The sequence below is a fragment of the Lepidochelys olivacea genome, assembly GCF_965140295.1.
Source record: "Lepidochelys olivacea isolate rLepOli2 genome assembly, chromosome: 18".
NCBI lineage: Eukaryota > Metazoa > Chordata > Testudines > Cheloniidae > Lepidochelys > Lepidochelys olivacea.
Window position 1 is genome coordinate 20,263,981 of NC_140428.1, and position 143,617 is coordinate 20,407,597.

Genomic DNA, 143,617 nt, shown 5'->3' on the forward strand with positions numbered 1-143,617 from the left:
GCCAATACAGGCAGGGAGGCAGCACGCACCAGGTGTTGATAAAGTGAACAGTTCTCACAATTATTTATGAGAAACCAGGGCACAGTAAATAGTTTCAATATGTTTTAGTTCTATTCAGCAAAGTGACTCAAAATGAGCTTTATAAAGCCAACCACTCCAGCCATACTTCAGAGCTTGAAAGGAAGGATGGTCTTGTGGTGTACTGGGACTTGGGCAATCTGGGTTTAATTCCCAACTCTGCTACAGACTCCATGATTGGCCTGGTCAAGCCACTTATTTCCTGGGCCTCAATTCCCACCTCCACCCTCCCTGCTGTGAAATGCAGGTGAGGTCACTTTCCCAGACCCAAAGAAGCGCTTTGTGTGACTAGAAAATTTCTCTCTCTCACCAACAAAAGTGGGTCCAATCAAATAATTTACTTCACCTACCTTGTCTCCCTCCCCCTTGTCTACTTAAGAATGTAAAACGTAGACCAGGGGTTCTCAAAATTAATTGCACTGCAACCCCCTTGTGACAACAAAAATTACAGCATGACCCAGGTAGTGGCGGGGAGGGGGAGCCCGAGCGGGAGGGCAGGGGGAAAAGCTAAAGCCTGAGCTGCACCGTCCCATGTGTGGGGGCGAAAGCTGAATCCCAAGGGCTTCTGCCCCAGTCAGGGGGCCTGTAACCTGAGCCCCGCTGCCCAGGGATGAAACTCTCAGGCTTCAGCTTCAGCCCCTGGGCGGTGGGCCTCCGGCTTTGGCCCTGGGCCCCAGCAAGTCTAAGTCAGCCCAGGCGACCCCATTAAATGGGGGGTCACAACCCACTTTGGGGTCCGGACTCTCAGTTTGAGAATCGCTGCTCTAGACTTTCTCTTACAACACACACAGACAGCACCTAGCACAATAGGGTCCTGGTCTCTTTGGAGCCCTTCGGTGTTAAACACAATTCTATATAACAAATACGCTCCTTATAGTCCTCTGACTACGGGCACATGGCCACAGCAGCGCTCAGCTGTGTAGAGTTCAGGCATTTTCTGCAAAGGGTGATTGGATCCAGTATGGCCAAACCTATCTTACTATGGAAACACTAGTGAGTTCAGAGTCTGAAGAGCCAAATTCTGAAGCACCGAGAGGAAAGGATGTTTTCTTTTCTGCTGGACAAAACATCACATTACTGGCAGGCATGAGCAGGGACTGAACACTGTGTCCACTTTGGCAATATCCCGAATTCCTGGACGGACACAAGTGTGTTTTTACATGCAACACGATTGTGTAATCCATCTCCCTCCACTCCCTCTGAAGGAACTTGGCAAAAAAGCATCCACGAGGCTTTGGAAATTAAGAGTAGCCTGGAGCACGTTGAATCTCACTCCATTCCTAGTGCTCCTCGTTACGGCTGCAGAGCAAACATCACACAAATAAACCAAGCCACCTTAACACTGTACAGTCTGTAGCTTTGCTGCACCCAACTTGTCAGAGGTTCAATCATCAAAGTCCAGTTTCTCTCTCTCACTACATCCAGTAAAACTACATACTAAAAATCCAAGAGTCATGAACTATCTACTCCAGACAGCAGCAGTGAAGAACCTGGAAAACCTTGGTCTTAGTGTTGGGGTTTCCTGGCTTGCTAGCTTGTGGCCCCACTTTCTCATGGGCTCACACACAGCTCTCTGCTTGCTGCACAGGAAAAGGCCCCACACAAACGAGAACACAGTTAACTAGCTCTTATGTGTATTCAACTCACCCATGGGTCCAGGACCAGGCCATCTGAAATATACAGATTATGTTTGGAGTAACAGCCATTACTCCTCAACTTTGTCTGGCAGGCCTCACAGACTGAAGGAGGAACAGACCCTTTCAGCACTTGGGAGGAGACATCCAAAGGAAACACCCCTGGGTTATTGGGCAGTACTCAACCTCCAAGGAACAGTGAGCCACTGCCCAGCATGGTACTAGAGAATCCCATTGCAGAGGTGCTTGCTTTGGTGAAGAAATACAGCAGGACTCTGGCCTCACACTCCTTCTTTTTGCAGGGGGCAGAAAAAGTAACCCTTGGGTCCTTGTCAAATGCCAGTTTAGGCCGGCCTGTACTGTGAACTGGATAGCATATTTGCTTGTGCAGGTCCTGAACTGGGGTGAAGTCCTGCTAGGCCCCGCTAAATAGTACTCGCTGCCCAGGCAAGAGATGATTACAGTTCAGGGGCAGAAGAGATTCCCGCACGATCAGGCACTATAATGAAGCACTTTGCAGCCCTTCCGGACAAACAAAGCATTTTCTAGAAATTTATACGGCAACACCACCCCCACTCCAGCCTATACCCCTCTGCTATTAGATGCCCCAACCAGCTCCTTCCTGAGCTATCGCCATCTGTTGCCTGAACAGCTTGACTAAGAGGATGCCTTAAAAAACTCAACCCACATGTACTCTGGGGGAAAAACAGTGGTGGGCGAGTGGGGAGAAGTACTGATTCTACACATTTTTTAGAGGTACAGAAAGTCCCACTGGGCTAGCAATAGTGGACACTCAGAGCCAAGGCCTGTACCCAGTTACCCATCTATACTTACACAAATGGACTTTCACTTAGTTTGGTTTTCTTTCGAAGGCACTTGCATTGTTTTCCCCCCATTCTGTAATACTATCCCCATTTTACAAATGGGTTCCTGGAGGACGGAAGAAGTTCTAGACCTCAGGCCAAGCTCACAGCTAGTCAAGCAGAGCCGCTGCTCACAGCCAATTTCATCACAATCAAAATGTTCGGCAGGAGTATGCTGATGTCAGCAAATCTTCTGACTGAAACCAGGCAGCATTCCTGCCACGTTGCCCACCTGGCAGGCTGCTGCAGAGCTGGGACCCTGGGAGCCCCAGCTCCAGCTGGGGCTGTCAGGACTTCCAAGCTCCCAGCTTCTTGGTCACCCCTCCAGGCAAGCCGCCAGGCAGCTCAAGGAGCCTCATGAGTTTTGTTTAGAAAAAGTCAAAATGAAACATTTTGATTTTTCAAACTGGAAATGTCAGGCTGTCTCTGTTCCACAGGAAGTTCTGAAACCAGAGTTTTGTTCCAGTGCAGAATTCTTATTTTTTCAGCGATCACAGAATTTCCTGCCCACTGGGGATTCCAGGTTCTGACCAACCCTAATATTTGGTGCTAGTCTATTTAAGGAAGCATAGGCCCAGATCAGGCTGTTCCCACAGGACCCAGTTGCCTGTACAAATGGCTGTAAGCCACCTTAACATCTATATGATACTATAATGCGTGAATGGAGGAACGTGGCTGAACTGGGCGAGTCCTGTACCCCTCGAGATCAGAACAGCAAGTGAGACAGTCAGTGTGCATTACCGTAAGCTTTCGTGATGAGCTCTAGCTGGTATCTCTTAGATGCTATGTGCGTCTGTGGTTTGGGTGGGAAACAAGCATTTCGAGGCAGCAGAACAGAATGCACCAGGGCAGCTTGAACTCTGGCGGGAAGAGCATTGCTAAACAGTAAGCAAGTTGTAAACCACCAGTCAGACAAAACATCTGGCAGCTGCTTCAAATAGTTCTCTGTCTGAAGGGCGGACAAGCCTGCAACAGACTCATAAATCAAAACAGAGCCCCGGGGGGGCTTTGTACAGCCCTAGGATGAGCCTTTCTCCCTTTGGCACCACTTTCCGGGCCAAGGAAATTTTAAAAACAAAATAATTAAATAAATTTCCAAATATTTCCCTCTCCAATCAAATTCAAGCCAGCCTTTGGCGCGGGATCAAGATTATCAGTGCAGTATAAGATGGGGGAGCACACGAGGGGATCCTTTTCACTCCTAGCTTCAGAACAACTTCACTCCCTCCATAGAGAAGACCTGTTTGCAACCAAATCGGAACATTCACTGCATCAGTCAGCAGAGGAAGGCTGATTGTGGTTAAGGCATGGGGCTGGGACTCAGGAGATCTGTAGTCAGTTCTCAGCTCTGACACTGGATGTCCTCTGTGACCTTGTGCAAGTCACTGAATCTGTGCCTCAGTTCCCCATCTACAACAAGGAAATAGGGTTACTCCCTTTTGGCCAAGACCCTACCTTGGGTTGCCAACTTTCTAATTGCACAAAACCGAACACCCTTTCCCTGCCTCTTTCCTGAGCACCCGGCCCCGCTCACTCTCATCTCTCCTCCCTCCATCACTTGCTCTCCCCCCCTCACTTCCTTTCTCCAGGCTGGGGCAAGGGATTGGGGTGCAGGAGGGGGTGAGGGCTCTGGCTGGGAGTGCAGGCTCTAGGGTGGGGCCAGGAATAAGGGGTTTGGGGTGCAGAAGTGGGCTCTGGGCTGGGGCCAAGGGGTTCAGAGTGTGGAAAGGGGCTCAGGGCTGGGGGCTGCGGTGCAGGAGGGGCTGCAAGCTCTGTCTGGGGCTCTGGGGTGGGGCCAGGGATGCAGGGTTTAGGGTGCAGAAGGGGGCTCCAGGATGCGGCTGCAGGGTTCAGAGTGTGGGAGGGGGCTCAGGCTTGGGGCAGGGGTGCAGGAGGGGCTGCGGGCTCTGGGGTGGGGCTAGGGATGAGGGGTTTGGGATGCAGAAGAGGGCTCAAGGCTGGGGTAGAGGGTTGGGAATGCAGGAGGAGGTGCGGGCTCTGGGTGGGAGCTTGGGTGTGGGAGGGGGCTCAGCGCTGGGGAAGGGCGTTGGGGTGCAGGAGGGGGTTCTGACCTGGGGCAGAAGGTTGGGGTGCAGGCTCCAGTCGGGCGGCGCTTACCTCAGGTGTCTCACGGTTGGTGGGGCACCCTGCCTGCCCTGGCTCTGTGAGGCTCCTGGAAGCGGTTGGCATGTCCTTGTGGCACCTAGACGGAGATGCCAGGGGGCTCTGTGCGCTGCCCACAGGCACCACCCCCACAGCTCCCATTGGCCGTGGCTCACGCCAATGTGAGCTGCAGAGCCAGCACTCAGGGTGGGGGCAGCACACGGAGCCCCCGTGCCTATGAGCCAGACATGCTGACAGCTTCTGGGAGCTGCGCAGAGCCAGGGAGCCTGCCTTAGCCCCACTGCACTGCCAACTGGACTTTTAATGGCCCGGTCAGCAGCGCTGACCAGAGCCACCCGGGGCCCTTTTCAACCAGGCGTTCCAGTTGAAAACCAGATGCCTGGCAACCCTACCCTAGGTGTGTATGTGAAGCAGCTAACCCAGCCTGCTGCTTGCATTGCCACTAGGGTTGCCAACCCTCCAGGATTGTCTTGAAGTCTCCAGGAATTAAAGGTTAATCTTTAAGAAAAGTTTACGTCATCTGATGAAACCTCCGGGAACACATCCAACCAAATCTGGCAATCCGAAACACCACGGCTACGCTTCTAGTTCTATTGCGGCGCTCAGTCAGAGCTAGTGCGGGTATGTTTCCTCGAGCTGGAAGGGACACCTCCAGCTCGAGTGTACACGCCCGCTGCGTCCCCTTTTCAGAAGCTCCTGCGGCACTTAGAAACCTAAACCCCACTGAAAGTCGGTAGTGCTTCAGCGCCTAAGTCACTTTTGAAAATGGGATTTGGGAGCTATAGCAGCTGGGGGGCCAGGTGGTTAAAGGTATCTTAGACACCTTTGATTTCAATGCATTAGGTGCCTAAATACTTTTAAGACTCTGGCCTGTGGGCATGTTTGAAGAAACTCTAATAAAGGGAAGCAAGTTGAAATTTTTGACCCGGCTCCTATTTAACTAGGTTACTTTCTGCCCTGTGGGAATGCTGCATGGTGTAGCAGAAAGGACACTGATGGATACCCAGGCCTGGGCTGTATTCTCAACTCCACCCTGAATCACTATGACCTCAGGCAACCCACAACCCTTCTGCACCTCCTTGTGGATGAGACACAAGCTTCCTTTCTAGAGTAGCTTGGACATCAACAGCTGAAGCCCTGCATCTGTGCCATAGCCACCAAGGCAAAACACCCCCCTTGACTTGTTACTTCTGGGTTTGTTTGGGTTTCTTTTTTTGGGGGGGGGGGGAGAGGAGAAGGAGGGGGGCCAGGGGAAAGAAGTTATCATGAGGGTACCTCAGATTCTTTCAGCCATCACCACTGAACATCTATGGGGAGAGGAGCATTAGACGCCTTGGATTGTGTCACTCAGACAGCAAAGCAGGATAGACGGCAATAAAATGGAAAGGCAAAATTCCATGCAGATGAATGTGATTAGTCAGCAATAGAAGGGAGGCAAGCGATATTGTCCAGCAAGCCAGGATTGGCCTGAAAGGAGGCCCTGATGCAAGTGGAACTTGTAATTTTCACGCTCCTCAGAGGTGGGAGTAGCCTTGGCTGCTGCGGGCAAGCACCCAAGCCTATGCGACAGCAGGGGAAACAGGGCTCCACTGATTCATTAGGATTTGCTAATCCGTGACATCATTTGTTGATTCCATCAGGTCCAGGCCACATCTCATAACTTTCTGCATGGTTGCTAGGGCGATGTACATAAACACTGCAAACTCCAGGCCCCGAGCAGGTCATTTATTTCAAATATTCCCAGCAGCTGGAACATGAGCCTGTTTGGGTGTCTGGAGCAGAGCATGAACAAATTTCTCAGTCTTTGGCACCCGCCCCACCTTCTGTCCCCGCAACCCCAGCCCACTGCTGTGCTCCTCCCCATATAGTTTATGGCTCACTCGAGCTCACATTCCATAGAACATTGATGGGACAGGCTGCAAGGGAGGCAAGCTTTGCCCACATATGGTCAGAAATTAATCTCTCTCTTTGAATCCCTGTTACCTGCAGCATGAGAAAGATGCAGAGATTAATTGCTACCATGTGTGCAGGCTGCCTTCACTTAGCATCATTTCATTAGCGCTTTCCTTTAAGTATAAAGAGATGGCACTGAGGGCTCCTGCCCCTCACTTATCTTACATTTGCTCCTTGCCCAGGCCAGAAGCAGTTTCTGGTATATTGCAACCTTGATTTGAGCACAGTTTTACAGACCCTTTCTGCAGGCTGGAGTTGTCAGAGAGAGTTTTCCTCTCGCACCCACCCCACCCAGTTTGGCAGCTGGCACAAGAGGGTGCGAGGCTTGCCCCGGAGTAATACAGGTGCGCTCAAGCCCTGCCCAGTAAGTCGCATACACGCTGGTCTACCAGGGAAAAACTGCAACGTCAGCTAAGGTCACCCTGTAGCCATTATAGCATGCTACAAAGGACTAGACAGAGCAACCACCCCAACCACCACGGCATTGGCATTGCAAGATACCACTTCTGGGACCATGGAACTACCTTCTTTAGACAGGGCCTTCTTTCCAAGGCGTGAAACCTCTCCCCAAAGCCTATGTAGTGTCATTTCAAGTAGTCAGAGGGAGGGGTGGGTACTGATCATCCCAACTGCATCCCCTTTAGTGCTTCGAGCCAAAAATCAAAGAGGAACGGCTAGGACTGGTGAAAGGTGCTAGGTTAAGAGCCCTGCAGCTAAAAGGCCTCAGTGCATTGTGTGGGCAGAGGCAGTGTAAACTTCCACCCACTGCCCCTTGCAAATGCCTCAGCCTTGAGCTAGAGGACCACCAGGCTGAAGAGAGTTATTCAGATTCCTCCTCCAAATTAAGTCTTTGGCCTCCAACAGCCAACTGCAAGGACATCTGTACCAGACTGAGACCTAATGGCAAATGGTCTCCGATCATCACCACTAGGTCTGACCTAGGTAGTAGTCAGCGGCCTAGAGGGAAGAGGCTCTATGCATCCCACTACAGATTCCAGAGCCATCAGTCCCATGCATCAGGGGCATGTGCTACATTAATCTACAGGGGCAGGGTGGTGCTCTTTGGCTTTCCCACCCCATCTGAAAGACCCTCATTTAAGTGAATGAGGAGAAACAGGAATCTCAATACTTCATGTAACCCCAAAACAGCCTGGCTGGAATAGGCCATGATCTTCTCTATTTATCCAGTTCCCTTCCCTCATTCCATTTCCTCCTCTGTGCCTCTCCACTTTTTCTTTACAACTTTCAAGAACCCACTCAAGTAACCCAAGGGAAAAAAAAAAAGTTCCCATATTTATGGTGTATTGCCCATCACATTTTGCTCATATACACTGTGATTCTTTACCCTTACACTACAGTGTGAATAAGGCACACATTTTAAAAAGAGTGAGGCGAGCTAGCCATTGGAACTTAAGGAATGTGGTGGATTCTCAGTCACTTAAAGTCCAAGTCAAGATTGCGTGTCTCTAAAAGATCATCTTTCCTCACTCAGAAGTTATGGGGTTGATACAGGAATCACTGGGTAAAACTCTCTGGCATGTGCTATGCAGGAAGTCAGCCTAGATAACAGGCCCTTAAGGCCTTAAAAAAAAAAAGGCATCTATGAGTGAACCTGGGTTCATTTTAAGGAACTAAGTACAAGGCCAGTAACAAGTCTTCCCTGCCAAAACCACCATCTCATCTCAGAGATATTCATTCCAACCACATGTGCAGTAGAGATTTCCAGGCATGACTGGCAGATGTGGGTCCCATAAGCATTAAGAAGTTAATGAGGTTGCCTAAACACACTGGTTAGCTGAAGATCCCCAATGCTTCACGGAAACAGAAGTGCTGCAGCTCTCGTACATCACATCCCCACTCTCTAGGCCTGCCTCCTGCTGCCCTCCTCCTACTCGGTATTCGGAAGGAAGTTACACGTAACGAGAGGGCTGCAGGCTTGAGCCCAGGTGACAAACAACTGTGGAGACCTGAACTCAAATAGTATCTGCTGTCACAGGTGGAAACAGTGCAACACCACCGTGATAACCACAAGCTACCAAAGGAAACGGTAGATTCTCTGACTCTGGAGTCTTCAATTCAAAGACTGGATGCCTTTCTGGAAGATCCGCTCTAGCCCATCACATTGTTGGTTTCAATGCAGGGGTAAAACTTCCATGGCTCATGATATGCAGAAAATCAGACTAGGTTATTTAATGGTCCCTTCTGGCCTTACAATATAGTAAAAACAATAAAAATAAAATCTGAGCCATCTCAGCCTATAGCTGTCCATTATGTGCCTCTGCTAGGAAGCATGCAATGGATTGCAAGGAGCCCAGAGTCTGGACAACAGGGTGACGGGCTCCAATGGTCAGGTGGAGACCAGACCCTGTGCCCCCAGTGCCACATTTTTCTTCCATTAGCTACAATAAGATACTCCGGCCTTTCACCAATGCCACTTCAGATTACTATCCACACAACCCTGTTCCCCTGTCACCTCTATGTCTCCTCCAACACAGCCAGGCACCTTGCTTTCAGAAGGGGAGCACCACCACAAGACCATACCAGGTGAGCTTGCATAAAAGCACAAGCGCAACTTGTAATGACAGCTCTGCATGTGAGGGGGGAGGGAAGAAGTTTGTCAGCCTGAAGAGCAAGGATGGTCTAGGGGTTATAGCACTAGAGATTTGGGTTTAATTCCCAACTCTGCCACAGACTTTTTGGGTAGCCTCAGAATGGGCTCTGTAAAATGGGCATAACCCACGCTCTCATCTTTGTTCATTCTGTTCAGACTAGACTCTTTGGGGCAGGTCTCTTGGTCTGTATATGTAGAGACCCGAGCACAATTGGCCTCTGATTTTGGCAGGGCCGCCCTAAGCACAAGTAAAACATGACTCCTCCTCAATATTTAATAAACTTTATTTCTGTATTGGGTTACTGAATATTATTTACAGCTGTAAAAGAGAAAGCGAAGAGTTTAAAACTGTACAAAGCAGTGCACTGGGGACAGCGAAGAAGCAGTGGAGACAAAGGGGGCGCTAAAAGCACAAAAACAACAGGGCAGAAGGTGGCCACTTCCCAGGAGTAGTGAAAGAAGCAGGTAGAGTTGAAGGCAATCAAGCGAGGCTCTGTACACGCTGAATTCTCTTGTGCAACTTTGTACATGTCCCACCCTGTAACAGAAGCTTGTACAAATCCCTACATAAAAATCATCATCCAGGATACATTAAAAAAAAGAAAGGGGCACTTTGCACCCCCACCCAGTCTTGGCACCAATTCTGTGCTTTAAAAAATACTATGCCAGTAGATTTTTTTTTTTTTTAAAAAAAGGTACCCTACAGCAGCTGTTTAAAACAGGATTATACAAACACCACAAATATATATTAAACATTTTCAACAAATAAACTCATTTGTACCTGTACAAAACAGAAGCAAAAAAAACACACATTGTTTTTCAAGACAAAAAAGAAATGTGCAAAATAACCCCAGAGAAGGCAGCTTAATAGCTTGCTATTTGGAGAGGCCAGGAGAGAGCAGCTCCTGTTGACAGTGGGGGACTAGGTCCTCTCTTTTTGGCTACTGAGGTGAGAATCTTTATTTGGGATGGGCAAGGATTTTGCCTTTAAAAAAAAAAAAAAAAACGTCTCTCAATGGTGGTTCTTCCCCTCTTTCCTTGACTGTAATTCATGCTAGTTTCCTTTGCTGTCCATGCAAAGCATCAAAAGAGCACCGTCAAGCCTCCCGTCAAACTACTTTCCATCACATCACCCTCTAGATGTCTGACCTGCAGAACATACTGTTCACACCCTTCCTCCTCGGTCATCCCTCTGTCCACTAGCAGGGATGAGAGAGAGGGTCGTTCCTGCCAGAGAGCAAGGAGGAGATTATCTTGATGGACAATGGCAGACTGAAAAGCTCTGATGTGAACTACTCCAAGCAGCTTATCAAAGCAGAAGATTCCCTGGCAGATCCATTTCAGGGGTGCTAACATGAAGTGGAATATGCATGATTCAGACATGGGAAAGGAGAGATCTGTGGTTGTAAAGGTTCTGCAATCAACATAAATCGGTCTCGAGTGGCTGGCTCTCCATGGAGGATATTGCATGCCAATGCATCATGGCAGGGGGAAACTCACCACCAATGGAGGGGGGGGGGGGAATGGCACCTTATCTAAAAGCTGCAGATTAAAGTGAACACAAGGAAAGAGGGGGGAGATACAGACATCAGAGGGGCTGCTCAATGGATTGGTTTCCCCATCCACCACAGGCTTTATCTGCCCCTAGTGTCACATCCAGTGAAAAGGAAGACAGACAAGATGCAGAAAAAATTGAGTGAGAGATGGAGAGTGATGGTGAAAGAAATGAGATTCAATCTACATAAAGGTAGCAATTAAGACAGGGCGAGACAGTATCGCGACATTGACATCAGCTACATAACCACCTTATCCAAGTTAAAAAAAAAAGTGTCCATGTGGAGTTTTTTTTTGGTGTTTTCACTTCCCACTGAAGTGTTTTATGTTCTTGTTTTTCAGAAGGCCCCCCCATCTCATGCCATTCCACATCTAGCACCTGGCATTTGACATGTTGCCATTCCCAACGCTTCCCCGTCCAAGCTTCATGTACTCTCCTTCAGCCGGCATAAGGGGCAGAATGTGCTCCTGGACTGCAGGCATTCAAAGGATGCTCTACAGCCGTTTGCCAGGAGTTGGGAGGAAAGCAGCAAGGGATGTGCAGAGAGATTCTGCAAGGTTGTGTTTTTGGGGTGGGTTTTTTTGGAAGCATGCAGGGATGTGATGTGACCTTCATCAGCAAAGGTCATCTTAGTTGTGAAACAAGGATATTTGAAAACAGCCATTTATAGGGCATATTTGGTTTTGGCATTGGAGGAAGGTACTGGGGCAGAGGATGTCCAAAACTAGTGACGACGGGGAGAGGCTGGCAGGACCACCGTCCAATGGGTCAGCGCCAAATCGTTAGCCGCTGTTTCAGTTCTCTCGGCATCCTGTAGGTCACTGGTAGAGAAGGTAGCTCTTGAGGGATGCTGGCAGTGGCAGCGCTTGGATCTCGCTCAGTCGGTCTTTGCCCAGAGCCAGCCGCACAGAACGCCGGCACAGGTCCATCAGAGGCAGCGGTTCGGCTGCAAGACAAAAAAGCCACACGTTAACTCGGAACACGAGTTAAGAGCCTGGTGGCTGCAGTGCTAGTTACAGTAGCCGATATTCTCAAGAGGAGTGCGAGAGAAACTGAGGCCCTGGCCTGTTCGGGAGCTCCTGACTATCCATTACCCTCAGCAAGCGAGGCGGCAGTTCTAGGTTACTGTGCAGGGGGTCCCAGTAGGCCACGAAAGCTGTCAACTATCTGCAGCAAGCGAAGGTGATGCATGCCCTAGAAATACCCATGGTCGGGTAAGAAAGGAGATCTTGGAATCCCCCATAAGTAATTAGGGAGGTGTAGCAGCATTCAGTTAAGGTGGGAGATGCCACATTTTTAGACACCACAATGTGGGAACCTTTGTGAAAGCTGTTTAAACACAGGACTGCATCTTGCAGCAGGATTTTACCATTTCTAGATACCCCAAAGCTGTGTACTATTCTTCACATTTCTAGGCACCCCAGAAGCCTTCACATGCTTACTTCTGACCTCCCCACCCCCAAAATACAGACAGGCCAGCTCCATCAAGCTTCACAAGTCACTATATTTGCCTGCCTCAGCAGAGATTTCCCCTTCAACCTGATCCAGCAGCACCAGACGGGACTACACACCTGCACCCATTAGTTCAGTATCCACGTAGCAGGTTTCATAGCCCTTAACAGTGAGCCAGCTTTATTTCGAGCTCACACAGCCAGTTCTACTGGGGTGTCTTTCTATGCATCCTTGGTAGATTGGGCAAGTTCCTTGTGGCAGCACGGCATCCCCCACGGTGGGCCTAAAGAGTTCCTATTCAGTTAACACTTCCTGAAATGCAAGCGCCATGTGATGAAGGGTGCAGGTGTCCTGGCTGCTAAAGTCAGTGCTTGCACTGAACACGCATCACTGATGTGAGTAATTTCTCTTCTGCAGTCAACCCTGCCCACCTCCCCACCCACCCCCAAAAACCATCATTACAGCAGATCTCTAGCCAGTTTCCCCTCCAGGGAGATTTTTCTAATGAGGTAGCTCAAGACCTCAGTCTCCATCAGAGGTTAATGGTAGCCACCCTGAGAAAAATTCAAAGCCTAACATGAAGTCACCCCCAAAGAGCAAGTTGAGCTCACTTGCCTAGGTCAGGACTTCAGCATCTAGGGGGTAGAGGAGAAGCAAACCACCTACATAATGTCTCCAGCAAACCAGGCTTAAATACCTATATATAAGGGGGCAAGCCCACGTCAGACCCTAGAGAGTGTTCCCAGAGAGTGTGTCCCACTGTGGACAGAACACGCTCTACTGGAAGATCTGCAAGTACGATTCTTGCAAAAATGCTTTAATAATACAGAAAAGAGAAAGCGCAAGAGTGGCTGGCTTCACTAACCAGGATTAAGACCCACGAAAGGGGAAAAGCCAGTAGTCAAAAGCCCAGCTTCATTTTAGCTCCAAAGTTACATTTTCAGGTGAGGCTTGACAGACTCCGGCAGTACCCCAGCAATGAAGAGCTGGGGAAATGTTTTTCACTTCCAACGACTGCATCTGCACCTAGGGCTCCATACCTGTCCATGCAGCAGGGAGCTGCTGTCTCTAGTTCTCAAGAAGGAGGAGGATCTACAAAGGCCCAGTTTTCAGCACAGTGAGCACAGGAAATCGAGATTAAGATTTGATATTTTAGAGACAGAAGATCCAAATTGCCATCTCCCTACCTCCCAGGTTACAATTCTGCTACCTAAGAAAATTCATAGCCCTGAAAAAGTTCGGGATTCTATAGGCCAAACTCAAGAATGCTCTGCATTTAGATGCATGAACAGCAAGCAGGAGATGCGACTTGCGTGCGCGAGCGGTCACACAGACTAAAATTAATATGGACTAGGACTATTCACTGCTCTCCAGAGGAAAGACTGGCTTCTTGCGCTCTGACGGAGCAGATAGCAGGAACCAAAGTTACAGCTGCACACAAGGAGAAGAATCTGAATTTCAGGAGTTTTTCCTTGATGAAGTTTTCCAAGCTCATCTGGACAGCACTGTAAATAACGGTTAAAGGTTTTCAAAAGAGACGAGGTGTGACTCAGTTTGGGGCCGTCTCACTCAACACTTAAGATTGAGGAAAAAAAAGCTCAACAGGGTCTAAAAATCCAGGCTCCAGCTGGAAACCCAAAAACAGACGTTGCAAATCTTGGCCAACAAGTGCCAATTTTTCAGGAGTTGACTACAGATTAATGCCAACTCTGAAACAAGCCAAAATTAAGCTATTGGCCCTGTTCATCCTGCCGCCAGATGGGAGGCAAAGTTTCCCCCCCCCCAATTTTCTGACCCTAAGGGTCACTGCATTCATGCTCCCTTCCAGAATCATTCCAAGGAAGAAAAAAAAACAAACAACCCTCTTGCATCTCTCCTCCAACTCTTCCCACTCCATAAGAGTTTTAAGATCCATCCTTCCCTTTCTGCCCAGAGCAACGCTCAGTCAGGTCTCCCCCCACCCCATTTTCAGATTACTGTAGCCATTGCTTCCACCTTTTAGCCTCCCAATACTCATCTCAATCCATTCACAGGACAGCTTGTTATGATCACCCTCTGCTTTCCCATGGACAAAACTGTGGTAGAGTTTTCCTAGCAGCTCGGTTGGAATCCCTTCATAGACTCCAAGGCCAGACAGGACCACTGGGAACATCTAATCTGACCTCGTGTGTAACAGGCCAGAGAACTTCCCTGAAATAATTCTTAGGGCATAGTTTTTAGAAAGGCATCCAGTCTTGATTTCAGAATTCAGTGCCTTGCAAGTCAGATCAAGTTCAAGATTCCAACCCTTCCTTTCAAGGTTCTACACATCTCTGCTCCGCCCCCATGACACAGCCTCTCCACCTAGCCAACGATGCCAGCCTTGTCTACCGATTGGTCTCTGCTCTTTCCACTAAAATCTACACCTTTGTCCATATCATAGAATATCAGGGTTGGAAGGGACCTTAGGAGGTCATCTAGTCCAACCCCCTGCTCAAAGCAGGACCAGTCCCCAATTTTTGCCCCAGACCCCTAAATGGCCCCCTCAAGGATTGAACTCACAACCCTGGATTTAGCAGGCCAATGCTCAAACTACTGAGCATGCTGTCCTCTATGCAAGGGCTTCCCTGCCCTAAGCCTGAAGGTCCTATCCCTCTCTCGACACACAGCTCAGCTGCAGTGCTGATAAATCAGCTAATTAACGGCTATATGGCGAGGCATATGGGGACATGACTCTAAGTCATTTTAAAAGACAAGGGTGCATACTGTGCATTTGATTCCCACTCTACTTCCTGCTTCAGGCCCCACCCCAATGCACTTCATTTGTCCCTTTGCCTGTAATTTCTTCAGGGCAAGGACTGGGTCTTTGTTTATACAGCATTCAGCACAATAGGGCCCTGACCCTCCTCCTTGGGGCCTGTGGCATCACTGCAACAGAAACATGCCAATGCCATGGTCTTCAAAAGAAGATTTGGATGCAAACTAATCCAGTTAAATTGCATTAACTACATTAGTTTGGATAACCCAAACAGTCCCGTAAAGATCACCCAGCTTCCACAGGAGCCAGAAATGAGCTTCTGTTGGCAGGTGAAAGGAACACCCAAAAGAACCACCCATGCTTGTATCCGAACTGCTGACTCAGAGAATGCAGCCACTGCTCATAGAGCAGATTCATGAGCATGGTGTCATTCGACCCAGGATCATTACTAAGTCCTCCAGGAGCTGTTCCATCTGTGCCTGGTAGCTGGTGTCTGACCATTTCTGACCCGGTTACCATTCTCCACGGTCAAGGCTAGGCTCCAGTAGCCCCATATAGAGTACGCTACATCTCGAAACCCGCTCCAACTGAAGCAGAGACAGAATATGCCTGTTCGCTTGCTACGTGGAGTTCTGTGCTGAAAACTCCAGTCTATATTGGCTACCTATTGGCTTCACCCCGATGGCGCTGAATGGTTTGAAACCAAGCTACCCGAGCAACTGCCTCCCCTAGGCCATGCTGGATAGCAGGTGTGCTTGAGCTGGAGTCCCTTCTGGCGGAGTGGTAGGGCACCATTGCCAAGAGCTCTCTATTCCAAGGCTTGATCCCATGCCCACCAGGGTTGGGCACCCTTCCGGACCTGCTCCAAGCCAGCCTGTTTAGAGACAAGGATGCCGGGAGGAAGTGGCTGCTGCGGGGCCATCTGGTTTTTAGGTGGTAGTGTTTAGTTGTGGAAGGCAGTCTATACGGAAAGCATTGACATTATGCATTTTCAAGTTTCAGCACCAGCATCCTGAAGGGGCACCTAACGCATGGAGATTAGACCCCTGACCTTTACCCGGTGCCTTTCCCTACTTCACACATGCACCTGCCCTATGCCTGGACCCTCAGAGCTAGTGCAAGTGAAGGGCTCTTGCTCATTTATTAGCCTGTCAAGTAAATACAAAGCATTCCCAACCATTGTCTCTGGTTGAATCCTTTCAGATACAGAAGACTTGATAAGGTGATTGGCAAAGACCACAGTGCAGACAAGAATCTGTGTTCCTGTGTCACAAAGCTCAATTTAGGCCACCTCAAAATTAGACCAGTCTAGTCCCATCACTGTTTAGGAGGAGAGGGATACATCTCTGCCCGTCTGCTCCTGGGTGTCATTTGAAGTGCCTGTTTTGTCTTACCAACTTCTGCATGGTTTGGGACCTAGGTACCCAGGAGACCAACCATCCCCATAAAGTGCTGCAGCAGCAGCTACCAGGCTTAGCTGGAAAGCTCTCTCCAACCAACAGCACCTGGAAGTGAGGAGTGAGTTTTGGGGAAAGGGTCCTGGGCCGTGGAATTCTCCTTGCTGATGCGCAGGAGAAAGCTCTTCCTTTGAGCTAAGCATTTGCTTGACATGGGTCACAGCTAGGTCAATGTTTTGCTGTGATATGTACCAGAGTGGGGGGAGGGAGGGGGTCATTACGGAGATTGCAGTTACAGTGCACTGAAAGCATAGAGTAAAAATACATGAGTTTGGATAGGTTTAATCCGCAGCTGTCCCTGTAGTCACGTAAATGCTCAGAGCTTGCTACATACCCAACTGCACCACTGGCCAGGTTTGCTCAGAGCCCCTCTACAGTAAAATTTGAAAATCAAGAGACTCAACAGTAGGTGTTTACAGCAGGGCAAATTAGGAGAAGTGAGACTTATCACACACATCCCCAGAATAAAATTAAAAACAGGCAGGCCAAACATTACACTCCAATGCCTGTGACTCAGCACCAGCTCTGTTTCAGGCCAAGAATACCCTACTGCATGTAGATGGGTTGCCAGGTTTGGCTAGATAATAGAGCAGCAGAAACACCAAAGCCGGAAGATTGAGTCTCTGCAGTCCAACCTAGGTAGCAAAAACTAGGAGGAGTTTTAATGCAGAGTGAAAACAAAAAAACCCCTTTCACTGTTCAAAAACATTGTGCCTTTTGGTCTGTTTGTACAACCCCTAGTACAAACAGAATCCTGCTCCATGACTGGGGCTCCCGTGGGATAGGGGAGACAATACAAACACCACCCATTGCCTTAATTTAATAGCTACAATGGCAAGGAGAGTCAAGTCTGCATTATTAGGCACTGGCATTTCATTCTACAGAAGTGAACTATACTGCTTAAAGAAAAGGAGTACTTGTGGCACCTTAGAGACTAACCAATTTATTAAATAATTCATTAATTGTAATTAATACTATACTCAATTCTGAAAGGGCTCCATCATTGCACTGGGTGACCTTTGCATGGCTTCAATGAAGAGTAAGTATATTTACCCCCCCCAAATACAGGAAGAAAGTATTCTGCAACACCTTGCAACAATATAAGACAGATGTTACTCTGGGGCTTGGGGAGAATATGCGATCCCTTCCCTTATTAAACCTGACAAATTTCAGTAGCAGCAAATGCAGATTAAGCCATTCCTCCTAATGGACTAATTCACGTTCTGGTGCAATTGGGAACCTCTGTCCCAAAGACAGAGAGGCTTTTTTTCATGACCAATTTGAACTTGGGAAGCTTGTACTAAGCTTGGTGACCAATGGCCATCCTGAGTTTACACTGAGCTGTCAGAACTACCAAGGGTTTCCTGGCTCCCAACCCCACTCTGTTTAACAGCGTTCTTTAGCCTTGAAGGGAAAAGGACAGAAAGCTAGTTGCTGAACAAGATGAGGTTCCAGGCTAATGACGGCACAGCTCCCTACGCACCTGTCTGCAGAGCGAGTTTAAAACTTGTTTTCCTATATAAAGGGTACATGGACAAGAGGTCACCTTTCAGGTAGAGTGCTACAGGACTTTGCCTTGTCCATTGGCCTGAATCCATAGTAAGGCACTGGAGACTCTGGCAGTAAGGAGGAAGAGGAGAACATCAGCTTTCCAGATAGACTTAATGCAGATGGCTGGAGTCCCAGCAGTAGGTTTCCTCTCCGCATGGCTGCCCAAAATCTACAGTTTACACCCTATACAGTCACCTACTTACTATCAAGCTGCATTCCTAATTTGAGGCACCGAATGCTGATGGGCAGCCAGACCAGTTGGGGTTACCCTGCTATAGGGACAATCTGGCTGACTGGTAACTGCACCAGATCCACTCAGAAAGAATACTACTCTTTCCAAACACAGCCCATCAGAAGAGACAAATCTGAAGTAGAAACCCCATCCTCCCCCAAACCCTTTGCTGCCCTAACAGGACCTGCTGTCCCAACAGTCATTTCGGTTTGCACAATCCAGAGTTTTCAGGTACCTAGCTATTGGGAAGGGAGTGTGGATATGTGGTTCAATCTCTTTAGCGGGGCTAGGAAGGCATGCAGAGATCTGCATTTTCAGAACAAGCTGCAGAGGGTTATACTCACGATCAAGCCCGTTCAAGTAGCGCATGCGTATTTCACAGTGCCCCCACACTGCGCTTACAACTGGATACAGTTTTTTCCCTTTAAGTCCCCGAAAAGCAACACCCATGTATTGCCCATCTACAATGAAGCTCAAGGTCCCATCATCCATGTCCAGGACCACCAGGAAAGAGTCCGGCACAATGAAAGTCTCATCCGGTTCTAAGAAGGCAGGGTAGGTTTTACTCGGCTGGTTCTTGCCATCGTGGTAGAGTCTGTTCCGCCCAAGGTCCCAGCCCCAGGATTCATGGTTATTTCCTATCAGGGTCGTGTACCCTACAGAATGCAAGGGCGCGTCTGCCGTAGCCACTCCTACCACAGCATGCGTGCCCCGCTGCCTCATGGCCCACGTGATCTGCCACACATGCAGTCCCCTCGTATATCCAACTTTGCCTCGGATGGCATCTGTGCTCTGAGCCACCGGATGCCGGTGAAATATTAGTTTGTCGTCCTCTTTCACAAAGACATTCAGCGAGCGGTCATCGTTGTTCCATGAGTGCAGTAGCTGGACCTCGTATGAGACCGGAGGCATATCCAATAGCAAGTCCAGGCGCGTGGGCTTGCAGTAGTCAAGCCCCTGGAGCTCCTGCTTGAGGGGCCTGTATGCAGGGTCTCTCATATCCACAGTCTTTATCCCGCCAGTGACCTTCTGACCCATCTTGTGTTTTGAATTCAGGTATTTAGAGACTCCCAGGGCAAGCTCATCAATCACCCTCCGGCTGTCATTCAGCCCTGCAGAAGAGATTGCTAGGAGACCTTAACAAGATGTGCACTGGTCAGTATTGCCTAAGAAAAAGAAGGAAAAGAAAAACAAAAGGAGGAGAGTTAAACATTAGCACAACCTGTAAACAAAATTTCCAGCACCTGGTTGTCTGGGCAAACAGACCAAAGGTCACACCTAAGGGGACTCACATGCACCCTGCACAGACAGAGACAGGACCACACCACACTGGAAGGTGCAGCATGTTCTAGAGGGAACCTTTAAGTTCTGTCTACACTGCAGGAGTAGGTGTGACTGCAGCATACACTGACCTACCTGAGCTAGCTTTCATCTAGCTAGCAAGAGCACCAACAGCAGGGAAGTCACTGCAGCACGGAGGCTTAAGCCTGTCTGGGACCCTGGGTACTTACCCAGGCAGTGAGCCAATGCTGAAGTCTTTGCTGCTGCAGCTTCACCACTATTAGGACTTGTACTAGCTGAATTAAAGCTCTCTCAGGTCAGTCTCCACATGATGCAATTTCACCTCTGACTGCAGTGTGGACAGACCATAAGGGCTGGGAGTTTGCCAGGCAATTCACGTGGGTGAAGTTTAAATATTTCCAGCTTCCGTATTAAGCACACCCAGCCTCCCACGAGCTACAAGGATGACAACTCTATGTACTGTGATGTACAATGCACAGAGAAACCCAGACTTTGGCCCTTTGTGGACATCATTAAAAACACTGACAGGTTTCAGAGTAGCAGCCGTGTTAGTCTGTATTTGCAAAAAGAAAAAGGGAGTGCTTGTGGCACCTTACAGACTAACCAATTTATTTGGTAATAGCTCATCTTCAGTGATCACTCTCTTGTTACAGTGTGTATGGTAACACCCATTGTTTCACGTTCTCTATGTATATATATCTCCCCACTGTATTTTCCACTGCATGCATCCGATGAAGTGAGCTGTAGCTCACGAAAGCTTATGCTCAAATAAATTGGTTAGTCTCTAAGGTGCCACAAGTCCTCCTTTTCTTTTTATTAAAAACACTGAAGCTGTGGTTTTCCCTTGGGTTACAAGGACTGGACCACCCTGTTGTCACTGGGCCATGATAAAGCTTTTAGACACAGGGCTTCTCTAATACGCTGCCTCCCCATAGGTATCCCCTGCATTTAATCCCCAGTCACTCCTGCTAAGTACTCTATTGTATGCTGCATACATCGGCACAAGAGTTACAGCTTGATACAAGGTACTGGCAGAGATTAAGAAATTCCTTGATGGCCCTGAACAGGCCATTGAGTTGTAGCAGATACACCTTTTAGCAAGCATAGCTTTGCTTCATCTCAGCCCCAACGGATACTCTCATGGATGCAAGCTGCACGAGACACTCCAGCCACTGCCAGGACCATCCACCTGTGTGTATCTTTCCAGATACTTATAAAGGCCCTAGAATTACATTCCAGCTGGACAACAGTCAAAGCAATCTCTACAGTTGCCCAGAAAGGAGCCAACACACACAAAGCATTTAACATTCTGCAAAGAAAAATCCCTGAACAGCCCCAGACAACTACTGCAGCTATTTGAGCCCTTGTAGCAAAGCGATTCCCAGAGGTATGCCCAAGTTCAGTTGCGTTTAGTGCCTAGAAGGAGCTTGCTTTCATCTTGCAGGGTGAGACTGCTTTGGTGGGAGAACTGAGCTTGCTTATTTGGACTTGGTTACTGAAGCTTAAAGGCAAGGTCCAAGGATTACTGCAAGTTCGGTATTTAGATTGTTCTTAGCAGCACAAGCCTCCTGTATCCCGACCCCTTGGTCTTATTTCGCAATAGATAAGACAGAACCAACCTCCAGACAGAAGCAGTTGCCACTAAATAATAAAGGTGGCTGAAGACTCTATCCCAATCTGCAAAGAGGTCTAGCACTTGCTGGGATATTACAGGGCTGGCTGGCCAAGCCTGCTGTCTATGCTATCCTGCAGGAGTTTCGCACTTTGCGTCCCACTTGCTGGTTCAGTAAGGGTTGAGAGCACAGCAGAGGAAGCACTCGCTCATGTGAGGTGGGGAAGTGACTTGCACGGATTTCCCTGGAGTAGCAATAGCCGGCCAAGGGCGCCGGATCCAGCCTTCCTTGGCTGGCTGCCGTGGGTGACAAGGCTCTGGGGTGGGAGGGAATCCTCTGGGCTCTAAGCACCCTCTGGAGAAAAGATTACACAATGCAAATACACAGGCCAGGTTGGCTCGTTGCTCTGGTACAGCCTCGAATAGCTTTTCCTTCCTCAGCTCCACTCTGAAACGCGGCTCCTGAAAAAGCTTTAAACATGGCTACTTCCCAAGAGCAATAAAGCTATTTCAGTGATCAAACAAGGGAGAGGGCCAGGCAGTAAGGGAAAGCCCCAGATGGTGACAAACTGTTCACTTAACAGCGGGCAGAGTTTGAGAGCGTACCCTCCTCTGGGACAGGTCTGGAGAGGGATCTGTCCCCTGGGCCCCTGGCACTTCCCTAGTCCGACCCCTCAATACTGTGAAGTACCTTGGAAGCGTCCGGATTTTGCAGAGCTGAAGGAGCAGGCAAACAGGCTCGGCCCAGCCTCAGGAGGCCCACATTCCAGCAACGCTTGGCAGCAGAGCTCCCATTGAGTTACTGGAATCCAGACAGCAGTTACAAAAACCCTCCTTGTACGTTTAGTCTCAAATTCTCTGCATCACTGGGGCAGCTGCTCTTCCCAGGGAGACAGAAGCAGACTCCGAGTCCAGAGAAAGGAGCAGGATTCTTTGCACAGCTTCAGTTTCCTTCCAAGCTTCAGACAGACTCATTTCGAGAGGAGCCAATCTGCTTAGAGACCAGCCACCTTCATGGACTGTTCTGTGGCCTTGTGTCCACCCAAGCAAATCTGCTCTAACTCAGCTACACAAGCAACCCTCTGTTTATGAGCCGCCAAGGCAGGGGCAGCTATTAGGAAAATAAAAATATAGGAAGGGAGGGAACCAGCTTTCTAAGAAAAAAAAGTGTTGTTTTAACGTTTCCTGGAGTGAGGCAATCACCCAGAATTCCTGCCAGCTACAGTCACAACAGTTACTCATGACCAGGATCTCATCTGGCATGGAAAAATCACGGTGCATGAATCAGATCTTGTATAAAAAATATAGATATAAGGTTACCGGACATAAGCGGCAGCACTTCAGTTAGAGGCAATAGGGGGAGGCTGTAATGTGCATCAGCATCACCATGGACAGACTGATCAGCTTCCCCTAAGCTTTATGCTAACAAAGTTGCTGAGACTACTCTGCTATTTTAGGTGCCTGTGGTCCAGGGGTTGCTGCAGTTCCGTGGCTATTTTGCCTAGTGTGCTAAACCACACACACACACAGTTTGTCAAGTTTTCTGAGACTAACCAAAGTTCCATCTCCAAGAAGTTAGCACCACAGCAGGACAGCTGGCATAGTACATTGGCCATGAAGATCTTACACATTCTCTTCTGCCTTGGACCGGTGAGCTGACTGTCAGACTCTTGGAGGTGTGCGCTTAGGGAACAAACCACTCCCAACCAAGCCTGCCCTAGTTTGTTAGACAGCGATGGAAGAAAAACCAGCTGCCTCGGAGAATGGTTTCCGCCTTTAGATGCGCAACCCGTTTTCTGCTACGGTTTTGCACCGGCCACACGCTTCACCATTTAAGAGACAGTGTCAATGAAACAACAAGACCTATCCTACATCTCAAGTACTATATTGGGCTCTCTTCAGGGACCTCTGCTCTATGGGGCAGAAGTGCTTTAACAAACTCCAGTCCTGTAGACCAGGGTTGATAACATTGGTAATAAAAACTTGAAATGGAGGATAATTACTATAAAAGTCATTCATCCAGTATTATCCACAGGGGGACCCAAAGACAAGCTAGGGAACTTGCAAGGACGGCTTAAATCACACTCCAGCATTTGCTGACTGGCTAAGCATAAAAGTCATCAACTACTAATTGCAGAACAAATGTTAGTGATGTTCCCCTTTCTTTGGCTCAATGCTTCTCTTTAAAAGATGTGCCTCATTCTTCCCAGGAATCTCATTTTGATTTGTTTAAAGCACTCCCCGAATAGGTCCGGAAGTTTCACAACAATTTATGCAAGGTCCGAGAACAAAGTCAAACTACTACACTCCAGACAGGCTATGAGGAACCCCACAGATTCATAGACATGCCCCACCCACTCCATCCTTCAACCCACTGTGCTCTCTGGTCATGAGCTGTGCAGTGCACGATACATATTAAACCTGGGCCGTCTGAACAACCAGGAGGAGAAGTTCTCAGGAAGAGAGGCTCTCACCCAAGAGGTCCTCCCACCAGCTCTCCTTGCGCTGTCTAAAGCCAGAGGACTGCTCAAATGGTAGTGTTATCATACAGACAGGTCCTTTCAGGTAGTCACATTCCAAACCACATGGGGCTTTAAAAAGGTCAAATCCTACGACAAACTCCCCCCAAAAGCTAAGTGGGAGGCAGTGCAAGTCTGCAGAGCATCAGCGTGCGCGGGCTCTGCACAAAGCAAGGACTTGGTGCTGGGAGCTTTACAAAGGGGTACAGACACACTGCTCATGCCACTGCCCCAACCCCACCCCAAACCGCGGTTATCGAGTTTGCGGTAAGTCTTGCCCGGAGCTCTCAAGGGTTAAAGCCAATATTAAGAGACGTATTGAGGAAAAAAAGCAGAACCTCTCCACTTGGTTTGTCTCCACTTGCTCTGGGACAAACAATGTCACCAAACACGGAAGCAGCAGGAGGGGATGTTCGGACAGGAAAGCACCTCCAGTTTGGACCCCTACGATGCACTCATTGCATGGAGCCTAAGAGCAGGGTTGTACTGGTGTCAGCGCAGACAAGAGATTGGAACTGAAAAGGAACCAAGCCCTGTACAAAGGGAAAAGCCAAAGGCACCTCTAGCCGGCTCTGAAAGGTTCTGGACAATTGAAGTTCAAAGCCACGCACAGCTGCTCTGGCCATGCTGAGCTGCAAAGCAATGCATGACGCCTCCCAGGTCACCAGGCACAGAGGCCCCAACATGCTTTTCTCCATTTCCTGGCTTCCCATGTAAGTTTTGCTCTATGGTTGTTGGTCTGAGGGAGAGTTTACTCTGGGTCACTCTCTTCCCACAGTATTTACACAGAGTTTCTACGGGGGAAGAGGTCAGGCATCTATAAAGCACCCAGGGCATGAGGAGAAAGTCCTGGCCCCACCCCAAAGAGCTTAGGATCTGGAGACCCCATACAGAGGGGCAGCGGGAGAGGAGATGCTGTGCACAGCCACTTAAAAGCATTCTTTTAAAATCTTGTTTAACTGCCTGGTATGACCCTTGTCATCATTCTTTAACCCTGGCTTATGTCTTTTTTTTTTTTTTTTTTTAAAAAAAAGGAATCTGATTTTGTAAGTCCTTTTGGTTTGTTTTAGGGATTAAGTCAACACTGTCCCTCTTCTTACTTGTTAGAGACCTGGAACTCATCACGACCAGGGCACTGAACTGGTGTGCGGAGCCCTGGTTCTAGTCCCAGCTCTGCCCCCAATCTGTCCTTTGGCCAATTGACTCCCCTCTCTCTCTACCCGCAATTCCCCTATCGCTCCTTTGTTTTGGCCAAGGCCTCACTGTGTGCACAGCGCCTAGCACCATGGAACCTGGTCTCAACTAGGGCTTCTAGAAGTAGATCTACACACCTGCTGACGCAGGCCAGCAGCGGGTGTGTGTTTACCACGTAGACATGCCAAAGGGCTACTTCAATCCAAAGCGACAATAATCCTTCCTTTTCTCAGCAGTCAGCACCATCCAGGAGCACAAAACCTCTGTTACGTTGGACTGAAAGTGCGGCCAACTGTAGTAACACTAACCTGAAGGGAAAGCACACCACTCAAGTTCCCCTGTGAAACTAGTGCAACTGAAATCTGCACAACAGTTCAGCTTTGATCTCAGCAGAAAGTTAACAGCACTGTTTTTATTCTCAGTCTACTAACAAAGGGAATCAGAGAGCAACCTCAGGGGCGAGAGTCCTGCTACTCCCCCAATGCACAGACACCCCCTCCACTCAGAAATTCTCCGGAGGCCCAACTACTGCTGCCAACAATCAATCAATTCTTTGAAACAGCAAGCTCACCTACCTGCCAGAAAGAGCCTTTGCCTGCTGCCCTGGAAGCCAGTCGGTGTGCAGCAAGCACTAGCCAGCCCCAGAACTTGGCTTGGCAGCTGCTAAGTAGCACACAGGGACTGCTGCATTAGTAACACGGTTTACGCTAGTTTTGAAGTGTTGCAAGTCAGCCCAGCAGACATGGGTAGGCACAATCATCACTGCCCAGCACCAGTTTTTGGCACTGGTTGCCGCCCCTCTTCAGTCTTGACTCACAGACCACAAAAAGAGGTTGCCCGAGGGGAGCAACTTCCCCCAACCCCACCCACCGGCGGAGGCAGCTTGACAAGGAAGGTTCAGTTGCTGGAAAGGCTGTTACAGTCCCTCTGCAGAAAGTGAAACTGCCTGAGCACGTGAGAGCAGGAAGAAAGCAATAGAGAGATGGCACATGTCCTAGCAGACAGACTGAGCAAGAAAATCCTCTTCCAGAACAGAGGCCCTGACAAGCAGCTGTATTCTACAGATCTGCAGGGGATGGGGAGAACAAGCCTCTTTAAAGCCTAACAGAGCAGTACTCCACCAAAAGCAATGCTGGCAACCCACGTTCCTAAGCCAAGCACCAGATTCTTCTGCAAAGTTATGGACCCTATGCCTACAGACTTCTGCAGCTACATCCCAGTTCTTCTAGAGGCTGAGTGAGAGATGTACCTACCCTCATTCCTCTAAGAGGAGTCTCCACTACAGGTACGAGGAGGGGTATCTTTTCAGAAAGATCCATTTTATGGCACTGCTAGGAACTGGAGCAGTTTAAAAGCCAGCTGTTTTACAAGATGGAATTTTCGGAAAACCCCTGCTCAGGAGATGGCCTAGGAACAGTTCTCCCAGCAGAAGCTTTGCAAAAGCAGTGCATTTTGGGTAGGATGTGAAATGCACTGCAGGCATCTCATGTGCTGTAGTTCATTCTCCAACTGTTCTCAAACACAATCACAGCAGGGCTGTGAACTTGAATGAGCCAGTGCCCTGAATTAGCTAAGCCCACCCTCGCGCCCAATGTCTCCATAAAACCACAACTGAGGAACCACCTGTAGGAATCCAATCTCCAGGTTAAGTTTCCACTCTCACCCTACCCAACACAGCTGTCATAAATATAAAGGGAAGGGTAAACACCTTTCAAATCCCTCCTGGCAAGAGGAAAAACCCTTTCTCCTGTAAAAGGGTTAAGAAGCTAGGATAACCTCGCTAGCACCTGACCAAAATGACCAATGAGGAGACAAGACACTTTCAAAAGCTGGAGGCGGGGAGAAACAAAGGCTCTCTCTGTGTGTAATGCTTTTGCCAGGGACAGAGCAGGAATGGAGTCATAGAACTTAGAAAGTAATCTAGCTAGATATGCGTTAGATTCTGTTTTCTTTAAATGGCTGAGAAAATAAGCTGTGCTGAATGGAACGGATATTCCTGTTTGTGTGTCTTTTTGTAACTTAAGGTTTTGCCTAGAGTGATTTTCTATGTTTTGAATCTAATTACCCTGTAAGGCATTTACCATCCTGATTTTACAGATGTGATTCTTTTACTTTTTCTTCTATTAAAATTCTTCTTTTAAGAACCTGATTGCTTTTTCATTGTTCTTAAGATCCAAGGGTTTGGGTCTGTGTTCACCTATACAAATTGGTGAGGATTTTTATCAAACCTTCCCCAGGAAAGGGGGTGCAGGGTTTGGGAGGATTTTAGGCGGAAAAGATGTTTCCAAGTGGGCTCTTTCCCGGTTATAAATCTGTTAGACGTTTCATGGTGGCAGCAATAAAGTCCAAGGGCAACAGTTTGTACCTTGGGGAAGTTTTAACCTAAGCTGGTAAAAATAAGCTTAGGGGGTTTTCATGCAGGTCCCCACATCTGTACCCTAGAGTTCAGAGTGGGGAAGGAACCTTGACAACAGCCATGAAGCTCTGCAGCTAGCAACAGGAAAGTCTTGAAGCACTCCTACAACCAAGGAGGAGATGAATAATTCATAGGTTCCAAGCCAGAAGAGACCACTGTGATCTAGTCTGACCTCCTGTACAACACAGGCCAGAGAACTTCCCCAAAATAATTCCTAGGACATGGCTTCAAGGAAAAAAATCCAATTTTAAACTTCTAGTCAACAGATTCTGAAACGCTGTGGTCATCAGGGGAGTTCTGCACAGCAGCCAATAGCTGAGACAAAGACATTTGCTTTGTTGAAGGTTTGTACTCAGGAAGACATGTCTGAAAGAAGGTGGTTTCCTGCTCCTGCCAGAGATACTCCCCTGGATTACACAGGCCAGCTGCAAGTGTCAGTTAAGTCAAACTCCTGGATGCAATGTTCGTACTGGCATTTGCCAATGGTCTCAGAAAGGCCAGGTCATATCTTAAGATTTTAGGGGAGTCCCGCATCAAAGTTCAGTGGATGTGCCCAAAAGGTCACTAGATTGTCAGCAGCTCTCAAGAAAACTCAGATTCCTCACCACTGCCAGCTGCAATTCAAGCAGCATGTACAGACAGCATTTTCTCAAGGCTCTTAAAAATAGCCTGCTTCAGTGAAGGCAGATTCCAGCCATTCCCTCTCCACAGCAACAAAAGCTACACGAGAGGGACAGCTAAGTTTCAAACTGCAATTTTTTTTTTTTTTTTTTTTTTTTTTTTTACTGTGGCATTGCCAGACCAGGGCTCCATCTCATCTAGCATCTATCTCCAATGCTGGTCAACAATAAGCTTTTCAGAGGAAGGTGCTCTACTCCTTACAATGCCCTATTTATGAGGAAGTTTTTTCCTAACTATCCCTAGGAATAGAAACCCCAATGGAACTCCTACCCCGTACCCCTCGAACCCCAAGGCCCAGGGATAAGCAGCTCTGCAGAATGACTTCTGTGGAGCAAATTTAGCCACTCTGTATTCTAGAAGGCACCTTTAATAGAGAGATAAGAGGGGAAATAAGGACATGGGGATATTTCAGCGAGTTTGCCATAGCTAGGTCACTGAGTAGGTTTGCACTGTAAGTAGCGGCAGGATCCAAGTCGGCGGAGAAGTGAACTATTAGAGACCATCTCCCCAGGATACAGCCCTGGATGTTTAAGATCACAATAAACCGATAGGTTTCAGAGTAGCAGCCGTGTTAGTCCTTTTCTTTTTGCAAATACAGAGTACTTGTGGCACCTTAGAGACTAACCAATTTATTTGAGCATAAGCTTTCGTGAGCTACAGCTCACTCCAATGAAGTGAGCTGTAGCTCACGAGAGCTTATGCTCAAATAAATTGGTTAGTCTCTAAGGTGCCACAAGTACTCCTTTTCTTTTTATTAAACTGATTAAACTGACTGTGTTACGTCTCTGCCAGACTGCAGAGAAATGTAGCAAAAGCCCCTTCCCATGTCCCCAATTTGCAGCTGCAACCCTGACCTTCCCCACAACTCTCCCCTTTGCTTCTCTCCAACATCCTGCTGATCAAAAGCATTTGATGTGAGAGAGTGCATGAGAGCGCGAGACAAGAATTGCCAGGTAGTCTTACAAATCAGAGAGCTGGTCTAATCAGCTGTTTCCCGGTATACCTTGTGGTGTCTAAACCACCCTCGGTGCCACAAGCCAGACTGTCACATGTCCTGATGCTGCCTGCCAGCGAGAGAGTTAATCCAGCCATCTGTCCGCAGCTCTGTTCTGAAGCTGGCAACGTCTACGGATGGATTGCAGACATACCTTGTTTTTATGCAAGGGTTGCAGACAGGCTATACTGGGGGACATCACTGACAAGGAGGATGATCATATTCAGTGAGTTAAGAGTAAGAGCCATAGCTCTGTACTCCAGACAGACTCTTTTGGAGGAAAGAGCACAGAAGTTGTAGTCTGGCGGATCCGGCAGCATTGAGATGGCACCTGCACATTGTGTTACGCACGGATTTTCCTGTCCAGTATTTCCCCCCTTGTTCCAAGGCCAGTTGGAGGCGGCAAAAAGACGGGTGTCTGGAGCATCCCAGCTGTTACACCTCGGAGAGGGAAGTTAGGAGGTGCAGAGAGAGAACAAGGTGTCCTTGCAGTAATTAGGCAATTACACAGAGCTATTCCTCTACAAAGCGCTTTGCAAATATTAGTCATCAGCCCTCCCATGCTGCAGTGTAAGCATTTCACCGATGAGGAAACAGTCACAGATTTAAGTGACTTGGCCAGGGCCACAGTGTCAATCACAACATTTGGTGGCATGACAACTGATCCATGTTCTTGGGTGCGAAAGGGACACAACTGACTGTTTCAGAAAGTAGATTGGCTAGATCAGGCGTCTGCCCCAGACAGGAGAACAAGCCTTCCGAGCACCTGAGCTAGCATCATTTGCCATAGTTTGTCAAAAGGCAGGACTAGAAGTCAGGAGCTCCTGGTTCTGCACCTCGTAGACAGGTGGTTTTCTAAGCCAAGCCCTTTGTGGACATTTAAACACCACAGAGCCGATGCAGCTGCTTGTCTCCTCAGTAGGAGCACTGAGGGTGCAGAGTCCACTAGGACTGAGGTTCATTGGCAGAGCCATGTGGAGAGAGGCTCACAGGTTGGATCTGCAGCCCCTCATGCCAAAGTCAACAACTCAGGGGGACGGAAGTCGATGGAGTAAAACCAGGGCCCCAGAGTGCAGTACTTTCTTCTAAAGAGCCCAGGCATTTCAGAACCTCTCAGTTATGGTTTCTTATACCCACACAATATTTCCAGGGCCCATACTGGGTCAGGATTCAAGAACCACTTGCCAGTCAGTATGGAGTGGGTGCAGAGCCAGTGAGGGAGAGGAGGACTTCCCCTCTCCTTAGGAATCTCCCCCTCTTTCCCCACATACCTGCCCTATTCTGGAAGTTAGCTTTTCTAGCACTGCCAAGACTTGAAAAGCTCACGCACGCCTCCCCCACACCGCTCAGTAAGGGCTGTGCCAGGCTTGGCTTGCGTCATAGTTAGCAAAGATCCCAAAGCCACAGCTTAGCAGCGCTGGAAAGACTGGTTTGGGCAGTTGGGAGACTGTAGTGAGGCACCAGCCATGCTGTCATCCAGGTTATTAACAGAGCCTTGTCTTTTATCACCTTTGTCTTGGGAGCCTCTCCCTGCTTTTACAAGCTAACCTTCACACTTCCCGGTTCTGTCACATGCTCGGCACACAGGACAAGCCTGGCTTTAAAGAGGCTTTTTTAAAAGCAGGGCGCTCGGGCAGGCTTCTGTCTCTATGGATGCTGCATCATGGTTCCTATGTCCTTAGACTGGAAGCTCTGAGGCAGAGGCTCTGTTTTGTATTTGCATGGCACCTTGCCCGATAGGATTCTGGTCCAGGCCTGGAGCTCCAACATGCTCCTACACCCCCACAATAATAATATCCTATGCATAGTTACCCAACTTCACAGCAGACAGTCATAGTCTAGGCCTGGCCAAACTAAGAACTCACGGAGACCACTAGGTTGATACAAAATTGCATCATGTTTTTTTTTTTAATACAGCTGACAGGTCTGAGACACACCCAGCTGGTGAGCTAAGCGGGTGAAAGACTGATCTTTCGGGGCCACGCCAAGTTTCCACTTCTGGGGTGGTGCACTCAAGCCATCAAGGTAGAGTTGACACATTACTGGATTTATTGAAATTGCTAGTCTAGCTCAGAGCAGCTGTTCTGACTTGGAAAGATTCCTGTGCCTGTGAATAAAGGAGCACTTCGCAGCAGGTGGGTAGCTTCCCTACCACTGACCCTCACCTCTGACAGCTTGTCACTGGTTTCTTGTCACTCCCCTCCAGGAACACAGCCAGCTGGAAAGTGCAGCATCGGAGATAGCTTTCGGAGCTGCTCTATTGCAAGACCCATAGGTTAAATGGGCAGGAGACAAACAGCAGGAGAGTGGGGGTGGAATAAAGAATCAGGCAGCCCTGTAAAATAGAGAAGGGCAGCAATGCTCCCCCTAAAATTAACACCAGTAACTTTTTGCCACAGTTATTGGGCAGCAAGCTGACAGAGGCTCTCAGGTTAGCCCCAGTTCCAATGTGTTTAACTTTTCTGTGCCTGGTCTTGGGAGCTTCCAAACAGCTGGTGCCTTCTACACCCCCCTCAACGCAGATTCCCCCCTCAGTAAGAAGTGTCTCGCTGATTAACCACTCCCCATATCAGGTTTCTCTGAACCCAGGAGCTGTCATATCAGGACAAGCTGCATTTTAAAAAAGGTATTTCCCTCTGCTATTAAGCCACCATAAATTTAAAATAGCAGATGTTTACCTTTGGAGCTATTTGCATTAAAGAAACACACCTAATCCTTAGACAAACCAAGCTCCCCTTACACTGCCAGGGCTCCAGAGTCTAATTTAGTCCCGCTTTACTTATTCATAGCCCATGCAGCAGTCCATACAGCCTGTGTGTTTATCTGCCTAAATGACCTTCTTTAGTTCTGTGTCATTAGTTGGACAATCACACCAGTTTGACACAGTGGGGAAGACAAAGAACCAAGTTTCTATCACTATCCAGAGTTTCTGTTCCCATATCAGAAGCTCTTTTCTGCTGAGACAGTACTATGGGCCAACAAAACAAGCCATCAGGACCCAGGTTTTCGTAACAGCACTCTCCTTTCCTCTTGAAGCCTGTTAACACTGAGTCACTGTGGTTTAATGGTGACAGCAGCTGCACTGGTGGAAGGAATCCATGTTAAAGTTGAACAACAACATCAACCCCATCCTTCAAGTGACAGTGGGGCAGACAGACGACTGCTTGAAAGCCCAGGAGACTGAGACAGGAGCAACAGTTTCATGGGCGAGGCGGGGGGGGGGAGGAAGAGATTGTTCTTAGGTAGAAGGAAGGGGCTGGGTTGATAGCAGGGACAATCACAACAGAGGCAGTGGTGAAACTTAAGGCTCCCACACCCCTGTGTGCAAGCTTGCCCTGCCGTGGCAGCACTAGCTAGTAACAGTGGAGTCGAGTCTCCATTCTGTTCAGTCCTTGGCTATCTGCCACGCCTGCCAACCAGTGTGGACGCCTAGGGTATGTCTACACTGAAACAAAAAACTCATGACACCGAGCCTCAGAGCCCAGCTCTACTGACTAAGGGCTAGTCTACACTGGCAACGTGTGTTTATCTGCCTCAATGACCTTCTGTAGTTCCGTGTCATTACTGGACAATCACGCCAGTTTGAGACAGTGGGGAAGAGAAGGAAAGAAACTTGTTTCTATCACTATCCAGAGTTTCTGTTCCCATATCAGAAGCTCTTTCCTGCTAAGACAGCATGATGGGCCAACAAAACAAGCCATCAGGACCCAGGTTTTCATAACAGCACTCTCCTTTCCTCTTGAAGCCCGTTAACACAGACGCTGGCTGCATGGCTTGGGTAGCTGGGGCAGAGCGCTGGGAGAGCGCTCTCCCACCACTTTAAAAAACCCACCTCTACGAGGGGCATAGCTAACAGTGCTCGGAGCACAGCTCCCCACACGGGAGCGCTGTCTAGGCCGGCACTTTACAGCGCTGAAACTTGCTGCACTCAGGGGGGTGGTTTTTTCCCCCCACTCCCCTGAGCAAGAAAGTTGCAGCGCTGTAAAGTGCCAGCATAGACAAGCCCTTTGGCTTGCCGGGCTAAAATTTGCAGTATAGATGTTCGGGCCTGGGCTGGAGTTTGAGCTCTGAGACCCACCCCCCCCACCCAGCAGAGTTTCAGAGCCTGGGCCACAGCTGGAGCCCAAACATTGACATTGCGATATTTTTAGCCCTGCAGGACACGTCTGCTGACCCTAGCCAGCCGCAGCCATCCTGTGGGTCTTATTGCATGTGGACGTACCCTTCGTGACTAGAACTAGGCAGAAGTCACTCACTCGTTTTTAGACAGACCTCTGAACAGCAGCTGGATGGCTACTGCTAGACACTACAAACCTCGGCTGGATCTGAACTAGTAACCAAGACACTCAAGACTTTTCCAGTTACCAGGATCTTGTAGGATGACTGAACAGCTAGAGAGCAGAGGTGGGTCTCCTCTTGTGCCTCAGCACTGGAGGAAATTAATTTCCTCCTTCCCTTACAAAAGGCCAAGCAAAGGTGCATTCCACACTAGGACCCCAGCTACATGGTTCCCATGCTGTTCTGGTGAGTCGTTCACATGACCAAGGCTAGAACCCAGGTCCCTCTATTGCCTGCTGTAGCCACTAGATGACGGTCTCCAGTTCCAGGAGTCAGCACAGATCTGAAAGACAGGCCTGCAGAACAAAGCCGAGAGCCCTTTCACTGTTAATGCCTTGTTTGGCCTTTGTTACCACTTGTTTCGAGAACACAGCAAGTTTGTTAAGAATTGAACAAGGCAGCCTAGCACAGGACAGGCCTCCGATCCCCACGACAATCCGTACTAGTCAGCCACTGGAATGCTAAGGGGGAAAATCAAAGGCTGGAAAGGAGCATGTTTGCTCATATATACTGAGGCAACAGGGCCATACAGACACTTGGAAAAGAACGTTTTTGTGCTGAGCCAGAAGCTGCCAAGCCTCCTATGTGTATGGGTGAGGCTTGGGGAGTGGAAAGAAATTCCCTATGACCCAACTACCTTTACATCCTTTGGGAGCATCCAGTTAGCTGGGGATCAGCCTTTCCCTTTAAGATTCCGGTTGCTTTTGGCAGAAGTCCCTTGCACGCAAAGCAAGGGGACAAAATTTAGTTTCCAGGTTAAAACGTTTCACACAGCTGATGCTGCCAAGTTGTGTCAATCTTGCAGAGGATCCTAGAAAAGTCATGACTCCCTATCCACAGAAGCGTAGCTGAACACATCTAGAATACCAGGTCACCCTAAATTACTAGCCTGGAGGCTCCATCCAGCATGACAGAAAAGCCACCACTAGCTAGGACCTGGAGAAGGGCAAATGCATAGTAACACCCCCCTCCACCCCACTAGGTTTGAGCCATGGTCAATGGAATACAACTGTAGACACTGTACCTATGTCAAACCTAACAGTCCTCCAGCCGCTGTTGCACAAGGCCAGACACTAGCCACTCTGCTCACAATTGTCAACTCCACCGCCCAGGTGTCACTGAAATCGGAAGTGCCCCATCCCCTTTACAGCCCCACGAATTTTTGAAATGCCTTTTCCTGATTGTCCAGTTTGGTGAGCTCACCTAACTGCTCTCCATTCTTGTGTGTATCTGCTCAGCTGACCCTGATGGCGACCAGCGCCAGATGTGCTCTAGCTTGGGAAAGACAGGAGATATTGGATCCGCTGGGCCTGTGTGTAGAAGACGCTGTCCAAGCACTGCTGTGGACCAGCTCTAGAAACGTGGACTTCTACGAGCAGATTGCACAGGGGATGCAGGCGAAGGGACCAGCAGCAGTGTCTTGAGAAAGCAAAGGCACTGCGGCAGGCAAACAGACAGACCAGAAGGCCAGGGAGACCTACAGCTTATCTAGTGCCAAGCTGCAAGCGGAGACCCCAATCAAACATCTCCCCCCCCACACACACACACCCCCACCCCCCCACACACTGGGCACCTCTGGGAAGCCAGAGTCACAGGCCCCTGGTGTGAATAGCGAGGACGGGGGACAGGCGACTGGAGGGTCCAGTTATGCTGCAGGCCAAGACCTGTTTGAGACTCCACCGCAGCCCAGTCAGTTGAGCACGGGTGAGACCGATGCAAGGGAAGGAACTTGGGGTGAATGTGTGTAAATGTATTTCCCATTACAGTGATGGCACCTTCAAGTTAGCAAGACACCTAGCTACTTCTCACGAATGTCCTCCTACTAGGAAGAGGTATTGGGACAACAAAAGTAGAATTACCTGCTTTTCATACAGGCAGGCGTGGGGTCGGGGGGGAGGGAAATAGCAGAGCAGTTCATGTACTGTACAGGGACATCCCTGGAATCCTTGAGATCTCTCTCAGTGAAACGTCCACGGAGATACTCTGCAATCCTTTCCCCAAGGTTTCTAGGGCTGGCAGCCTCATTTCTTCCTTTGCAGTGGAACACGTTCCCACGCCAGCTGGGGCTTACTGCAACGGTGCCTGCTGAAGTTAACGGGTTAGCAGCACACAGGCACGGCCAGCTTTGGGATGCCAGCAGCAGCTCTGCTTGTGTTACCCTCAGGAGTGAGAGATCAACTAAAAACACAACCGAAGGTGGGGGAACGATGCCAGCATTCTGTGCCTTTGCTCTGTAATTATGGTTTCCTGCAACTGAGCAATTCCCTCCCAGTGTCCCTCACCCCTGACTAGCCACACTCACCGTGGCTGGAGCAGAGCGCGGACCATGCACAAGCAGTCTGACGCAGAAGAGTCCATAAAAACGCCTAGTTTAAAACTGTAGGGGAGCAAGGGAAGGGAGCTCTGCATCTTAGCTTTCACTTTCTGTTGTGCTTTTATCTGTAGCTGCTGATGTGGCCTTGAGGGGTTTTTTCCAAATCTGCAGAATGCCTGAGCCAGATGAGGAGGAGGAGGAGAAGGAAGAGGAAGATGACATATTCAGTGAGGTCCTGCAAGCCAGGGCTGCATCAGACCAGGAACAGAGAGCCTGGAGGATGAATATTGCAGACTGTATGGAGAAGGAAAGAGTGGACAGGAGAAAGGCACCAGGACATAAATGGGGCTTCTTTGGCAGCAAACACAAATGCTGCAGAGACTCTTGGGGAGCTACAGGTTCAGTCCCAGGCTCACCTCCCTTTGCAGTCCATGGAGAACTCCAGTACAGCACCTTCCTACCCTTCCCCTGCCCTTATCACTGCATATTGGGGGACATTAAGGACAACCACAGCTTCACATACCCTCACCTGTGAGCAGGGGTGAAAGTAACTTAAAAGAACGTACTGGTACGCAAGGCCGGAGTCCTGAGCAGGGAGGCGGGGGCCTCAACCAGAAGGAGCAGGGTCTTGCAGCTGGAGCCCCGGGGATCTGAAATAGCAGCTGTTGGGAACCCTGGGCCCTTCAAATCCCTGCCAGAGCCCCATGGTAGCAGTAGCGGCCAGGAGTCCCAGGGCTCAGATTGTGATTTAAAGGGTCTGGGGCTCCAGCCACTGCTGCTACCCTGGAGCTCCAGGAGCAGGGCTCTGGTAGGGTTTAAAAGGTCTGGGGCTCTAGCCGCTGCCAGGAGCCCTAGGCCCTTTAAATCGCCAGCCTAGGGAAGCTGCCCCCTGCCGGTATAGTCAGCTGTGTACTGGGTACTGTACCGGCTTACTTTCACTTTTGCCTGTGAGCGCCCCAGTAGATGTATGTGTAGCTAAAATAGAAGTGAATGTTCCATCCTTCTTTAAGCTCTGTTCCATGAACTAGTTAAGATTTTAATGCATTTGCTTTTAACTTGCACAGAATTTAAGTGGTTTTGTTACTCAGTAAAACTATTAGTATTTTGAAAATAAATTCATCTTTATTAGTTCCCAGCCTATGCTGCAGAACAGCTGGTGGGACTTGTGATCGTACACTTTGACACAACTCATAGGATCGAGTATTGGGGGTAGCCCTGTTAGTCACTATCCACAAAAACAAGGAGTCCTGTTGGAACCTTAAAGGCCAACAGATTTATCTGGGCATCAACTTGTGTGTAAGAAACCCACCTCAGATGCATGGAGTGAAAATTACAGATGTAAGGTAACTCCCTTCTCTTCATGTATAATAATGCCTGCAAGTGAAGAACCAGTGTTGACAGGGCCAATTCAGTCAGGGTGGATGTGGTCCACTCCCAATAATTGATGGGGGAAGTGTCAATTCCAAGAGAGGGAAAATTGCTTTTGTAGCAAGCCAGCCGCTCCCAGTCCCTATTCAAGCCCAAATTAATGGTGTTAAATTTGCATATTGCTCTGCAGTTTCTCTTTGAAGTCCATCTGTTTGCACTTGGAGAGGAAGAGGATGTCTGTATCTGTGCAAGGTTTTTTTTTTTTTTTTTATGAGGTTGATGGATTTCCACTCACAGGATCAGTGACAGTGTAATCCTACATGGGCACCAACCAGCACAAAATTCCTAAAAGCCCCCAAACCGAAGGCCAGGTACAGCAGCAGCACCACAATGCATTACTATGGCTCGCTGCTCTCGTGCTTTTCCAAAGCCCCCCTGAGCTGTATAGGTCCATGCTGAGCTCAACAACCCTTGTACCTGGCTATTCAAACTCAGCTGATAGCCGCTCCACCTTTGCCCCCCACCCCCTTTGTTTCACAGATGTTATGCAGGACACAGCAGGCAGCTAGAACCACTGGGATATTTTTCTCATTGAGATCCAATCTTGTGCCCCTTCAAACTCCCAAAAGGGCATTGTCATTCTGCACCTGCTGAGCAAGTAGACGGCTGTTTCCTTGGTGCTGTTGAGGTGGCCAATGTATGCTTTCCTGAGCCATGGAGTAAAGGGTAGGCTGGGTCTGCCAGGATCCTGCTGGCTTTTCAGCATTGCCAATAGTCATCTACTGGTTGGGAAAAAAAGTCCATGCTTGTAGCTTTTGAGCAGTCCTGGACTCTTAAAGATGCGAGTGTCATGCACTTTCCCTCAACAGCTAGTGTTAATGTAGTGATGCATCCCCAGTGATCCACCAGCACTTGCATAACCATAGAAAAATAACCCTCCCTGTTCATGTACTCTATGGCAAGGTGCAAAATAGGGATGTGCTTGCAATCTATCGCTCCACAGCAGTTTGGGAACCCCACTGCTGCACATCCATCCATTATATCCTGCACATTGCTGAGAGTCACAGTCCTGCGTAGCAGGAGATGAGTAACGGCCCTGCATGCTTGCAAGACAATGGCTCCCTCTCAGTGGATTTTCCAACTCCAAAATTATTTCCCTTTGACTGGTAGCAATCTGGCATTGCAAGTTTCCACAGCATGACCACCACTCGCTTCTCCAGTCAGTGCAGCTCTCATTCTAGTGTCCTTGCGTTGTGAGAGCTGGGGCAGGCTCGGCACACAGATCCAGGAACATGACATTGCGCATCTGAAAGCTCTGCAGCCACTGCTCGGCATCCCAAACCCGCATTATGATGCAATCCCAACAAGCAGTGCTCATTTCTTGGGCCCAGAAACAGCACGCCTCTTGCAGCTGCTCCGTGAATGCCACTGACAATCTTGAATGGATTCTCATTCCATCCCACAACAATCTGACCTCCAGGAAACAGTCAGTCATTTTCCACGTGGCTCTTCTTGCATCTTTGCAAAATACCAGAGGATTGTGTCTCCTCTGTTTGTAATGCTCTTGACAATAGGGCAGAGCTGTTCAGGCTGCAAGCTTCTGTCAGAGATAATGAACCAGTCCCATATAAGGTTCGTGGATTTGTCAAAACAGGCATGAAAATCACAGGTGGCAATCTGGGTGGAGAAAGCTGCATCATGGGAACTTGACCCCCTCAGTCCCAGTCATCCCTTCATGACGCATTTCTGACCCACCAGGTATTGCCAAAACTTCCCAAGTCGATGGGCTGGATGATGGCAAGTTGCATATTGGGATACCTACCCATGGCGCACTGCACTATGCATCGAAACAAGCACCCTGATGAGCAAGTGCATACCAATGCAAGGCTCCAAGCATGCACATGCACGAGCAGTCTACTAAACTGACAGCTTTATGCTGATGCGACTTGCATCGGCAAAAGTTTGTGGTGTAGACATGCCCTCAGTTGGACCTTTAAGGGATGTCCGAGACATGACTATGGGTCTGCATCCAAAACCAAACCTCTGCCTCCAAGGCTGGGACCTGCAGGAGAATGAAGTGACTGAACAGACTGCAGAATGTGTGTGTGACCAGGCAAAGGCAACAAGCCCTTCAAAACTTTTGGGGTGACAGATGTATCCAAGTTCAATCTTTGAAAACAGAAGAGTAGAGACAGTTTGCTCACCTACCCTTTTATTTTCAATTTTGAATTTTAACTGGTGCAGTGTCCCCCTAAAAATGCTGAAAAAAAGAGTCACGCTCATTCTCCATCACCTTGCTTTCCCCCCGGGCACTCAAGACAATCCCACCTTACTCTCCATTAGGCTGCTTTGTCCTCCCACCCCAGCTAGTATTTCATTCAGGGAAGCACTTGACTGACATTCCCGGCAGAGCGTTCCCACTTTCCACCTCCTTGGGTGTTCTGCTTTGGCTGCAGAGCAAGGAGCCTTCCACCAGCTTCTGCAAGCAGCAGCACGTCTGGAGCAGTGAACATGCACTTTTGCTTGTTAGTGCACAGCCGAAGGGGTCACCGTTGCAGCCCTTCGCCAACTCAAGAAGAGACAGAGAAATGGTTCGGTGCTGGGAGCAACCAAGCAGGATTCAAGTTAGAGGAGCAGTAAGTCTGTTCCAACAGCAGCTCCATATGCACAGGCAGACCGTCTCTTCTGGATGGAAAATCCCTTACAGTTTGAGTTGTTTTAACAAGACTAAGGCTGCCAAACTGCAACCTCCTCCTTCCTCTTTTCATTTAAGCTGTGTTAGCCAGGTCACAAGCACTATTAACCAAAGAGCAAAAATCCCCCACAATGAAGCACTATATTACTCAGCCTGTTCCCTTCTAAGGCTTTGTTGAGTCTGACACAGAGCTACAGTAAATGCTTCTACACCAGTAAAGTCTCTGTCCAAGGGGAAGTTACGGCAAGGATGCTTGGGCCAGGTCTGGCCACCTATGTCTCTCCGTGTGTGGAAAAAATCCATACCCCTGAGCAATGTAGTTAAGCCAACCTTATTCCTGAAAGGCTTCTTCCATCAACCTAGCTACTGCCTCTTGGGCAGATGGATTCCCTTTGCTGACGGGAGAACCCCTCTCGTCGCTCTAGTGAGCATCTCTACACAGACGTGCTACAGCAGCGCAGCGGCAACGCTTAAGCGTCAACTTAGCATTGGCAAAGCTGCTCAGGAAGGCAGCGTGGTCTGAAAACATTGGCCAGCTAATTCCACTTGATCTGTTACAGCACATGCCCCTCCACACCCCACCCACCCCCAACAAACATTCCCACCTGCTCTCCTGCAGAAAGAGGTCAGGGGAAATTTTGAGGAGCATAAAGGGGGCATTTCCATTTATTGGCAGTCTGTGCCAACAGGCCCAAAGAGCGCCTGGGCCACAAAGACTGAGTTCCCACCCACGCCTCTAGAAGGGGGTCTCTCCAGGTCAGAACAGAGGCATACTGGGACTGCATATGTTTGTGCAATCTTGAATCAATGATGCATTTTCTGAGGCGAGTAGAGGACATAACTCCGCAGGACTAGAAGGCACAAGCAGCACCTTCAGCTGGCTGTAGAGAGATGCGAGGTTGCCTAGCCGATAAAGCGCTAAAGTGGGATCAGGAGATTGGGTGCGAGTCTGCGAGTCCCAGCTCTGCCGCTGCGTTGCTGTGGGGGAGGGCAATTTCCTCCCTGTATTTTCCCCCCCCATCTACAAAATGGATATAGTGATGTGACCTCCTTTCTGATCTATGGATCAAAGCATTGTATAACAGTAGGCATTATTAAATGAGAGGAAGAACGTGTATCAAAGTTCCTCCCACCCCAACCCTGAGCAACGTCTCTTCTTAGGAGAAATGAGACTCCTCCTCACAAGAGCAAGAGATACAGATAGATACAGAAATGCCTGTAGTTGGAAGACTCATCAACTCCCTTCCACTAGCCTCTCGAGGCTGGCGACACAGCACACTCACTACAGTTGATTTGCTCTCTCCTTCGCATCCTACACTCCCAAAAGCCACACTTCAGATGTGACTTAGTTACAGTTTCTCTTTTCCTTCCTTTCCAATCTTAAATTCCTTTACGAGGCCAACACTGAGCTTTTCTGGCTTCACCAGTCTCCGGTGTTTACACCTTGCTACTTGCGTTCAGTAAATGGACACTCAGCTTTGTGGAGTGAGATCTGGGCCAAGTCTCTCCAGCCTTGCTGGCCAACTGCCACTGTAGGTTTACACTCAATACAGGGGCTGCTCTGAGTTTGATCAGATCTGAACACAAAAGATGCACTGGTTTTAACACCACCTTTGCTTAAACTAGTGTTCATAGGTGGTTCTGCACTCTTGTTCTGAAAACTGGCTAAAGAGGATATAGCTAAAATTGGCTTGTTACAAGCCTTAGGCAAAGTCAATTGAGCTACATATATTGCAAATGAGTGCTCATGCAGATTTGCACCTGAATAACCAAATCTGTTTTAATCTACACCTTTTGTTATTAGAGTGCAGGTCTGAAAGTAGAACCATCACTTGGCTGAACCCAGCCATGGCAAGCCCATGTGTTTATTAAATGGTCAGGAAAGGGGGTTATAGATTGAAATAAAAGAGATCCTGTACACAAATAGCAGCAGGTTTCAGGAACTATAAAAGAAGTGCTCTAAATGAACAGTTAATGATTTCCCAATTATCCGCAGAATTTAAAAAAATTAGAATGCTTTATTAGCTCTGTGACAAGCAGCTGCATGAACCGAGAAAACAAGAATGTCATTTTAGGATGGAGCATCTCTAGGATACATTGAACACCTTTCGGGAGCTCTGCATAGCGGATACTTCTTCGTTGCCTTCTGAAGGAGATTGAGACGTAACAGCACAAGATTGAGAACATGTTTGACAGGAAGTGGATAAGGTGATACACAAAACAATCCCCTTCTTAAATTCAACTTGCAGTCCACCCAGAAGACCAGACAGGCAGCACCTGACCCCCATACATAACAGCATCCCATGTCATCTGCATGCACTGAAGGTTTCTCTACACTGCTCTACCAGCAGTTTAAAGATTGAGGTTACTTGTGCTCTGCTCTTACCCTGTGCATCCAACTTAACATGCTCGTCTCTCCACTCTGTTGGGGACAGCTGGTAGACTTCCGGTGGAAAGACACCAACTCTGCCAGTGAAACTGCTGGGGGGAGGGGGGGGGAAGCAGGAGGAGGAGGAGGGAAAGAATGCGGTAAGCAGCAATTCCATTCCAAGTACAGCCAAAATCCCCTCCCTGCAGCAATGGGATAGCCCTTCCATACCGGGTTTCTTTCTCCCTGTGCCAGCACAGGTCACAGAGATTGAGAGCCTGAGCCTTTTCTGGAGTCTCCTTGCTGTTATCCCAATAAGCTACTACTAGCGTATCCAAACAGGATATGTAGTGTGGTACCCAAGCACCTTGAGGTTCCTATATCTCTTCTCCCCATCCTGTCCCCAATGAGGCAGGAAATATCTGCTGACACCTTATGGGATATAGAACCAATCGACCCAGGCCAGTTGCAGGCATTTAACTGCTGTACAGAAGTACCCTCTGAGATCTCCAGGATGGGCCTGGTTAAAGATCTCCATTTGGATAGAGTCGAAAAGAGACAGCTAGACTAGGAGCCCGACACTAGACACTAGCCCCCAGGAACACAGCATGCATATCAAGCCTAGAACTGCTTCCTCTCCTTACAAAGAAATGCTTCTCACTTATTAGCAATACTGACTTACTCAGAAAGACAAGACTGAGTTGTGTGATACACAAGCCTGCAGAGTGCGTCTCTGGACTAACAGGCTATTCAGGGAGAAGGTTACTGGAAGAGTCAGAAGAACCTTCTGTCCAATCGTATTAGTCTGTCCATCTGTGATCCCACCTCCTTTTATACCATATGTCAATGCAGCCGCACTGAGTTTTAAAAAAGAGGACCACATCAAGAACTTAATGGCTAAGCTTCTCACAACCAATGCAGCTGCCACTACAGCCCTAGACAGGAAGAGATGCCAAGCTGTACTGAGAGTTTGTAATAGGGCCAAGTGTCCTCAGAGGAGTGAAATTAGACCTTGCTCCCCTCTGTGACCCAAACAAACACCGGAACCCCATTTTGTTTAGAGAGCTGCTAGTCCACTAACCCATTAAGTTCTCAAGCCACTTCCACACAAAGATGCTTCTACATCTTTTCTTATTCTCTCTGCTGGAGTCTTCCCTGAAGTGGAAAAAAACTGTTGTTAGCAAAGGTCAGTGAAAGGCTCTATACTGTCCTCTCCCCGACACCCTCCCCTGAGCCACATAGTCTTTAGCAGGGATCAGTTAAAGCCCCCAGCATTCAGCCAAGCAGAAACAACCTCCTGATTCCAGGGCATGAGGACTCAGGTGTGGGAAAGAGATGAAGGGAGGCACTGTGCAAATGTCTAGGAGACTCAGAATCCTTCCAGGACTAGCCTGTTGTGAGAGAGAAGAGAAAGGACCCCACTGTCTGACGGTAAGGCAAATCAGCACTACCAACGGGAATTAGCAAGACTAGTACTGAAGACAATCGTTATGAATCAACAAGGCGTTTTATTTATTTGCAGCCAACGTCTGAAGTACCCCAAAGGCAGACAAAAACCGAGGAAAGTCCCTCGGACAAATGGTCTGGATAGTTGAAATGTCATGTTGCAACATCACCACCCCCAAACGATTAGTCTGCCCATTGTTTTGGGGCATGTGGGAGGAAGAACACACGAAAACTTCCTTCTGGGAAACAAGCAGCCAATATCCCAGAATGCAGCCTAGGCATGCAAGAGGTCAACATCTGTTGGCATACTGCTGATGATGCACTGTATAGCTGCCACTCCTCCTCCCTCCAACGCCCCAAATCTCCTGCTTCCAAAGCTTTTAGCTATCCTGCAGAGAGGGTATGTCTTCACTGCATAAAAGAGATGTTCTGAACCCTGGGGCAGGCAGCACTGAAGACAAGGGACCTTTGCTTTTTACTTGTTAGCAGCTACAGTTCAAGTCTATAGGGAGTCTGGTGTTGAACTCAAGCAGCCTCATCTTTGCTGCTATTTTAACCTGAATGTTCTTTACTTGGGTTTTTTGGGGGGTGGGGGTGAGGAGGAAGGGGACAACAGTGAAGTCATACCCCTAGTGGTCAAAGCAAACCACCTACAAATAAAGTCACAGGACAACTATCAACTGCTCCACAAGCTAAACACAGCAGCTTCCCCTTAAAAATACATGTTGCCACGCTCCATAGATGTATTTGAATGCATGACAGCACAAAGCCACCTTCCAGTGTGTGTATGATTTAGTTTTGAGCCAGTCCAGTTAGGGCATGTCTATGCTTCAATTAAAAGCCCCAGCTAACCCATGCCAGCTGATGTGGGCTTGAAGGGCTTGGGCTAAGGGGCTGTTTAACTGTAGTGTACATGTTTGGGGTCAGGCTGCAGCCCGAGCCCTGGGACCCTCCCACCTCACAGAATCCCTGAGTCCAAACATCTACACTGCAATTAAACAGCCCACGCCCAAGCCAGCCAGCATGGGCCAGCTGTGGGTTAACTGCAATGTAGACAACCTTAACAGTCCACTGAATCACAACAAACCAGTGAATTTCACTTCTACCTGATACATGAGCTACTTGCTTGGGCAAAATTGCACTAATAGGCCAGGTGCAAAGAGCCGAGAGCAGAGGTCTAAGGAGAAGGGTATGTATATGGGTATTCCTGAGTGGAGTTTCACCATATGCCAAGATCAGATACACCAACCCCTAGCTTTTAAGAATTCCCTCCAGGGTGTTTGTCAGGATCACTTATCCCTCTTTAAGAAGTTATTGACAGAAAGTGATGGCAGTGTGTGTGGGGGGGGGGGTGCGCGTGCACGTGGGTGCCTTGTGTCTTGCTTCTCTGATTCACAAAGACCCAAAAGGATGTTAGATGTTTGCTTACACTAACCATTCAGCTTCTTCCTGCCCTGAAGACTATGGACACTGACGAATGTGCAGTTACAACAAACCCCACGAGATGCAACAGAGTTGAGTAACCGAGGGAGTGATTTTTAAAACAGCTTCTGTTCACGCCAATACTTAACACAACCCCCCTTTTGCCAAGTGCTTATTAAGGAGTCAACACCTTTGAACAGGCAATTAAAGTGTGAGAGCTCACACCCCCACCCCCAGGAGATCTTTCAAAGCCTGGGGAGACCATACTTGATATTCCTCATGTTACTAATCTTACAAAAACATGGTGAGGGGTGTTTTTAAAAAACTCTAAGACCATCATGCAATACGTAGTGACATTTTCTAGACCAACTAGGAGATTTAGAGTCTCACTTGTAGGAACTGGGGGAACAACCCCCCCTTAGGCCGCTGTGAAAAAAAGAGGGCACAAACTCCATTTTAAAAAGCAAAAGCCTTTTACAAGTCAGCTTTGAAAAGTAGGATACTGGTTTTGGTTCATGAGCCAGGACTCCAAGCTGAAGGAGAACAGTCCTCACTTCTGGTCTGTGTCCTTAATTCATAACCAATACTTGTACATTCGTAAGGCTCAATGATAAGTCAAGAAATGCTGGGTTGGGGAGCGGGAGGGAAAAAGAGCCGAGCCACTCAATGGCACATTAAACACTAGCTTTTGAGCCATGGCATAGGGTCAGGGAAGCAGAAGAAGGAACCTAGCCAAGTTTCCCAGTAGTAGGCATGCTGGACAGCATCCCCAGCTCCGTCCTGTGACTCAGAGGGTTCTCAACAATGAAAGGAAAAACGTGCTCAAGCATTAGAGTGCCTCCTGGTAAGGAGCCTACCCACGCACATGGCACTATAAAGCATGAAGCTGAAAACATCCACCCTCTGTGGACAGCGCCAGCCCTATTATACAAGTAGGGACAAGTTAGACAAGTGACTTGCCCACAGCTGCAGAGGAAGCGAGCTACTGAGCTGGGACTAGAAGCAGGGTGTTACCTTATGCCTCGCCACCTGTTCAGCCCATGCAGGGAAACCCAACAGGTCCACCAGAGAAGATGCACTCTTACCAGGCTTGTAGCTACAGGTCACTTTACTGCCACAGTTAAAAGGTCTTCTCAAAATTGAGGTTCATCTGCCCAGCTTCCTACCACTGTTGTGCTAGGGAAGAGCTCCAGGCTGAACCACATCAATGGCATGATACTGGTAGCATCATTTTTGCACTGAAGCCCAGAATCAACTGGGAGGTGAACAAGTTGCAGGAACAGTCGGTACAACATGTGATGTCCCTCACACCAACACTTCCCTTTTAACCCCTCATTTTCCAGCCTCCTGGCTCAAGCTGTACCTGCCCCTCAGCAAAGAGGCAGCATGCTGCAGAGCAGTCAGTGTTCAGACTACGAGAGCTGAAACGTTGGCCCAAGTGTGGTCCCAGCTGCTTTGCAGGGTCAAGTTTTTAGGGAGGGGGCTGAACACCACATGGCTCACCTTGCTGTAAAAAGGATGTTTTATTACCAAAGCTGTCTGGATGGGGAGCTTTGAAATACTCCCTTCTCCCCCCACGTGAAAGTCCTGTTAAATTTAGCTTTGCAACCAAAACAAAATGAAAGCAGCATCTGCTTGGAAGAGATGAACACAAGATAAAAGGTGTCTATGACAGAAAGCTGGCTGCAGTCTCATGTTTTCTTTTCAAGTTTGAGCTGGGAAAGAAACATAACAAGAGCTGTGGAAAAACCCTTTCCAAATCCAGCAACACAGCCGGAAGGGAAGAGGCAATTACTCTTCTCCAACGGCATCAATGGCCAGGCAAGGTAGGAAGTGGAGACAGATTCAAACTTGCTGTCCCCTCTGGTGCCTATAGCTCCTCTGCTTGCTGGGGTCTGGAGAGATTTTCCCAGCCCCCAAAATAAGAGCAGTTTCCTAGGGATCTCCCTCAGCAAAAAGGAAGTCAAGTTTCATATGATGGCAGGGCGCCTCCAGAATTTTTCTGGCATGGAAGGTTTGCAACCCTGCCAGTAAGGAAAGGGAAAGCACTGGCATCTTTCCTCTGCCTAGAACGGCCTGTTCTTAGAGGAGAGTGAAGTTAGGATCATCATGGGTTTGCTGGGACATGACAGAATACAGTATTTAGACACTGCTGAGGGCTCACTGTGGTCAAGCCCAACACTGCAGTATGAATAGACAAGGGTTGCTCAGCTGCAGATACACAGTGACATAGCAGCTCCTCCCCACTCCAGGGAGGGGCCACCACCCCTTACCCTGCCGCAGCCCAGCTGCCAGTACCCCCTTGGACACACAGCACCCCTTGTATACAGGTTAATCCAGCACAACGGAGCTTACGCTTGTGCTACCAGGGGCCGACTGAGGCAGCCAAGGTGCCTTAAGAACTCAGGATTTTACACATGGCAGGCTCTTGTGAGGGGTGTTTAGGGGACTCAGTGCAGCCTCCCACGGACAAGCCTCCACCACTACACTGGTCCCCCTTGTTGTCAAATCTCAGCAGAGGTTCCCAGGATTGACTGGGCCAGCGAGACCCAATGCTCACCCCTCGAGGTGGTTGCTGCAGAACTGAAACAAGTGGGCAGGGCAAGGCAAGCTTGCCCTGTCTAGGATTTACTGGTCTCCAAAGTCCAGCATTCCCTCTCCAGGAGCAGAGTCACCACACAAAACACTCTTGCTTGCCGATTTTGCCTGCACTGCTACTATTTTTGTATGGCACTTGCAAAGCAATGGGCTGGGATTATAATTGAACCTGGAGATTCAAAAGCCATTCTAATGCTTCTGGGATAAGTAGGCAGGTCTTCCTTCCGGTACGTTTTAATGGGGCTGTTGTCCATGAGGCATCCCGGCCACCTGAGAGATCAGGCCAGGCGGTTTCCCTCAAAAGTTTCCATAGCTGAAGAACTAGGTACAGGTGTTCCCTCACCTTTTATCGCATGAGCTACCTTTTAGTAGAAATGGTCACATGGACCTCCCCCTCCAGCTTCTGTTGCTTCTTATCCCTGAAGCAGCTCCAGCACTTGTATTTGGAGTGTACTCATTTCTCATCTTCACAGTATCCAGCAGTCAGAAACAAGAGAAGTTAAGAGAGACTACTAGAAAGGGGGGAGGGATGTGATAGAGGTCTATAAAGCCATGACTGGTGTGAAGAAAGTGAAAAGGGAAGTGTTATTTACTTCTTCACATAATACAAGAACCAGGGGGTCACTCAATGAAGCTAATAGGCAGCAGGTTTAAAACACACACACCATCAACCCGTGGAACTCATTGCCAGGGGATGTTGAAGGACGAAAACATAACAGGATTTAAAAAAAAAAAAAAAAAAGGGTAAATTCATGGAGGATAGCCAAGGACAGCGTTAGCCAAGATGATTAGGGATGCAACTGCGTGCTCTGGGTGTCCCTAAGCCTCCGACTGTCAGAAGCTAGGACTGGATAATAGGGGATGGATCACTCAGTCACCCTGTTCTGTTCATTCCCCCTGAAGCATCCAGCACTGGTCACTGTCAAAAAACAGGATACTGGGTTAGCTGGACCCTTGGTCTGACCCAGCATGACCGTTATGTTCAACACACCATGGCCAGCCTACTCTCAATCCATCTGCAGTATCTACTGAAAAAGGTACACACGTGCCCCTCCCATTGCCAGAGTAGCTGTCAAAGTCTACAAAGCATTTGAAAATTACATGTGGGAACCAAACAGAATTCATCCAGATGTGGCATAGACAAGTGCTGAGCAGTTCTGTCAACGTTGAGGTGACTCTCCGTCATCTCATAGCATACTGGTGCAAATACCACTGCCAGAATACACAGAAGTGACAAGTTACTCCACAGCATCTCATGGGCTGCCCAGTAACTATTGAGTAAGAGGACATTCCTGAGAGAACTCAAGACTACTCAAAAGGCAGCTCAGATTACCAGCGTACTGGAACATACACAGAAACTCCCTCGCCAAGCATGCTGGGCCGATACCTCACTAGAGCTCATTGGTCCTTCATTAGTCAAAGAGGTGGTTGAACCCTGTGTTTACCAGAATGCTTCAGTCCAATTATTTTTAAATGGGAATATGGCAGGCAGTACACACACACCCCCCCCCCTCAGTGAAGAGCACAGCTCTGCACAGCCATCCAGACTCATTAGATAATACAGGACTCTTTCACCCTACCCGGAGAGGCTTACGAGAATGTAATCATGTTTGTCAAGTGCTTTTAGTAGGGTGGGGCTACTGGAGTGATTAATTTGGATTCTTACATCACCTAGCATTGCAAAGGGCTTAAGTTACCACATGGGTCAGTGACAAGACAGCTAGATTTGTCCATTTGTCTAGGTGGTTTTTTAGCTTTGCCAATTTAAGTAGTTTTATGCAAAGCAGCTTGCATCACAGGACACAAGGGAGCTCAAATTTGCATGTGCAAAAAACCTGAAGCTACTGATTCAACTGGGCTTCCCTTAGGGGGTAGGTCTACACTGGAAACCCTTCAGCTGCACGGCTACAGTGCTGCAACCCCGCCGCTGTAGCGCTTCAACACAGACCGTCACTGCGGCGATGGGAGGGGGTTTTCTGTCTCCGTAGTCCATCCAGGTCCCCTGAGAGGCAGTAGCTAGGTTGACAGAAGAATTCTCTGTCAACCTAGCAGTCTACATGGGGACTTAAGTCAGCTTAACTACACCGTGCAGAGGTGTGGATTTTTCACTCGCCTGAGTGATATAGCCGTGTCCATGTAATTTTCTAGTGTACAGCAGCCCTGAGTCTTCTCTCCTCCAACATAGTCCAGAGGGATCTGCTTGTCAGACAGCCCTCCCTCATTCAGAGAGCCTATTAAGACTGGTTTCAGAGTAGCAGCTGTGTTAGTCTGTATCCGCAAAAAGAAAAGGAGTATTGTGGCACCTTAGAGAAGGTGCCATAAGTACTCCTTTTCTTCCTATTAAGACTGAAGCCTGGACTACATGTAAAAGTTAGATACACCAAGCTGTGTCACTCAGTGGCATGAAAAGGTTTATTCCCACCTCCCTCTGGAGAGATGTCACTCAGGGCTTGTCTACACTTACCAGGGGATCAACGCATCGGTCGATTTAGCGGGTCTAGTGAAGACCTGCTAAATTGACCGCTGATCCTCTCCTGTCGAGATCGCGTAGCATGGACCCCGCGGGAAGTGGGTCTAAGCTGTGTCGATTTGAGTTACGCTATTCACATAACTCAAATTGTGTAACTTAGGTCGAATTTCCTCTGTAGTGTAGACAAGGCCTAAGCCAACCTCAGCCCAGCTGTACAGACTCTGCTAGCTCAACGGAAGGATTCTTCTATTGACCCACCTACTGGCTCTCAAGGGTTTGGATTTACTACCCTCTCCTGTTACTATCGAGTCTACACTATAGCAGCACCGTTCCTGTAGCACTTGTAGCTTAGAGATATCTAAAGAGGAGAAAGACTATGGGCCTGACGCAGCTCCCACTGAGTTGAAGGGCACCAGCTCTAGATATAGATTGCAAGACATCATAACAAGTACTTGCCTCTCTAAACCCCTTCAAGTCAACATTAAGCTGTGCCCAGCTTGTTAAATTACTTAAGGGAGTTGAACAATTTAGGCTTCCCCACGTGGTGCATTCCCTGGACTAGTTTACGTAACAGGAGCACCACCCTAGGGCAGCAAACGTAACCTGTGTAACTTGACTGCGTTACTCATAGCCATGTCAGTGTCAGGGTAAAGTGACAATATGGTCCAATAAAAGACTACCTCACCCACCAACTTCTGCTAGTGAGAGACAAGCTTACACAGAGCTCTTCCTCAGCTCTTCAGGCTCGTCTTTCATGAACAGAAGGTGGACCAATAAACGATCTTACCTCACCCACCTTGCGTCTCTAACTTCCTGGCACTAACACGATGATACCATCACAGCAGACAACTTACTGTACACACTCCTTTGCATAACCTCATGCAGTCTTATATCAGCTGGTTAGAAGACATATTGCATGCTAAGCACACGAAGGCTATAAGAATTTGCTTTTTTCCCTTATGGGCTTTTTGGGGGATTACAATGGGAAGAATGCCTGGCAGTAAGACTGAAGACCTAAAAATGGCCATATTTTAGACACTTGCCTAGGGTTAAAGGAAAGTTGTTCCAGCCAATCCAGGAGTAGCCAGAAGTGAGGGGTAGTGAAGCTGTCAGGAAGAGCAAAAAGATTGTAGGAACTGGAGTTCGCTCACACTGGATGTTTGAGCTTGTTTTTTCCCTGTAAATCTCAAGTGCAGATAAGGCTTACTTGTGGATTTCCTGTACCGGAACGTATGCATGCTTGGTAGGGAAATTAAGACCAGAGTTTAATTAGCCTTGTAATACATCGACTGATGGTATAGATTTTGTTTAGCTACCTGCCAAGACAGTCTCCAATGAAGGCAGGCTGCTAGTGCACATTGTCCATAGGGTAATTGGCAAAAAAACCTTTGCCTACATAACTTCACGTGGACCTCCCCTCCAATGACAGGGAATTTTACTTCAACCCTCCAAAATAAAAATAAGAACAGTTTCCCCAAAACACATGGTCAGATCTTTTTCATGCTGCATTGTGCAACTTTAAGAACTAGCCTGCCCCTTACATTTTCACATTCCAAGTGCACCCACAATACCTCAGGGTCCTGTGTTAAGCAGTGTTTGGAGGAAGCCTCTGAAATGAACACATACACACCATGCCCTCCCTGGGACTCCTGTGCAGACTAAACTGTGGATTTCCTCTTAGAAAGGACAGAATTCCAGTACCTGTATTGAGCTAGCTGCTTTATGCCACGACTGTTCCAACGTGGCTGTCTGAAACCTTTCCATCATTACCAATGCAAAAAAAAAGCTAGCCAAAGCGAGAAAAACAAGACAGCATCAAAGAGAGGGCAAGTATGTTTGACATGAACCAACCCCAAATCCTCTTATCTGGCATTTCACATCCGCTAGTTTTTTTTTTGTGTGTTTTGTTGTTTTTTTTACAGTTCAAAGGCAAGGCAAAAAATATCCAGAGTCAACCTGTCTTCTCATAGTCATCTTAAGTCCTCATAAATCAACATACCCGTTAAGTAAACATTTAATACAAATGTTTATATAGTCACTTACTTCCTGGTGAACCAAATCATTTGAAGTGGGCCATGGAAAGTTCATGACATCAGTGGAAAGTTTCCAATTCGGAGACCAAGTTTAAAACATGTTAAGGGCATTTTGGGCTCTTTAAAGAGAGCAGCGGACATGGAAACAGCCAAAAAGAGACCTGCTGTTAAGCAAAGAGTCATTTTTAAAACTGATTCCTAGGACCAAGTGAGGAATTTAGACCAGGTCTTGTGTTCTTAGTCAGTACTTCTGCGAGATGAGTAAACAGCACAGGACCCGATGGATATGCTAGGTCATTAGGTTCAGGTTTCTGTCTTTATTAAGACTGGTTGAGGGGCTCAACAAGCCAAGCAGTTTCATCCACCCAGAGCACACTGAACATTTACCCGTTTTCAAGTTGCCACTGGGTGAGAAGCATCCACTCTAGATCAAAAGGTTAAAGTCTCTTGCCAATCACGCACATTTCAGGAGCATTCTCCATCAGGACTTCTTACTAGGCTACATCAGCTCTGCAGTACAACAGTTGGCACAGAAAATTTTCCCCAGTTTTAGAAGTCTGGTACCTGGTCCCAGCCAGATCACGGGCTTGAGTAAAGGGATGTGGTTCCCTTCCACCCTCAAAGGAATTAACACTTGCCAAAGCAACTCAGACAAGTTTGCAGTAGAGTTCAGCATTCCTCAAGAAGCCACCATTACGGGGCTACTGGACAGAGAAGGGGCAGACTCTTACCTCTTAAGTGGGGAGAAAAAAAAAATCAGTATTTATAGCCTTTCTAAAAACTGAAGTTACGCCAAGCTAAGTGTGACAGTCTGGCGTTTGAGGTTAGGGCGGACTTCCGCATTTGCTCTCCAACTTCTTAGGACATGATGGAAACCTATCAAGTTAACATACCTCTTTCCAGCCAGATTCCTACAAGGACCTAGCGCACTTCCAAGACATTTGTCCAACCGCTGTTGTTCAGAGGTTGTCTCACTGGGCTGAGGTTATCGTCTGCCAGCTCCTCATTTCTAGTTGTATCTCTCACAATGAAGAGCCCAGAGGTAGTTGCTAGTACGAGACGCCGCAGGACTGGTTCTTTAAGACACCCATGTGCTAAGAGCCAGACTAACCACCACAGTTGCAGAGAGTGAGAAATCCTACAGGGGTGGGGGGAGACAGCCTCAGAAAGCCTACTCAACAGCTAGCAGAGAGGAAAGGGGACAGCCTGGCCAGCCTCCACACACACTGCTGCCCAAGCAAGCATAGTGCTGGCCTGGAGCCCTGTCAGTACAGCACACCCTTTGTCAGAGGGACTCTCGTAGGCACTTACAACAGCCACACCTACAGTGCTAAAACTTTTTTTGCTACTAACACCACGCACAGAATGGGATACCTCCCCCACATCCCGATTCCCAGCTGTCATTACACATAAGGAATAGTTGGGTTTTTTTAGTGCAGGATGATCACCTTTGCTTTTGGAATGTGACCAAGGGGCTATCGCCTAGGACACGCCTTTAATGAGCATTACATCTGACAGATGCACTCTCTCTCCTGTTAAGGCACCTGGCATTGGACACTGTCAGAAGACAGGATACTGGGCTAGCTGGACCATTGGCCTGACGCAGTATGGCCATTCTTGCCCTTAAGGGAATTCACAGCAGACAAGCTTGGAGTCCTGGTCATTTTTGGCAATCAAGTCACTGCATTGTCACATGCAGATTTAGGGCGCCCTTAAGAAAAGCGTGGTTTCATGTACTAAAGTGTACTAAAATATTAGACCTCAGTCCTCCAGTGCAGGAGGAATCCTGGATTAACCTTACTGCCCTGATGTTGTAGTAGACAGCACATATTTTAACAGGCAGGGAAATAGTGGCTAGATCCTTGGGACCTAAAATAAAGTTTGGCTCCACTCATTAGAATTTAACATGAAAAGAAGGGGTGGCAGTGTGGCCTAGAAGATAGGAGCACCGGACTAGGACTCAGGAGACCTGGATTCTATTTCCAGTTTTGCCACTGGCCTGCTGGGTGACCTTGGGCAAGTCACTTTGCACCCTGTGCCTCAGTTTCCCCATCTAAGATAAAAAATAAGGCTCCTGACCCCTAAGCTACTTTGACATCTATTGATGAAAAGCACTGTAAGACTCACTGTCATTACTACTCCAGGAACTATGCCTCCAAAGCAACACCGTACCAGCTTAGAGCAGAGGTGAGTGATTAAGTATTGCTTGAAAGGTGCTTCGAAGAAGGGGCTATATGAAAAAAGTTCATATAAAGTGGTAGCCTGAAAAACTACAAAGGGCCTTTTAACCACCTTAGACTGGTTGTGTGCCAACAGCACAATAATCTATAGCAAGTATATGTTGAACAGAAGCTCTTAGTTCAGGAGTGGATTCACTAGAGAATTTCTGGAGACTAGCAAATTGATAGCTGTCCAGTAAGTCACAAGATTGTGACTTCGGGCCTTTTTAGATGAACACCCCCTTGTTTAGATGATTGGCTTCACGGGAAGCCAGAGCTTGGCACAGACCTATTTGCACAAGGGGAGCTGGGCTAGAAGAACTGAAGCTCGGGGGCAGTACTCACACCGCAGCCTCCTCCTCAAAGAAGAATCTTTCCCAATCTCCTGAACCCAAGTCAGAATTAAAATACCCTGCTCCGAGCCAAGCAAAGAGCTCTCCACTAATGCAAGTATTTAGAGATTGGCAAAAAAAAGGGGGTGACCCTTTATGAAAGGCAGGGTAACAGGAGCAAACCAGACGCACCGTAGCATCTGCCACCCAAGCACGGAGCATCTGTGCCAAAGCAGAGCATGATGAACTCCTGGCTGACAGCTTTACAAGGTCAGTGGCAGCATCATTCAGGAAGTTTGCTACTAACAGCAACAGAGTAGTAACCTTTGCAATGTCTTTTCTGTGCCCCAGCTGGGATACCAGTCTAATTTGGGCAGCCACTTTTAAGTGCTACATGAATAGGCTTATTACATAGTGGCTTTCCAGGAGACTGCCAAACTGCTCTCAGTCTGCAAAGATGAGCTGCTGTCGGTTCATCCCAGTATCAAACCCTCCACCACAGGAATACAGCTCTCACACAAAACACCCTGAAACCCCATCCCCTCATAGCTTTGATCATTCCACACACAGATCCAAAGGCTGTCTAAGGAGAGCTGCACCCCAGATGATTCTGTGTAGATGCACATGAGGTGGATTGACCAACTTTTATATTCCCCTTACAGCCAAAATGGTTAATTGCAGCGGCCTGCAAAGCCCTCTCTTTCACTGCTGACTGCCTGCCACCTGCTGGGCCATTTGCCTTGTCTGCTCAGGACTCATGGGAAAACCTGTGTTAGCAAGTGGCTCAGCAGTACAATATTGGCACATACAAGATTTCACCTGATTCTTTCATGGGTGGCCCAACCGTGCCAAGAGAACAAGATTCCAGGACACACAGAATAGGACATTGAAACAAATGCTACTGCAGAAGCCTTCTGCTGTTTGATTCTAGATTCTTGGGAGGACCCCAGGGAGCCAACCAATCAGGTGACTAAGGTCTTGTCAAGACTAGGATTCAAGGTGTGATATTAGCATGTTAGCCAGCATGCACCAATATGTTTGAGAAGTCAGTGGAAACATGGGACACTGCTTTTACACATACTAAACTGGTCAAGTAAAGCCTAATGGGGAGCTTACGAGTCAACGTGACCAGCTTCACAAGCTTACATTGCCTTGTTCTACCTACCCTAGGTTCCTGAAACACATTGGCATGTGCCAATATCACATCACGAATCTTAGTCTAGGCAAGCCTTCAACTGCATCTGCTACAGCTTAGTTGCATTTGTCTTCCCCCTCCCTCCCCCAATGAATATTGACAGGACTAATCTGGAATGTAGCGCTCTTTCCTATCATCTGGAACAGGACGTTCCCTCAAAAATCATGGCCCTTTTGAGTGGTCTGCCGGGAAAACCACTTCCGCTTTGAGCTGATTGAGAGCAGGGTGGAATCTTGAGTTGTGTTTGGCTCTTCTGTGTTTCCTGATCAGGGAGACTGAAGAAGTCAGAAGGACGTTGTTTATTGCCAAGGAAGAAGTGTGTACACCAGACACTTGGTGTTTAGAACGACCAACATGACATGGAGTCTATATCACCATGTCCCTGGAACACAATGTCTATATTTCGATATCCCATTAAGCTCACCTTCACTCCTCCCCTTCCAGGGGACCCACGGGACTTGAGCTTCAGCAGGGGCTCTCACTATGGCTAGCCACTCTCCTACCCTAGCATCCGACAAAGGAGTCCTTTCTTGATGGCAGCAATTATCTCAACCAGTCCTCTAGAGGGGTTCCAAGCTTGCCCTTACCCTTAGTAACTATCTAGTGCCAGTCCATTCCCTACCCCATCCAGGGGAAGTAGAACATGGGGACCAGGGGGCCACAGCCCCATCACTTTTTACCAGCCATAAGGGCAAGCAATGGGTGGGAAGAGTCTCAGGGGGGAAGAGGCAGGACAGGCAGCAGCCCAGGGAAAGAGGTAGTACGGGGGGGCAGGCCCACAGTTTGGGAGCCGGTGGATCCCCCTCTTTGAGGGAGATTTGGTAACTAGAAATTCCCCCTCGCCCCCCAGCAAGGGCAAGCAATCATTTGACCATGTTCCCCAGCACGATAAGCAGCGAGCTGAAGAGTTGCTCCTGGAGTTACCTCCCTGCTAATGGAACATTACAGCTCACTTAGTCTGCGGTCATGAGCCCTGCTCTGACTAGCCTGACTTACACATCGCTTGTACCACCAATGCTTTTGCCCACAGCAATGTGAGTAGGCTTGTCCTGCAGCTGCCCAGAGCTTCCTAGAAACCAGACAGTCCTTGCCTGGGCTCCCAGTTCAGCTTATCCCTTGGCTGCTTGGCCAGGTTTTTTATTTCTTGGCCTGGGTGCGGCCTGGAATCTCACAAACCTACTTTGGGTGAACTTTTATTCGGGGATTAGGTTAGACCAAAACACCAGAGCAGTCCCTCCCCAATCAGCTCGGGTTGTGATTGGTTTGATCCCGACTACTTAGGGAAAAACGATTTCTAATGAGTTCTCTTACAGGAAGGCCAGAGGAGATTGATCTAGCAGCTTTGTTTTGAACCACTGGCATGTAGAAACTTCCCCCCCACACACACCCATCCCCTCCGTTCCTGCAGAGGCAAAATAGACTAATGTTTACAACTGCCTCACTCTGAAGCACTTCAGAAATCACAATTCCTGTATACTGACACACTCACAAAGCAGCAGACGAGCAGCTAGTGCTCCTGTGATGTGCCTATGCAGATCAGCGAAAGGCTATTCTGATTGGTTACTCTTCTGGGACATGGTTTCAGTAAGCTTGCTAAAACCAAACCAAACAAAAAAGATTTCACAGCTGTCCCTAAGTACAGTATTCACAATTGGGGCAGATTACAGGGACTTAAAGTTGGTCACATTTAAGATTTGCCTTTTGATTTACAAGCATGTAGAAAGCTCTTCTTCCAACAAGTGGTAATTTACTATCTTTCACCAAGGAGCCGGCTGGAATGCAGGCACATGTGTGCGTGCACACACCCCCCCCCCCAATCAAATTTTACCCTTAGCATATCCTGTGTACTCCTTTGTGCCCCCATTTTATGCATTAGCTTCCTTTGAACGTAGTCCATTTAAACCAAGTTCTTCTGACCAGGGACCTGCCTTACTCTGCGTCTAAGTCCCTAGTACTGGGACATGCGGCTCCTTGTACAGGCACCGACTCTGGAAAGTTGGAGCCTGCAGCTCCAGCCTCAATGTGCCAGAGGGGTGCTCACTGCTCAACTTCTGGCTCTGCCACAGGCCCTGCCCCCACTCCACCCCTTCCCCTGAGCCTACCATGCCCTTGCTCTTCTTCCTTCCCACCCCAGCCTCCTGCATGCCAGGAAACAGCTGATCAGGAGGTGTGGGGAGGGAGAGGGAGGCACTGATTGGCGGGGCTGCCAGTGGGCAGGAGGCGCTGGGAGCAGGCAGGAGCTGGTGGGGGGCTGCTGACGTATTACTGTGGTTCTTTGGCAATGTACAGTGGTAAATTCTGAGTCCTTCTCAGACTCAGGTTGACCACCCCTGCCCTAGCACATTGAGAGAGCTACGTAGACACAGCACATGCAGAGGCAGCTCTATCAGGAGAGAGAGAAGGGTGCCAGTTTGAAGCTTGATCTTCACTTCTTCTGTCGGTAGAAGTACGTTGCTCCAGGGTCTGGATTTTCCCCTGAGCGACAGAATTGTCCTGATCTAACCCCTGGCCTAGACAGCACTATGTCAATGAGAGGGCTTCCGCCGTCCACATAGCTACCGCCTCTTGGGGAAGTGGAGTACCTACGCCAATACGAGAAGTGCTCGCATCAGCAGCGGGATTGTAAGCATACACAAGCCCTGAGTGTCAGTCTCTGCAATTACTTTTCCAACATTCATTATTAGTTCTGGTCAAATGAGGCTGAGTCACTGGCTTTGGGTGCCTGGGCACTTATGAAAATGCTACTGAAGTTAAACCAGGTCACCTTGGGATGGTCACATTATTGAGCCCACCCCCCACTAAAACTAGAACCTTGCCTCCTTAATGAGACGCTGTTCAACTACACCGGGCTGCTCCCATCACCGGCTCAACATTCCAAAGGCATGTGCTCCACCGGGATTGGACAAGTTCAGGGGCACTGGAACGAATGGTGTAGCAGCTTAAAGTAATAATAGCGTGGCTTCCATAATATGCAGGGTTTGCAGTGTTGCTCAATGGCTTTCAACACTCCTGCTAAAAAAATTTTTTTTTAAAATCGTTCTGGCATCCTTGGTCTGGGAGTTTAATCAGCAGCTTGGAAAGAACATTTAAATTCTGCCTGGCCCAACTCACCAACTCATCCTTCTTTCGGTAGGCACTGCAGATATACAGTCCTGGGGCCTGACTGCTCTGTGCCCCTGCAGATTTAACCAACTGAATTGTGCACAAGTTGTACAACCTGAGCTGAAGCCTCACTACCATGAGGTCCTGGTAGGCTCTGGAATCCATGAGTTAGAAAGTTGGGGCAGGTCAACATAAAGTTGCATTGTTATAATTAAGAGATACCCTGATTTCTGTTGAAACAAAACTTATTTTAGCTTGGCTCAGCTTATTAGGAATCTCTTTCAACTAACCCAACAATGCCACTCAAGCCAGAGAAGAGTCCACATGGGTTTGCAGCAGCTTAAATTAGTAAGTCTTTTTAAAGACAGATTTTAAACCAATGCTGCTTTTTTGCACAGAAAAGGGCTTGGTTTCATCCTTCCCTTGCTTATGCTGGATGTTGACAATTTGTGGCTTGAGTTCTCTTTAAAACACAGTCATTCCTAGAAGGAATATCGTAGAGTTACTAACTGGCTTTGTACATTTATGGTGTCAAGGCCCCATTTGGGATCTCCTCATGATATAGATGCTTGACATGGCAACATGCCAGAGATCTAAAGAAAGCACCCCTGGCATCTATGCAACTGCTGCAGAACAGAAGACTTCTCATCAAATTCCCTTCCCAGCTGGGAGAGAAAGCCCTTGTTTGGCAACTCCATATTCTAACACATAGCCACCTTCTGCCCCAGTGCCCTCAGATAAGAAGCAGGCATGTTTGTACATTTAGAAAAAAAGAGTAAAATCCCATTTCCATCCCAAGATTATAAAAGTCCTAACAAGACAACTTCATATATTAGCAGGGCTACCATCGTGAGCTGCCTGCTTCTGCAGTCTGCTAGCAGAGCAACAATCTAAACCTCAGAGAATTTAAAAAAGGAGTTTGTTCGAAGTCAACAGGGCTCTCTGCAACCTTGTAATGGCAATAAAACAAAGTGCATACAGATGCCAATTTCTGCATGAAGACTGGGAAAAGGATCTCATCTGAAGAGCTTCTTTGGTGCTCCATTTAATTAGTCCCAAGACTAAGTAAGCTTCACATGTGAAAGATCTCTGAACGACATTGAAGTTGTGAGAAAATAGTGGGAAGAATTTTTTGGATGTGAGTTGGGAAAGAATTAGAGCCAGTAGCACACTGTGTTTTTCCTACATCTGTGAAAGGGAAGAGATCCCATTTCTGAAGCTTGTTTATATTACAGTAACATCCACAAACCCCCAGAAGGGACTGGGCCGATCGCTGCATTAAGTTCATAAGTGAGAGGGCTGTCCCTGCCCCGGAGAGCCTACAATTGAGAGCAAGTAGGGATGCACCAGATCAGAATAGCCACAATGCACAAGTATACTAAGGATGGCCTATACCGTTCCAGCATGAGTCAGGAAGGAAAGCAGCCTGGCCCTGGTAGGGTCTGCAGCTGAAAGCGGTCCTCAGATTATTTCTAGAGAGAACATACAGCAAAGATTCCTTCTGCGCTCAGGAAAGAAGAAGCTAGAGTATTAAGGGATGCCTTCCCCTCCCATTCGAAGCTATGTTGATGTGTCCCAGGGAAGAGACGGCACACCAAAATATAGCGCAGCACCAGATCAATCCAGACTGTCCAACTCTCGTAGAGAGAAGCTGCATTTCCTTTATCAAATGTTTCATTTGATGGTAACCCTGCCACTGGTGCCAAGGTCCTGCTCACAAGGCAGCTGTTCATCAGTTTTTAAGGAAGCCTGGGTTAGAATGGCAGGAACTGTACACATGATATATTTTAAAACCCAAATTATCTTCCTTTAGTATGCGCAGCGTGCCGAGAGATGTCGAGAAGACTTTTCCCGGAACAATTTCACTTGCTATTGATATCTTCCAATAAGATATAATCTGTTTTTACATATGCTGCTTATTTTTTGCATCTCACACTGCTTAGACAATGAAGAGGCTTCTAAACCAGTTTCACTTTCAGGTTATCATGCACCAGCACCAATAGCCCAGGGCTTGCAGTGCTATCCCCGTAGGGGAATGCAGCACACTGAAGTCCAAAGCCTCATTTTCACTTATTTTAAAAGTTAAGTAAATATTTCTAGCAGAATCCAGTTTGAGAGAGCAAAAGTGCCTTCATTTTGGGCCGCACCTGCCTATCAGGGGCCCTTCTGTTGCATGGCCCAAAAGACAGGTTTCCTTGCAGAGCTGGTTTCCTTGGTTGTCCCCTTTGCAGCCCATCAGTCCCCTTGCAAACAAGGCTAACTTCATGAAGTAAATCTAACAGCAGTCTGGGTCTAATTTTTGCAGGGCTCCATGTGAAGGGATACAAAACATCAGCCTAATGTGGCAAAGGAGCCCAAATCAAGGGAAGTCAATTGTTAAATTATTATGTAGTCAGAGGAGAATGGGCCACAGGAGATGGATCACTTAAGGATTATCTGTTCATTCTCTCTGGAGCACCTGGCACTGGTCACTATCTGAAGACAGGATACTGGGTTAGATAGATCTTTGGTCTGACCTAGTATGGCCGTTCTTATGTTCTTATATTCTAATAGTGCAGTCCTGAGAAGTGCAAGGCATTTCACAATAAAGGCTAGCCAACCTAATACCCAGTCTCCCACTTTGGTCAGTGCTCTCGAGGTCTTTCTAGCCCACTCCTTAAAACTCCATGCTTTGTAATTCAACTAATATTAGTAGGGCTTGACAGAATTTGTTGCTGTTTTTTTAACAAAAATCAACATCAATGTTCTCCATCAAAATTAAGTTCTATTTTTATCGAGGTAAGTTTTCATAGTTGCAGGAAGTTATGGGTCAGACAAGACTAAAGAAATAAAAACTTTATAAACATTAACAGTTTCAAAAATCACATCAAAATATACAAAGTAACTATCCTTAAATCAAATTTTAACAAGTTCTCTAGAAGCATTCTGCTTACTTTGCCCACTTGTGAGTTTTAATTATCGATGGACTTTTTTAATTGGTTTGCGCGTACACAGTGAAACTGATGTTCATTGACATTTACTGATAGAAATCTAATCCTGCCAAGCCTTGTCATATTGTATTTGTCTGAGCCAGACTGCAAACATTTCAGCACAGGCACTGGACATGCTGGCCTGGTCTACACTTACAAGTTTTACTGGTATAACTATTTTGGTCATGGGTGGTTTGTTTTAAAGCAAATATTTATCCTGCTAAGGGCTCTAGGATGGATGCCGTTATAACAGTATAAAGATAACTTACATACTATAGCATGTTTCAGAGTAACAGCCGTGTTAGTCTGAACCAGAATGAGTTATGCCAGTACAAGCAGTTACACTGGTTTAAACTACTAGAGCAGTCAGAATAGCAGATTTTTCAGTTCCCAGGCAATCCCAAAAAAACTGGAGGGGGAAATTGTTGTGTGTCAAAACTAAATTTTTTTTCAAGCCCAAAACCAATTGTTGTTTTGACTCAGCTTTATGTGTAAGTGTTTAGACATTTCCTTTAAGTTGAAGTTAATTTTGAATCACTGACACTTTTTAAATTTTATATTTTCTGACCAGAAACAATTCAGCAGAATTGACAGTTCGTGGGGAGCCCAGGGGGGGTGTCAAAAAGTTTTACCGTGCTTGAACGACTTCATCTACACTGGTGGTTTTGTTCCCCCCCCCCCCCCACGTGCACCACAAAGCTTTCTAGGGTAATCAAGACCCTGATACAATCCCATTTAAACAATTCAATTTTTTTTTTAAACACACAGTAAAGGGCCTAAGTTTAAATTCTACCCCAGACAGACAGTAGGGGTTAGTTTTTTCTAACGTGACAGGTGTTGGCAATACGATTGTAGTACTACAGTAACCTAACGCAGCTGCCTGTGGTAAGGGTGGGAGAAAAGCACACTGAACTGTTGCCACTGCATAAGTTTGAACAGAAGCCAGCATCCAAATCATGCCCAAGAGGCACTAAGGAAGATCAGAGGCCACTTTTAAAAAAAAAAAAAAAAGACAATATTCACAGGCTTCTACAGACACAGGCCGATACACTCAGAACCTACAGCCAGTTTACCGATTTATAATCGCATCAACTTTATCTTGCTTCGAGGGGGAGTTAGTTTCAAGCATGGTTTTCTCTATACATGAAAATTTGGTTTTTTCAACCAGCCAGCCATGCACAGACCATAAAACAATCAGGAATAGGCAGAGCACATGAAAAATGGCTTCTCTACATTTTTATATTGGGCTTATGCAGGAGATGTGTGCTGGAGTGGACAGTCAGTACAATGGCTGGACGTTTACAATAAGCCAGTCAGAGAGGCACGTGCAACAAACAAGAAGAATGAAATTATTCATTCAGAAATGAACAAACAAGAGCTTTTCCTTGTAAGTTTAGGATACCATTCTCTAATTAAAACACTGAGAAACCAAACTTGTGTGCCCACACCCACTTTCCAATCTTTTTCACCCAGTTGTTTTTAAAGTAACCTGTGTGGACTTCAGTGTCCCTTCCACATAATTTCCCATTAGAAATAGTACAGTTCTAATTCCCAAAAATGTTTGTCTCACCCTAGCATTTCCACATACACCTCCACGAACAAGGTAGTTGTCCATATTATTGGACATGAGAGTCACAAGCAGCAGACTCTCCAGATATTGGAGAATGGCAGAACTTCTCCAGCCAACATAGTTAAAGCTTCCTCATGTTACACAACAAGCATTTGATGCCACTAGATTTTATGAGCCTAGCACAGGAAGAAAACCCATTAATTTTTGGGGGATCAGAGTCACTTCTAAGCTCTGGAGGGACCCTGAGTTTTAAGAAGATAGATCATACACAGAAGGTTGCATTAGGTGATATTCCTCTGGGAATAATGTGCTTATAAGAGACAAGGGGTTTTAATTCATAGAATATCAGGGTTGGAAGGGACCTCAGGTGTCAGCCAGGAGTGCTCAGCCTAAAGGCACTGCTACTGATCTATCAGAATCACGACTGAATGGGGAAAAGGAGGAAGAACAAACCTTCAGGATGACAACAGCTCAACCATCCTCTGAAGTCAGGGCCTTCTTTTAAAAGGAAGGGAAATGCAGAGTGGTCCAAGCTTTCTGGTTAGAGGAGCAACAGTAACTCAGATGTTGAGTTTTGCAGTCTGGTTTAAGTCTTCAGATTTTTCTTCCACTGGCTAATGGCTGGGGATTTAAGTTCCACTTTCCTCCCTTAAGAGGGGTGTTGAACACCAGGAAATGCAGGCCCAACAGCACTGGTTACATCCATGCAAACACTGAGCAAGTTTGCGGACACCTGAAGCCAGTCTCACACCAGTTGTCATTCTTCTCCCATCTCCCTTTCTAGTACAGGCTATCAAGGGCTGGCGGTGCAGTGGTTCTCCAACAGAGGCTCAAACCCTGCGCACTTGTGACCCAAGCAACCTATGAGCCAGGAATTAAAAGCTACGCCAGGATTTATACGTTCTGTTTATCAGCATGTTTGCTTGAGGCATCAATCCCAGTTTCCTTTCAAAGGAAGTTTATTGTTAAGGCTTGCACTGAGTCAGAAGGTTTCGAATATTAAAAGAAACATGTTTCAGTCTTCAGGACAGCTATTTTGCAGCTTAATAATGAGGCTGCCGCAGAAACTCACCAAGCCATGCTGATGACTCACGATCCATAGGGAAGGGGAGGGCTAGAAGGCAGGTGACATCCAAGAAAGCCTCTGCTGCAAGTATCCTTGCTTATCTCCTCTGAATGATGTCAGGAACGCATCCAAAAAAAATTCCTTCCCACTTCTGTCTTGCCATGAGCCAGCGTCCAGAAATGAGGGTGGAAAGGCTTCCGGCATGCACCAGCAGTTCCAGGCAGCATGCTCTAGCCACAGTGCCCAGCTCCTGCATTTCCAGGGTGTCGACAGGATTGATTCATTCCCCCACCCAGTCAAAATGAGTCCACACATCATGAGAAATCGCCCACCAAAACCAAGCAACGCTGCTTCCTGCATTAGCCAGAAGGCAACGCCGCGCAAATCAGCAGCATACCAACTTCAATTCTCCCAACAGCCTGGCTCAGCAGATTTCTCCTTCTGTAAAGACAGGGCTGACGCATTAAGGGACCTGTTCAAGGCCACACAGCAAGTCAGAGGTACAGCTGAGATTAGCCTACAATTCCTCCTGGCTCCCAGCCCTGTCCTCAATCCACTAAGCCACACTCCCTTGGGGCAAGCTAATGCTGCCAGAATGCTACAAGCACCAGTGGCCAGAGAACCCTGGACCTAAAAAGCCCAATCTCAGGCACAGCACCACGCTGCGAATGCGATGGTCACTGGCGACTGAGTGAGCATCTCTCTCATGCATCCGTCTGTCCCTTTAGCAGCAGCATCCCTGACCTCCCTCCACATACAGGGGTTCTTCCACCAACGAAACCCCTCTTATGAGCACATGCTCCCCTTCTAGATCAACAGCACACCAGGAGCCAGTTTGCAGGCAGCCTGATGGCGCAGAGGACTGATGAGATATGCAGTATTTCACCTCTACGTCACAGCTTTATACCCAGATTGGTAGGGACAGAGTTGTTACTGTGCTGTAGCTATTCACCAAGTTGGGTGGGTGTGTGCGAGGCCAGCATATGCCTTTAACACCAGTCAGCCTTGTTGGGGAGAGGTCAAGGACATCAAAGAAGCCTTCAACCCCTAGAAATGATCCTTCTAGGTCAGGGCTGAGGAAGCTCATGTTGCTGCAGATTCAATAGTGCAGAAAATGGCATCATTGATCGAGCCCCTTTCAGCACCATTAAAATCACAGATTTAACCTCTCCAATATTCCACAGACTAGACCCACTCCTAGCCCTGATCATACATCTTTAAAAGAGCACTGTAAGCCGAACTCATGTCTCTTCACTCTTAGAGCACTCCTGGAGAGTTCAGGCTGGCGCCAGCCTCAACAACACTCATTTGTTAACTCCGGTAGGGTTTGCCTCGAGATTGTACCAAAGCTGCATTAACATTTTAGTTTCCAAGACTGCAGAATTGTTATGACTAGAGTGAGAGAAGCTAATTAGAGTGTCACTACTATGGAGCCTGCCACCATGTAAACCTGTCACAATACAGAGTAACTGCAACCCACATTTCATCAGAGCCAGGAAAACCTTAAGTTCAGAGGGAGGTGAAGCCTGTCCACTGGTCAGACCAAAAGCGACCAAGTCTAGAAGTGCCACCAACTCCCTGTATCTCGTTGCAAGCAAGTCTCAGTTTCCCTCTGTTCCAGTCAACCAAGCTGGACAACTAGGTGCAACTTAGGATCATCTTGATAGTGAACTTCTAAACTCTTTTGTATGCTGAACAGACAATGGCCTTTGCTCTGCACAGCCCTACACTGGTCAGGAATGATACCCCTCTACAGCATCTGGGACACACAACACTGGAGCCAGTCATCCGCTGGAGTGTAGTTTGCTGGAGGAATTCACTCTTAGATCTAGTCTACACTGAAGTTAGGTGGACATAGCTATGTCAGTCCAGGGGATAAGAAACACCCCCACAAGTGCCATAGCTATCCCGACCTAAACCCAAGGGCCCAGAATGCTTCTGTCAAGTTAGCTACCATCACTCGGGGAGGGGGTGTTCCTAAACAGCCTGGCAAACCCCGTCTTTTGGCACAGGCTGTATCTTGGCAGTGTAGACATACCCGGAGTTACTTTGCATCACCTCTGCCAGTAAAATTATATAAGTGCATAACCGCATATTATCAAAGCCATATTATAAACTATTTCAACACACGTGTACTGTGCAGTGTAAACATACTACATAAGATTGTGGGAAAACACCAATCCTATTCAGCATTGATAATTAGTCTACTGGACCATGCTATTTCTAAACACAGAAATGGAAGCCAGGACCTCCTGGCATACTAGTCCTGGCTGGGCCAACAGCCCCCCCCAGTGCTCCAGACCCACTAGTTAAGTCTGGAAACAGACAAGTTTAACATCCGATAGATATTTGCCTACCTCACAGATTGTTGTGAAGTGGTTTATACAGAATGCATGCACACACAAGCTAATTATTAAATGCTACCGCTGCACCTTTCAGTCAAGGATCCAAGTCATTTACAAACACTGCCACAACCCCTTCTGTGAAGCAGATACACCAACCCCTTTTTACAATCAGGGAAACTGAGGCACAGAGATTAAGTAACATTCCCACGGTATCACACCACAGGAGAGCCATTCCCACGGTGTCACACCACAGGAGAGCCATTCCCAGGAAAAGGAATCAGACATTCTGGTTCCCAGTCACACGCGCCTAACGCTGAAAAAATTAAGTAATTCTGTGGGCATGTTTCCTCCTTTACATACCAGATGCAAAGCCACGTGTAGCGCAAGGCTGCATTCTTTGGATCCTAGTCATTTCAGACACCCTAGAGCTCTCCTCCACAGTTAGGCTGTGAAAGAACAGAGCCTCCTCAGTTGTTAAGAGAAGGCACCACTTCCAGAAGCCCTGGTCAGCACAGCAAGAGGCCTGCAGGAAAGGGGAGAGTTCGGACAAACATGCCGTGTCACGGTTCAGGGCAACTGCACCCGTATTTCCCCCTCTATGGCCCAGCAAAGGAACCTGCTCTAGTAGCCTGGCTCCTCTCGTCTCCTCCCGCACTTCTGTGCGGCCTGGAAATGGGCCAGTCAGTTCACCGCCTACACTGTGAATCCCCAGCAGTTGACTGCACAGCAAGCCTGCTTGGCCTTCCTTCCTTGGAGGCTACAAACAGTGTAATTATCCCAGTTACCACACAGCCCTTTCTAAGCGTTATTCTTCATGTACCAGCATTGACAAGGTACATTAACAATAAAAACCTACCTGCAAGCTGATAGCTTGCCAGAGATCACCCCTGACTGCAGCAAGGGCTCTGGGATGCGGAAGGGTCCTTCAAACACCAAGCCCTTCTGAGGTCATAAGTACATAACTGGCTTGGCTCAGAACAAGCACGGACTTGAATCTGAGAAGCACTCTTATCCAGTTTGAGCCTTTGAGTTTGTCCGTACATAACAGGTGATCAGCAGACAATGGAACCTGCTCCCTGAGGAGAAACCCAAAGGACTGGTCCGGAGATCAGAAGTTACCTTCCCGGCCTCCCAAGTACTTCCTAAGTCTCCCACTTTGCTTGGTCTGTCTAGCCCATTGTTTCACAGAGTCCTTTGAAGCTCATAACACTTCCCAAACGTTTACACCGGCCACATCTCCTAAAGAAGTTACACACAATCCTACAACAATACAAACATTTGCATTTTGAATACAATGAGCTCCTAAAACACTTAAACTTAATTCAATAAGGTTTGTCACACAGGATTTTCCCAAACTAGCAAGCTAGGTGCTCACAGGCAGAACGTTGGTCAGAACAGTCTGAAATTTGTTTGGCTCAAAGGCTAACCTGATGAACTGTTTGAGCCGACTAAATGGCGGTACACTTGTCCAGCCATCTCAAATAGATTGAGGTTAAGCCAGCACTAGGAAATATAGGTTTAAAGCTCACTGGACTCAAGGAAAATGATGAAGTGTTTGGAATAGCAACTTGCTACCCTATACTTCCAGCTGAGGAGAAGTCAAGCAGCATGACTGTGACTAAGCAAGAGCTGGAGATGGGAAAAAATGTGCACCCTGTGAGTCAGTACAGTTCTCCCAGCCTTTTGTGGGAAGGGGTGTCCGACACCGGAAGAATGGCCTTGCAGTTAAGGCAGGGGACTGTGGAGATCTGGGTTCAATTCCCAGCTTTGCCAGAAACTTCCTGCGTGAAGTCAGGCAAGTCACTTATTACAACTTAGTTTCCCCTCTGAAAAACAGACTTCCCCAACCACTCATTTCTGAGGCAAGAGGGCCATGCAGACATCCCCCTGACTGTGATACTCTTTCCCTCCCCACAGAATGGCGACAGAGCATAACCTATCAACAGCTTATTTTTAAAGCTTGCTCTAAACAGGACAGAGCTGGCTTGCAGCCCAGTTTAGTGCTCTTTACCCCCTCACAACCATGTCCAAGGTTCAGCAGAGAGCAAACAACTGCTTGCCCAACACGCGCCAGAGGCCTCACAAACTGGATTAATATACAGACCCACTGCATTTTGGTGGAGTTTCTTCATTCAGCTGGAGCGAGCTAGCTGCCAGCAGAACCTCCCACTGAAACGCAGGCCTTGTCCTCGGTTTAATGGCTGTTCGACTGGGGCAACCTGTGTGTACACGCGCTTCAGTTTAGGGGTGGCTTATTTCAGCTTAAATAGATTCCTAACTGACTTAACCTAAGCCAAACTAAGTGTGTCCACACAAGGATTTCTAAGAGATTTAAGTGAAACCAGAGGAGCATTCTTGTTAAAACAAAGTCTCAGTGATAAGATTAAGCAATAATGGAGAGAGAGGGGAGCACCTGTATCAGGGCTTTTACTGCAGTGGTAAATGGCTCCCTGATCCTGGCAGCCTCCCACCAACCAGGCTATTTATAGCTGATGAGTGCTAAGTGAGCTGCTGAAGGCAGCAGTATCCATTAAGGAGAGAGGACATCCATACGAGCCCTCGCTCTTGCTGCTGAACCCGATAAGGTTAACAAAACCCCAAAGGAATAGAGAACTGTCCGAGAATCTCCGAAACACAAGCACCACTCAGGCCCTGGCTTACATACTCTATCAGACCAACAAAGACACATGAAATTCAACCATCTCTCTCCACTCCATTTCAGATTCCAGAGAACTACTGTTGCAAAATGCTATTATCCCTATTCAGTTATCAGCCTGCACCCACAAGGACATTCCTTCCAGCACAGTTTGCTGGTGCTTTGCTTCTAACAAAGACATCAAGCTATAAATTTTTCAGTGGCTCCAGCCCTGTGCCTCACCACTGACTAGTATTTTGAATGAAGATCTAGGCTAAACATAAACCAAAAGGACGCAAGAGGCACTGGCTGAGGAAGCTCTTTGTGACGGAAAGCGGGAATAATCGATCCATCAGGATAACTTGAAACTGGTCAATGAGTATGGCTCTTTCCATTAGCCTATAAATAAATGATTGCTAAGTAATCAAGCAGCTGTAACCTTGTCTGGAAGTCACATGTGACCAGCTCTGCTGGAAATAACTCCCTAAATCTTTAAGATCTCAGTAGAAGGAGAATAGACTTATTCTCACTACTTTGTTGCCTGGTGGCTAGAAGGAGGAATGGTCATTTTTTATCATAGTATCCAGAGAACACAAGGACTGTTCATCAAAATGAAGTAAGGAAGTGGGTTCCAGGAAACTTGTGTCAATCAGAATTATCCATGGCTTTATCTACTCTTGTACTGCTTTAACTACATCAGTACAGTTAAAGCAGTTCCCCAATGTGAGCACAGTTACAGTAATATAAAAGTGATTTATTCCAGTTAAGTTTACTCCCCCTTCTTGTGCCGGAATAAGTTATACCAATATAAGGCAGTTTTATACCAATATAGCTGTGCCCATACTAGGGGTTGTACAGGTACAACTATTTTGGTCAAATGAAAGTCACACCACTAACCAAAATAGTTATGCTGGGAAAACTGAGTTTAGACCAGATCTTCACTTCTGCCCATCCCTTCCCCACCCAATAGAAGAAAAGCCCTCTGTCCTAAAGGATGCTTTAAACATACAAGAACCTTCTTTCCTTCCCACCATGCCCCTCTCATCTGGAAAAAAAAAACCCTGGGCAGTTTCAGTGCTTCAGAACCCACACTTCAAGAAGGCTACAAGTCCTCAAGTTAGTACAACTCCAGCTCTGCATCCAGATGTTTTGGGAGGCAGTTATCTAAAGTCCTGTCTTTATTACCATCATGCACACACACACAGGGCAGCTGTGCAACACATCTCCCAACCCCCACTTACAGCTACACTGCCACAGCTATTTAAGAAGATGTACCAAGGACAGCACCTATTGTCTTGAGGTTCCAATGCCTCTTTCACAAGGACCAAGAACCTGGAAGCCTATCTGATCCCCATTCAACTGAGAAAATTGTTTGTACTGTGACCCCATGGCACAAAGCAGCCTCCTTCGAGCCAAGAAATGAGAGTTCACAACGTGGACACACTGATTTGGCAGGGGGCGGAGAGGGAGATCCTCACAGGCCTATGGCCAAGCATACTAATGAGCACTTAATCAACCCAGTAGCGAGATGCAAAGCTCACCAAGGCCTTATAATTAGCTCTAAGTTCTTCCCCCTCTTCATTTGCATTTGAAGAATGGCAGCCAAGTTTATAGTGTGGTAACAGATAGGGCCATGTCAGGGGAATGTGACATGTGACCCCAAACCCAAAATTAGGCATATAATAGCCTAATCCAGATGTTCCAGTTTCCTTTCTTGTATCACATACAACGTGGAAGCTTGCTAGTGTTTAATTCCCCTAAACTTGCCTTAGTGCACATGCTATCTGCTGGATAGTCTTCTATGAGATCACGTGGCTATGCAGGACCTACTGCTTTACTCTACCTTGGCTTTAAAAGCCACTAAGATTGGACTCTGAGCAAAGGGAGGGAGGCATTGGAGCAAGTTCTAACTGTGACTCAAGTTTCGCTTTCGGCCTTACAAGCACAGATTTGCTTCAACACAGATTTGCCTGTGTAGTTTCACTTGAAAAGAAACGTGCCAGGCTACACTTATGCATCTCTCCCCAGTCACTGAAATGTGTTGGTTAACATAAGAGGAGACGGGGGGCTATTAAAATGGCTACTGATTTATACTAGCGTAAGGTGTGCTTTAGAGGGCAAAGTGAGTTTGTCCCTACAAAAATAGAGAGTAAGTTCCAAACAGAGGAGTAGCATGAAGAGGCCAAGCTGAAAACAAGCCACGAAACCTGAGGTTGTCTTTACTGCAAAAAAGCAAAAGAGGGTTTTTACATCAAGATAGCTTGATGGAAGGTAGTGGAAGGAGGTTAAGTAGGGTTGACCTCAACTTGCCATATCGAGGCAACTACTTGTGCCTTGTCTGCACGGGGATTTTACATTGTTTGCTTCCTTGACGCAAAATAAAAAGCCACACTCACCCTTTCTGCAGTGAAAGCACAGCCAAGAGGCAGATATCAGCAGGAGGAAGTTAGAGCAGAGATTGTGCAGGGCCTTGAAAGTGAAGGACAGGAGCTCAAATCTGATGTGGTAAGGGGCCGGAAGCCCATGCAGCAGACTGTTCAGTATTCTGAGCGTGGAACATCTGCTCCGAATCTGGCTGTGTGCCCTTCCTGATTTTGTTACGAAGGGTTTTTGCTTTTAGCAACAGTATAAATTTAGTGCCCATGTGTGTGGTTTGTACAATTATTTGTAAACTGAGAAAGTCAATAATGCCAAACTTGCACATTTCAAAGTGAGCCCAGGGATCCTGGCTGCTAGAATTCCTCCCCTACTTGCACACTGGAACTAGGTGTTCTGCTGTTTTGACACAACTGCACACTAAAAGAAGTCTGTGGTCTTAAATATCCTATTACTGAAGTTCTTATCCAGCCTCAGCAGTGGGTTTGTTTTTTTCCAACCCCAAGTTTCAAGACTTCCTGTTTTGTTTTTAACAGTTTTCTGTTACATTTAATTCAATGACCCACCATAAGTTGTCCCTAGAAACATCCTTCTACACACAAAAGTCTCCTTCAATCATGCCGCTGCCAAGATCTCCAGCAAGCCACTCAGCTCAGATAGGTGGGTCTCACCATCCAAAGTAAGTAGCTAATAAGTTTTGTAAGTCTGTTCCTATACTCCCCCCACAGCAAAAGGCATTGTTTGATAGAGCAACGTTTCTTGTGGCATTAGTGGAATGGGCCAGTAGGCTTTAAGGTAACTACAATCATCTGGCAAGAGTTTGCCCTGGGTTGGTTTCCACTCCTGTTCTAAGGTCCTCAAGCTTTCTCCAGACTTTGGACTGCATCTCAATAAAAATATAGTCTCTTGGACAGACCCACTTGCAATAGCATGTGCCACTCCCCCATTTGCCCATGTGCAACAATAACATCCTTGTGGTAACTCCAGCAATTGCTTACATGGAAGAGCAACATTAGGGAAGTAGTTTGCTGTGTAATACAATGTAGTAGCTGGGAGTGAGTCAGCACATTGACACGAGCCAACTCTGAAGACCAGCAGCAAGAACTCCACAGACCACGGTTTGGAAGCCTCCGTTCTCAGACACATTCACTTTTTATATCCCACAAGCATTACCCTTGATTGCACAATCTCTTCAGGAGCTCATCATGCAACTAATTAGTGCCCTGCCCCAGCCCTCTACAGGAACCACTAGTGGGAGAGATTAAATAACTCTCCCATTATTAGTCTGCTCACATGAAGAGCAGGGCTGCTCATTTGACAGGTCTCCGTCTTGGGTGACGTCCAGGTCAGGGAAATAAGCACCAAATCAATCATTGCAATCCATGCTGTTAGGGAGCTCTAGCGGTATTACTGCCCCTACTACAATATCAGTGCAAGCTTCTCCTGTAGATATTACACTGTTGTGACTTACCCCTTTAAACACCGGGTGTAAACTGCACTGGTGCAGCATCTACATTAGGGCTATGCACTGGCGTGGCTGGACTGAAAGAGCCTGATGCATGCACATTGGCACAGATTTCCCTCATCTAACCAAACCCTCGAGGACTGGGAGCAACTCCCTCCTCTCATCCCAACCCGTCTCTTTTTCTTACATGTGAGTAGTGGAGCCCTGCTTTTAGGCTGGTTTAGAGTTCCAAGTCAAAACCTGCTTCCATCCTTATTAACTTCATCCTGATGAACTGCCAGCCAGCTGCTCTTGAAGTGCGTGCCGCTGGTGCAGGAAGAGCATAGGTAAGCGCTGAGTACTCCAACCGCTCACCATATCAGCCTACCACATGAACCTAGACCGGCATGTAATACCTTCCCCTCCCCGCCACCACACACAGAGGAAGAAGCTGTTGCTTTGCAACCTTTGTTGCAAATGCTGCACCCATGAATGAACAGCATCATATCAGCTGAAGAATCAGCTGCATCTTCAGCTACATTTACAAGACAAGCAAGACCTCCAGGGCAAGCAGCCCACATCTTTGCACCGGGCAGGAGACAATGGGGACACTGTCCTCAGCGGCCATGCTTCATTTCACTTTTAAAAACTCATGGAAAAGTGTGACAAGAAGTACAATACACTGCAGTGTTAGACCAGAGACCAGATAAAAGAAATGGAGACAAAACTGAGTCTTGAAAGTTAAAAAGATTGTCAGTCATAATTACATCAGGTTGAATGCATGCTTTATGGGATTTTTTCCTGAACAGTTCTGGGGGAAATGATGAACAATTTAACTCCCCTTCCCCCCCATGAACTAGGAATCAAACACTCTAATACAAATAAAGGTATCCTCAGGGTCCCCTGTAAATACCACTGAACTATGAAAATAAAATAAATAAAAACTTACTGGATTAAATGCAAGACTCCTTGAACTTGAAAATTAATCAGTGTATGCAGCAGCTTATGTACAAATCCATAGGGCTAGGAATTCCAGTGGACTAACTGGCTCAACTGCAAATCAAATGCCTTCATCAATTCCTAACCAGCCCATTTTAAAGTGCACCATTTATAGCTTACTGGTGGGAGGGACTGAATATTAAACCAACTCATTTTGTGCCCACGATCCACATGAAGCCACCTGACTCCACAGGACAATACACCATTACGGCAAATTAGTTCCCAGAAAACCAGACCACAGCTTAGACACATCCAACATACGGGATCCAAAAAAACAAACTCCCAATCACATTATAATGCACTTCAGTGATCTCTGAAGAAACGGAGACAATGCACTCAGCTGCACCAGCACAGTCCCCCTCCAGGGGAATACTCTGCTGTGAAACAATTATGATTCCTATTGCCTCTGCCATACCAAAAAGATGAATGGGCAGAAGGAGGGAGGAATAAATTACACCTCAATAGGTCAGTCATCTTCCTTCTTGATAAAGCCAGAACAGCCAAGGCACGGCCAGGCAGATTGACAGAGCAGTTCGGTGTATTTAGCATTTAAATGTCACCCTATTTGGGGGTGGAGGAGAAGGGAAGAGCGTATTCCGTGTATCAATTTTTAAGTCCCCCTTGAAGGTGCCATTTAACTTTTAGATTACTTTATAAGGAGTGGAATAGTTCCATCTTATTCCCAATGCACTTCATATCAACCGGCTCTGCTCACAGGGCTGTCCCCCACTCACTCCTACAATTGTCATCCCCCATCTCATTCTACAGTCCCATGTAAACAGATCCCTGGTTATAGTGAATGGGAATTCTGCACATGGACTGCTCAGAGGATCAGGCCTTCAACCTGAGGCTATAAATTAGAGAGAAGAGGTGGGTGAGGCAATCTCCTTCTGTTGCTTAAAGAGAAGCTTTCAATCTCCAAAGAGCTCTTCTTCACATCTGCTCTTTCAGCAATAGAAGTTAATCCAACAAAAGGTATTCTCTCTCTCACTTTGTCTCTTTCATGGCCTGGGACCAACATGGTTACAGCAATGCTGCAAATCTATAATTTAAACAGTATTTCTCTGTTACAGAGCCTGCTGGTTACATTCTGAATGGATGAAGCAAAACATATACATAAAAAAAACCCAAAAAATTAAAATCAACCCTTCCCCTCCCCAAGCTGTATCTGTCCTGCGTTGCTGATAGGAGTAAAAAGCTCAATTCCCCCTCAGGAAGGCTGATTGTAAAAATGACAACAATCACTTAGAGCTTGTCTATACTTGCAAGTAGCATTTCAAGTGTAGACAACTACACCAGAAACAGTAGTGGGAAAGCTCTCTCACAATTCTCCCATGGACCCAGCCCTGTCTACAGAGGGGCTGAGGTCAGTATAATTATCTCTCTCAGGGGTGTGGATTTTTCACATCCCTAAGGCATGAGCTATGCCAATGCAAGTTCCCAGTGTAGAGCAGCCCTAAGTCCGACCCAAAAGGACGCTTCAAGCAGGGCAGTAGGTAGACCTTTTACAATGAACACTTAGTTTAGGTGTAGCTCATGAGGCGTCCGGTTGTTCATTAGCCATTGGCTCAGTCAGGAAGCTACAAACGCCAAACAAACTAGGAGACACCCCCCACCCCACCATGAAGAGCTCTGCGAAAGCTCAAAAGCTTATCTCTTTTACCAACAGAAGTTGGTCCAATATTACCTCACCCACCTGGTGTCTCAAATTAACTGCATTTCATCTTTACTTGTCAAGAGTATTTTGTCATGGAAATGACAGACACCAACTATTTAGGACCAGGCTGAGGTCTTCTTATACTACCAAGATGACCATGTTGTAAAAATAACCATGTTCATTAGATTTGCAAGGTGTGCTCCACAGACCATTCAAAGCAGCACTGTCAGGCATACACTTAACAAACAAACCTATTTCCTTAGTTAGTTTAAATCGACATTATCAGTGTTTGCCTTTCTCACACACACACACCCAGGGCAGAAGATGACCTCTGGCTGTTAAACATTTCCTTGCATCCCAATCACTTGATTTTCTGATAAAGGAAATAAAGCATTTGCCCAGGTCCCCAGCTGACAGCTCTGTTGACAACTGGCACTTACCGTTAGCCCAGCTAATCTTAAGTAATTTGCATCTGAAAAGGAATCTGCCATTCACTTTTGCCCTATGGTGAAGATGCTACAGCAGCTCCTTTAAGTTGCACAAACAAGGGCATAAAGCATAGAGGAATCAGAGTTATGTACTGTTTAGTTTGGGGTTTTTTCTTTTCTTTTTTTTTTTAAATTTGCATTGAGCTAGTTCAGTTACTAGAAGAAAAAAAAAAAGTTCTTCCCTGTGAACTTGAAGAGGGAGGAAAAATCCACATGCCAACTCGGTTTTCAAGAGCCAGTGTTTGCTCAGCAGCTGCAGCTTAAGGTGCTGCGGGGGAGGGCGGAGAGGAGAAATCCTGACTGTTGGCAAGGTGGGGAGATGGAGCAGGAAAGGGAATTCACCCGCTCAGCAGAAGCGCCACAGGTGAGAGCTCCCTTAAAGCGGGGCGTTTTGGGGGAGGAGGGCGGCAGAGAAGAGAGAGGGGCCGGCACACAAGCGCGGTACTTGTCTCTACCCCAGTGTGGGCCGCGCCACAGGAAACTGAAGCCACAGAAGGTGGGAAGGGAGGACCGGTCCCTCGCCAAGTTTCCATTAACCCCTTCGCGCCGGAGCCGCCCGGCTCCACGCCGCCTTTCCCGGGCTGCTAACGGTTTCCTGCGATGGGCGAGGGAAGCCCACGTTACTCCACCCCGCCCCCGGACCCTCCATCCCGCCCCGCAGCTTCGGGGGCGGGGGCCCTTTCCCGGCGGCTGCCCCCGGGGCGACCGAGCACCCGCCCCGCGAGACAGCCGGTGGCTTGTCCCAGGGGCCGCCTGCCCGCCTGCCCGCCGCCGGGGCGCTGCACGCCAAGGGCAGGCTCGGCCAGCCCGCCGCCGCCGGCACCCGCTGGCCCTTGGGGAAGGGGCACATCCGCCGCCCCCCCAGCCCCGGCCCCGGCGAGCCCCGCTTCTTACCATGCGAGCCCTCCTCCCCGAGCAGGGCTGCTGCCTATCGCGCCGGGGCGCGGCAGCGGAGCATGGCAGCGGCCGAGGCCGGGCTCTCCCCGCTCCGGGCTCCGCCGGGGGGCCGCTTTGTCCTTCGGGGGCGGGGTGGCGGGGAGCTCGGGCAGGTTTCCTCGGGGCTCCTCGCCCGCGTCCTCCCCGGGCAGGGCCGCTGGGATGCCCAAGCGACTGCGGGGGGGGGGAAACCAGCCCCCCACCCCTGGCACGCAAGCCCGGCTCCTCCCGGGCGGCCGCCGCCTCGTGGGGGCCCGCCCCGCCCCGCCCCACCCCACCCCGGGCAATGTCAGGGCTGGAGCCGCTCTCGCCGGGCTCCTCCTGGGCGCCAGACGCGAAGAAGCTCCGGCCGGCGGGATCACATGGGCCAAATAGCTCCCAGCTGCCGCTTGGCGCCGCCCCGCTCCCGGCCCCTCCTCTCGGCGGGGCGGGGGGAGCCGCCGCCGAGCTCCGGAGCAGGAAGAGTCCTCGGCCCGGGCCCGCCGCGCCCGCCCTTTGCAGCGGGGCTGGGTGTGCCGAGGTGAGAAAAGCCCCCCCCCAGCTACAGAGAGCAGGAAAAAGTTTCTCAACCCGGCCTCCTTCCTGGGGGGCTGTGGAATCCTCTTCATTGGGGGGCGGGGGGGGGGCTTAAGAGTAGGTTGGACCAACAGCTGTCAGGGATGGTCTAGGGCTAGGTTTACTTGGTCCTGCCTCAGTGCAGGGGGCTGGACGGTTTTCTCAAGGTCCCTTCCTCCAGCCCTACGTTTCTATGCCTCTGTGAGCTGGGGGTAGGATCGGGGGGCTAGGAAGTGATGTAAAATCCAGATTTTTACCGGATTGTGGTGGGGTCTAAAAGGCCATTGTGCCAGGCACCCTACAAACAGATACTGACGAGTTTGCCACCCAAAGCCTAGATCCTGTAAACACTTATGTACCCCGCTTAACTACACTACTCTGATTAGTTCCACGGATGTCTTCAGGACACCTCTGGTAGCAAAAGTGGAGCACATGCAGAAGCCTTTGCAGGATGGGGGCTGCAGTGCATACTGCCGGCCCCAAGCATTCAAACGCCACAAGTCAGGCCCCATAAAATCAGAAAAATGGCTTAAAAATCATGAGATTTAAAAAATAATACACTGCCAGTTCTTTTTATTGGCTTTCTCCTATTTGACCTTTTGGGTTACCCTAGGGACACATTTTCAAACCTTTCACTCTCGCCATGAAGGCAAGAGGCTTACTTAAAAAAAAAGAGGCAGAGATTCTCACCTACTCACATGATTCCAGGAGTTGGGATTTTGAGAAAAATATCAAATAGAATGAGAGTTGGCAACACTTGATAAGTTTATGAAAGGGATGATATGATGATTTTTTAAGGTCAGGCTTGACAAAGCCCTGGCTGGGATGATTTAATTGGGGATCAGTCCTGCTTTGAGCAGAGGGTTGGACTAGATGACCTCCTGAGGTCCCTTCCAACCCTGATATTCTATGATTCTATGGGATAGCCTAATTTTGGCAATTAATTGATCTTCAGCTATTAGTGGTAGATATGCCGAATGGCCTGTGATGGGATGTTACATGGGGTGGGATCTGAGTTACTAAAGAGAATTCTTTCCGGGTGTTTGGCTGGTGAGTCTTGCCCACATGCCCAGGGTTTAGCTGATTGCCATATTTGGGGTTGGGAAGGAATTTTCCTCCAGGGCAGATTGGCAGAGGCCCTGGGGGTTTTTCGCCTTCCTCTGCAGCATGGGGCATAAGTCACTTGCTGGAGGATTCTCTGCACCTCAGAGTCTTTAAACCACGATATGAGGACTTCATTAGCTCAGACATAGGTTAGAGGTTTCTTACCGTAGTGGGTGGGTAAGATTCTGTGGCCTGCGTTGTGCAGGAGGTCAGACTAGAGGATCATAATGGTCCCTTCTGACCTTAAAGTCTATGATTCTGTGATTCTAACACTGCAGGGTAAAAATTTCTACTTGTCTAATTCCTTACCTATGTCACAAATAACACCTTACGTTATTAATGCACAAAGCATTTTGTTTTACTATTTATACACTTTGTTTATTTTTATTTATTTGTGGACAAATAAACCCAGTTCCACTTTTGTTTGTGAACCGTCTAGTCATTGCAAACACTTTAGTGGAAGGTGTATTTAAAAAAACGCAGTTTAATTAAAAAATAAATCATGAAAACAATTCTATTGGTTTTAGGTTCTCCGAAAAGGAAATTGTGGGACAAATTTGACTTGATGGTCTCCTTTTAAGAGGTGCATTTTCAGTATTCCCAAGCGAAAGGTCTGTTTGTAACCATACGATTTAGGGCTGTGAACTTATGAGTTCTCATAAATTAAGCAAGCTTGAACTTGATCAGTATTGAATGGAGCACCTCCAATGGCCACCTAGGGGGTGCAGGAAGTGGTCTGAATGGTTCAGTAGGTGGCACTCTGCCATCCGAGTCAGTATTGAACCAGTACCCCATCCTGGTGCAGAAGGTGGTGGATTTTGAGTTGAGACATTCAAATCCGGTCCTGACCGCCTGTGGTCATTAAAGATCCCATGACACTTTCCCCAAGAAAAGCAGTGTTAGTCCTTATGGCTTGGCTAAATTTGAAAGGGCCTGATTCTCATCTATGCTCAGGCATCTTTACACTGCAGAGCCTTCGTTTAACTAAGAATCATACTTCAAGTTGTGTAACTGTGTTGTGCCTACCTAAATGCAGTTTAAGTTAGAACACTTTCTCTCCTGTTAGTTTTCAGAGTAGCAGCCGTGTTAGTCTGTATCAGTAAAAAGAAAAGGAGGACTTGTGGCACCTTAGAGACTAACCAATTTATTAGAGCGTAAGCTTTCGTGAGCTACAGCTTCATCCGATGAAGTGAGCTGTAGCCCACGAAAGCTTATGCTCTAATAAATTGGTTAGTCTCTAAGGTGCCACAAGTCCTCCTTTTCTTTCTCCTGTTAGTGTGCTGTGCTCTTTTTAGTGATGACTGAAGTTCAGAAGCGCATAAGGGGATTCTTTTCTGTGCACATCATAGGATTGTCTTTGCTGCAAAAAAGGAGGTTTTCACAGTGGGATAACTAACATTAGCTATCCCACTATAAAATCCTAGTGGAGACAAATCACTATAGCTTTTACTGCAAGGTAACTAGGTGAGTTTAGGAGTATAGTACATTTACATGACATGAAGGTAGTTATTCTAGCGGCCTAGTAGGACCTGGGAATTTAAAGATAAAGCACAAAATCCTTTAACACGCTGTATTGCAGGAAAGAAAAGGGAGAAACAAATGTTAAAAATATATAGGTAGCTGGCATTTTCAAAACCACTTTGTATTGACTTGACTCTTCCCCATTTAAGCCAATGGAAGTTTTCTATTCATTTCCGTGGCAGCACTGAGATGATTTGAAAATCCCACATACATACTTTTCCCCTTGTGTGCTTTTTATTTGAACAGGTGGTGGGTCAAGCCCTGAAGTTCCACACTCAGCTGAAGTCAGTGGGAGTTTTGCTTGAAGAAGGAATGAGTAGGGAGTGCAAGATTTTGCCCTGTGCAACAGCTCCAAGTTTAGCCAGGACTGCAGTGACAGCCGCCTGAGCTAATCCTTCTTTGTCTGGGAATCAATTCTTTGCAGCTGTTAAAGTCTCTTGTCCTGCCCCACATGCATTACACATCTCCATGCAGAAATTTTTGCTCAGAAAATTGTGGCATGGATACTAACACTCAGTACTGTGGCTATCTTTATTTTGGTATTTAAAAACACCAATTCCACTCTAAATCATTCTCATTTACACTGAGGCTTCTTTACACCATTCTGGCAGCGTAGACATCATTAAATTACGTTACACCTACTTTAAGGCTCTTTTATACTATCAGAAAGATGTCAATGGGGTCTTAATGTAATGCATATCTGACCCATGGAAGTTAATGTAGGCTGAAAAGGCCTTGTAACCCAGAAAGGGGTAGTTGTGTCACCTTCGGCTCACTGTTTAATTTGTATTGGAATGTTTTGCTTGTGAAAGATGTTGGATGAGGTCTGAGGTCTTTGGTTGGCCCCCAGAATAGATACAGCCAGGGCAGCAGCAGTGCCAGTTTCCCTGCAAACCTGACCTGGAGGTCCCACATGTGGCACTGAGCAGGTTTCTGTTGGACTCTCCTGTTGCTGCCAGTGAGGGTTCCACTGACCGTGTCTGCGAGAAGCCTACCACCTCATTTCACATAAGCCACCAAACAGCCATCAAGAGGTTAAAACTTTTAATATCTACCACTGACTAGAGATCAAACCTCCGAAGACCCATTGCTTGGGGGAGAGGGATAGCTCAGTGGTTTGAGCATTGGCCTGCTAAACCCAGGGTTGTGAGTTCAATCCTTGAGGGGGCCATTTAGGGATCTGGGGCAAAAATTGGGGATTGGCCCTGCTCTGAGCAGGGGGTTGGACTAGATGATCTCCTGAGGTCCCTTCCAACCCTGATATTCTATGATTCTAAGTCCCTATCACTTACAAAGAGCCCGTTGGATTTACTGATGCTTAACCGTAGGGGTTGGGAAAGTCCCTCTTTCACCGCATGTGCGTTGTGCCCCAGGGGAAGTACAGCTGAGGCAACAGAGTGCTGCAGCACCATAGAGGGGAACCATGCCCCTGCGTGAACTTAAAAGCTCTTGCATGGAGATTCCAAAGGAGCCCGTAGCTACTGCTCCCTTGCTGCCTTATGAACCAGTGTGAGGTTCTCCTGCAGAGAAGGAGGCCAAGTCATTGGTGACTCCCAAAAATAAGTTCATCAGGTGGGAGAATTCTACAGCGAAGACACCACCCAGCTGCCTGTGAACTCCACGGCTCAGTTAGCTGCTCTCCAGTGGAATAGGCAGGTCTCCCAATGTCCACACTGGGGATACCAGCTCCATGGAAGACTGGACAGTGAAAGGGAAGTAATAAGGCTTTAACTGGAAAAAAAAATAAAAGGTTAGACACTCACCAAGAGAGCAGAGAGAAAAGGCACTAGGCATTTGTTAGAAGATTCTCTTAATCTGTGTGATGGACACTACTAGTCCTTTTGCCTGCTGGAGAGAAGGAGGGGGGCAAAATCCCTACAGGAGTTGAAATTTGATCTGGCTTCCTCTGTCAGCGGAGATGAGGGGATCCCATTCAACTAACCCACCTGCCGGGGTGTGCAGCACAAGACGTATCAAAATGGCAAGAAGGATGTGTTAGTTCGTGGCTCTTTCTCTTGCAGGATGAGGTCAGGGCAGACCCACTGGAGAGGCCAACCTAGTACAAGCTACAAGGAAAAAACCCTTTCCTGATGTACTGGGCCAAATCCATCCCTGGTGTACCTTGGATAACTTCAGGAGTGTTACAGTGGGGATGTATCTGGCCCGCAGAGAGTGCAGTGGTGGATTTCAGGATGCACGAGTGACAAAATAGAGACAGCTAAGGAAATTATTCCACCCCTCCTCTTCCTAATAGACACTGCTTCTTGGCTGACATTTTAAAAAGTGACTAGGAATTTTGGGTGCTCAACTGGAAACACCTTAAAAGGGCCTGGTTTTCAGAGCAGGGGCACTCAGCAATGTGCGCATATCAGGCCCCTTTTAAGATATTGAAAGTTGGACAGCCAAAATCACTTGTCACTTTTTAAAATGTAGTACCTTATATGTAGAAGGCACTGTAATGCTTAGCACAGGATATGGAGTCAGCATGCCAGGCTTGTCCCCGGATTTTCAGTGGGACCTTGGACAATTCGTGCCTTTGTCACTTGGCCCAGAGCCTCAAAGGTGGATCTTTAGGTACCTAACCCCCAATGGGTAGAGGCCTGCAAATATCCGCTTTATATCCACGGACCACGTTTGTGGCTCGGATGTGGTTTCAAATTTTGTATCCATGCAGGGCTCTACCAATGGGAGTTAGGCAGCTATATACCTTTGATGCTTTGGGCCACTGAGATTAGGCTGTTGCAATGCATTCTACATGGGGCTAACCTTTACATCCATTCCAAAACTTAAATTGATGCAATATGCACCCCCTCACTTACCTTGTGGAGGGCCCATTATATCCCTGGTAAGTAAAGAAGTATTCTTTTCAAAGTGAGCAATTCAATGACATGTCCGAACTCATATACAGTCTGCACCAGACTGGAAAATTGAGCACAGGTCTCAAGGCCTGGTCTGGCTCCTTAATAACCACAAAACCCTCCCCCCTCTCAGTCTGAAAGGGTACTGCCCAGAAAGACCAAAGGTAAAGCAGTTGGCACGAGCCTGGAAGGGGGAATGCTGTACCAGTTCATGTGCGAAAAAGGACACTTTTCCATCAGGACTGTCTGAACCAGCATGCAGAAAATAAGCCCCTACTCCGTGGGAGAACTTAAGTTTCTTTCTCATGATAATGCACCATGCTGCCTCCATGGTGACACTTGTAAATGTCACTTTATTAATTATTACCTTCTTTCAAGACACCCTATTCTTAGTATCTGGCCTCTGAGCACGGATAGACTGCAAGAGAACACAGCAGCCAGATGAGGCCTCTTATTCTGTAGACAATATGGACTAACTTTTCCTCTCATTTACACTGGGTGCAACCATACTGGGCTACACAGATGTGATTAGCAGGGCTACGTGGATGTGATTAGTAGGCTCTCTCGCCCACTCCCGTAGGGATGCGGGGCTCCTTCATTGATTCACCCTGCAACCAGGACTCAGAAGCCTGCCCAAAGCTGCGGGATAAATTCTGCTGACTCACAATGGCAGGTGCAGCACGTTAACTTAAGTGATATAAGCAAGTATGGGGGTAGCCCTCGAGTCATGGGTGGGTTTAGAAACAGAAACAAGGTCTCCTAGGATACTTGCTCTTTGAGTCCCAAATAAAGTCAGGCCCCACAAGGGGGTTGAGTTTGCCCTTACATGTCACATATCCATGTCATATATTTTCAGCAAGGTGGACAAGCCACATGCTGCTACTGAGAAGAAAACCAGCTCCTGTGTCTTCAGCTCTTAAGTCAAAGACAACCCTATAGAGGGCTTTATCACTATCCCCTTGTGACCTGTTGTGCAAGTTTACTCGTTCTGAGGGATTGTCTCACAAACCTTGGATGTCCTTTTGATGCAGTTCCTGGCATATGAAGGTCTCCTGCTGTTTCTAACCAAAAGATACTCTTATCTCTGGATTAACAGCTGGGAAGGCCCAGGGTGTTCTGTTCCAGGGGGTCTTAGCCAGACAGATATTAATGCATATTTGAGCTAAGCACCCTTAATCTGTCCTGCTCTTTTTGTGTTCACTTGGCTGTGATTTGCAGATTGCTGGAGAACTGTTACGCATGTGGTGGTGATAGAAACGTTCAGTTCTAGCTTTTTGTTACAGATACAAGAAGGGTACAACTGCAGGGTAAGGGGAGCAGACAGATTGGAGGAAACACCAGGTTGCAAACAGTGAAAACAGGGTTCTGGAACATCTGGCCAGTCCATTCTGAAGATGGACACCTTCTCTGGGAGCAGATGGGACCTTGGAACCTCTTTCCAGATGACATTCCAGCTTCTACAGAATTGGTCTCAGGTGCACTTTACTTTTGTCACATTTAACTCTCCTGCATCCTCAAGGGCCGTGAAGATACTGAGTTATTTGCTAGAATCACTAATATTCACATCCAACCAGCTCCTAAGAGAGGGGTCTTTTTTGTTTGTTTTATTTTTAAATCCCTCTACATTTCAATTTTGAATGAAAAAAATGGAGGAAAGGGATAATTGACAAATTCCATTGCCCACTGCCTGAAACTGAATCTGCTTAAAGAGCTAGACTCTGCCTGGGCTGGGGAGTGGACCCTGTTGATTGAACAGGCCTTCTCCTGCTCTACCCATGGCCTAAGCCAAGATTTTTAAAAATTATTACTTCTTTCGGGTACCTCTATGTTTGGCTTTAGGCACCTTAAAAGGGCCTGCGAAGCACCTGTCTTGTGAGATTCAGGCCTCTTTAAGGTGTCTCATGTTGGGATCCCAAAATCACTTATGGTGTTTCCACCTCTGAGGCACAGCAAAATTGGCTGTGAGGTCAGGTCCCAACTTGGGGGGCTGGTCTGTGGGAGAGACTAGGTCCTAGGGCTGCAGGGAAGAGGCTCAGCTCTCGGAAAATGACATGAGGTTTGGAAAGATCTGGGACTGGGATTGGTCACCACTTCCCCATTAGCTGATATCTGCCCTTTGCACACCACATGCATGCAGAGCAGTACCCAGGTGCCAGCCAGGCAGCTGCGGTGCACTCCCGGCTGCGAAGCGTCCAGCCAGTAGTTAAGATCGTTGCATGTGCATGGAGCAAAAAACCTGGCAAATGACATTTTCTGTCAACCAGCAAGTCCCTGGAGAAGCGAGTCAAAACCCTGCCTGGTGGCAACCCTATCCCTCCTCACTTTTGAAAGCACTGGCCAAAATGCTGCTACATGATTTATAGAGGTCCTTTTGCCCTGCGGGAGTTACTCCATCAGCAGGAGGCTGGGAGACTGTATCTAAAATAAATCTCAGCACTTTGCCTTTTGGCTCCTGGTGTAAAGAGTCTGCAGCCCAGCAGCCGTGTAGCTTGTTTTAAGGGAGCCGGATCTCTCCTAGCCTCCCACCCCCCTTTGCCTGGGGACAGTTGTGGTGTTCCCAGGGGCAGCAAGGCTGAGCAGTGCCCGGAAGCATCTACGTGCTGCATGCAGGCTCTGCATGTGGGAATCTAGGGAGACAATCTGACAGGCGGAACAATGAGGGTCTGTATTGTACAGTGCTGGAGCCAGAGTAACCTAGTACTCTATTGAACAGAGGGAAAGAGACGTTATTAAAACAGCAGCATCCCCAGGAGGTAGAATTCCTGCCAAGGCTGCTCATAATGCAATCAGCAAGACCTCCTCAGCTAGAGGATGGGTCATTGTGATAGAGAAGGAAGTAAAAATGAGGGCGTGGGGATGGCGAATCCCAGGGGAACTCCTGCAGGCCAAACATAATCCCTGCTCTTTTCAGCCAGCCAGCCTCCTGCACGTCCCAGGTTCAGATCCCAACAGGGTCAACCCAGAACTTCAACCTTTGCCAAGCAAATAAACGAAGCTCCACACAAGCTCTTTTCAAGCGAGACTTTAAAGGAAGCCCCTGTCTAGTCTGCACAAACACTAAAGCATTTACGGCACCACTCTTAAGAGTTGGGATTTGCACTGATGTTCTGGATCACCATTTCCTTTTGCTCACCCCGGTTGCACAGGGCACCATCTGCCCGCTGGCTACTTTGCACTGGTATTGGTCATCTAGAGCCCTAAAGTTCTTTGCATAAAAGATGCTCATCAAAGATAATTAAAATAATCTTTTATACGGGTAGCCAGCCAGTTAAACTTGGGATGCATGGGCAACAGTCATAACCCCCTTTCTGGACTCCTAAATGGGTGTGCATTCCTGAGGCACTGGCCTAGATGCATAAACTGCTCCAGAGAAGGGCCCCTTCACAAGCACACGGTTTTAATCATCACCGCTGCATTTGCAATAACCTTAACAGCTAAGACAACCGTCCCTCCTTTATCCCCTGGGCATATAGCGCTGTCCCAGCCATTATTATATAGCACCATCACCAGTCTGTGCACAGGAGGCGGACCCCACTGTCATGGCCTGCACACAGAGTCATCTTGTTCGTGCACAAGGAGTCTGTATGAATGTGAAATAGAGAAAATATTTTCTGGTCTTACTGACCCAAAATGATAGAGGAAACACAGGGAGCCACAGAAAGTCAATGATGCTCTTACAGGCTGCTTGGGAGCTGCCACAGAAGAGCGGCCACTAAAGCAAACATTGTGTCCCAGCCTAGCCCAGAGGAGTTTATTTCTAGTAATTGTGCTGTCAGTGACGCACCGACAGCTGCGCTCTGCACGGCCTGTGTACAATGCACTGCAGCACTGGGAGGAGAAAAGAACTGGTTTGGTGTCCTGCTCTCTCTGAGTTAGGAAAGAGCACCCCCTGCTGGCAAGATGCCTGACTCAAAAGCACATTTGCCTCCAGACACTGGAGTGCCTAGAGAAAGGCTGCGGCTTCAAGCTTTGAAAAGTATCTGTAAAAAAGTCCCTCTGCAAGTCATAACACTGCAGCGTGTGGGCGGTTTGTTTAATAGACGGTCTGACCATCATGGCAGAATACTGCTGCTGGAAAAGAAGCTGCATCTGCTCTCAGCAGCTAGGAAATACACAGGCAAGGCACACAAAAGATCTTGCTTGCTGCTGTTCTCCTTCTAGTACTTTGGTTGGTATTTTATGGTGAATGTGTCTTTACACACACACAGACACCCCCCAGGGACTCTATAATAATGCTCTCCCTTCATCTAACACTCTTGATCCAGCACTTTACAAACCTTCACTAAGCCTTTAATAAATTGCCTACCTTACAGAATGGGAAACCAAGGCACAGACGAGTTAGATGACTTGCCCTCCCTGAATCCTGGCCGCCTTCCCTTGCTCTAACCATCAGACAATATTCCTTCTTTGGAGCTGGGAACAGAACCAAGGAGACCTGACTTCCCATTTCTCTGCTCTAACCCCCCAGACAACTTGTCACGTCAAGGAGATCAGTAAGGGGGCCTGGTTCCATTTCACCTCTCCCCCTTGGTTAGCCAGCGGGCCAACTCACCAGCCAGTGCATCAAGCCCACTCAGTAGCCACACAATTTTAGTCCCTTTACTTCAGGGCTGGAGTTTTATTTCTTCCGAATAAAAGTTTAATCTAAATTCCACCTCTCAACCATGCCCTTGCCTCTGACCCAGGGTCTCCTGCAGGCACCGATCTCCTCACACCCCAGCCCAGCTACCTGACCACAAACGAGAGCCTCTTTATCTCCTTATCTCCCTGCCCTCAGATCCAGGCTGCTGGGATAAAGGGCAGCCTGAGCCACTCAGCTTCTACCACGTGACTCCAGGACTCATTCCCTTCCCCTGGGGAGCTGAGCTGAGCCGAGCCTGGCAAAGTGAGGCAGCTGAACCCCCAAATCTCTCAATGAGCCGGCTCACCCTGTGACCCTCCCTTCAGCACACAGCTTTGCTCCAACCCCTCTCGAACATACCGCACTCCCTGCTCCATTGCTTTGCTACAGTGTGTTCCCCAAAATGCATGTCCACAAGGTGCTTATTCACCTCAGTCTCGGCACCAGGCTCGAACTCAACAATGGTGAATGACTCTCCGACCCAGTGTCATTCACACATGACACAGCTTGTTTTGCGGACGAGTTGATGCCTACAAAAGGGAGCCCTGATGAAGGAAAAAATGAGGCCATGTCTGCTCTGCGCATTACACGGACATATTTTCCAAGGACATTTTCCCAAGAGCAATTCGTCAAGGGGGAGCCAATGCGTCCCAACGGAAGGAGCATTGTAAGGGCACGGGCCTGCCGGAGTCTGCAGCAGTGCCTACAGGAAAGCCTCGTGCTGCATTGCTACAGGATAACATGCCAGCTCTGCAGAGGTAGGACCTGGGATGAACTGTATCCATTTAAAACACACACAGACAATTCTATCCACCGATTTGTTTAGGAATCAAAGGGATTCCTGAGATGTGTCACTTTTTTCCTCCTTTGTTCTGCATTTTCTCCTCCCCTTTTTATGAAACAGCCATTTTCAATTGTACTATTTGGGGGGGGGGGAAATGAAATCAAACCATCACGAAGAAGAGAGAGGAGCCTGGAATTCCAGATCTGCAAAGGACAACCTTAGCAGTTGACTGCGGAGAAACCAAGGCGAGCATTAAAAGAGACATTGATTTCTGAAATGATTAAGATGCTACTATGGGGAAGCGTCTCAGAGCTTCAATCCTTTCCATCAGTACTGCCTCTGCGAATGGCGGGGGAGGGGAGGAGACCTGGCTTTGGAAAAAACCTGCCAGTATTTTTAAGCATCCACCGTCAGTGATATGCGTTGAACAAGAATTGCCTTTCCAAAAGGGATTTAAAAACGTCTATGACTGACCGAGGAAGTGACATCTCTCCCGTGCGGCTGAGCTGTTACATAGGTTTTCAATAATCGATTTGGATTTATCAACTTACACATGTTTTGTTGAATCCTAATGTATTAGGCTGTTATCTCCGTTCAGCATGTCCGTGAGAGGCTCATGTGTGGCCCTAGTTACGGTTAGACATCAGTCTGGGGGACATCAAAGGGCTATTAGGATGTGGCTATCACTCCCTCCCACCTTGGCCAGTGCAGCACTGTTCCTTTACTCCATGTTTTCTCATACTATGGGGCCAATTCTGGACCCCGTTCTGACACATACTTACTGCCCCATCAACATATAGAGTCAGAAACTGAGGCGCAAGGGACCAGGGTAGAATTCCCCAAGTGCAGAAGCAGCATAAGGCAGCTGTAAGGGCCCTATGCTGCCCTCCCATGCAAGCCTTCGCGTAGAGGCATGTTAGAGGGAGTCATGGGGGCAGAAGGGGAAGTACTCCTAGCACTTAGTGCTACAGAGAACCCCGTCTGCAATATAGCCCATGGGCAGCTCTGGGGTGGCTGTTGTAATACTAATTTTACCCCAGAGTCATTTTGGCCCCTGCAACAACCCAGAATCCAGGCAGCATGAACTCATACTTGTCACCCATCCTCCTGCGTGATGCAGTACAGAAGCTAGCCCTTTGTCAAGTCAGAAAGTTTCCCCTCCTTCCATTGGGAGACTATTCCATAGTCTAGTCGAATGTGTGTTTCAGATGGTACAGTGTTCTGCTGGAAGAGGTCATGGGCTGCCATCAAGCAGGTCTTTGATCTGTAGACAATCACTGGCCTGGTTAAAGATGATACATGTGCTGTGCATCATTTTTTCAGGCTGAATGGAAGGAGCCGTTAAATGCACCTTTATTTAGTGATAGCTGCGAACAACAGGAAGCCATCACCCAAAACAATGGGTCTTAGGATAAGTCCAATAAGAAGTTAAGCCATGTTGACTGAGGAGTTTCCCTGGGGCTGACTGTAAAATGCAGGCACTAGGGGATTGGTTGGCTGCAGTAGGTATCTGTATGTAACAGAGGCAGAAAACCAGCAAAGCAGGGGTGAGTATGGCCTTCAGAGGGAATTGAGAGACAGAGATGCTTTTGGGCACAGTACTTGATGGAAAAGCAGACTTGGATTTATAAGCAAGGAAACAGCCTGCTGCTCTTTGTTTCTACTATGTTCAGGGAAACAGGACTTTACATACACTCTTTTTAAATGAGCAGGATTGCACTAAAGAAATACCTGACTTGTATAATCCGTTTCTCCTCCTAATAGAAACAGTTTACCCCCATACATTGACAAACTGCTGGGCCCAAAAGGGGCAACGGCATAAACTGCTGTTTTGCCGCCCCATCCCCACATGATGTAGTTTCTTTTTCCGCTCCTCTCTTCTCCCCCCCCCCCCCCCGGTCCAACGCCTTTTTGTTTTGTTTAATGGAGAGAAAAATCTCACTAACATATTATAATGTATTTAATTTTTCAAGTGATGGCACTTAACCAAGGAGGGGGCTGGTTCCAGGCAGTGGCCGTTAGGAATTCAGGGGAACAGAGAACACAGAGCTGGTTTGAGCACCAGCACTGGAATTCTCTTATTCAGTAGACAACATATTCTGTAGAAGACAAGTCTACAGATTTCACTTTAAATTCAGCTACACAATCTTGATTCGCTGGACTTGAATGAGTCTGAGACACAATAAAAGCCTAAGTTACTAAGCAACCATATACTATGGTGATGGCTTCTACAGAAATGCATAGAATAAATCAATAGATCAGTGGAGATTTTCCCCAAGCAGCATAGAGCTGCTTCCAGGAATTACAGCCTATGTTTTCAAAGACTAGTGATTTTGAGAGCCCAACTTGACACCTTAAAAAGGGCTTGATTTTCAGAAGGAGGGTGGCTCAACACTTTCTGAAACCCTGACCCTTTTAAAATGGCTCAGGTTAGGAAGGCAAAAATTGAGAGAGTCAAAATGAATACTCATACCAAAGATTCAGACCTACTCTCTTCGAACTCTTGTAAATTTAGGCCTACTGTCTTTGTAAGAACCAGTACCATTTAAATACAATCACCAAACAGAGAATAAACAAAAGTAGAATAAAAGGCAGCTTTTGGCCAAAAAAAAAAGATTTTATTATTCAAAAATATATATTTGTTTTTTAAAAATAAATTTCCATCAATTCCCAAACATGTTATGGTTCATTATTAGCAGGAAAATAACTCTTTACAGCTTGATTCATAAAAGTTAAACCATGTGAGAAATGGCCTATTTCCAGTGTTAGATTTTTGTAAATACGTATAAACGGTCACATCATTGCTTTGTATGAACACTGTTAAGAAATAGTTCTTCCTTTTAAAAAAAGCACCGTGACAATACAAATAATTGGTGGTGTGATAAAATGAATGCAAAAAGTCACTCAATGGGCTCCTCTCTGCAAGGATGTTTAACACACATTCACTCAGCAACACAACTGCACACAGCATTCCTAGCTCACTATTCACTCAAAATAAAAATCAACAGCTTCTAATAGCTTTCCCAAAATGTAACTAGCACTCTGATTCCATTGCCTAGATTGAAGTAGCTCTTTACCACACTGTCTTTTTCAGCGTCAGACTTATTTTAGAGTTTCACGTTTCCTCCCCCACATCCTGCTCCCCAAATCTCTTGCTGGTAAACTTTGGAGGTTTAAAAATATTTATCCCCACTCTGTTATTTTCCATTTGGCAAATATGAACAAAGTATTAAAGAGTTTAAAACAGATGCTTCTGAAAAAGACATCGCTCTGAGAAATACATTGAAAGATCTGCAGTGAAGAACACAGATATATTCCAGAGCACAATTACTAACTAAGGATACACTTACATACAAAGTTTCTAATGGAATTTTATAAAGGGAAACCTGAGGTTTTATTTACAATTTTGGGGTGCCCAACCTAAGATATCTTAAGGAGTCCTGATTTTCAGAAAGAGCTGAGCACCCAACTTCTGAAAAATCAGGCCTCTTTGAGGTGTCAAGTGGAGCACCTCAAAACCACTAGTCATTTTAGAAAATTTCAGCCAAATTCTTCAAAAAAGAGCCAAGCAAACACCCCACCCCTAACCCACTCCTGCAATGTCACAACCCCTTCTCGTCTGGAGAGAAATTCTGCTGATAGCCATTACATTTATTCTCCTAGAATTCCCCCCCAATTTTTTTTTTTTTAAACATTAAACCTGTTACACCACACATACCATTTGAATGAAGCTGAAGGCAACACGGCTAATATTGTTTAGCAAAGAAAAATGAAGCTTTGAATTTTCAGCCATCCCAGGCCTAAAAACCTCCTCCTTTACACAGCTGCTTCAGCCACAGGGGCACATTCTGGAATTAGCAGTGTTTGTTAGCGACCTGGCACTTCAAGCCAGCCAAGAGCAGGCGGAATTGTGTTTTTCTAGGTCTGTGACAGCGGGCTAGCAGCACCACCCTGAGCACTGACAATGTGGTAGACAAGGAAAGGCCACAGGCTCAGCTGGAAGCAATTAACCACTTTTCTATTAGGAGATTAAGAGCACCTGGGGGGTAGTTACTAGGCAATTGGAATAACTGGCAGTAATGGGAGGATCGGGAAGGGGGGAACTCAGATGTATGGAAAGCCCCACATGCAGTATACCTATATCCTCTGTTTGGGTTGGGACTAAGGGATCAAGGAAGCAGGCCAGGAAGTGAGGCACAGCAGGTAGCTAAGGGAGCATCCCATGACAAGGTCCTATTGTAGGGGGATTGTGATGGTGGTAGGCAGTCTGTGTTAATGCTTTCAGAAGCTGGAGGATTTTCTGTCTGGAGAAAACAATGTAGGTGATGATATGAGACACAGAATGGAGACAAGGAAGACCACAAACATTTTCTAATACTGCGCTCAGACCCCCTGTGCCCAGCCACTGGCCTGCAGGACCACTCCAAATCCTCCAGCGGCCACCCAGGCGAGGCCTGGCCTAGCAGGCCCAACATTGGGTGTCCAGCTCCCCTCCCTTCCCCCGGTTTCCTCCACCGAGGACCCACGGCTCCCAAAGCTGCAGGAAGCACCCCCAGCCCCAGGGAGGACGCGCACAGAGTCGCTCAGACCCCCTGCGCCCAGCTGCTGGCCCTCAGGACCATCCCAAATCCTCCAGTGGCCACCCAGGCGAGGCCTGGCCTAGCAGGCTAGGCAGCGGGTGTCCAGCTCCCCCGGCTTCCTCCACTGGGGACCCGCGGCCCCCAAAGTTGCAGGAGGCACCCCTGGCCCATCACCCCTCCTAAAAGCAACCAACAGGGTTTCCCCACTACACAGTAATTTACGCTTACCCTTTGTTTTGAGGCCGATAGGTAGGCCCGCCTGCCATAATAATCCAGAGAGGAGGTAATTCCAACCCACACTCATCTCTGACTAGACAGCCTTTGTCTCCTCTGGGGATTTCAGCCCATGATGTAGCTACACCAGTGCAACCTCCCTGATGTAGACAAGCAAAGCTCCTTGCACCAGAGCAATTTATCCCAGCTTGGTCAGAGGCACCTGTGCAAACTGCAGCTTGGTCTTTCTGCACTAGATGCTTGCACTGGTGCAGTGACCTCAGAGGCAGAAATCAAAACAGCCCTAATTGAGGAAAGGCTTCAGCTCTGAATTTCACTGAGATCAGAACACATCTCCCACCACAGCTTACTGCTCTATCTCAGTCTACCTTAGGTCTGAAAATAAGGGATTGGTTCTCAAGAGCTTCCCCATTTTATTTTTATCCACACCATTAAAAGAGGATTGCGTGCTACAATAAAAGCCATTCAGAATGACCAGGAGTGGGAACACAGGTGCACAGGAACTGCCAGACTGAATGAGACCCATGTCCCCCCGGTCTCGGATCACAGCCAGCATCCGATGGTTTGGAGGAAGGTGCAGGGGACCCACACAGATGTGGGATAATCTGACCCCCCACATTACATCTCATCCCAATCTCTAGTAGTCTGAGGCTGGCTCGACTCTACAGAGGAGGGGTTTTACATCCCTTCCTAGGCTTTTTTGGTATCAACTCAGCTAACACTGGATATTCTTGTTAGCCATATGCCTTCCCTCTTTGAAAGATCTTGACAACCCACCCACCACACCCGCAACAAATATATATTCTCAGAACTCCAAATCAGCTTACAGTGAAGTCCAACTCTGAAAAACAGGGTGAAATGTCCTGCAGCCCTGTTATACTCTGAATCCTAGCTGCTGATTTTAGTGACCCATCTGGTTTTCCAAATTTTTTACTCCTGCTAGCCCCTCAGCCATGAGAGTGAACCCAATTCCTTCCCAGCTTATGCATCATCAACACGGCTAGCTGTCTGACTGTTGCCCTGACTGCCCTCTTCCACCAACCTCCATGGAGTTCAGTGGGGTGCAAGTCAGGCAGAATCTGGCCCCAATATCCACCTCCCAGACCCCCGGATAAATTTTTTCTCCCTCCCCATTCCATCAGCATTTCACATCTGTGTCGGTCACGAGGGCTGGCTCCTGAGACTCACGCAAGCAGGACAGGAGCAGCCTCCCATGGTTTCAGGCGCAAACACTGTGGTGCTTGGAAAACACACACCATTTATCACCACTTGGTTTGCTTGGTCTTGGCGCCACCTTGTGTCAGACTCCAGCTTTTACACTGAACTGCAGTCGCACCCGTCACTGACTGACGACATCCACCTGGATTCCGACAAGACTGGACCACTGGACAACTAATTCTTTCACTAGCTGTAAACATCAGAGAGTCAGCAGCCAGCAATTCACCCTTCCCAAAAGGGGCCTCCTAAAAATCCCTCTGAAAACAGTCACTTACTTCCCTTCTCCAGTTCTGCCAGTCAAGGATGTGGCATTGCTGGGTGCGGATCAGACACCAGCAGATCTGGATTTGCCAGGAACTGGTAGAATGTCCCTATTCTGGGTTCCTAAGACTCTGTTTTGTACTCCTGGCCCTGCAATGCTTGGGTGGATTTACCTCTGCCCTCCACCCCCCCACAGATCACAGAGCAGCTCAACATCTCCCAGTGTAGTCGGCAGAATCCGGGTTTCCTTATCTAAAAAAAGAACGTTCCTCCTGCATGCCACAGTAAATAGCCCACTAAAGCAGGCCATAGAGTCCCTAGAGTATATGGGGCGAAGGCTTATATAAAGGACAATCTGCACACGGGCAAGGTGGAATTTAGGTAGTGGGGGAAAGAGAGTTCTAAAGATTCTTCTGCCCTTTACTAAATAGGACTGCACCCCCCGCTTTTGTGCTGTTGGTCTACGCTCTTCTGACCCCCTCCAATGTTTTCAGAGGACATGTCCTCCCTACGAGGTGACAGCAACGTGTGGATTGGCTGGAAAACACCCAGGAGACAGAAAACTCCCTCCCCTTACCCAACAGCACCCCAGTGCCCGGGAGTAACAGCCCCAGTCACTGCAGTATCCTTGCCGTGAGCGCTGGATCATGACTGCTGAAGACAGTAGTACTGGATACAGCTGCCTCGCGGGGAGAGGTCACAAGCTGCTGAACAATGCCGCACTTGCCCACGTGGGCGGAGGAGGGCTCTTCCCGGGGACTATAACACAAACGCGCCTCAGGATATTTAAGGAAACCCAATTCCATCTTCAGGTAACTCTGCCCTCCACCCCTGATCCTCTGACAAGGGAAGCTTCATCCGGCGGTAACGCCACAGACAAACGACATCTCCAGAATAATTGGTGCTGAGCTGCAATGCTCTCAGCCCAATCTCCATAATCCTAAAAGTCTAAACATCCCTTGCCTTTTCCAACCCCCTGTGGTGCTGGCTCCCCACTTAGGAAGAACAGCAATTGCTACTGATGACTAGGCCTGTGCACCGGGGCAATTTCTAAAGCCTCAGACCGGCACTCAGCACACAGCTCAGTGCCAGGGAGGGGGCAGTGTCGGTCACACAAGGGATAGTCCCTGGGTGTCTGCAGCTTCCAGGGCTGCATAAACACACCCATGTAGGGCAGGGAACTAATTTTTTTCTTTTTGGGGGGCCGGGGAAGGGGGAAAAATCAATAACAGGACCAATGCAATTGACAAAGGTTAAAATGATACGAATCCCATGGATGGCATAAGGCAAGCAGGCAGGGTCTAGAAAACTCCAGTGCCCGATGACTGCACCCAATCACGGCCACCCCCCTTGCCAAGTTTGCAAGAGCTAGTGACTGCTCACCAGCACTCCAAGGGGCTGATCTAGACTACAGCCCAATCCCTTCCTCAGCATTAACAGTCTCATGCCTCAGGGTGGATACTACAGTTACACACAGCAATACACGGCTAGACCCTGGTTCAGCAAAACACGCGCTTAAGTCCCACTGATCAGCAAATTCTTTGGTGCTTTGCTGAATCAGAGCCAGGGCCACGCATCAGTCGCCCTTACAATGAAGCAGGGCCTCAGACCTGCCAATACGGGAGAGGTCTAAAACAGGAACTGCACCAGAAGACATTAGACTAGGAGAGCTCCATAAGGAAGAGAGTGGGAAAATGGTCAGCATTTTGCTGAAGTAAAGGGTAGCACATACAGGACTACAGCACAATTGTGATGGGCCTGGGCCTCTGGCCACTGTGAAAATGACTCTGTCAGCCTGTCTGATCCGAGGTGAACATTAACAGTCAGTAACACTGCACTTCTCTCCGCTCCTCTGAGAATCCTGAAGAGCTCTGCAGGCAATTAATCAGAGTTGTCTCAGATGGCTTCTGTGAGGTAGGTAGGTATTATTAACCCCATGGTGTGTGGGGGAAACTGAGGTGCAGAGCAGTGACTTGACCTGCCCAAGGTCACAGAAGCAGTCAAGGGCAGAGTCAGGAATACAATGCTGATCTCCAAGCACTGAGCCGCCCCACTTTCTAGACTCAGATGACAGAGTCGTTACAGCCAACAGATCTTCACAAAAGTTAGAGAAACTGTTCAGAGCAGGAGCTGTTATTGTAAACACAGGAGCCTGTGTGCAGAGTTGGAAAATACAGGCTCCAGAGGGCAACAGGACAGGTGTGAGGGGAGAATAAACCAAGAGATCATCCAAGCAAAGCATCATAATCCATGTACCACACCAGCTGGCCAGAGCTGGGATTGACCCCTGAAATAGGCCACTTTCTGGGCTCCTGCCCCACTCTACTGATCTGGGTTGTGATTTCGTGCTTCCCCTTCCCCATCACCAGCACAGCCACCTGCCTGGCTTTGTTGATGAGAGGCAGGCTGAGGCTCATCCTCTGGTGGGGTTTGACAGGGCTCTCCGTCAGCACCACCGTCTTGGCCCCTTCGAGGCCACTGGACGAATGCGGGAAGAGCGAGGCCGTGTGCCCGTCGGAGCCCAGCCCCAGCAGCACAAAGTCCAAGCTGGCGTTGGTCACTAGCGCTGCAATCTCCTTGGCGTACAGCTCTGGCCCCTGGTCCTCCTCCACACACAGCCGTCGGTTCAGGTGCACCAGCATGGGGTGGATGTTGAGGTAGGGTACCCGGACATGCTGGAGGAGGTGGTTGTGCAAGCTGCGGAAGTTGGATTCTGGGTCGGCGAGCGGCACACAGCGCTCATCCACCAGCCACAAGTGGGTGCGTCTCCACGGGAAGCCGTAGTGGTGTCTCACAAGCCGCTGGAACAGGACGATGGGGCTCGAGCCGCCCGACAGGGCCAGGTGGAACTCACCACAGCGTGCCACAGCCTTGGCTGCCGCCGTCTCAATGTCCAACGCCAACCGGGCAATCAGCTCCTCTGGCCAAGCCGAAACCAAGGGGCTTTGCCGAAACTTGGCCTGGATGGTTCTGTAGTCACTTGGCGTTTGCCCATCGCTGTGCAGCAGTTCCACCGGCTCCTCCAGCGTGAAGGACAGCTCCCTGCCCATCATTTCAAAGTCCAGGAGGTGCTGGTTCTCCAGGCCCCCCGGGTACAGGCGCGGGACCTGCTGGGTTAAGCTGTCCAGCAGCGGGGTCCAGAACTCCCAAGACGCCAGCAGGTTCTCAGTGGTGATGAAGGAGTCCTTCCTGCCGTGAAAGATGCTGGAGATGAGGACGGAGTAAGCCTCTCTCTCCTTCACAGGGCTGTACACGTAATAATCCGACAGCGGGAGCCCAAAGAGGTGCAGCTGTGGGTGATCCACCACCTCCTTCCAGCTGCCTTCTGGCATGATGGGCTTAAAGAGGTTCCGGCTGATCAGCACGGCAGGACAGCTCAGCTCCCCGTGCCCGATGTGGAAGATGATCTGCTTGGCTTCACATTGGCTCTTCCCCATCTCCCTCAGGCTCTCACGCTGTGTGCAGTAGGCCCGGTTCTTGAAGAGGACGCGGACGTAGCCTACCCGCTCGTCCAGAGCTTTGCCAGAGGTGAGGAGGAAGGGGACTCCCTCCCAGCGCAGGCTGTCTAGCTGAATCAACACACCTGAAATGACAGGAGAACCTCAGGCCCGAGCCCAAGCACTGTTCTCTTGCGTGGGTCCCAAGAATCCTGGCATCCGGAGCCTCCCTTGCGCCACAATCAGCCCTCCCCATCACCCTGCCAGGTCCCCAAGGATTTGCCTTGCTCTCTCCCGATTAGCCCACCGCGTACCTCAGCTTGCAGAGCTACCCCTTAGGACAGCAGTTTCTCTGGATGAGCCGTCACATCACTCCCTAGCCAAGAATCAAAACACTGAGCACGTGCAGTGTGGCCAGAGATGGCCTTGTGATGAACTGAGATCCACCAGCCCCAGAGAAACCCCGCTTCTTACCTTTTGGAGACATGGAACAGCCCATCCCCATACAGTGAAGGGAGGGAGCTAAGCCACTATAGAATGAATTCCTAAAAATAACGCAGACATTTATACTAATAATTCCACCTGTGGCTTCATGGCCCAACAGATCCTTATAGGTCTCTGGGAGTCTGGACAGTTTGAAAACGTTCGGGCTCTTTCGGTCCCACAGGGACAGAGGCCCTAGAAATAAACAAGGCAGCTACTGTCCCCGTGTTGCAGCTGTGGAAGCAGAGACAGACGTTAAGTGATTGGCCCACGGCCACAGAGGAAGTGACGGCGCTGGGATTAGGATTTGGCCGCTCCCCGTCGCTTAGTCCCATACTCTGACCACCACCCTACCTGCCTCAGCCTTCATGCCCTATGACGTCATCAGCCTGGGTCTTGCCCCCACCTGCAAAGGTTGGCGTCGTGCTGACGTAGTCCTGGGCCTTCTGCAGCTCCTCCCGCACCTGGCTAGCATAGGCCTGGTACTGACCCAGCACCGCGCTGGTGCTCTCCAGGCCCTGCAACGACTTGAAGGTCTGCAGCTTGCGCCGGAGAACCTCTTTGGTGCTGCTGATGTTGGCTGGCAGCTCCATGGCGAGATACAGCAGGACCTCGGTGAGGTGGTTCTGGAGGACATCACGGATGACGCCGTACTGCTCGTAGAAGCTGGTGCGGCCTGAGCGCGACGAGGAGGCGAAAGACGAGCAGTCAGAGCAGTAGGAAAAAGAAACCCCCCAGCTTGGGAAAGGAGCTTGAATATTGGTGCCCGAGGGAATGAAGGGACAGGCCCAGGGACAGAGCCGTCTCTAGCCCCAGACTGGGTACAAGGCCAGCTGCCTCTGCAGGCACCTCAGAAACCACTTCAGCCCCGCAAACCCCTTCGCCCACTGCAGCGGGGCCTTCCAGGAGAAGCTGCCGCAGCTGATAAAGAATTCCCAGGAGACCAGCTGCCCTCACTGGAGCAGCAAAAGGGACCTCCGCTGGAGGAAGGAACGGGAGAGTGGGAGCTGGGTGAGCAGAAGGGCTGAGAGGAGGCAGCAAATCCGGTATGTCCTCAGGCACCAATGGAGAATTAAGCCAACCCTAATTACAGCCTTGCCTGGGGTTTCCTGAGACTGGGGTCGGGGGTGGGTGGGGGAGTGGGCTTTGCTTGACAAGGCCAGCAGCACAGTCCGTGTGTTCAGTCTGGGCCTGGGATCAGCGTCCAGCCAATGTGCTGGGAAAGCAACACAAGACTGTGCAGTGCCGGGCATCTCTTTCACCCCAGCAACGATGGGCACATCTCAAGGGGCAGGAGGGAGGGCAGCAGAGCCTGGGGTCTCTAGCTGGGGTGTGAATCCACATCAAAGCCTTAACAGACGGATCAGAACAAACCCAGGTACCCCTCGCGATTCCGCAGCAACGGATCAGGTCAACAAAGCAGCAGCTGTCTGCATTACACTGGGACCCTTCCATCCACCACTCGGTGCATAGTCTACTCCCAGCGGTTGAATACTCCCCCGGACCATCAACTTAAGCCCTGCCCTTTCTGCAGGAGTTGGGCTTTACCCGCTTCAATACGGCCCTGGGCTGATTTCTTACTGGGGCTAGGAGGGAGAAGGACCATGTCCTATTCAATGCAGGTGATTCAAACCAAAGCCTCCAGTGAGCTGGTCAGGGGCAGGCAAAGCGCTGCAGACCGCGCCCCTGCCCTGGGTTTCCCCTTTGGTTTGATAGTTTGTCTCCCTCTGTCTAATCCAAAGGCACATTTGTTAACGCAATCAATGCTGCAGACTCTCTGGAAGCCGGGCTGCAGGGCGGGGGAGTGTCAAATGATCAGTGACCAGGCTTTAATAGTTACCTTATTTGACACTGCCTGTGTGGTGGCTAGGGGCGGGGGAGGGAGAAGGAACAGGCAGCAGAGACAGAATCCTGAGGTTGCAGAAATAAGGGCACCTGGCGTGCCCAGAACTGCTGCCGGTGGCAGCCCAAACCAGAGTGCTTTCCGCTCAGCACTGCAGCGTGGGGCTGTAGCACTGCAGGGAGGGATCGCAGCCATGTCCTTCAGCAAGAGACCCGCGCCAGCAGCACGCGGCTCCTCTCTCCCTCTCTGAACAGCTGCTGAGAGAGATGCCCCTGTGCTGGGATGGACGAGCACAGCCTGGTGGGTGCGAGTAGCTCCCCGGGCAAAAGCTGCAGCCTAACCCTGATTTAAACTTTCATGCCACAGCACCAAATGAGACCTGAACCCAAGCCGGGCCCTCTCTGAGTCCCTCTGCAGCAGAACTCACGGTCTCTGGGCATCAATGGGAAAGGCTCCCGAACTCTGCAGCAGGAGGAAGGGGCAGGTTCCTCCTCCAGCTAAGGGAGGTAACAGCCATGACTGGGAATCACATTTCTGCCTCTCAAGTACCCATCAGAGTAGAAGAAATGAGAGAATAAATTTGTATATTTCTGGAAAATAAAGATCAGTTTTACACACACACATGCAGAGCGACACCACTCAGCTACCCACCTGGCCTCCTTCTCATGCATTTGCAACATTCAGCCACAGGGGTCGCTCTCACACAGATACACTAAAGCCACCCAGGTCCTGAGAGATTCCCCCTGGCTAGCTCAGCCCAGGATCCCTGACCTTTAGCATCCAGAGTCTCCTTCAGGACAATCTCTACTCTCTCCACATGATGCCGGTTCCAGATTGGGTCCAGAAACTGTCGGTTCTGGTCTCGGAAAGGCAGGATGTGGGCCACAGCCTGGGAAGGAAGGGAGGGAGAGAGGGAAAGATCAGCGTTAAAAACAAAAATCCAAAGCCAGCAGCATTTCTAGAGCATCTCCCATCCCACTGCTCCATCCAGCACGGAAACACTGCCCTGTCTGAGGTCTAGGGAGCACCCAGCACAGGGAGGAAGAGGAGAAATCGGCACAAGAACAGCAGGGTAAATAAAGCCTGACTCTTGCAGAAAGTACCATGGAGTCTCTAATGTCCACGTGGGACAAATATGAAAGGCCTCCCTGGACAAGGCAAACGTTTTACGGTTTCATCAGAAAGAGACTGGCACACAAAACACAAGACACTCAGCTTCTCTCCCTCAGAAGGGCAAATGGCTGAGTCAGACCCTGCTAGGATTCCAAGCCAGGGTTCCAGGGAAGTTGAGGTGGATCAAAGGGGCCGCATACACCACTGAGCCATCTGTTCTCACTTAGGGCAAAACAAATTCTAGTCGAGATGCTCTCCTTGCAGTCAGACATGCACCCTTGTGACCGGGACGTGGGGCCATGGATGGAACAAGGCTATTTCGAAAAGGAGATGTCACAGCACACCGAGGCCAGGGCAGTGCGTCCACCTCACACGTGTTCCCTTAAGGGGCCATGTAGCTGCTCAGACATATCTGGACAGGGCAGCGGCATGTTCTCAGAGCCCTGTGTTCTGGGGTCAAGAGTGAAACGTCAGCTCAGCCCGCTCCACAGCTACAGAAAGTGACACCTTGTCGGCTGGCTGAGGAAGGCTGGGTGGGAAGGGGAGGGAAGGGAAAGGTCACCTGAGGTCTTCAAAAACCTGATCAAGGAAGGTGCAGCATCGTGGCCCTCGAATCACTTGTGGTCTAGTGGATCTGGGGCTGGGCTAGGAGTCGGAAGAACTGGGTTCTGTTCCTGGCTCTGACAATGGCCTGCTGGAGGACCTTGGGCCAATCTCTTCCCTTCCCCCATCTGTAATGTGTGGATGGCAACACTTACCTCCTCTATGTAGAGGACTCCACTATCTCTAGCTGACCAGCCCTATCAGAGCTAGACATGCTGAAAACCCATGGAGGTCAAGAGACACAAAGTCAGGAAAACTTCCGTATAAAGCTAACCATCACATCTCTGGCGCAACCCAGCTGTTCCCAAACTAGTGGTTTACAGGGATAACAGGCGGTGGGAAGTGGGACTGTAGGTGGATGGTGGATAATGTGGAGTTCCTTGGGAACCCCTAGGAGAAGGCAGGAGAAACTGAGGACAAAATGGGAAATATTAAAGCACTGCATCTGTGGACTGGTTCTCAAGTATGATGTTAACACTGATCTCCCAGCTCAGGATGGATCCTGATCAGGTACCACTCCCTACTTCATGTTTATAGTTCAAAAGATGGGGTAGTGGCACAATGGACCACCAGAATGGTGATCCCCTCTTAGTTCCTTACCAGAAAGGTCTCAGCAGATCCAAGAGAGAACCCTGTTCCATCCACCTACTGCTAGAGGAGAGCCCCTAGGTACACAGGATTGACAGGGAGAGAAAGATGTCTCCCGGTGTGGCAGATACAATCACCTGGATTATGTGTCAGCTGCCTTCCAATTAGGGGACCTGATCCCAAGCAGGTCTGTACCAGTAATTTACCTGCTGGATCTGGCAATATCTGGCGCAGGGGAAAGGACAAACGAAGTCAAAAGCAGAGAGCATATAGGCCATAGTTCGGGGCCCAGGATCTCATGGGGGTGGGGGTGAGGGAACAGTCTTGATTCTCAAGAGAATCAAGCGATGAACCCCTTTCCTGCCTCCACCCCTTCTTCCAGCCAAGAGCAGGAGACACGTGACTTCCTCTGCCGCAGGGCTACGTTCACTGCCTTTACCACCCCCTCCCCACTCTGTCCTGCTGCAGTCACTCGCACAGATGCACCAGCCCCTGAAAAATTGGCTGATCATTTAAAAAAAAAAAAAAAAAAAAAGCAAGCAAGAGCACATCATATCAAATTAAAAGCCTCCTCTAGAAGCTGGTGCAAACAGGCTGGGACTGCCTGGAAGGGAAGGGTTTGCTTACTCAGCGAAATACAAGCCCTGACCTTGACTGGAAGACCAGATGGATTCTGCATCTGACACACACCCCCATACGTGGCCACCTCGCTAGGAGGAGGAGAACAAAGAGCCGGACCCTTATCACTTTGGCATGGAAAGGTCCTGCCTCTGTCTGCATATTTCCCTCCCCCTCGCCCACCTCGGTGAGGGATGGGCCGGCAGTACAGGGGAAAAGTAATGGCCAGTCACCGCAAGGTCACTCGTCTGCAGCCCGGAATAGTGGGCTGGACACATTCTCTTCGGCAAGGGGAGGGTTTGAAACATGCTCTGAACTGCTTTGCCTGGGATCCCAAGGGGAGATGGACCCCTCAGACACCGGGGTGGCAGGTTCCAGATACACTGAGAGAGCAGTAAAAGAGCTCTAAGCGCTTCATAAACAGGGATCCATTTAGCCTCCAGACCTCACTGGCAGGCAGGGGCCATCCTCATTTGGAGATGCAGAAGCTGAGGCACAGAGAGGACAAGTCACGGTGCCTCTAGGAGGCAGAGCTTGGAAACGAATCTAGGAGTCCGGACTCACAGTAGCTGTGCCGTAGCCACAAGGCCAATCTGCTTCCTTTAATAAGCACGGGACAGTCCAATCAAGACAAAAACTAGGAGCCAAGAGCACAAAACTCATTGATGGGGCTGAACCCTCTTGCCTGGAAGCAGAAAGGGAAGAGAGAAGCTGCCTAAGGATATCTGTAGCTATAAGCCCTCCAGGATTGGTTGAGTTGGGAGCAGGGGAAAAAACATAGACCTTGATAACCCACCTTCTGGTAGAATCATAGAATCATAGAATATCAGGGTTGGAAGGGACCCCAGAAGGTCATCTAGTCCAACCCCCTGCTCGAAGCAGGACCAATTCCCAGTTAAATCATCCCAGCCAGGGCTTTGTCAAGCCTGACCTTAAAAACCTCTAAGGAAGGAGATTCTACCACCTCCCTAGGTAACGCATTCCAGTGTTTCACCACCCTCTTAGTGAAAAAGTTTTTCCTAATATCCAATCTAAACCTCCCCCACTGCAACTTGAGACCATTACTCCTCATTCTGTCATCTGCTACCATTGAGAACAGTCTAGAGCCATCCTCTTTGGAACCCCCTTTCAGGTAGTTGAAAGCAGCTATCAAATCCCCCCTCATTCTTCTCTTCTGCAGACTAAACAATCCCAGCTCCCGCAGCCTCTCCTCATAACTCATGTGTTCCAGTCCCCTAATCATTTTTGTTGCCCTTCGCTGGACTCTCTCCAATTTATCCACATCCTTCTTGAAGTGTGGGGCCCAAAACTGGACACAGTACTCCAGATGAGGCCTCACCAATGTCGAATAGAGGGGAACGATCACGTCCCTCGATCTGCTCGCTATGCCCCTACTTATACATCCCAAAATGCCATTGGCCTTCTTGGCAACAAGGGCACACTGCTGACTCATATCCAGCTTCTCGTCCACTGTCACCCCTAGGTCCTTTTCCGCAGAACTGCTGCCTAGCCATTCGGTCCCTAGTCTGTAGCTGTGCATTGGGTTCTTCCGTCCTAAGTGCAGGACCCTGCACTTATCCTTATTGAACCTCATCAGATTTCTTTTGGCCCAATCCTCCAATTTGTCTAGGTCTCCTCCCAGTTTAGTATCATCCGCAAATTTGCTGAGAGTGCAATCCACACCATCCTCCAGATCATTTATGAAGATATTGAACAAAACCGGCCCCAGGACCGACCCTTGGGGCACTCCACTTGATACCGGCTGCCAACTAGACATGGAGCCATTGATCACTACCCGTTGAGCCCGACAATCTAGCCAGCTTTCTACCCACCTTATAGTGCATTCATCCAGCCCATACTTCCTTAACTTGCTGACAAGAATACTGTGGGAGACCGTGTCAAAAGCTTTGCTAAAGTCAAGAAACAATACATCCACTGCTTTCCCTTCATCCACAGAACCAGTAATCTCATCATAAAAGGCGATTAGATTAGTCAGGCATGACCTTCCCTTGGTGAATCCATGCTGGCTGTTCCTGATCACTTTCCTCTCATGCAAGTGCTTCAAGATTGATTCTTTGAGGACCTGCTCCATGATTTTTCCAGGGACTGAGGTGAGGCTGACTGGCCTGTAGTTCCCAGGATCCTCCTTCTTCCCTTTTTTAAAGATGGGCACTACATTAGCCTTTTTCCAGTCATCCGGGACTTCCCCGGTTTGCCACGAGTTTTCAAAGATAATGGCCAATGGCTCTGCAATCACAGCAGCCAATTCCTTCAGCACTCTCGGATGCAACTCGTCCGGCCCCATGGACTTGTGCACGTCCAGCTTTTCTAAATAGTCCCTAACCACCTCTATCTCCACAGAGGGCTGGCCTTCTCTTCCCCATTTTGTGATGCCCAGCGCAGCAGTCTGGGAGCTGACCTTGTTAGTGAAAACAGAGGCAAAAAAAGCATTGAGTACATTAGCTTTTTCCACATCCTCTGTCACTAGGTTGCCTCCCTCATTCAGTAAGGGGCCCACACTTTCCTTGGCTTTCTTCTTGTTGCCAACATACCTGAAGAAACCCTTCTTGTTACTCTTGACATCTCTGGCTAGCTGCAGCTCCAGGTGCGATTTGGCCCTCCTGATATCATTCCTACATGCCCGAGCAATATTTTTATACTCTTCCCTGGTCATATGTCCAACCTTCCACTTCTTGTAAGCTTCTTTTTTATGTTTAAGATCCGCTAGGATTTCACCATTAAGCCAAGCTGGTCGCCTGCCATATTTACTATTCTTTCGACTCATTGGGATGGTTTGTCCCTGTAACCTCAACAGGGATTCCTTGAAATACAGCCAGCTCTCCTGGACTCCTTTCCCCTTCAAGTTAGTCCCCCAGGGGATCCTGGCCATCCGTTCCCTGAGGGAGTCGAAGTCTGCTTTCCTGAAGTCCAGGGTCCGTATCCTGCTGCTTACCTTTCTTCCCTGCGTCAGGATCCTGAACTCAACCAACTCATGGTCACTGCCTCCCAGATTCCCATCCACTTTTGCTTCCCCCACTAATTCTACCCGGTTTGTGAGCAGCAGGTCAAGAAAAGCGCCCCCCCTAGTTGGCTCCTCTAGCACTTGCGCCAGGAAATTGTCCCCTATGCTTTCCAAAAACTTTTTCAAAAACTTGGTACTCTTGCACCTAGTCCTTAATTGTTTGTATAGCCCTGATCTACAACAGACTCTCGACTCCTCAGGCACCTTGCCTTCTTCTGCATCTGCAAAGCACCGTGCACACCTATGGCACTGTAAGGTAACACAGTCCAAGGACATGCAGAGCGCAGACAGGCTGGCATTCACTAGGAAGAAACGTGGGATCAATGAAGCCCGCAACCAGTGTCTCAGAACTCCATAGGTCTGATGGGAATGGGACATCATGGCCTGCGAGTGAGGTCACACACACCTGACATGGCCCTCAAGCGACAGCTACGTTTTACAATATTATTGCACCAACCCTACATTTGTTAGATAAAAATTGCACACGAGGAGCCAGGCAGATTTTGAGGGGGGAGGCTCGAGGTTCTGCCCAGCATGTTTAAAATCCTGCTGCGCTCTCAGACCCAAAGGAAGGGTGGAAATATCCAGCTTGTGGCCTGCACCCCGACCCCTCCCTGCCTTCCCTTTACAGTCCATGTGCCCGGCCCACCAGCCAGTCTTACTAAGGTTTATTTTGCTGATGCTGAATATCAGCCATGGATCCTTTATGCAGCTGGGCAATGACCAGTAGTATTAATAAGTGAGGAGGAGCCAATGTGGCCCTCATTTCACAAGACCATCAGATCAACAGGAACCGAGACGGCCTCACTGGGTCACAGCTAGCTATATCTTCGTCTCCAGCCCTGCGCATCTTGGTGAAGGGGACAAGGAACCAGCCAAATGAACAGTGATAAGAAGACTTAATAGGCTCCAGGTCTCTTCACTGCTCCAGCAACCTAGGTGAGCAGCTCAGTTGGGCTGTGATTGGTGCACCTGGCAGCCTGCTGCCCACATTAAATGAAAGGCTGAAATTTAGGGACCTCCCACGAGCCAAGCTCCCACCCCGCCAAGACCCCATCCAGCATGGCAACAGAGTCATTCCAAGTCTGCTCACCTGTTTGCCGAGGTAGTGATCCACCCGGTACATCTCCTCTTCCCGGAAGAAAGTCCTCAGCTCGATGGCAAGCTGCTGGGCTGACTTGAGGTCATGGCCAAAAGGCTTCTCCAGCACCACCCGCAGCCAGGCTCCAGGGCGCGGCCTGCAGCTGCCATTGATGTGGCGGGCGATCTCCGCGTAGGCAAAGGGCGGCACTGAGAAGTAGAAGATCCTGCCAGCTTCCTCTAGCCCCTCCTGCTGGAGCAGAGTCCCAATCTCCCGGTTCAGGGCAGTGTAGTTCTCGGACGTCTTCAGCTGGTGATACTGGCTCAGCTTGAGGAACTGGTCCTTGACCACAGCGCACCTGTCGGGGGACACATCCGACGGGCAGGCAAGCTTCTTCAGCACCTCAAACATCAGCCTCTGTCCTGGCTCGTGTGCCGTCAGCGCAGCCCCGTGGAAAGTGAAGCTGTGGCCACTGCTCACCTGGTCCAGGTAGAGGTGGAACAGCCCCTCCCACAAGTACTTCTTGGCCAGGTCTCCTGTGGCTCCCAGCAAGACCACGGAGACATGCCCTTGGGACTCCTTGGCCAATGATGGCAGGGCACATAAGAGAAAGATGGCACACAGGGCTGCCCTCAGCATCCTGGGGGAGGAGACAAGGACCCAGGGAACCTAGAGGACGGAGAAGAGAAGGGAAACATCAAGCTACATTAGCATAGAATATGATGCCACAAAACACAACCCCAGGTGCTGGTTCTTCCACAGCACTTGAGACAGGAATTTTCACCTGGATTCCTCTCCCAAAAGTCTCTCTTCTGGTTTGCCAAAGGCGGGAGTGATCTCAGCTCTGTTGATTCAGCCCTAATTATTCACTAAGAAAAGGCCTTCATCAAATAAAGCTGAGGACCCAGACGCTGTGTTAGCCAGGTGGCTTCTGTCAACAAGGAAGACCAGATCTCATGGGCTAGAGGGGATCAATGCCATCAGCACTGAGCAACAGGGCGGGCAGACCTGGCACTAGGCATAAGCAAACTAAGCAATTGCTCTATTCACTTTTTTCGTATATGTTGTATGTGCAGGACCCCCCAAAAATCCCTGCTTTGGGCCTCCAATGGGCTAGCACTGCCGGAGGTGGGGGGGTGGGGCTTACTGCACAGGACAAGAATCCTGCATTAGTGCAGGAAGCCTCGTTACTTTCCCTGCAGTTTGCCAGAGTTTATGATTATTGCTAGCAAATATTTGCATTACAGGACTCACATGCCCCTATCAGGACTGAGCTCTGGACAAACATAAAGAAGAACACAGCACCTGCCTCGGAGACCTTCCCGCTGTGTCAGCACTAACCCCTACATGGTGAGGTTCCTGAGTGGGAGCTGCTGGCTTTGAGCTGTGGAAATGAAATCCATTCTTACACAAGTTTCTGTGCCTGCAGCAAACAAATGTGTGCGTCACGGCATGCAGGATGCTACTTCCTGCTTGGGGCTTTTCTTCCATTTTGGCACCTATGTGCATCAATATTGTCACAGCACTTCAGAGACAGGCACCACAACTGGTCGTCCCAGTTTTCTAGCTCTTTGGTTCACTTCCATAATACGCAGCCAGTTTAAGACTTACATGTAACTACGTCCCAATGAAGGGCACTGAATAAGGCTCTATGCCAAAAAAGACCAATCGGTCTGATGAAACGAATCTGGTATATGTAGCTATGAAACAGTGATGCATTTTGTGTGTGTACTTGCACCTTTATATCTCTAAGCACTCTGCCTGTCTGCAGAGATCCCCCATTCTGTTCCCAGAGTTGCTACAGCCTATAACAGAAGAGACGCATACAGTCCGCTCTCCAAAAGAAACTTAGCTTTTGTTCCTTCTTACTTCTGTTTTCTTTATACAAGAAAAGAATTTTTTCCTTATACTTCTGTTTTCTGTTTTCAAAATACAAGCAATTTTTTAGACGAAAGTACAGGTTTTGTTCTTTGTGCACAGCAGTGATGTGGGAAACCAGGAGAGAGAACCCAGAAGGACAAGTTATGAGGACAGCACAAGGGTTGATTCATAATCTCTTGCATCAGTTGTTATCTCGCTCTATTCACTTAGTTTCCTGGAGTTGGGTGTTACTGGAGAGTAGCCACAATGATAGCACAGTTGAGATAACCCAGGGCTTTCATGGCATTTCAAACAGTTAAGCCGTATCTACCACAGAAAGTTGTGTCGCTTTAGCTACACCAGTGTAATTAAAGCATGAGAACGCCCACAAGTGCGAACACAGTCATATTGGTATAACAATGCGTTAGACCACTATAGTTACTCCTGTATTCTGTGCACACAGTAGGTTATGTACTGGCCTAACTACTTAGGTAAAAACACCATACCTCTAACTGACATAGTTACACCAGTACAAAACTGGTGTTTACACCAGGCCTTAATGAGCGAGGTTCTAAAGTGTCTCAGTGAAACAGGAAATGTATTTGACACCACAGACCCAATTAGCTTTTCCCACGTTCTGCACTTGGGGCAGGGAAACTAGTCGGTTTCACTTTCTAGCTCTCCTGTAGCAGCTGGTCAGGATGGATTTCTCCAGTGCATGGGCCTGTTTAAATTTTAATCAAAAATGAAAAAAAGAAATCCCCCAAATACCTCGTTCCTCCCAGCCCCTGGCAAAATATCATTTCAGAAATTAAAAAAAAACAGGTGACAATATTTCCATTCACATTAGGGTTTGAAACAACCCGATTTTCTTTTTACAGCAAGACTGCACCAGGGCTCTGCACTACCTTGCAGAGAGCATCACCCCATGGTATTTGATTCATTCTCCTCAGACAGGAAACACCCGTTCCCCACCAACACAGTAAATGGTCCATAATGAAGGATGCAGGTTTTTTAAGCCTGTTTCCTCTGGTGTCAGTGACCCCAACAGTCTCCGTTCAGGCCATATAGGTCAAATGTAAGGACCGGTCTTGTCAAGATTCTTGCATGAAATGGGAGCGTTGGGTATTTAGGATTTTTCTCCTGCTCCCCCAACAGCCTCATATAATCTGCCGCCAGCTTCCCCTGGCCAGCTTCCCTGACCCGTGGGCAGGTTTGCATCTGAAGGGAGGGAAGAGGGAGAATGGAGTGAGGGAGAGCTGGTAGGTTTGGAGGATAAAGGCAAAGGAAGAGAAACAAAACCCAACCCCCACTCCCATGCAATCTCCCCTCTCCTCCAGCTTCTGCCTGGAGCTTGGCTGCTCAATGGAATGTTTCTGGCAGGGCCAGCACAGCATGACTGAGAATGGATGGAAAGTGGAGATGTAGCAGTACCCAAGTACCACTTTGTGGGCAGAGATGGGAAACAATGGCTTCTCCGCAGGCTCCCTGAATCCCTGGCTAGTGACAGCACACAGCTCCCCTCTCTCCCAACACACAGTGACCTTTACACCAACGTCCTTTCCCTTCCTCCTCCCCAAGCCACTTCAGGCCCTGGTTCTGGACCAAAGGACCTGGACTCTGATCCCCTGCCAGGCAATGGGCTCAGCGGGTCCCACCCTCCTAGCACAGTTCTAATGGGTTTCCCTACTAACAGGGTCCAAGGAAAAAAGTCTCCTCTTCAGCGCTAGTGTTTTCACTAAATCGACACAGGGAGCCCCAGGAAATCCTCACCGCCCCATCTTGAATAAATGTGATTAAAACGCACGCTGGTCTCACCCAGCAGACTCACCCCAGTAACACATGAAAACCGCTCTGGAAACTGACTTCCTCCTGTTAACTCCTGACCACAGATCTTTCTTCTCCTGCAGCCAGAGACAGGCTATGCCAGCACACACAAGACTAGCTAACCAATCAATAGGTAGACAAACAAGAGGCCTCGTTAATGATAAGCCAGCTCAGCACTTTCTGGTAAAGGAGAGGAAACAGCAAACCTGAACCTCCCATTCCCAGCAGAGAAAAAACAAATGTTCCTGTACCCGTCCCCACTCAGCACTTCACATTCATTGGTCCAACCAAGTTCCTTTTACATAGCTGTCCAGGAATGGGGGTGGGAGGGAAAGTTGTTTTTTTTTTCAAAGTGGATTCTTGATCTTTTATTTAAAAGAGTGGGAGGGGAACCCAAGAAAGGTTAAAGCTAAATACTTGCACCTAGGCTAGCGGTAGATGTGTGAAATGCTGGCCCAGGCAGGAAGTCCAACTTCCCAAGAATTTTCTCTGAAACATTCATCTGATTAGTTAAGACACTTGAGAATCAAACCTAACACTCATAGCGAGAAGCAGTGATAATGGCTTATAGTGAGCCTTCAGTAAGAGGGATTTAAGAAAAGACTTCCCAAAGTCACAAAAACTGAGTGAAAAAAAGGGTACATTTTAATACACACACACAAAGAAAATAAAATAAGGGTTTAATACTGTTGAGATTCTGAATGCCCTTGATCAGAGTTGAATTTGCAGATGAGGAAAGATGGTGTGGAAAGATGGAGGAAAGGCACTAGTGTAGGTCTTGACAGACCTGAGTTCTTGCCCCAGCTTCACCACAGCCTCCTTACATGACCTTGGGCAAGTCACTTTGAGGCCTTGTCTATGCATAATTAAGCCAATAAGAATGTCACCCTCTTGAGGGATGTCATTTTTCTAATGAAATAGTTCAATCAGTATCTCCCCTACCAGTTATGCAGGTATAAAGGTGCCTTATACTGGAATAGTTCATTCCTTTTCCCCGATAGGAATAGCTATACCAGTAGACGGCACCTTTCCACCAGCGTAACTGCATCCACACTGGGTGTTGTGCCGCTTTCTCTATCCCAGTTAGGTTAAAGCACTACAACTTGCGTTCGTAAACAAGGCCTTAATCTTTCTGTGCCTCAGGTCCCCAGCCATAAACGGGAACAACAACACTCCCCTTCTCCCACCTTTTGTCACAGAATCATAGAATCATAGAATATGAGAGTTGGAAGGGACCTCAGGAGGTCATCTAGTCCAATCCCCTGCTCAAAGCAGGACCAATCCCCAATTAAATCATCCCAGCCAGGGCTTTGTCAAGCCTGACCTTAAAAACTTCTAAGGAAGGAGATTCTACCACCTCCCTAGGTAACGCATTCCAGTGTTTCACCACCCTCCTAGTGAAAAAGTTTTTCCTAATATCCAACCTAAACCTCCCCCACTGCAACTTGAGACCATTACTCCTTGTCCTCTCCTCTTCTACCGCTGAGAATAGTCTAGAACCATCCTCTTTGGAACCATCTCTCAGGTATGCATCCCCCCTCATTCTTCTCTTCTGCAGACTAAACAATCCCAGTTCCCTCAGCCTCTCCTCATAAGTCATGTGTTCCAGACCCCTAATCATTTTTGTTGCCCTCCGCTGGACTCTCTCCAATTTATCCACATCCTTCTTGTAGTGTGGGGCCCAAAACTGGACACAGTACTCCAGAGGAGGCCTCACCAATGTCGAATAGAGGGGAACGATCACGTCCCTCGATCTGCTGGCTATGCCCCTACTTATACATCCCAAAATGCCATTGGCCTTCTTGGCAACAAGGGCACACTGTTGACTCATATCCAGCTTCTCGTCCACTGTCACCCCTAGGTCCTTTTCCGCAGAACTGCTGCCTAGCCATTCGGTCCCTAGTCTGTAGCGGTGCATTGGGTTCTTCCGTCCTAAGTGCAGGACCCTGCACTTATCCTTGTTGAACCTCATCAGATTTCTTTTGGCCCAATCCTCCAATTTGTCTAGGTCCCTCTGTATCCTATCCCTGCCCTCCAGCGTATCTACCACTCCTCCTAGTTTAGTACCATCCGCAAATTTGCTGAGAGTGCAATCCACACCATCCTCCAGATCATTTATGAAGATATTGAACAAAACCGGCCCCAGGACCGACCCTTGGGGCACTCCACTTGATACCGGCTGCCAACTAGACATGGAGCCATTGATCACTACCCGTTGAGCCCGACAATCTAGCCAACTTTCTACCCACCTTATAGTGCATTCATCCAGCCTCTACTTCTTTACTTGCTGACAAGAATACTGTGGGAGACCGTGTCAAAAGCTTTGCTAAAGTCAAGAAACAATACATCCACTGCTTTCCCTTCATCCACAGAACCAGTAAACTCATCATAGAAGGCGATTAGATTAGTCAGGCATGACCTTCCCTTGGTGAATCCATGCTGACTGTTCCTGATCACTTTCCTCTCGTGTAAGTGCTTCAGGATTGGGCACTGTCTGTCTTGTCTATTTTGGTCCATCAGCTCTTTGGGGCAGGGACTGTCTCCTATTACTGGCATGCACAGCACCTTGCGCGATAGGCACCTAGACATGGCAGGGGCCTCTCGGTGCTGCTGTAATACTATTTACTGTGCTTTCCCCCTAGCCCTGGCTGATGGGTTTTCAGGCACACAGAGCAGCATAGAAGGCGTTTCTTTGACGTTTTTCAAACACAGGAAAGAACACCCCGTGGCTGCAGAGGAAGAATGTCACACATTAGCTGAACACAGGTTAAGCAGGTCTAACCTGACCTGCGCCGACATTTAGCGAAGGGAAACAGGAGATAGCCTCAGTGTTTTACCACAGTGTGGAATGCTCTCTCAGGAGACAATCTGGGATGAATTCTCTTTCTCCTGGGAACTACTACAAGATATATCTTCGCTCATCAATCTAACTCATATCATCTCTCCCCAGCCATCCACTGTAACTCTCCTACCCCTCCCTCCTTGCTTCTCGACCATCGGCTACTTAACCTCGATGTAGCCACTTAGGTAATCCATCAAATTGCACCAATAACCACATAGGGCCAAAAGCATAAAACATAATCCCCTTGCCTATGGTATTACAGAGAGAGATTATTTTGCAGGTGTACATGATAGTCTTTCCCTCCACTATGGAAATATAATAGAACAATATTATTATACCTGGATCAGCAACTTTTATTCAGGAGCCCTACAGTGCTTCAAATGTATTTAGATAGAGCACAACTGAAATATTCCCACCTTGTGGGGTGCAGGGGGCTAGCCACCTAGACCACAATATAGTGCATGACAGCTGAGGAGGGGTGAGCAAGGATTTCGGCTAAGGACCCTGGCACAGCCCTCAACTCTTATAATAAAAAGCCATGGGATCCTCAGTGATCTCAGCTGCATACAGGTGTGTAAGGAGGGGGGCCAGGTTACCTGCCCAGCCGCCCCAAATCTGAGTGGTGTTGCAACTCGGTGTGCCAGGTCACAACACCACTCACTTAAATTTGGCCCACGCAGTCCTGCGTCATCCAGTTAGGGCTGGGGTACTGCCTCCCCCACTGTGCCCCCGGCTGTGTGTGAAATACCCCCACGTAAACTACAGGGCATAATTTATCAACTCCAACACTGGAAGGATGAACCACCCCTAAAGGGATAGAATCTGTGACGCTACACAGTTTGGGCATCTCAACCCCTGGCATCCCAAAGCTAAGCTAACCCTTCTGGAGTTTTCTCTGCATTAGACCAGTGATTCTCAACCAGGGATACATGTAACCCTGGGGGTACGCAGATGTCTTCCACGGGGCTACATCAACTCATCTAGATATTTACCTAGTTTTACAATAGGCTGCATAAAATGCACTAGGAATGTCAGTACAAACTAAGATTTCATACAGACAATGACGTGTTTATACGTCTCTGTATACTATACACTGAAATGTAAGTACAATATTTATACTCCAAATGATTTATTTTATAATTACATGGTAAAAATGAGAAAATAAGCATTTTTTCAGTAAGTGTGCCATGACACTTCCGTATTTTTATGTCTGATTTTGTAAGCAAGTAGTTTTTAAGTGAGGTGTAACTTGGGGGTACGCAAGACAAATCAGACACCTGAAAGGGCTACAGCAGTCAGGAAAGGTTGAGAGCCACTGCATTAGACAACTTGCACTGATGTAATTAAAACCAATTTAAAGTCAGTTTAGTCACACCCTACTGTAGACACATTAACTGGTTTAAAGTGCATCATACTAGTTTAGCTCAATATGGTAACTGAATTAAACTGTTATGAGCATATTTTAAACCAGTTTAAGTGTGTCTACAGAAGAGTCTTACACCAGTGTACGTAAGCCGACTTAGGTCACGTCTACACTCGCATTTATGTCGGCAAGACTTTTGTCGCTCAGGGATGTGAAAAAAACACCCTCCTGAGTGATATAACTTGTGCCTGCGTGCACAGCGCTTTGTGGGTAGGAGACACTCTCCCGCAGACATAGCTTCCGCCTGTCGCAGAGGTGGCGTAATTATCCCCACAGGAGAGCACTCTCCCATCGGCACAGCGCGTCTTCACCAGACGCGCTGCAGCTGCGCCAATGTAGCATGGTAGCGTAGACTTGTTTTAAGCCAAGTGGACTCCTGGGGGATTCAATTACACAGTCTCACACATTTCCAACTAAAAACTGGTTACTCAATACTTCCAATTGCAAAACACCGCCCTGCCGTGCCCAGAGCCAGCAGAATAAACCCAGTTCCCCTGGTTTATTGCTGTCATATCATATAACAAAAAGGACCCATGTAAAAATAAAACCAGACAGGATTATGTTACCCAAGAAGGATTCCTTTCCCATGTGACCTAAGGCTTAGCTATATGAGAAAGTTGCAACATTTTAACTTAAATCAGTTTTAAATCTGGGTTAGTTAAACTGGTGCAGGTCCCTGTGCAGACACTCTTATTCTGGCTGAAGAATAGCTGGTTTGGGTTTATCTGGGTAAATTCCCAAAACTTAAAAACCAAAATAACTGCTATCAAATGGGCATAAGGCAGCCCTGGTGCAAAATTAAACCCTGTTATAACCAACGCCCTGACAGCCACAAACCTGAATATAAACAGCACGATTAAAACAAATGGATTTTACAACATGACCATAAAGGCTTGTCCTGTAATAGCACCGTTCAGGCAATCCATTGAGGGTAACGCTGCCATGCGTGGATGCAGGAGTCCACCACACAACCAGTTGCAGGTTGAGGGCCTTAGACCCTACTGACCAGCAAATGGGAACCAATCCCAAGGGCTTTCTCACCCTGGATGTCACTGCTCGCAGCAGTTCAGGACGCATACGGAGAGCATTCCACTTGGCCCTAACCACTGTGACATACACATTAAGGCCCTCATCCTGCAATGATCTGTCAAACTATGGGTTGTCTTCTAGGTTAGCAGTCCAATGGGGTACCCAGGGGAGGCTGAGAGACTGCCTTAGGCCCCAGTTTTTCATTACAGATCCACTAGCGCAGACCCCTTCAAATGGAGCTGATTGATCAATCAGGGCCAAAGATGTTCTCCCAAACTCTCTGCCTCTGCTAACCAAAAAGCCACCCACAGTGGGGCACAGCTCACCCTGACTTCTTTAGTGCTGGGCTCTTTAAGGGAGTAAGATTGATTTTGGTTGGTCTGGGAGAGCGCTGCAGAAAAAAAAATCACCTGTCAATCACTTTTCAACACACACACACACACACACAAAGCACAGTCTTCTGAACAAAGAAAAGCACCTACAGCCTTGGGAAAACAGCCTCTACTGTCATGACTGGGTAGAAGTCTCAGTCCCCCAACTCGCTCCTGTATGAAAAAATGACAAAATGATCACGGAGTGGTAGGTTTTCACTAGTGAATTAGTATTCAGTCCACTCCGCAAAACATTTAAGAGATATACAGCACAACACTGCATGGCTTAATCCTTCTGTAAGGCTGGGCATAAATAAAACATAAAGGAAAGCGTCACCAAGGGGGAGTGAGAATCAGGAATAAAAAGTCAGCCTTCTGCACAGGGGAGTATTAGAGATGGGTTGAACCGGCACCATCAGTTCCTGGAGAGGTCAGAGGTTTAATGCCCAAGATCCCATAAAGTACAGAAGGAAAGATTCAAATTAGCACTTGATCCTTTCTATTAACTGTTCTGACAAAGCCGTGATCGCCAACCCTCACACAAAGGAGACAGAGCTTAGGCCACCAGACCCAGAAAACTGAATCACAGAATTTCTGGCAAGCAGGAGAAGCAGTCTCGCATTTATAGAGACCCCAAATCAGCATAGCATTTATTCCTCAATGACACAGAAGGCAAACCCTTGGCAATACAAGGGTTAGCCAACATCTGAAGTGCATCCGATGAAGTGAGCTGTAGCTCACAAAAGTTCATGCTCAAATAAATTGGTTAGTCTCTAAGGTGCCACAAGTCCTCCTTTTCTTTTTGCATCTGAAGTGTGCGTTTCTTGCTACTCCAACCAGCGTGTCTAAGTGGAGATCTAAAATACTCCTCATCCGCCCGCCTTCCTCAGGCTCATTCCAACCCAGTAATTTAGTTGTTAAACCCCTCAGCACCAAAGGTCAGGAGAAGAATTTCATCGAGGTTGTGGAACCATGCACAGAGGTAACCAGTGTCATCATGGGCAATAACTAGCGAACAATTTACCAAAAACAAAAAAACAAACCACAGAGTTACAGAGGCAGAAATGGGGAAGTGTATTTCCTTTGGTGAGATCTAAGGAAAAGTTACCTTAGAAGAGGGGCATGTCCTGTAAAGTACCCCTACAGAAACAACCTACACATAAATAACTTTGTTCCCTTCCCTTGCCCCAGGCATCACCAAAACCCACACCCCAGAAATAAATCACTCCTCACACACACCATCTCTCTACCCACAAACTACTGACTGAGCTCCTCCCCTTCACGCCTCCTCCGGTCCCAGCATCCTCCACGGAACAGAAACCAAGTCCGCTCCGCAAACTGACTTGTGCAAGAAGAAAGAGCCCGAGGCCATGGGGCTTTATTCCACACGCAGCCCAAGCCAGGGGAGGGGAGGAACTTTCCCCTATTCCGCCCGCCCCAAAAGCACTAGCGGACCCCTATCTCCCCTCGAAGTGGGGCTACCCCCAAGTCCGAGTCTAGTTCTGCAGAGCCACAGCGGACACGCGCTCCTGTGCCGGGAGAGCCCACGCTGCGCTGCGCTGCTTGGCCCCCTGGGTCCCCGCAGCAGTTTGCCCGCTGGGCGGAGTGCACGGCGCTGCAGCAGGCTCTGCTCCCACCGCTCCCACCACACGTTTCGCAGCGGCTCACCCCACGCCGCAGCCGGGCAGGGAGCCCCCTCCCCGCCGTACTCACGCGGAGGACCAAGCCTCGGGAAAACCCACCCTGGGCCGGGCCGGCTGCAGCTGCGGGCTCCGCCTCCCGCACCGGCGCACGGGGCTCCGCTCCTCCTCTTGCGAGTAAAGTCTATGGTTCACGCTGCACTGGCTCCCGCTATGGAGAGGCGGGAGGGGGCAGAAAGACGGGATACGTGGATTCTTAGAAAGAAAAGGAGGACTTGTGGCACCTTAGAGACTAACCAATTTATTAGAGCATAAGCTTTCGTGAGCTACAGCTCACTTCATCAGATGCATATCGTGGAAACTGCAGCAGACTTTATATATACACAGAGAATATGAACCAATACCTCCTCCCACCCCACTGTCCTGCTGGTAATAGCTTATCTAAAGGATAAAGGATCTTAGGGATTCAGCTGCAAGGGTGGGTCCCGCCCCCAAGCGAGGCAGCTCCAGTCTCAGAGGGGCCAGATGTTTTTTTTTCCCAAAGAGTTTAGCTCCCATCTGAGCACTTAAATGAAGCTGGCCAGATTTCCAAAAGTTCCCAGCAGCTGTGGAGCCCACAGGACCTGTCAAGTTTCGAAACAAAGCCCTGGGTGCTTTCTCCCACGCTGCCCACATGCTTGGGAACAGCTCCCAGTTAGCCTCCCCAAAGCTACCTTGTTAGCCACCATCAAATCCCTCCTCCAAACTCTCCTTTGCCATGTTGCCTACAAAAAACTTGACAACCGTTCGATTACTGATGTGCTGAGATTACTGCCTGTCAGGCTGACCCATATCCCATGGTTTCCTTTTCGTCCCTGATCTAGCTCTTGTCTTAGAGCGTAAGCTCCTTGGGGCAGGGACCATCTTCTTGTTCTGGGTTTGTATAGCACCTAGCACAGTCAGGTCCTGGACCATGATTCAGGCTCCTAGGATCTATAAGAATACAAATAATAATCAGGGCTGTCGATTAATCACAGTTTACTCACACGATTAACTCAAAAAAAGTAATCACGATTAATCACAGTTTTAATCGCACTGTTAATAGAATACCAATTGACATTTATTAACTATTTTTGGATGTTTTTCTACATTTTCAAATATATTGATTTCAATTACAATGCAGAATACAAAGTGTACAGTGCTCACTTTATATTACTTTTATTACAAATATTTGCACTGTAAAAATGACAAACAAAAGAAATAGTATTTTTCAATTCACCTCACACAAGTACTGTAGTGCAATCTCTTATTGTGAAAGTGCAACTTAGAAATGTGGATTTTTTTTTTGTTACATAACTGTACTTAGTAACCAAACAATGTAAAACTTTAGAGCCTACAACTCCACTCAGTCCTACTTCTTGTTCAGCCAATCGCTATGAGGAAAAAGTTTGTGTACATTTACAGGAGAAAATTCTCCCCGTTTTTTATTTACAATGGCACCTCAAAGTGAGAAAAGGCATTGACACCTGTATGTGCATGAGTGTGTGTGTGATACCTGCTGGGAGAGCAATATAGCAGTGCACAGACAATCCAGGAAGTTTTTGGAAAGCGTAGGGGACAATTTCCTGGTGCAAGTGCTGGAGGAACCAACTAGGGGCAGAGCTCTTCTTGACCTGCTGCTCACAAACGGAAGAATTGGTAGGGGAAGCAAAAGTGGATGGGAACCTGGGAGGCAGTGACCATGGGATGGTCGAGCTCAGGATCCTGACACAGAGAAGAAAGGAAAGCAGCAGAATACAGACCCTGGACTTCAGAAAAGCAGATTTTGACTCCCTCAGGGAACTGATGGGCAGGATCCCTTGGGAGAATAACATGAGGGGGAAAGGAGCCCAGAAGAGCTGGCTGTATTTTAAAGAATCCTTATTGAGGTTACAGGGACAAACCATCCCGATGTGTAGAAAGAATAGTAAATATGGCTGGTGACCAGCTTGGCTTAACAGTGAAATCCTTGCTGATCTTAAACACAAAAAAGAAGCTTACAAGAAGTGGAAGATTGGACAAATGACCAGGGAAAAGTATAAAAATATTGCTCGGGAATGCAGGAGTGAAATCAGGAAGGCCAAATCACACCTGGAGTTGCAGCTAGCAAGAGATGTTAAGAGTAACAGGAAGGGTTTCTTCAGGTATGTTAGCAACAAGAAGAAAGTCAAGCAAAGTGTGGGCTCCTTACTGAATGAGGGAGGCAACCTAGTGACAGAGGAGGTGGAAAAAGCTAATGTACTCAATGCTTTTTTTGCCTCTGTCTTCACAAACAAGGTCAGCTGCCAGACTACTGCACTGAGCAGCACAGCATAGGAAGGAGGTGACCAGCCCTCTGTGGAGAAAGAAGTGGTTTGGGACTATTTAGAAAAGCTGGACGAGCACAAGTCCATGGGGCCGGATGCACTGCATCCGAGAGTGCTAAAGGAGTTGGCGGATGTGATTGCGGAGCCTTTGGCCATTATCTTTGAAAACTCATGGCGATCTGGGGAAGTCCCGGACGATTAGAAAAAGGCTAATGTAGTGCCCATCTTTAAAAAAGGGAAGAAGGAGGATCCTGGGAACTACAGGCCAGTCAGCCTCACCAAAGTTCCTGGAAAAATCATGGAGCAGGTCCTCAAGGAATCAATTCTGAAGCACTTAGAGGAGAGGAAAGTGATCAGGAACAGTCAGCATGGATTCACCAAGGGCAAGTCATGCCTGACTAATCTAATTGCCTTCTAGGATGAGATTACTGGCTCTGTGGATGAGGGGAAAGCAGTGGACGTGTTGTTCCTTGACTTTAGTAAAGCTTTTGACACGGTCTCCCACAGTATTCTTGCCAGCAAGTTAAAGAAGTATGGGCTGGATGAATGGACTATAAGGTGGATAGAAAGTTGGCTAGATCATCGGGTAGTGATCAATGGCTCCATGTCTAGTTGGCAGCCGGTATCAAGTGGAGTGCCCCAAGGGTCGGTCCTGAGGCCGGTTTTGTTCAATATCTTCATAAATGATCTGGAGGATGGTGTGGATTGCACTCTCAGCAAATTTGCGGATGATACTAAACTAGGAGGAGTGGTAGATACGCTGGAGGGCAGGGATAGGATACAGAGGGACCTAGACAAATTGGAGGATTGGGCCAAAAGAAATCTGATGAGGTTCAACAAGGATAAGTGCAGGGTCCTGCACTTAGGATGGAAGAACCCAATGCACCGCTACAGACTAGGGACCGAATGGTTAGGCAGCAGTTCTGCAGAAAAGGACCTAGGGGTGACAGTGGACGAGAAGCTGGATATGAGTCAACAGTGTGCCCTTGTTGCCAAGAAGACCAATGGCATTTTGGGATGTATACGTAGGGGCATTGCCAGCAGGTCGAGGGACGTGATCGTTCCCCTCTATTTGACATTGATGAGGCCTCATCTGGAGTACTGTGTCCAGTTTTGGGTCCCACACTACAAGAAGGTTGTGGAAAAATTGGAGAGAGTCCAGCAAAGGGCAACAAAAATGATTAGGGGACTGGAACACATGACCTATGAGGAGAGGCTGAGGGAACTGGGATTGTTTAGTCTGCGGAAGAGAAGAATGAGGGGGGATTTGATAGCTGCTTTCAACTACCTGAAAGGGGGTTCCAAAGAGGATGGATCTAGACTGTTCTCAGTGGTAGCAGATGACAGAATGAAGAGTAATGGTCTTAAGTTGCAGTGGGGGAGGTTTGCGTTGGATATTACTTTTTCACTAGGAGGGTGGTGAAACACTGGAATGCGTTACCTAGGGAGGTTGTGGAATCTCCTTCCTTAGAAGTTTTTAAGGTCAGGCTTGACAAAGCCCTGGCTGGGATGATTTAGTTGGGGATTGGTCCTGCTTTGAGCAGGGGGTTGGACTAGATGACCTCCTGAGGTCCCTTCCAACCCTGATATTCTATGATTCTATGTGTATACACGCAAAAATATCTGTCTTGAAATTTTGGGCCCAACCTTGTTCCCATTTAGGTCAATGGGAATTTTGTCATTGACATCGGTGGGGGAAGGATTGGGATATTTCCTTCCAAAGAATGTTGATGCAGAGTTTTTCTTAACAGCTAATTTGCTGGCATTGAGGTCTTCCTTCCTTCCTTCCTTCCTTGTAAACAACTACATTGACATACTTATTATGGGGAGAAAACCCCAAATAAGGATGTACATAGATTCTATACAGAGAGATTTTAAAAAAGCTCAGTGTCCATTTAAATCAAGATTTTTATTATTCCATGTGGATAGTGCATCTTTGAATACCAGCTTCTACCTTCGTATTGATTTCTGATTGACTGATTCAGGTTTAACAATCACAGTAGCTTTATTTGTACTGTCTGAGAAGTTTTGCTAATTATTTTGTTACAGACAACGGCATTATATCTGGGAAACACCTTGAGGACAAAGCACAAAGCCAGCAGGTCAGTGATGTCCCCATTGTGATGGCGTGGTGCTGCAGGGAGCTGCATTGCACTGAATTCCACAATGCAGATCTGATGTGCAGTGCTGCACTTGGAAAAAGCTGAACTGCATGAATACTGCCGAGGAAACTCAACGGCCTCTTCTGAACATGTGATAATTTAATGCAAAGAAACCTGATGTTAATGCATCATTAAGGATGAGAATTTAAAAATGCACCAAGGTCAGAAAATAATGAAGCGACAGTCCTCACACCCATGTTAACTGGGCCAAACTGCACAGCTGTGTTATTTTTACTGAGCTGCACTGCAGCAGCGCCTTAGTACAGGATTTTGGATCACAGTCCAGGCTGTTAAATGCACGCCTCAATGTACTGCACAGAAGCAAGGTGGCTGAGCTATATCACAGTGGCAGTGATGTGACGCTTTGTTATTATTCTCCATCTTATTCTGTGAACCAGAAGAGTTTGGTTATTCAGTGGTGGGTGAAGTGACAAGCTCTATATATCCCTTACTTACTGCACAGGGTGGTGTTGTGAAGTTTGTTTGTTTGTTGGAGTGTTGTTTGTAGGTGCTTTGAGATCCTCAAGGAAGGTGATATTGCTATTACTATTTTATTGTTTATCTTGTAATAACATCTAGAGGACCCACCTTGAGATCAGAGCCCCAGGGGGCTTGGTGCTGTACATGCACACACAATAAGAGACAGTCCTTACTCCAAAGAGCTTACCATCTAAATAGACAAGACAAACAAACGGTGGTAGGAGTAGGAGAAGTGATGTGCCCAAGGTCACATGCCTGGTCAGCAGCAGAGCAGAACCTAGGTCTCCTGAGTCCCAGCCTAGTGCCTTAGCCACTGGACCAGCTTGTGTCTCTTTCTAAGTATGTTACATGAGCTGTTGGGTGTCAGCCCAGTTCCCCATGGACACGAGCACACATCACAAACTCACCAGTACATTTACCACTCATTGGCACCTTCATTTGAAAGTGCAGCAGGGAGGTCAAGGATCAAGGGTGTGATCCTACAAAGTGCTGAGCACCTTCTCGGAGGTGCTGACTGCCCTAGACTCCCAGTGATGTTGCGGGCAGTCAGTACCTTGTAGGACTGGGACCTGGTGAGCCATGGAGAATGAAATCCCCTCTGGCCCCTGGAGGACAATCCCTGTCATGGACTCAGGCACACGGATGGCACAGCCCAGGAGAAGCCTGCACTGCTAATGCCCTTGCTGTGCATGGAGAGCTGCAGACTCCCAAGGTGCCAAGCTAGTACTTTTCTCAAACACTCAGTTCCACTGGAAAAAAATACAGATCTACTGATGAAATAAGGATCAGATAAAGGCACATGGACACTCCCTTATGCTGGCCCAGCTACACCAAGCTGAGTTTAGCACTAGATACTTGGGCAAGCTTGGAGGCTTTACTGATTAACTTTCTCAACCCCTCTACTTTGGTGCATTGCATCCACCCTATAAATGATCCCAGAGATTTGGAGACGCACTGTGTCTGTTGTCACTTCCACTGAGCCTCTGGGAAAGCAGGATTGCATAGAAGCCATGATTCTGGAGACCTGTTTGGGGTGTAGTTCAGTGTGGTACACCGCTGGCCCATGCATCTTCAGCTACTGGCCATTTAATACCTAGCATTATAGCTGCCTTGTGCATTGGCTTTTTCATAACAAACTATACACCCCCTCCCCCAAGCTTTGCAGAATGAAAAATGAACAAGATGGCATCGGAGGGTGGAAAAATTAAACCATTCAGACTTAAAACCAATTACCAAAGGGGGGGTGCAATTATGATGAGAGTCAGGGGAGGGATTTTCAAAAGTCGCCTCTGATTTGGGAGCTGCAGGTGCTCGACACCTCCAAAAACTTGGCCTAAAGTATTTCAAGTTGGGTACCCACAACTGGAGGCACTCCTGATGGCTGTCCTCTTGGCCTTGCCCCCTCTCTGTGTCTCTGCATCTTCTGTACATCAAGATACCATCCATCTTCATAAAGGGCTTTGGTACCTATGGATGAAAAGTATTTAATTTGTTAATGTCTTGCCTCAAACCTATCCCCCTGGCCCGCCCTCCCTCACTCTCTCTGCTTCTTTGCTACACCAACATATTGCAGCTTGCCTTAATTAAGACCCCATTCCTGCACCTGGCACCACACGGCCAGCACTCTGCATTAAGTTCAGTGGGGTTCCATTGCAGCCGTAGGGGTCCACCTGTGCAACTCCAGTTGCAGGCTCAACTTTCGGCCTGGAAGCATGTCAGAGTAGAGCCTGTCCCCAACTGTAGATCCCGTTTGCCACTGCCCTGCACCTAGGTAGCTGTTTTGCACCATCGCAGAGCGGGTGTAAAATGGAATCAGTCTGAGCGGGTTGCATGTCACACCCAGGTTTGCCCCTTCTGTAAATTACTCCACAGGGTACAGATAGGAGTGAATTTGGGCCCTATACATTTGTGAAGCACTTCGTGCAATGGGACTCCACCTGACTGGGGCCTCTTTGGGCAGCTGCATTACAAATCATACATTCTAACAGAGGCATTTACTGTTCCGAGGGGGGCGGAGCTGGAGGGTCTTAGAATGTGCTGTGTCCTTCCTGTTAGGGCTCCCGTCACCTGAGCTCAGTCACATGAAGTCCTGTTCCTGCTAAATCTAAGAGGTCCCAGCGCATTCTGCAATAGCTCAGCGCCACATGGCAGCGTCTGTAAGTGCACGGAACCAGACTGAGACTCGGACGCCAGCCCAGGCCCTCTAAGGGATGTAGCCTCCGAACTTCAATGGAAGGAGCCTACATACCTTTGAGGAGCTGGATGAATCCAAGATGGAATGGAAGGATCCACAATAGAAGCCTTTTGACTAGAGGTGAGCACAGGATTTGGGCTTGTCTGATCAAGGACGGCTTGGCATAGGGCTTTCACCCAGCTGATAGGAATTTTACGCCACACCGTTTAATACATATATATACACACCACGCCCTGGAGTGCCCTGAGCTAAAGCTAACCCACCATCTCCCAGTGCTGTGGAGGGACCATGGACCCCCAGCCAGCAAGGGGGCAGATAAATCATCTTAGCAATTCAAAGAGGCGAAGTGGATCTTCCCTTTCTTGGAAATGAGCGCCTCCTGCACCGCTCTCCCTGTCCACGGCTGAGACCCAAAAGAGGAAAAAGAGCCTTGCACAAAATGGCTCTGCGGCTCAGAGAAATCACGCGCTGCACCAGGGCTGGTGTGGGCTGAATCCAGCCAGACCCTCAGAGGCTGTGAAGCACCAGCGCTGACGTCAACAGAGTGATGTTGATTTACACCAGCTCAAGCTCTGGAACCTTGCTTGGTGTTGTCCTGCACGCCAGGACTAAAACCTAGGGCAATCAGATGAGCGGAGGGCTTTTCTTCTCAGACAGAACCTCTCATTGGATTCCTGGCGCCCTTCTAAATCGGCTGGGAGAAGATGGGGATTAGCAGCGTTCCTAAACTTAGATGAGATTCTCCCTTCTTCTTTATATCCTCTACTCTCTTCTTTATGTGTTCCATTATCCATGTCAAGCCCTTCCCTTCCCCCCCCCCAGCCCCTGCTGGCCTGAGCACCAGCGCTAGGAGTAACTTTCGAACAAGTTCCAACCTGCCCCCAAAAGGTGGACCCAAGAGGGAGGGGAAAGGGGCCCCACAGTCTCTGCGCAGGCATGATTGGTTTTGGTTTTGCCAGAGGTGCCTCTCCACGTGAGCCCATCCAGCAGGCAATCAAATGGAGCCTTTACCTGGCCAGAAAACGGGGTGGGGGGGCGGTGCCTTCCTATAGGATCAGCGTTCTTGCAATGTCAGGGATTTCAATCTCTTTCCCCCCCCCACCGCTGGCTTGCTTGTCAGAAGAGCAGCTCGGGCCTCTCCCGGCCTCATTTCAGTGCAAGCACCCACCTGACACTCCTTATTGGAGGTCCTGCCTCCCCACTGGGAGCCGCAGCAGCCTGCCAGCGACTCTTGCAGCTTCAGCCAGGACCCATCTGCGAGGAAGAGAGCTGCGCAAAGCGGAGCTGCGGGAAGAGGAGAGGTAACTTTCCGGGGGGATTCAGAACTTGGCTGGAGTCAGTGGCTTGTTGTTGCTTTGCCTTCACACCCGTTAGCAATGATCATTGTTAAAGGAGTGTTCATATTTCCTTCCCAAGGGTCGGGGTATTTCATGCAAATTGTCGAAATTCATAAGATCTGGGATTCCCACCCCCCCTTAAACTTTCTAGGGGCGCTTGCTAATGAGCTGCCCCCGGTTCAGTTCTTTCTTGCCTTGAACTCTGGCTGGGGATCAGTGCAGGGACGGGTCGGTCAGTATCGTCCAGAAATGGATTATTTGGGATGTTAAAGTCTCTGTAGCATTGCTAGAGACTGTTTGGCCGCTTGTCTGGGGCTTCCAGGTTGCAATATCTTCGCTGTTTGATTTTTCTGGGCCGAGGGGATGGATTGATTTTTATGTCCCCAGTTTGATGCAGTCCTGCTGCAATCCCCAGCTCCCCGGCAAACTGCAGACAGAGCCTTGGCTGCGGGAAGGAGTGCATCAAAATGCATCGCCTTCCCACTCGGGCAGCGGCGGGGAGGGTGTCTTCCTGGGTCCCTCTCTACCCCATGTCCTCCCCCAGTCGCCCCCGTTGTTACCCCTACCTGTGTGCGGGCGCTTGCAGGTTGAGATTCAGGAGATTGAAGGAGAAATTGGACACTGCCGCTTTAAGAGTGCCGTAATGCGAAAGCTTTTCTCCTTCAAGTGATCTGCAGAGGAGCAGCAGCAGCCTCAGCCAGGGGATTTCCCCCTTCCTTGATGCTCTGAGCTCTCCACGGCTGCCAGCCAGCAAAGGGAAGCGCAGCCATCAGGCCTTCGCACGATCAGCCTCAAGTTTCCCGACTCTTTTTATTATTATTTATAATTGTTTTAAAAATATGTCAAGGGAGGGGATGGAGGTCCTGCTGTGACCTATTCAAGTTTGGACCGCAGCTCCTGCCTTCAGCAAGATCCTGGCCTGGTGCATTCAGTCCTGTTTAACTAACTGAGTTGGGTTTTTTTTTAAACAAGTGTCTCGTGTTTGCTTTATGAAATCAGGAGATACAGAGCCGCATGACCTCTGAGCATCAGTGCCTTGCCACGGGAGGCAAAAGTAGAATTTATCTTGGGAACATGCTGGTACAGTCAGTGCAAGACCTGGATCATCTTCTGGGGGGATGTGACTCTGGACAAAATCTGCTAATGGAATGAGGTTTGAATGATGCTTTATTGTCGATTTTCAAAGATAAACCACAATAACTGGCATTAGGGACGTGATTCTTTCTCTTAACTAGTATGGGGTTTCTTCCCCACAGTGCAAAAATACAGCTACAAACTCTCAATTAAAAATTAACGCAGATTTTGTCAGTTGCCAGTTCTGTGAGATCGATAGGAATGTGAATGGATGGAGGCGGGGGGGGGGGGGGAGGGGAGAGGAATTGAACTCTGAGCAGTTGTTAATTCTAGTGAAATGTAATAACAGCAAAGTCAGCTGGGTTGAAATCTCTCGGGATAAATATTTCACATGCTCTCCCTGTCTATCGGGGGAGAAAAGCTGCTCTGAAAGCGGTTTTTAGAAAACACCAAGTTAGTTCCTTGCTGCTGTAGGAAAAAGCACTTGGTGACATTTAGCCGGGGCCTGCCATGGCCACGTTTTTGTCTGCATTTTTGGTGATGTCATTCGGCACCAATGAGAACGTTTCTTCAAAGAGTCTCCACTGACGGCTGAGTGACTTTTCTTGTCCATAACTTCTTCAAAAGTAGGGGAGTGTCTTTACTTGTCTTTGATCTGTCATAGTAATACCTGGCAATTGTACTGCCGTCTTTCACCTGAAGATTGCATGATGGTTTACAAATGCCAATCAAGTAAACCCCAGATCTGTGGAAAAGGTAAGTATTAGCCCCATTTTATAGAGGAGTAAACTGAGAATCAGAGGCTGAATTCCCAAGGTCATGCAGCCAGTCAGTGGCAGAGGCTGGGCTTGAACCAAGGTGTCCTGAGTTTGACACTTCTGCTTCAGGCACAGCAGGTCAAATTTGCAGATGTTAATTTATATCAGGGTTGAATTTGTCCTCGTGTCTGCTCTGCATCTCTGGCTGAGTCCTCGATAGGTTGTAAGACCCTGATCAGGTTTGTGTGCTGTGAAAAATCAAAAGCTAAAGTACGTAAAACATTAAATGATGGCAAACAATAATTCTGGATTGCACTGGCTCATAGTGCGTGTCTTGAATGTCCCCATGGACTATCATACAGTTACCAAGAATTAAGCCTGGTCTTTTCAAAAATATTAATGCACTGATACATTTGTGTGGCTCCTCATCAGTGGCACTGCGTAATTCATAGAGAGAAAGTACTGTATACTAGTAATCATGTGTGTGACTAACATAAAGGCTGATGGTTTTTAATAGGGGACAGACTATTATGGGATGAGTGACTTTCCTAGACTGGGCCAGAGCTGATGATGCAGAGTTCCAAAGAATGGGCTGCACTGCAGAATCTGTAGGACCAGACCCTGGTTCTGTCATCAGCCACTGCCGTATGAAATAAGATACCTTTATAAAGAGTCGTGAAGAAGGGAGGATTCCACCAGGAGGGGGAAAATATGCCCATCTACTCAAAGCATGTGAGATCCAGGGGATACAGAGAGCAGAGCAGCTTCCATGTGCCTAGGAGTTTGGCTTTCTAGAAGAATATACCTGCTGAAAGCTGTTCCTTCCTGCCTCCCAGCAGGGAGGGCAAGACGGCCCTGCCTCAGATGCTAGAGAAAAGAGAGGTGGTTTATAGAGGACAAGGTGGGCCCAATTCAGTACTGGTATAAGCAGGTTCAACTCAAACTGGAGTCTCTGGACCAAATTTGGAGGTGAAGAATCCGGTGATGTGAGTTACACGTAACCATTTATGCCTCCTGTCACTGTGCGACGTGCACTAGTATGGGAATGTAACAGAGGGGAAGGAGAAATGCGGCAGACAAACTGTTAGGGGAGTGTAAGATAAGTCAGCAGAGGTTGCTTTATCTGACATCCCGCTGGTACTTTTGGTAGATGTAACGGTTGCTTTGATCACCTACTGGATGCCGTCCTTAGTGCGAGTTAGACTCCTTAACCAAGCGCACCCTTTGAGTCACCTTGGATTTTGGCCCGCTATAGGTATTACACAGAAAAATCCACATGCAATTGACATGAATCTAAAGCCAGCCAGGATTCGGAATATTCTAAGCACAGGCATAGAGTCTATGCTTCTCTGCATGGAGTCATGACCTAAAAATCTCGACCTGCAGGAGACCGTAGCACCCTGAATCATAATCCTTAAAGCTGACACTCGTGGTGTAATGAGTGACACTTTTGTGAGCTGTGTTATTTTTGGGCTATTATGGCATTTCATTTACCCATGCACTAGTCTCTGTCTCGTAGATATGACTAATGTTTCTTCTCTATAAGTCCTAGCATGAAGTGCTAACCAAAATTAAGTGCACACGATGCACACTCCTTGCCCCCTCTTGGGGCTGATGAGGTTGGGCAAGGAGAGATCAGAGCCAGGTCTGCATGGTCATAGCTGACCTGGCTGCTGGCATAGCCCAGGGTGTTTTGGTTTGCATGTTTAAGGAGTGGAATTTGCAGCAGATCAGTCCTGTCTACTGGTTTGTAATTCTCTCCACCTCTAGTGGGAGAAGGGTTTGGAAATGGTTGAGGGAGATTTGTTTAAGTGGCAGCCGCCTGTGTTGTTTTTGCAGTTGAAGGTCATGGATGCTGTTCCTGGTGCCCCACTCACAGAAGTGTACCCCTTAAATATTCTGGTACATCTGCAGTTTATAAATTGTCACCCTCACTGCTGCTGCTGACACTTGTGTGGTGTGGCATAACCAGAGGCTACACACAGGCTTTGGGGATGCCTTGGAAATAAACGAGTGATCGGGTTCCCCTTTACCCTCCCCCCTAGCAGCGTGTTCTCCAGGCACTGTCCAGCCCTGCAGCAAATGTACATGTCCATAAATCAGTCGTTTCCATGAGAGCTGGTTTAAAGAGGTAGGGGGTGAAAGCAGCCGTGGAGAGGAGAGGCTATTTGTCCACTTCAAGAAGGGATTATTAAATGCTCTCCAAAATGAGACGCCTATTGGCAGTGCTGTTTCCCATGAAGAATCTAAATGGTGCTTATGCATCCAGTACCAGCCTGTTCTCCCGCAAACCTGAAAGGCTTGGAGCAGGGCTGGGGGGCAGGGTGTGGGGGGGGTAAGGGAAGTGTGCTTTTAGTGCCACTTCTCTCAAAACCTCTGCAGATTCTTCCAGTTGGCTGCTTTGCTGCAGAATCCACAGTGATCACAGATGCAAGGGAGTGGGAGGGAGAAACTGGCTGTCTCAGTTGTGCAGTGTGATGCACCACTGTCTAAATTTACAAGAAGTACTTCAGCACGGTAAATGGCGTTTTAGCCCTCCCTGTCTGATGCAGGAACCCTGCAAAAATCTTAATGGTTTTCTTCTTTATTCCCAGGCCTGGGTCTAAATGTCCTTCAGAGGTAACTTTTCCAGCTAAGCCCTTAGAATCTCTGGTTGTGCTGTGAGTGCTAAGCTGTGGCAGGCTTGCCATCCAGTTGCTCTTCTCTAGCCTTTCCCCTCATCTTCTGCCAAGAGAGAGGGGCCCCATTTATGGGAGAGAACCACTGAGAGCTAGCAAATGTTTTTTCTATCGACTTCAACAATCTTTTGCAACAAATAACAATCGTGTGTATATGAAACTGGGACAAAGAACTTCTGACTGCAACTTGCTTTCCTGTAATAAGCGTAAAGTGACCTGCTGTGTTAATACATAGCTAAAGAAAAAAATGAGTCAAGAGGATATTTCTTGGGGACACTGCCCTGCCCTTTGTTTAGAACCAGAAAGTGAAAGTCATTAGAAACAGAGCAGTCTGTTTTTTGTATTCTGGTAGCACCCAAAGGTCCAACCAAGGTTGCTGTGGGTCCCTTGGGAACAGGATAGGCAATGGTCCCTGTCCCCAAATCTTACAGTCTAAAACCACAGGACTGACAAACAGATATAGACAAATTATGTGTTTTGTTGTTAAAAGCACAGAACTAACCTATGATCCAGCTTCCATATTTCGCAAATGGAGGTGGAAAGAAATATTGGCTTAAAAACGTTCATGGTTTTTAATCTAACACCAATCTTCAATATTTTCCTCTGGACAATCCCTCCCTTTAAAAATCAACCAGTCGGTGTGGAGCAGACTCAGCGCCTCGTGGTAGCGTCTGGACCACAGTGTGCATGTGCTGGACATAAAACAAATGTTCACAAATGGACAGTCATCTGTGGCCTTCGGGGAAGCTGCCAGATTTGGGGTGTGCTGAGGGTTGGGGAAGGATCAGGTCTTTTTAAAATGGTACATGCTGGCATAACCCCTGAGGGACAGCCACATCCTATTCCTGAGGGCTGAACAAGCATGCACACTGGACGTGCTTCAACAGAGTTTGAACCACATATGAGGCGGAAAGCTCTCTCTAGATTAGCTGATACTGATTTGCAAGTGAGACAGCATTGTCAGTGCGACAACGGGGAATGATGCTAATCTTCCAAAAGCTGATAGAGTGCTAGGCTAGAGTGACTGCTACGCTCCAAGGAGAGGCACTTGAGGTGCTCCAGGCAAGGAGACCACCGTGAGCAAAACTTGGATCCAAAGGACCTTGAGCTTGGGGGAAAGTTTATATCCAAACTCGGTAAGACGAGGCTTCCCTTTAGAGTTTCTTGGGCTGTTGCAATGGTGCACAAATAGGAGCAATGGGATACAGTCAAGAAGAGGTGACCTTAGGTTGAATAGCAGGGAAAAAAAAAAATCTTAATCGTGAGATCTACCTGCCTGTGAAAACCAAGGGAAAAGGTTGAAGCCCCAGTGGAACTGTCCTTTTATACGAAGGTCCCTTTCTGCCACTCTGACAGCGGAGAGGGAAAGTAAAGTGAACATCAAATACTTATGCTCACTATAATGCCTCTTTATACTGCTAGAGAGGTGGAAAGGAGCCTTAGTATAAGACTTGGGCAACTACCGGCTTAGTTATTTCTCTCTCTAATTACTGCACATCACCAGCGCAGAGGGGGCAGAGGAGGGCGGAAGAAATGATGGGAGGGCGGAAGAAATGATGAATGCAAACACTCTTCCTTTTTGCAGAAACCAACTAGCCAGCAAAGCATGATTTCCCTGCGATGCCTGGCACTGCAGCAGGAGCCCTGTCTGATGCAGGGAGGAGGGTGGAGAGGGAGCTGCATGCCGCATGAGGAATGGTTGAGACTCAGACCACCTCCCGCCCCATCCTTCTACAGCAACAGAGTTGGTTAGAGATAGTAGCAGTCCCAGGCTGAGTGTCCTTGGTGTGTCAGGTCGTGAGCTGTGTTGTGGAGAAGGTGCCTATAGAAAGGGGGCGTTCTACTTGTGGGTCACAATGGCTGAGCATGCCCTTGGAGCGCTGTGACTGCAGGATCTATGGGGTCGCTAGGCTATTGCTGTAGAACAGGTGTTATTGAGATAAGGGCTGCTGTGTTCTACTTGTGCATTAGAGGCTTCCCCTCACCCCCTCTTCTGTCCCTTCTTGTGTCTCCCTCCACCCCTTGGTTTGCTGAAGTGTGAGCTCCTCCCTAGCTGGGCATCCACCCCCTTTCAATGAACTGACACCAGCCACATGTGCCCTTGGCTTCCCCCACGGTGCGGTGTTGGGCTGCAGTGGGAACTGGCATCTGCAGAGCCCGTGCTCTCGCTCAGCCTTTCGTCTTTGCTCTTGTAACTGTCCTCGCTGCACCAGAGGTGGGATGCGGAGAGCTCTGGAAGCAAGAGGCCTCCATTGATCCACGGACCATGTGCTGCAGCGTAGGGACTGCTAGCCGCATTCTGCAGGGACTTGGGGAGAACGTCCTCGCTAGGGGACGTCCCCGGGTGCTGATTCCAGGCCAGACCTCTTGGCAGCACAGCTTGTTAGCTGAGCAGAATTCTGCCTGTCTGCGGTGTGGGGAGGGAAATGTGCTGAGCCCATTGGGCTCCTTTCACAGGGTACCCGTGTCCCTCCTCCATACAAGGGAGTTAACCCCTTAGCTCAGGCTGATGCAGCGTCCCCGGATAAAGAATAGGTAATGCTGGCTGAGTTTCCCTTGCAGAGATGATGTCAGAGATAGACATGAAGGGTGGGTGAGGGAAGAATGCTGGAGACCCTCCCTCCTGACTCCCTGTCCCTCTTTGTGTCTAAATCAGCCTGCCTCTCTTCATAAGTGCACAGGCCCTGTAGACATATGCACGTGTCTGCACCTCTGCCTGGATAACCATGTGTGCGCCCAGAGAAACTTAATTTTCACCCCGGCTTCCTGGCAAACTCCTCTGCTTCTGCCAACACTGAGCAGAAATGCTTGCAGCCCCTGGGGCAAATGGGCCCAGAAGCACTCAGACCAAATTCATCTGTAACCGGGTGAGCCATAAAATGAGACGCGCATGAAGGTGTCCCTTTGTCAGAGTCCCAGCCGGGGAAGTGCTGTGACAGCTGCCAGCAGCAGAAAGAAGGGGATATGACCCCTTCATTTCCCTTTCTCATTCCAAAGGAGATCAGTGTAGCTGCATGAACCCATCTTTCCTGCTGCACCCCAGTGACTGTAAGCACACACTGGGGCAAGGACACCCGGACATTTCTTTGGCTAATAACTTAGGCTGACGAGAGGGAAAACTAGATTTCTTGCTCATAGAGGACAAGTCCCTTCTTTTGATATGGTGCAATTTGGACATGTCCCAGCGGAGGGCGCCAGCAGTATGTAGGACAAAATGCTGCCCTGGCTTCTGGCACAGTGCTGGTAGTGGGAAGGGGAGCAGATGCTTTTCAGTCTATCTAGAGAAAACCTCAGACGCTGCTGGGTGCTTTAAGGGATAAAGAAACGACAGTCAAATACATGGGAAAAGAAAGTGTCTCCTTCGGGTAGGAAGAAAACCAGTGTCTCCATTGATTTCACCGGAGGGGTAAAAGTATGCGAGATCGATTAAATGGGGGTGGAAACCACTCCCTAGGGAAGTGGTATACATGGCATCTCTTGGGCCATTTTAAAACCGGGCTGGTGGATAAATGAGATTGGGAACAATCCTGAACTGACCAAGGAACAGGCTAGGTGACCCCCTGAGTTTTCTGCTGTCTCTTAATTTCCGTGGTCGTGATACCTAGTGGAAAAATCTCATGTCCACTCTCCTGTCTAGAGTGTCTGACACCGGGTCTCCAGTCTGCTCTTCTCAATATATTCCATCTGCAACTAGCCAACAGCCCTGTGTGTGTGAGCCTTGTGCTTGTGAGTGACTGACGGGCGAGAGGATCAATGTCCCCATATTGTCCTGGAGGCTTGCTCCTCAGCTGGAAAGCACAGGATTGCTGTGTCCTGCGTAGAACAACCCCCTTCCTTCCGTGGGGCTGCAAGGGCAGGCTCCTGCACTGCAGAGAGCAGATGGGAACACAGCCACGGTGCTACCTCTGTTCTCCTCTGTCTGCATGTCACCAGGTTATTGCCTGGTGGACCAGAATGACTTGACCATCATAGAAATGCGGGGGAGTGAAGGAAGCCAGAGAATGTGGCAGTCCTTAAAAAGGGATGAGCCATCACCCTTCCCCCTCCCCCCCCATGTAACCCGTTCACTGTCGCCGTGCATGATGTCTCACCAGGGCTGCACCCCAGTGCACAACACTGTTGCAAGGAGTCTGTTACATACTTACGTGTCCCTCAGTGCCCCAAGGTATCTGAGTGCCTGGCAGTTGTGAATGGCTTTTACCCTCCCTGTGAGGTAGGAAAGTATTATCCCCATTTCACAGCTGGGGAACTGAGCCACATGGGAGACTAAGTGATTTGCCCAAGGTCACACAGGGAATCTAAGGCAGAGCCTGGAACTGACATCCCCAATCTCCTGACTCCCACAGCCCCCACCCAGTAGACCACGCTGCCAGTGGATGCCCTTAGGAAGTGAAGGTCTCTATGGCCCATCTGTATGCTAAACTCTGAACATCTCCCCCTGCCCCCGTTCTAATCAAGAGGCGTTGGGGGTGTCAGTGCCTCGAAGGATTTGACCCCATGTAGGGAACCCTTCACTACCTAGTGTCTATAGCAGCCTTGCTAGCAGTTTTCTCCTCATCTACTTGCTGCTGGCTTTCTCCTGTGTGCTGTCCCTTCTGGCTGGCCTGTCCAGACAGTCAGTGAGGATGGCGGTCCTTGGATTGAGCAGTTTTGGATGTCCCCTCTATGGCAATTGATAGAAAAGAGATTCATTGCATGCAGGACAATGGCTGAGATGTGGTGAGATTCGCCACTTGTCTGCTGGGTGGTAACCAAGGGGATCCTGCACCGGTCAGACCTGTAGCTTTCAAGGTACCTGGATTAGGACAGTGTCTTTGTTCTGTATTTGTACTGCACCTAGCACAGTGGGGTCCTGATCCTTGACAAGGACTCCTAGGTAGTACTACTAATAAAGCTGCTTACGCAGTGTGAAGAAAGTGCTTTATTGGGATTTTCTCTGCTTTTTTCCACATTGGCTTGGAAGGGAAGAAAACTACCCCAGGCAGGAGTGCAAAGTCTCGCTCCTGCAGCCTTATACTCAAGGAAGTCACCCTATTGTTAGCAAGGCCAACCTGAATTAGCCATTGGAAGCATGACCTGGTGGCTAGAGCAGGGGTCTATCTGCTAGGGGATCTGAATTCTATCTCTGGCTCCATCACTGACTCGCTCCTTTTCCTTGGGAAAGTCACTTAACTTCTCTGCCCTTCAGATTACCCATCTGTAAAATGGGGATAATACCCACTGGATGCTGTGTTAGCTAACTAGCTACATAGTCATTTTGGAAGGGAGGCGCCACAGATCAGCCGGGCCATAGCGGAGACCCAAAAGCTCATGGGAGACCATTTTTCTATGCTAATATTAAACAGGTTCTTTGGAGATGGAGTTGTGGAGTGATGGGATTGGAAACTGAATCTGAGTTGCTGCATATTGGCGGGGGCTGAATACAGCAGGATGAATAGAAGTGAGGGCTAGCAATGATCTGGGAGACACTCCATTTCCCCGCATTGGAAGATTTTTTTTATTTCCTCTGTTCTCCTTGTTTAAAATATGGTTTAAAAATCACAAAGGACAATGTAACTATTTTCCACCAGCATCAACCTTGATTTTATTTATTTATTTTTAACCCTTTGTGTTTAGCTAGATGGCCCTTAGGAAGAACAAAGCATGTCTTTGGCAATTGTAGCATGGTGAGACTGGCCAAGCATCTGCATACAGCACTCTGACAAATGTGGCTGCCAGGCAGATTCTGTCTCATATCAGACCTGGGGGCAGGAATATGGACTATTTAAAAATGTTATTAAAGCTAATGTTAACATTATATAATACACAGGTTGAGAAAAGAGTGTCTATACATCTGGGTATAGTGCTTAGATTATCCACAAATACAAAGTTTGTTTTTGAAGTCATAAGATAAATATAGTGCATAATCAGCAGGAACCCAAATTTAGGTGAATAAATTGAAGAATACAGTTTAGATATTTGCATCCAAGTATTCGGGTATATCACTCCTGAGAAGTTATACAGAGAGTTGGCTGTGGAAAGCACATACTGTATATCAATGAGTGAAGATTGTCCCTCAGTAATTGAGAATTTAGGTTGGTTGTTCATCTAGAAAATACAATCCATGAGGAAATATTTCAGTTACTTTCCCCACTGTGCTTCAGCTCATCCCTCCTGGTATTGCTGATGTCCGGTGATGTGTTCTATGTAGATGTCCCTGGACCATATGGTGGCGTCCAACACGATGAGTTGCCGCATCCGCTGAGCGTAGGGTTGACTGATTCAGCATTCTCTCAACACTCGCTCATCTACACTGCTCCCAAAACCAGCCTCTTGAGACTCGGTCTCCTTTCCCAGTGCTGGCCTAGCCTGCCCCTGCTTAGCGTGGAGGAGGACAGCCTGAAGCATTGTGGCTGCACCATGTAATTCAGCACCCTTGTTCTGAGAAGCTTGTCTGTTTCACACCAGCTTTGGGCTGGCGTATTTAATAAGAGGTCAAGTTCATCCTTGATGTAACAACTTCTGTTGTCAAATGCTGTTACAGCAGGGCTAATTTTGGCTTAGGAAATTCCCGGCACTTTGTTTTGCTGATTTGTACCTGATGGTTTGAATCTCACAGCAGAGACCTGTCCGGAGCTTGCAAAAGCAACTCCTCCGCCCTGAGTTCCAAGGGGCTGCAATTGTAAGAGGGAGAAGGGCAGTGGCCTGATTTACCATAATGAATGCAATGGACCAAAATCATCCCAGGTGTAAGCCCATCGGATTCCGTGCATATGTGGAGAAGATGGAAGAGAAATCTAGAGCATCTCCCTTGTTTGTCCAGCGTTCAAGATTGGAACATGAGGCTCGATACCAAAGTCGGCCTCTCCCCCAAAGCATGTAGCCTCCCATCACAAGCTGTAGCTGTTTGTTATACACTGAAGACGCTGTGGCTGATTCCCTGACCTGCGCAGTTACCCTGGGTGCTTCGCACTTCAGAGGCCTCGGATTCCACCCCTGCTCTCTATTCCCCTTCGTGGTGCTGGACACGCAGCAGCACAGTGCATTACATGTGCCCAGTACTTAGGAACCTATCCAGGCTGCAGGGGCGGATCAGCTTCCCTGGGGGACCCATCAGACACATAGCAGAAGGAAGTGCTCCTTCGGCTGGGACAGCTTCATGCAGGGCTTAGCTCAGTTCCCCAGGCCATCTCAGGAATGACACTCCCTGAAGCCACATCTCTGCACCCAGTACCCTGGGTTCTCGAGCGCAACCATAGCAATCCCTAGATTCTCAGAAAGAAACATTCACCTAGCAAGACACTGGTTAGTGACTTTGCAGCCAAGCATATACACCAGCCCCTGCTAACCCTGAGTGCTGCAGAGATCATGCCCCTGCCCGCCCCTTAAGGGAATGGATTACTCTGTAACCACTCTACTCTCTGGCCAGTGTGACTTTGGAGTGCTCCAGAGCAGTCCCACCCAGCGCTCTCTGGTTGGAGGAAAGATCGCTGTAAGTGGATGAAGTGAAGCTGTAGCTCACGAAAGCTTATGCTCAAATAAATTGGTTAGTCTCTAAGGTGCCACAAGTCCTCCTTTTCTTTTTGTCAGTGAATTGTGTTCTCTAGCACGTCACTTGTCCAGTTTCTAATGCTCCAAATGATGGGACTTCCACCCTTTAGCTCCCTGGGGGATGCTGTCTTTTGGCCCCATCACTGATGCAATGGGGGCTACACCTCAGCCCTCTAACCCAGAGCAGAGCCTCTTCCCACAAACTACCAAGGAGGTCTTCTCTAAGTGCCAAGTGGTCAACGGGGCTTACAGTCCCCACCCCTGATTCGTCTTGCACCTGCAGGAGTTCCAAGAAGGAGGTTGGTTGTGAGACAGATGGAGAGACCCGAAGATGACTTCTGACTTCTGCATTCACCAGCTGGTTGAATGTCCTGCATTATGCCCTAACAGAGGGGGCATTGCTACAATGGAAAAGGTAAAACAACTTATTGAAGTCTGTCTCATTTGCGCTAAGGATTTGACAGCCCTGTTGGTTTTCCAGTGGTGAAAGTAGCTTGACCATGACCGTGACTCACTGATGAAAGATTCCCTTGAGCCTGCCTGATTGCAGGCGGGATGGCATGAAAAGGCTGTTTCGCCACTGTTCGGGTGGCTACTTGTGCTGCGGCAGCAGATGCTCTAAGATCTGCAACGCCAATATGTGCTTCTGCCCGTCTATCTTCATCCAGTACTGCAGACCCACCTCTATTAGCTGGTGCAATTTCAGTTTGGGCGATTCCCACAAGCTGCATTATCATGGCAGTCCACTGCAGTTCAAGATTCTCCTTTGCACAAGGCAGTTAAATCTGGCTTTACCATAGACCTGTCTATGTTTATTGAACAAGGTTTGAGATAAAGGTTGAAGTGATAAGGTTAAGGATTTGGAAATATAAGGTTACCGGTAAAAGAAAAACATAAGACACAAATTATAGCCTTGTCTCTTACCCCAGGAGGTCTCCCATCTCAGACTCTTCTTGGGGTTCTTTGTCTTTGTAAATCCTCCAGCCTGCCCTGGGCCAGCCTGCAAAGACAGGCTAGGTCCATAGACGTCTGTTGTTCTCCACCTCACCGGAGACTCTCTCAGGCCATTCTGGAACGCAATACCCTACAGGTTAAATAACGCTCTAATTGCTTCCCCATAAACACTTTGCAATAACCACGGCAATCAACTCATTCTTAGCTTTCAACAGAGACCACCCACGACCCCCCCTTAGGTGAAATATACCCCAGGGGTAAAATACCTGCCTGGGGATGTCTGGGCGTGTCCGTCACACTTGCTAGCCGGTGCGGGGGAATACCCTGTTGGCAGCTGAATGCTGGACTCCCATCCCCTGACTACACTGGGTTGAACCTGCCGCTCGAACGGAATTGCTGACTGTTGCAGCTACTGCTCTTCTTTCAGCAAACGCGTCTGGACTGAACTCTGGAGTGTCAGTGACACTGATGCTGCCCAAAAGGGGTTAAAGGAATCTGTTGCCTATAGCATGGCAGGGGGCCAATTCTCCTGCAGGGAATTGTGCCTGTCTGTGGCAGGGTGCCAGGATGCCTATGGGGAGACTGGATTTGCTTGTGTTAAAAGGTGTGCAGTTTAAAGAGATCATTCAGCTGAATCTCCCTCAACTGTGAAATAAATCAAAGGGTGCCGTGCTAACAAGCTTCTGGGCAGTGACCCGAGTTCTCTCGTCCCTGCCTGAATGCAGCAGAGTTCGCTGCTCGGGGGCGAAGATGAGTGGCATCCCCTGCTGTTGAAAATGGTTTGAGGATGTCTTAGACTGAGCCCCACTTATACCTGCCCAATTTCAAGCATTTGGCCTCAAACTCACGATTTTGGGAGAGCTTTTGGGCCCTTTCCTGAGTTCTCCTGACTTCTGGTGATGTCACAAATCCATGTGCAGAATAGCTGGGGACCATGAAGGCTAAATTGGCCGCAGGTTTGTCACGTGGGGATGCCCATTCTATGCTGCCGGAATAGACTTTCAGCTGTACTGTGGAATGTTGCTGCTTGTCTAGGAATCTGCATCTGGGCTGGGATAGAGGGGCATGGGATCTCCAGGCACGGAGGGAAGGAAAGGAACAGGCAATCCAGTACCTAATGATACCTGAGTGCCAAAGCAGGGATACAGGGATTCATACATCCCATCTCCTTGCAATGTGTTTCCTGACAGGCCGTTCTTAATCCCTTTGCTTCCTAACAGGGCACATTTTAATTTTCTGTCTTGCGTTGTTAGTGCGTCAGAGCAAGATCAAAGAGGAGTCCACCCACCTCCAGGGCAGAAACTTGCTCTTACGAGAGGTATGGTGGAGGGCACATATGGGAGGAGACAGGATTTGTTTCGAGCCCCATCGCAAAGGGAAGGAATGCTTCAGTGCAGAAAACTGATGCCTGAAATCTGGTGAGGGGCTCTCTGTGGGTGCCAGGATCAGTGAGTCACCCTCTCTGCTGCTGCGCTCTCTCCTCTCTCCTGTTGATCCTCAGACAGGAAGGATGAATCAGACCTGCCTGTGATTGCGGTGTGAAGAGCTGAGCAAACGTCCATCCCCTTCCAAGTCTCTGCATTTCACGCAAGTTTCATGCCTAAAAAAATGTCAGAATCATTTGTGACTATCTTGAGATAAGTTCATCTGTGTGTCATGTCTCTGCTGAAGTCTGTGGGGTTTCATGGGGCGGGGCTGGGGGGGGGGAGGCTGGGACTTGACCCAGTGTATAATATATCCCATGACCTAGAATTTTTAAAGGTGACTAGTCACTTTTGGGTGCATCTTTCTTTCTTAGCCCAAATGTTTTTTAAGGGGGTGGATTTTCAGAGGATGGGTGCTCAGCACTCTCTCAATATCTGCTCCTTTTTAAGGTGTCTCAAGTTGGGCACTCAAAATCAGTAGCTGCTTTGGCAAATCTAAACACAACCCCTCTGCCTGTGAGCTTTGAGTCCAGGTCACTAGACTGCATGTCTCATGCCCACAAACCATTGAAAACAAGGGAAGAAGTAATTAAGTAATGCACTACTCATCCCCTCGTCAGTTCCCCTTCTCAACCTCTGTTACTTTCCTTCCGCTGCTCCCCAGAACCACATCTCCGCCCTCCTCCTGAGAGCCCAAACAAGCCCCCTTGAACTCTGACCATGTTTGCTGATGACAAGTTCCTTGACTAGGTGACTAATACAGGGATGGCGTGGCTTCCGCAGATGACAACACGTGTAACCTGTGGGTGACTCTTGCATTGGTTTGTCTAGGCGAGGCGCAGTGCGAGAGTGCAGATGGTGACTGCAGCATGCTTCTTACATTTTTTTCCTGTAGTGCTGGCGAGGAAAGGGGTGTGAACGGTGATCAAAATTAGCAAGTGTTCAAAGTCTGCGATGACATTTTTCTAAATGTCGCAATTAGAAGCAAAATCCACATTTGTGGCTGCACTGGTGTATTTATATTTATGGACAGAGTTAAGGCTGCATACTTGGGTGGGAAAGAGGTGGGCTGTGGGAAGGAAGTTTTTGGGGAGCTAACGTAAGAATTCTGTCAGTGCTTTGACACAGAAGCACTGGCCTTCCTAAGCCACCTGCACATAAGCATCTCCTCCCTTCTAAGCCATCCCTGCTTCTATCTTCTCCCAAGCCAGAGGTCATCCACTCGTTCCCAGCTGGCTAGCCTCCCTCCCTGTCTTGCTAGAGGTATTCACGGGGCACTCCAGTGAGTCAAAGAGCAGATCAGGGAAAAGCAAAATACCAGACTTTGACAAAAAATGAGAACTTCCCTGAATTCCCCACCACCACCACAGCCCCCGTTCCTCCACTGTCCAGCTGTAGTCAAGGACACCAAATGGCAGCATTGGGGAAACAGGAGAAGCTGATGGATCTTGGCAAAACTCAGTCAGTTGCCCTGAATAAGAGGAGTGACTCTTTGTAACAAGTTTTTAACAGTGGACAGAGTGGAGTTTACAGAGAGGGGAGTTTTTCAGCTGGAGGACTCCAAGACACGGGGATTGGGAGAGGAGGCAAAAAGATTTTTTTTAAAAAGTAAATGTTATGTTTTCTGAAAATAACTTCAATCGAAAACTCAGCTGCCTTCTGAATTCAATCCCCAGATGTGGCACGCACACTCACTCTCTTCATTAATATGTAACGTGGGGAGGGCTTTTAGCTTTGCTTGAAGTAGAAATTGCACTGAAGCCTTATCTGTGGAATGACAGGTTTCAGAGTAGCAGCCGTGTTAGTCTGTATCCGCAAAAAGAACAGGAGTACTTG

The 143,617-nt window shown here is 48.3% G+C and overlaps 2 protein-coding genes across 8 annotated transcripts; both read right to left on the minus strand.

Moving 5' to 3' along the window:
• Window positions 1-9,529: 9,529 nt before the first annotated feature.
• On the minus strand, window positions 9,530-77,615 carry SPSB1 (splA/ryanodine receptor domain and SOCS box containing 1). 4 transcript variants are annotated; one of them, XM_084651712.1, is made up of 3 exons: window positions 77,309-77,615; window positions 18,592-19,413; window positions 9,530-11,764 (listed from the first exon to the last, which is right to left on the minus strand). In XM_084651712.1, exons 2-3 carry the CDS (start codon window positions 19,283-19,285, stop codon window positions 11,637-11,639), a joined length of 822 nt encoding a protein of 273 aa, XP_084507838.1. In that variant the 5' UTR covers window positions 19,286-19,413; window positions 77,309-77,615; the 3' UTR covers window positions 9,530-11,636. The 4 variants fall into 4 exon arrangements, with proteins under 4 accessions (XP_084507838.1, XP_084507839.1, XP_084507841.1 ...); XM_084651713.1 differs by lacking the exon at window positions 77,309-77,615 and adding an exon at window positions 35,606-35,718; XM_084651715.1 differs by lacking the exon at window positions 77,309-77,615 and adding an exon at window positions 25,450-25,674.
• Window positions 77,616-91,423: 13,808 nt separating this feature from the next.
• H6PD (hexose-6-phosphate dehydrogenase/glucose 1-dehydrogenase) lies at window positions 91,424-118,993 on the minus strand. 4 transcript variants are annotated; one of them, XM_084651710.1, is made up of 5 exons: window positions 118,940-118,993; window positions 107,887-108,543; window positions 101,621-101,738; window positions 99,413-99,682; window positions 91,424-98,669 (listed from the first exon to the last, which is right to left on the minus strand). In XM_084651710.1, exons 2-5 carry the CDS (start codon window positions 108,511-108,513, stop codon window positions 97,312-97,314), a joined length of 2,373 nt encoding a protein of 790 aa, XP_084507836.1. In that variant the 5' UTR covers window positions 108,514-108,543; window positions 118,940-118,993; the 3' UTR covers window positions 91,424-97,311. The 4 variants fall into 4 exon arrangements, with proteins under 4 accessions (XP_084507836.1, XP_084507837.1, XP_084507835.1 ...); XM_084651711.1 differs by having other exon boundaries at window positions 118,969-118,992; XM_084651709.1 differs by having other exon boundaries at window positions 118,895-118,971.
• Window positions 118,994-143,617: the final 24,624 nt, after the last annotated feature.

Coding starts and splice junctions, on each gene's coding strand:
- H6PD (XM_084651710.1), bottom strand. CDS start 108,513: ATGCTGAGGGCAGCCCTGTGTGCCATCTTTCTCTTATGTGCCCTGCCA. Junction 101,739..107,886: donor ATCACTACCTCGGCAAACAG/GTGAGCAGACTT, acceptor CTTCCTTCCCAG/GCTGTGGCCCACATCCTGCC. Junction 98,670..99,412: donor CACGACGCCAACCTTTGCAG/GTGGGGGCAAGA, acceptor CTGTCATTTCAG/GTGTGTTGATTCAGCTAGAC.
- SPSB1 (XM_084651712.1), bottom strand. CDS start 19,285: ATGGGTCAGAAGGTCACTGGCGGGATAAAGACTGTGGATATGAGAGAC. Junction 11,765..18,591: donor CTACTTGAACGGGCTTGATC/GTGAGTATAACC, acceptor TTTGTCTTGCAG/CCGAACCGCTGCCTCTGATG.